The 121896-nt window shown below is 35.6% G+C and overlaps 5 protein-coding genes across 9 annotated transcripts; 4 read left to right on the plus strand and 1 right to left on the minus strand.

The window, feature by feature from the left end:
- Positions 1-10919: 10919 nt before the first annotated feature.
- On the minus strand, positions 10920-36035 carry kcnj19a (potassium inwardly rectifying channel subfamily J member 19a). Its single transcript, XM_019080699.2, has 3 exons — positions 35158-36035; positions 17088-17304; positions 10920-12073 (listed from the first exon to the last, which is right to left on the minus strand). Exons 1-3 carry the CDS (start codon positions 35824-35826, stop codon positions 11436-11438), a joined length of 1524 nt encoding a protein of 507 aa, XP_018936244.1. The 5' UTR covers positions 35827-36035; the 3' UTR covers positions 10920-11435.
- Positions 36036-43606: 7571 nt separating this feature from the next.
- On the plus strand, positions 43607-58087 carry LOC109063621 (zinc finger protein 281-like). Its single transcript, XM_042721668.1, is given in 7 exon segments — positions 43607-43848; positions 48943-49482; positions 51909-52010; positions 52145-52316; positions 53282-53317; positions 53470-53588; positions 53663-58087. Coding segments are annotated over 6 exon segments (2532 nt in total). The 5' UTR covers positions 43607-43848; positions 48943-49038; the 3' UTR covers positions 55322-58087.
- Positions 58088-66151: 8064 nt separating this feature from the next.
- LOC109063672 (mucin-2-like) lies at positions 66152-78123 on the plus strand. Of its 2 annotated transcripts, none has more exons than XM_019080708.2 (3): positions 66152-66367; positions 73499-73570; positions 75266-78123. In XM_019080708.2, the coding sequence occupies exons 1-3, from the start codon at positions 66319-66321 to the stop codon at positions 78088-78090; spliced, it is 2946 nt and encodes a 981-aa protein (XP_018936253.2). In that variant the 5' UTR covers positions 66152-66318; the 3' UTR covers positions 78091-78123. The 2 variants fall into 2 exon arrangements, with proteins under 2 accessions (XP_018936253.2, XP_042577616.1); XM_042721682.1 differs by having other exon boundaries at positions 75380-78123.
- LOC109063668 (protein HEG homolog 1-like) lies at positions 78111-86858 on the plus strand. The gene is made up of 12 exons (XM_042721691.1): positions 78111-78724; positions 78857-78958; positions 79164-79270; positions 79648-79706; positions 79795-79940; positions 80745-80879; positions 81365-81407; positions 81803-81840; positions 81938-82034; positions 82141-82321; positions 83455-83469; positions 85341-86858. Exons 1-12 carry the CDS (start codon positions 78124-78126, stop codon positions 85461-85463), a joined length of 1647 nt encoding a protein of 548 aa, XP_042577625.1. The 5' UTR covers positions 78111-78123; the 3' UTR covers positions 85464-86858.
- Positions 86859-89432: 2574 nt separating this feature from the next.
- On the plus strand, positions 89433-119734 carry LOC109081416 (MAGUK p55 subfamily member 3-like). 4 transcript variants are annotated; one of them, XM_042721701.1, is made up of 20 exons: positions 89436-89610; positions 102918-102973; positions 103070-103188; positions 103454-103531; positions 104456-104536; positions 104637-104774; positions 105221-105302; positions 105773-105858; positions 106389-106463; positions 106568-106764; positions 107889-107953; positions 108427-108447; positions 110018-110059; positions 114527-114592; positions 115472-115633; positions 116080-116160; positions 116704-116797; positions 116910-117018; positions 117994-118122; positions 118451-119734. In XM_042721701.1, exons 2-20 carry the CDS (start codon positions 102937-102939, stop codon positions 118628-118630), a joined length of 1842 nt encoding a protein of 613 aa, XP_042577635.1. In that variant the 5' UTR covers positions 89436-89610; positions 102918-102936; the 3' UTR covers positions 118631-119734. The 4 variants fall into 4 exon arrangements, with proteins under 4 accessions (XP_042577661.1, XP_042577635.1, XP_042577642.1 ...); XM_042721708.1 differs by lacking the exon at positions 114527-114592 and having other exon boundaries at positions 89438-89610; XM_042721727.1 differs by lacking the exons at positions 116910-117018; positions 118451-119734 and having other exon boundaries at positions 89433-89610; positions 117994-118123.
- The last annotated feature ends 2162 nt before the right edge of the window (positions 119735-121896 follow it).

Genomic DNA, 121896 nt, shown 5'->3' on the forward strand with positions numbered 1-121896 from the left:
AACGTCCCTTCAATATGTCGGCCAAGATTGTTTTGACTCTGAAGTGCCCTTCGGAGGGTAATATATCCTGTTTGGAATGCACTGACAGTCCCTGCGTTCCATTTGGAAGGGCTCATCCCTCTGCCCTAATCTCTTCAAAGGGTTTACCCTCCAGATTGAGAGCTTTGAATGGTTGAAGGGTGTAGGGGACCGAAAAACTATTACTTGAAGTGCACATCATCACGTGCCCACAATTTTACAATAGTATGTAAAATTATATAGTCATAAAAATAATAATAGTATTTCAGTTATACTAAAATAACACTATTAGACAGGACTTTAAAAAAAATGTTTTTACATTTTGTAAATTTTAGACTTGCAAAACTAAAAATGTATACATTTTATTTATTTTGTATTTTATTTTGAATATTTAATATATATACAGTCAAGGCCAAAACTTTTGGCAGTGACATAAATTCTGTGTTTTGCAAAGTTTGCTGCTTAAGCTGTTATATTCACATATTCACATAGATTATAGATCATACTGCAGACTGAACAGATGACATTTAAATTATAAATAAAAGCTACAAAAAACAGAAAAAAAACAAATAAAAAAAAAAAAAAAAAAAAAATAAATAAATAAATAAATAAATAAATAAAAAAAATCACTTTTTTTTTTTATCCTGACACAAAATGACCAGCTAACATTAATTGACTAATAATATCAGCAGCACATATGAACGTGTGAATGAGTACTAGTCAGGTGAAATCACTATCATACTAATTAGACTGTAAGAGCAGACTGATTGTTATAAAAGGAGGGAAGAAGCGTTTCCAATCATCATGTTCTTGTTAGCAATGGTAGCCTCCAAAGAAACACGTTCAGCCATCATCGCTTTGCATCAAAATGGCATCACATGGAAGGAAAATGCTACAAAAAATATTGCGCCTGAAAGAACCATTCACCAGATCATCAAGAACTTTAAGGATAGAGGTTCAACTGTAGTGAAGAAGTCTTTAGGATGTCCCAGAGTCTCCAGCAAGTGCCAGGACCGTCTACTCATGAGGAGTCAGCTACGGAATTGTCACCACCAGTGCAGAGCTTGCTCAGGAATGGCAGCAGGTTGGTGCATTTTTCAGCATGATGGAGCACCATGTCACAAAGCAAGAGTGATAAAGAAGTGGCTCAAAGATCATTTCATTGAAATTTTGGATCCATGGCCAGGCAACTCCATGGATCTCAATCCCATAGAAAACATGTGGTCATTCGTCAAAAGGCGAGAGGACAAGCAGAAGCCCACAAATTAAATAAAAAGCCTTTAAAACTTATGATATGCTTATCATTGTTTTTCAGTATACCATAGAAACGTGGAAAAATCTACAAATACTGAAGCATGAAACTTTGAAAATAAAAAATGTTTATATATATGTGACCCTGGACCACAAAACCTGTCTTAGGTGTAAAATTTTCAAAAAAGAAATTGATAAAACCTCTGAAAGCTGAACAAATAAGCATCCATTGATGTATGGTTTGTTAGGACAGGACAATATTTGGCCGAGATACAACTATTTGAATATCTGGAATCTGAGGGTGCAAAAAAAACTAAATTTTGTAAAAAAATCGCCTTTGGAACATGATCTTTACTTAATACCATAATGATTTTTGGCATAAAAGAAAAATCTATAATTTTGACCCATACAATATATATTTGGTTATTGCTACAAATATACCCCAGCGACTTAAGACTGGTTTTGTGGTCCAGGGTCACATATGTGTGTGTATTTTTAAACAGCAGACGCCCCCCCCCCCCCCCCCCATCCCTGGCCCCAAGTGAAATTACCTTTAAATGTTCAGATTTCAAAGCTTCAACTTTGCAAAACTTTTTGTCAGTTTCCAATTGAGTCAAAAATGGGGTAATAGCACTGATCTATAATAGAGAACATATATACAGAGTTCTGGCATGAAACTCTATCTGACCTAATGATATCATCACATGGCACAGCTGATTGGTTCTCTCCTGTATCGGTAGCTAATCAGCTTGCTGCTCAGCATTCAAATATATATGACTAGGGCTTACCTTAGAAGTTGCAGCTTACTTCAGAACTGCGAAATCAACATCTAAGATAAATGGATGCTCTTCTAAACCATATCGCTGCATTGCAAGGTCTGCCTAATTGAATTAAAAAATGAGCAACCATAATCAAGTTTAACTAAGTGTCATGTTAGCAGTTTGCATTGTATGCAGGAGCGAATATTAGAGGGGTCCAATTATTTTCACTTTTTCAACTTTAGATAGTCTGTAATGTTGCTGTTTGAGCATAAAAAAGATCTGCAAAGTTACAAAGTTCAAAGTCCACTTCAAAAGGAAATATTATATTTAACAGAAATCACTTTTACTTTCTGTTGCGTGCACACGCTGGCCAAGTGGCCAAGACCCCAAGTGTGGGTATTTTGGACAAGGCAAGTGGGAGGCGGTGAAGATCACTATCTATGGCTGTAACAGTTAGTTCCAAGTGAAATTCATTATGGGTAGTGTAGTTCAGAGAAATGTGCTTGTGCACGTGTGCTCAAGCTGTGCCGTGTAATTCAGAAAACGGAGAAAGAACATTTGTGTTCTGCTTATATTTCTGTTCATTCAGGTCAGTCCACCTAGGGGTGTTTGTGCACTGTAACCTTGACAACTTTATCTCCATGACAGAGTAAATTGGTATGGCATCGGATAACTTTGTCTGTCTCATCATTGCACAAATGTGAATTAAAGTGCCCCTATTATGCCTTTTCGAATATTACCTTTCATGTAATGTGTCATGTAGCTGTATGTGAATATAAACTATCTGCAAAGTTGTGAAGCTGACTGTGCACGATAAATAAAGTTATTGTCTATCAAAAAAAAAAAAAAAAAAGAGTCGGATTGCAATCGCCTAAACGAGTCATCAGGAATTCGAATCTTATCCTATTACGGCTCTATGTCACAAAGTAACACATTTGCATAATGTTTGCCCACGTTCCACGTCGCCAACTTGCCTACCCACAAACATCTAATATTTCTAATATCACGTCGAGAAGACACTGTATCCTATGCTGTGAGAGAAAATTTGTTTTATCACATCTTATAATTACCACAAACTTGTTAGCACTTACCACTGAGAAACTTCCTGCTCCAGTCATGCTTGCGAATCAGTCTCTTGTCGATCAGCCAGTTCAACTGTTTCATCATTAGACTCCAGCTCGAATTGGTAAGGTACAATCAATACCATCTTTTCTATGTATTGACATGTCTCCAGGGCTGTCATTCCGTCATGGCAATGAGGGTTTCGTTTCCAACACGCGCTGTACGCAGTAGACCAATCCAGAGCCAATCTCTCTACGGGTCTGGACCAATCACAAAGGACTGCACCATCTGACCAATCACAGCAGTGAGGGCTCACTGAAAGGAGTGGTTTAGAGAGACTGATTCTTTGGACTGCTTTGCACGAGTTGTTTATGAATTATTTAGAAATGAGGCAAAATTAAGTCTGTTTTTTTTTTACCTTGCATGCATGTGACTCATAAAACAATATTAGCAACCTTAAAAATGGCATAAAAGGGGCACTTCAACAAGCTGTTACACTGGATTCATAAATTAAAGAAGAATACAAAATACTACAAAAATAAAAAAAATAAAATATTATAATTTCTCAGCTGGGTGCCTTTTCCATCACAATCAAACTTATAACACATATCACTTTGTTAATTAAACATTACACATAGTGCGTGTCTAATTAGAGTTGAGCCAGTTGGCATGGTAGCCCAGGCTCACATAGTCATAGGCCACTAGTTTTAAGCCGGTTGGTGTGGTAGCCAAGGCTCACATAGTCATAGGCCACTAGCGTTAAGCCGCTTGGCATGGTAGCCCAGGCACACATAGATACAAGTGGTTCACATGGCTCTTCAAAGCAGCAGCAGTACATATGTCTTGGCGATAGATCTGTTTGTGGGGGGGTGTTTTGTTCTTGTTAGGCTTGTATTGTTCCTTCTATGTCTCCTGCTTTGTGGGGGGTTCAGTAGCAATACCAATATTTGCAGCAGCAATATTTCTTACATGCTCACAGCAGCATGTTGTGGATGTATTGGCAGTAGCAAGTCTCAGTACTCTCTCTCTCTCTCTCTCTCTCTCTCTATCTCATCTATATAGATATGTGTGTGTGTGTGTGTGTGTGTGTGTGTGTATGTATGTATATATATATATATATATATATATATATATATATATATATATATATATTATATCTAGATATATATAGATATATATATTATATATATATATCTGATATATATATATATATATATATATAGATCAGTGGGTAATAGCTACATGATTATAGCCACTCCAGCACACCACCAACTGAGACCTGTCTGGTTTTTGTACATCATGAGGATCCAACCATAAAGTATCTTAATTGTTAGAACCAGTAATTCGGAAAAGAACGGCAATTAAGCAAAGAAAGAGATAAACACAAACAAAATGCTTCAGTGCTTCAGTTTCATACTGCAGTTAAGGAACATTGTGTGCTGTACTCTGTGTTACAGAGTTTATATTTATTGAACAAAGCTCCAGGTCCGTGTGATCCTTGTGCAACTACACTCTGCGCAGCTCTAATGCATGTCTTTACTGAGGAATGCCAGAAGCGTACGCCATGTTCCAGTGAAGTCTGGAGCTGACACATAAGGAGATTGTTGTTTAAATCCAACTCATTTGTGCCCATTACAGCCATTTAAGAATGTTCTAAGAATTCAGTAGGTCTTTTACACAGAGAGTGGATGATGCATCTGCTCAGGACATCTGCTGTCTAAAGAAATATGAGCAAATCTGTCCTTCTCGACTGTAGAGTCTCATTAGTTGGAGGAATACAGCAGTATGTTCTTGCTCTGATTGGTACTATAATAAGCTCTGTGGTAGTTTACTCTTTGTGTTGGTATTTATTCAATTGCATACAAGTACAACCTGTTCCTGAAACATTTATTGTTGTAGTACTCTGATTTTAGGGATAGGTTTAGAGCTGTGATTGTCTGATTGAACTGATAGAATTGTACTGAGAAATGAGTATGTCCACTGACTCATTGAGGATACGGCACATTCAGTAGACACACAAGCACATTCATAGCCACATGTTCATATGCCCTGCATGCATTCAGAAAGCTCTAACAAGATGTGCACTACATATAATATCTTTTCTATTGATGTGAACACAAATATGACCAGACTTGTTTTGGGATGGGGTGGGGGTGGCAGGTGTGTGACACAGCTGACCATTCTTGAAGAAAGAAAATAAAAAGCAGAAAGATTCTTTCTAAATGTTTATTTTTCTGTTTGGTTTTCTGTGATCTAAACTGAACTTGTAGGCTTTATTTACACTAGACTACACTAGTCCAAACAGCTAAAAAAACAACAACAACAAAAACATCACAATAACCCACAAGTAATTTACATGACTCCAGTCCATAACTAAAGTCTTGTGAAGCAAAAAGCTGTGTTTTTAAGAAACTAATCCATCATTTTGGTATTTTAACTACTTTAACTTTAAACTAAAGTCCAGTAAACAGAACCAATCATGTTTTGCTTTACAATCAGGCTGGTCTCGTCCTGAAATAACTTCATTCATCTGCATTTGCTTAAATAGGAAATATAAGGGCCATAAAAACTGGTACAGTAAAAGATATTTAAAATCTAATTTCATTACACCATTAGACATTATATCAAGCCAAGCCACATTACATCTTACGTGCCTTTGAAAATGCCACATAAACAGCGCTTTAAATCATGGCTATGGGAACAACGCTATACTGGATACAGATGCATTATGGAAGCTTCATGTTATTCAAGATGGATAGAAAAGCGTCAATAAGTAACTGACGAATAACTGTATTCAACCTCATGATAAACATACGAGTTTGAGTAATAGGTTAAATTGTCATCACACAACAGCCAACAGCTTTTCCCAGTTTTTCAGTCAAGCCATTTAATGATGTAGCTACAGTATGTGGATCTAACAATGTTTAAAGGATTATAAATATTATTTAAAAAAATGTATTTAAAGTATTACAAAGTTGCCATTATTTGGGGAGGAAAAAATATATGTTGGTTCTTTTTTAAATGTGGTGCAGGTGTGTTGAATATAAATGTATATCAATGTAAGACGAGATATTTATTATTTTTTACATTTATTATTTATTATCATAATCTATTTATTTGGAATTATGCAACAATTCTAACTCCATCCATTGGTGAGAAAGTGATGTGATGCTAAATTTCTCCAAATCTGGTCAGATGAAGAAGCAATCTCATCTACATCTTGTCTGAGAGTGAGTACATTTTCAGCAATTTTTCCATTTTTGTGTGAAGTATTCCTTTAATAGTTATAATTAGGCCTATATTGTTTTTCAATAATGAGTAGCTAAGAAATAAAAACCACATAAATGTACTAAACAATCAGTCTAGGGACAAAACACAGTACAGTGTCTAACTCTATCATCAGTATTGCCATGGACAATGAATATTAGGAAATATCAGACTGCCAAATATTGCAACTGACCAATCAGCATTGAATGTTCCAGAGCGCAGCGTAATAGATGGTCTTAATCATTACCCGTCTTGATTATTAACTACTCCTGGGAGACTTTCAAGTAATCAGGACTGAGAATGTCAGTCTACTGCTGAACGCTGCTGTCTCACCGTCCTGATTAATCCTTCACCTTCATCAATTCTTTCAGAGAGTTTGACTCTTCATGTCCTATTCCTTTCCTTCACCCTTCTAAGTTCTTCTGAAACTTTAATGTCAGAAGTATTTTTACACCAGCAGTCTGTCAGCATTATTAGTCTCCTCAGCTTTTAGACACTGTGAGAAATGAGCTGGAGAAAACTGTCATTTCTGAAACTCAGATGTGAAAAGATGAAAAGAGTAACATGATGTAGTCTGGATAGGCTCTCAAGAATGAAGTTCTGCAACTGTTTTAATATGAAAGGTGTAAAGATTTTAAATAACATGACATGAATCTCTCTAGTTATTCAGGTTTGAATGTTTATGCACCTGCATGGTCAGTTACCACGTATAGTAGGTGATTTCTTTTTTTCTTTCTTTCTTTCTTTCTTTCTTTCTTTCTTTTTGATAATCTAACACATGATTTGTCTTTATTTTTTTTCCCCCTAAATATGTTTGATTGTATACACACAGGCACTTGTATATACATATACAAAATACAGCGGTATAGTCATCCGCCTTACCAATGCTCTCAATGCTTTTCAGTTTACTGTGGTCTTCTATGTTTCATTCTCACTTTTAGCTCTCTGTGTCCCTGCAATATGTCACTTTTGCAGTGAAACCTGAAACTCATTCACCATCTGAGCACCGTCAGTGGAGACCTCTGGCCGTCCTGTATTTCAGTCTTTATCTTTCAACCCTTCGCAGTATCTTCTGAGCTTTTCTTTCTTGCTTATTTTCTACAGAGGTGTTAAATGGACATGCTGTCAAATAGACATCACAGAGCCCTGTCCATGGTGCTGAAACCACACTTTCTTTCTTTCTTTCTTTCTTTCTTTCTTTCTTTCTTTCTTTTTGCTTTATTTTTTCTTCTTGTCTTTTCTTTCTTCTTTTCCCTTTTCTTTCTTTCTTCTTTCTTTCTTTCTTTCTTTCTTTCTTTCTTTCTTTCTTTCTTTCTTTCTTTCTTTCTTTCAAACTCGTTCTCCGTGATGATAATGTTTTCAATTTATTAATTAAAATGGTTTTACTTATATTTTGTGGGGCTTAAAGTAACAAATATGTAGGTGTTGTACCTGTCCATATTATCAAATATAAAAACTCATATAAGACGGATATAAAATCCTTTTACTACTTAAAGAAAAACAGTTTGCAAATTATATATTTAATAATAACAATTATTATTATTAATAATATTATTATCATAAATAATAATAATTAATAATCAAAAGACTTTTGTCCACTGAATCAAAGTCAGTGTGATCTATCTAACCTTTAGGACTGTATGTCAAGATAAGTATTTTATTTATGTATATACGTATGCATGTATAAATTTATTTACTTACTTATTTAAATGAATTAAATGTTATGACCTTTTATGAAAAGGCAGGGTTAGTTCCTGATTCTTGACCTTTTTTTTCTTTTCTTTTCTTTTCTTTTCTTTTCTTTTCTTTTCTTTTCTTCTTTTGCTTTCTTTCTTTTATCTTTTTCTTTTTCTTTCTTTTCTTTTTCTTTTCTTTCTTTCCTTTCTTTTCTACTTTTTCCTTTCCTTTCCTTTTCTTTTCTTTTCTTTTCTTTTCTTTTCTTTTCTTTTCTAACATTTGCAAAATATCAATGAGCATGCATCACACATGAATGTATTCAGTCAAAGTCCCTTTAAGGGAATTCTGTAGTCTTTGATTCAGTCTGCTTAGGCAGTATTTTAGCTCATGATTAATGGTAACAGCACTTGACATTTTTAGAGTTGTTTAATCAACAGCCTTGTTGAACAAAGTATAAATGTTTTTCAAAAAACAAAATATTGCATTAAACTATCATGAATAGCCTACTTGATGTGTGTTTTGAAGTAGATTTTTTTTAAATATATATTTCTCATTTTCATCATTGACCATTAATAATATTGCTATTTTGACACTATTTGTCTTTCCTTGATAATTCTTTTCTAATATATATATATATATATATTATATATATATATATATATATAATATTATATATAAGATATATATATATATATAATATATTAGAAAAGAATTATCAAGGAAAGACAAATATATATATATATATATATATATATATATATATATATATATATATATAATATATTATCCTATATATATATATATATTAGTCATCCATTCCTGTCTGACCTGATGAGTCCTCTAATTACTTTCTCTGTCAACCAATCAATAAGCTTTCAATAACCAATAAACCCCACAATGATTATCCTCTCGACCAATCACAGTGAAAGGTCTTAATAGATTGTTATGCACAGAGTGTTCTCGTTTTATTATTTGTCCACTAGGTGGTGGTGTTTTGTGGTTTTGCCTCTTTGTCAGCGCAAGCATCAGGTACAGGTGTGGAGTGTTACCTGTGATTGGTGTTTGGGGAGAGTAGTGGGTGCTGGACTGGGCCGCTGTTCATCTTCCCTCTCCAGCCCTGGATTGTTTTCTTTCTTTTTCTTTCTTTCTTTCTTTCTTTCTTTCTTTCTTTCTTTCTTTCTTTCTTTCTTTCTTTCTTTCTTTCTTTCTTTCTTTCTTTCTTTCTTTCTATTTTACTTATACTTAATTTTTGTATTATTTGATTTATTCTTTATTAAATGTTTATTTGTTAAACTTAGTCTTCTTGTGTGGCCTCCCCTTTTCGGTAATGTTACTTTACTCGGAGCCAGGTGGTTGCAACAGGATCATTTTGAGACAAAATGGGTATTTAATGTGTTTCTTTCTCACCACATGTAATGATTAGGGCATCAAAAGTTCACCCCATGCAGCAAACAAGGTGACAGAAATACAGCTTGAATTTCATTTTCTGAAGGAAAGTATTTTCCATCAGTTTTCATGTCATGTATGACTCCACAAGAAGTGCGTTGTGTCCATTTGATGATTTGTTGCAGAATTTCTCTCTTTGCCAGTGTCAAAATCCAATGATCATTAAACATTTCTACAAATGCATTAATTTTTAATTAAAGTACAAGATTCTACAGACATTATTAATGAACAAGCTGTTTGGACTTGAGGATGAAATGATTAATTCAACATAATGCATCCTCTCTAATGGCAATGTAATGACCTTTTGTGCATATTAAAATGTCACATGAGAGCATTTTATGAAATACTTTTAAATACTAATCTCTAAAGTTTTTATATACCAGAGATGTACAGTATATGCCATTAAACTGAATTCATATATCTTTGATTCTTCTGTACCAGAGAGACTACTAAACACACACCATGTTGCAGCTGAATAGAATTTATTCATTTTGACTAGGGATAACAGAGAGGGTTGTATGATACACAGCTAGAGATGAGAAGTAGGCATGCACATATTGTAACTGTGTATATTTATTACTAAGTGTGTGAGTGAGACACTGGGTGACTATACAGTCACCAGTAAACAGCTAAAGAATACAAATCACAGTATTTCCAGCTGGAGTTTTGTGCTGAAAGAGAGAAAGAGAGAAAGAAGGAAAGAAAGAAAGAAAGAAAGTGCAAAAACAAACAAATAAATAAAAAAAAAAAAAAAAAGAAACAACAAAAGAAAGAAAGAAAGAAAGAAAGAAAACACTGAACATCCATATAGACTATGATAAACATAATAAAGAAAGAAAGAAAGAAAGAAAGAAAGAAAGAAAAAGATGCTAATGCTTTCTATTAGTTATGTATCTCCAACTAGTTCTCACACTGCAAAACAGTTTTTCATTTCTAATTTTACAGCTAAAAAAAAAAAATAATTGAAACATTAAAAATTTACTTGAGAATCAACAATGCTTAAGATATTCATTTTTAATTAAAGTGTATTTTCCCCAAAAGTTTGGGATCAGTAACATTTAGTTTTTTTAAAAGGAGCTTTTTTGTTAACCAAGGATGCATGAACAAAAATACAGTAAAAACAGTAATATTGTGAAATATCATTACAATTTAAAGCTGTTATTACAACTGTTTTCTGTTTTGATACTTGTATTAAACTATGCATTTTATTAAAAATATGATACAGCAAAATTTTCAGTAGTCATTACCCAGTGTCACATGATCCTTCAGAAATTATTCTAACATGCTGATTTGCTGGTCAAGAAACATTTTCTTATGAATATCAATGTTGAAAACAGTTGTGCTGCTAAGTATTTTTGTGGATACCACAATACTTTTTTTTTTTAGGTTCCAGATTCAGAAAGTTCAACAGAACAGCATTTATTTGAAATAGAATAGGCTTGTAACATTATAATTTTCTTCACCGTCACTTTTAATCAATTTAATGCGTCTATGCTGAATAAAAGTAATAAAAAAAAAATCTTACTGACACCAAACGTTTAGTATATACAGTACATGATGTAGTAATGAAGTAAATGTATCTCGTTTCAAGTGTTTTTATCTGGTTTATTTTGTTTCCAGGATCTTTAGGCATTAAACTTTTTAAATATTTTGTTTTTCAAACTAATTATTTTTTTTTAGATCCTTTACTGTAAAATATGTCAAAAATACTAATTAAAAATGCATTTATATATATATATATTTTTTTTTTTGCAGTGCAAGCCAATGCAATCCTTTGTTGTGCAGTCAGAAAGTTAATTCTTGACATGTTACTGTTACTCTACAAGAGTCCTTATTTAGTTCAAAACAAAACAATAATTTTGCTCTAATCTGGATGTAGTTGTCCATGCTCATTGTACATAAACACTGAAAACTGCTCTCAGATTAGGAGAAAGTTTCAAAAACACTTCTAGGTCAGCGATCTGCATTCATCTTCCTTAATTTGGGAGGCAGGTTGTCCTCTGGTCGGCCACCAGGCGTGTGTGGAGGACAGTGGGGCTGTGTGGGGATGGCCGCTGGGGTGGGAGGCAGACTTCTCTGGTGGAGGTCTCCCGTGGACATGGCCATGGGTTGGAAACCCACTTTGAGGGCTTTGAGGTGAAATCGCGCCTCTCCGTCAACCTGCCCAGGGCTGGAGCTAAGGCGTTGTAGTTTAAGAGGAAGGTCCCCCGTGCTCGATGCCTTTTCGGACTGCTGCGAGCTCAAGCGTAGTACCTTCCTCTGCAAATCTTCTCTACCAGATGAGCTCATTTTCTGGAGTTTGCTGGGCAGCTTGCAAGAAGCACTTCCAGGATGTGCCCCTTCCTCACCTGCTTCCAGGCAGTCCATGAAAAACACACGCTCCTGGTGCGGTGTGACCAGGGGGGAGGGCACCGAGGATTTCTCCTCATATTCTTTCAGGCTGTAGGGTGGCGTGGGAACCTCAAAGGTGCTGTGAAACTGGGAGTAGTCCACCCGAAAGAAGCCCTCTTCCAGAGACATGACGGGCAGAAAGCGGTGACCCCACAACACCTCATCTTCCGTGTATGAGGTACGAGCTTGACATGTCATACCTGTGAGAAACAGCATGTAATAAACAAGCATTACAATGGAGAGGAAAGGTTTATGGTCAAAATGTATTACATATAAGGATGCTTTCATTGTTAGGGTAGCTTGGTCATGTGAATGATTTATGCTGCCCTGTTCCTCCTTCTTCCAAGAATGTGATTTACAGACACTCAGTACATAATGTGCGTAAGAAGGCCATGCAAGGCAGAGTTTTAAGACTCCTGCAACCATAATTCAGCCAGAGGGCCATTCAGTGAGTCATAAACACATCCCGAGCCATAGCTTTACACGGCTGGGCTCTTTTGCTTATACACCATCCAGGAAGACTGAAAATCCAATCTGTTCCACAATAAAATTAAAAACAATCAATAGAGTAATCATGAAACAACTGGTGTTCATAAAGAATGCACTGTTTTTTTGTTGTTGTTTTCATTTTCTGCAGAAGAGGAATTATTATTTTCATGGGCAAAAACCAGTAAATAAAAAGAGAGATGGAAAATGTATGCTGTCATACTGAAGTAGCATTTGTGTCATTACAAACTGAATGGTGTTTAGGCTATGTGCTTTTATTATGCAGTAGTTCCAGTGCTCGATTTAATTGGCTGAGACTGTCAGTCTTGTGTAGTGGTGGGGACATTTTAGTGTCTTTGTTTTGGTTACATCGATATGTAGGTGGTTTAGTGTGTTTTTATGAATGTGTCATTGAACTGATTTGTGATCCGAAACAAGTGATCATAAGTGAGTCATTAAATAATAATGACAGTATGACACTCAAATGATTTGTTCAGACCACTGATTCATGCTTGAACAAAACTAGTGATTATGAGTGAGTCACTGAATCATTTACTCAGCCAATTCATTAAAAAAATACTGAATCATTCATGAACAAATGAATGATTCAGTATCATTCAATGATTCAAGTGATCATGAGTGAGACATTGAATCATTCACTCAACTGATTTATTAAAAAAAGGATTCATTTATGAACGAAACAAGTGAGTATGTGTCAGTCACTGAATCATTTATTCAACCAATTTATTCAAAACACTGATTCATTCCTGTACCGAACAATGGATCATGAGTGAGTCATTGAATCATTCACGCAACTTTTTTTTTTTTTTTTTTTTTTTTTTTTAATGACATTTTATGCATAAACAAAGTGAATATGTGTGAGACACTGTTCAAAGCCACTGATTCATTCTGGAACAAAACACCAGTGTGCAAATATGTGTTGCTCTGAGACACATAAGGTGGATTCTAACGTTTGGAAATATTTCAGTTAGTGGATCAAAAAATACACAAAGTAACTAATGATACTGTGTCTAAAATTTATATAATATAATTTATAAATAAAAAGTTACTCAATTCTAACATTGTTTATTGAACTGTTGTTTAAAAGCAATATCACATAAGCAAAATTTTTGCTGGTCTGAATCATTAATGATATTCAGAGCATAAGTGAGATTACACTATTATTTATTCACAGACCCAGGCTTTTTCAGACTTTGAGCAGTTTTAGTGCTGATTTTGGGGGAAAATATGCATATTTCTACAGAATGGATTTAAACATGGTAAAATGTGTTAAACTGGCCTTGGGAGTACAGATAACTGAAAGCATCAAATTAGCCAAATATTTAATATACAAATATGCAAAGGGAAGGGAAATGTAAAAATTAATCAGTGACCGGTGTTCAAAGTCTGCAGAGCTTCTGTGTGGGCCAGCTCATGATTAATTTATTATCATTAAATAGCCTACTACTTAGCAGCAACTATTATGAAACATGAACAAGCCTCAGTTTTCAAAAATGAAGGATGAAGATCATAACAACTCACTCTCTATGAGTGTTTCTGCTGGCACTACATCATCCCAAGTAATTAAACCAGTTTATGTGACATTAATCACACTGAAAATCCCATATTTTGCTGCCAGAGTGATCATGTTGAGCGGGAGCAATGGGGTGACATGGCTTCATCTAAAGGCTTAAATGATAAATCAATGCTGGAAGAGGTTTTGCGAACGTATCAATGGTTTCACTGCAGTTCAGCTGAAAGTAGCTTTTAAAGCTCTCATTTAAAGCAAGACAAATTTCACAGTAAGACTTTTCACTGCGCAATACTCTCTCGACATACATAATTAGAGTCTCTCGGTCATCTCCTTTGGTGTAATCTATGGTATTGATTTAAAAAAGCCTCATACTTCCTGCCTCCACACATGCGTTTTGTCTATTTGACCTAAATTGCACATATATTTCATTCTTTGTTGCTTTTTATTAGGGTATACAAAGAAGATGCAAATTAAAATGAGACTTTTTAATTCTGTAAGCTGTAAAGGTTCGTGCAAAGCCCTTAAAGTGATACAGAGCTGTGGCTTTGTCTTATACACTGTATAAAATGATTAACTTGACATTTCTGTCTATATCCAGGGCTTCAGTGGATCAATAAGCACTTATGAGTACATGGCAGGCCTCAGCTCTCGATCAGCAGGGTGGTTAACTGTTTCAAATCACCACATGACTGTTTGCACCTGTTACTGGCCTGACAAGAAATTAATTTGTGAATGAAGAAATGGTTTACTAGGTGTGCATGTAAGTGTGTTTGTGTCTATCACTGCTGTTATACCTGTAATAATAAGCATCGCTGGCACAGAGGCTATGTAATACCCTTCCCTGCTTTGTCTCCATCTCATATAATTTCTCAGAGAGAGCGAGAGTTCAGATTTAAAGGGTTAGATGAAAAAAGTGTGAAAAAATAATTATAAATCTATTAATAATTATAAAATAGGAGTCATCTTACACTGACTGCTACAATACAGGGTGAGAGTTGCATTGCCTATCTATCTATCTATCTATCTATCTATCTATCTATCTATCTATCTATCTATCTATCTATCTATCTATCTATCTATCTATCTATCTATCTATCTATCTATCTATCTTCCTTGTTAATACTTTGTTATTATGAAAATGAAATAGAATTAAATATGCATTTCTATAATTTAATTAAAGCTGAAATAAAATAAAAACAATGAATATAGGAAACCTTTTACTTTAGATGTTTTAAGTACTAAAATGATTAAAACTGAAATAAATATAAATTTATATAAATAAATAAATATAAATAAAAATGTAATTATTAATACTATTATAACTATTAATAATTACTAGTATCAATAATAATAAAATATATATATATAATAGAAATGCTACCAAAATAACACTGTCACTTACTAGCTCAAGTCAGCAGAGTGAGATAATCTAAGGAATGTTTATTTAATTTTATTGTTAGATACATCATATAATTTAGAAATGCAATTAATGACATGCATCACTCCAGTGATTTAAGGTGTCCATCTTGTACCAGAAACTGCGTCGGAAAAGTTATGCATCAAAGTTTAATACTTTGTGTTTAATTCTTAGGGCAACTGTTCAAATCACAAACTCTAAACATAGCCACTATAGTGATGGTTAGAAAACACCCCTAAAATTGAAATGAGAATCATATTTGATTGAAAGGGTGAGAAGTAGACAGGAAAGGAAATTCTAATTATATTTTTGTTTATCTGTGGAGTAAAAAAGAATGCAAAAAGAACTGCTTTCCTATCCTGCCATCTCCAGTTACTTTCCTTCCTCGCACTCTGCCTGCAAAAGAGACACCAGGAACAGATCAAACTCAAGCAAGGTTTGAAGCTCATACATCAAACTGACAAGAATGTGACAAAAAAAAAAAATATTATGCAGAAGGCGCTGCTAACAGCACGGCTACAGCACAGGCCTAATAATGTAATCAGAAAGACACTCTTTTACAACCCACTCATCACCCCCATTTACCTGACTGTACCTACTGCATCCATTCCAATAGAAAACCAGGACTGAGGGGTGTGAGGAAGAATACAGAGATGTAATCACAGTTCACAAGGTTAAAAAGTATAAAGAAAGTGTGAGAAAAGTGATATGTTTAATGAACAGCTTGCAAAAAATGAAAAATAAAGTCTTAATTAGTAATTGTGTCATGTTTTCCATTAAAATATCTTAACGTCATTAAAACAAGATAAATTTACTTGAAAAACAAATTTGCATGACTTGAGAAATGTAAATTGTCATTGGCACATTTGTTCTGTTCTTGTCAAAAAAAGTTAGATTTATGCATAATACAAGGGGCAAAAAAATAAAAATGAAAAACTATCTTAAAATATTCATTTTGTTTCTTAGAGAATTTTTTTAAATTGTTTTAATAATGTTAAGATAATTTGGTGACACTTTACAATAAGGTTTCAATTGTTAACATTAGTTAACATGAACTTACAATGCAAAAACTTCTATTACAGGATTTATTAATATATTCTGTTATTTTGGTGTGACTACCATTCATACTTCCTATTTCCATTTCTGCCTCCATTTCTTACCATCATTTATGATCTGTTTTTCCACAGAATCAAAAACATAAGGTAATTGCAACTTTTTATCTAACCATTCTGACTTATACTTCAATTCTGAGTTTAATTCTTTCTCAGAAAAAAGTCAATAAAAATTACCTCTTTTTATTCTGCAGTGGGAAAAAAAAGATTTGTAAGCTCAGAATTCTGAGGACCAAAGTCACAATTATTTTTTATTCTGTGGCAGAAACAAGAAAATAGAATTGTGAGATGTCAAAATTCTGAAAAAAAAAAGAAAACAGATTTGCAAGATATACTGTAAGTCAATAAGTCACAAAAATAAAATTTCTGATGGAACTTCCATAAATATGACAGTCATAAGTAGTTTCATTAATTTATGAAAGATAAACACTCTAACAAATGTACTGCTCATTGTTAGTTATTGTTAGTAAATGCAGTAACTAACATTAACTAATGGACCTTATTGCAAAGTGTAACTGATATTTTTTTTTACATAAAATCTAGAAAAAAAAATATTACTGTGTAAAATCACTGAAGGCATCTGAGCAATATTGTAAATTAACAATTGTGTCAAGCCAGATTATGTTCCGAAAGAAATGGAAAATGGAGTGAAAAATGCTACCCACCCGTTGTCTCAACAATGCCCTCCAAGATGACGACAATCTCAAACTGCTCGTTCATGAGCGAGCGTTGGGACAGGTCGAAGAAAGGGCTCTTGGGATTGATCTCGTGGCAGATGGTGAGGGGAGAGACCAGGAAGAGTTGGTCAGCACCTGTTCCAAAGCCCACATCCAGTTCACACTGATCCAATGGCAGGAACTCACCCTCCGGCGTCTGACGAGACTGGTGAGAGACAGTGAAGTCATCATCATCATCATCATCATCATAGTAGTCGTCATCTTCAACCTCTGACAATCATCAAATCAAAAACATCAATTTTAGACTATGCCCTTCAATATCCAAGACAAAGCAGGAACAATCAATATGAAAAAAAAGATAATCAAAGATGGTAAGAAATGGAGGTGGAAATGGAAAAAGGAAATTGAAAGAAGAATGTCAGCATGTATATTTACAATCTTTCTGCTGTATAAAGTGTATAATCAGAATACATTGGAATTGAGGGAAATATTCATGCTGTTTGGTGTGTGAGGAAAATATTCCTCTCTAGACAAGTGGAGAGAGAGAGTGTTTGTGGCTAGCAAGGAGTTAATAGGGAATTCCGACAAGCATGAGTGCTCAGAACAGTAAAATAAAAGTTGGTGCAAAGGAGGAGGCTGGGGTGAGATAAGAAAATGCTTATAAAACATTGTGTCATTTCAGCCATGATTTAAGATGATAAAAAGTGTCTTTTCAGAAAGCTAGTGAAATTTAACACCTGACGATACAGGGCAATGCCAAACTGAAGAAGAGAAGGAAACTGCAATGTGAGGGTTATGTTTTTTTTACACATGGGGTTTGTGTTTGTATGTGGAAAGGCAGAGGATAAATCCACACACAAATTCTCTTGTGAATAATGTTGCTCTGAATACAAAGTGAAAGGGAGGCACTCTTACATTCAGCTAGATGATGGATGTCCTCTCACTTCCAAGTATCCATATCATCCACACTCAGTACAGTGGTCTTACTGGAGCTGTTTAGGCTATGAGAGTCTCCAAAGGGCCCTACAGCTGTAGCATAGCCTTTATGGGATGTTAACCAACAACCCTCTATAAATAGGCCCATTGCTTAAAATGCTGGAGCTCAGGAGGCATCCAAAAGCTTCCACATGGAATCATATTCCACATGTCTACTGTACAAAACTGGGGAAGCATTTACAGTCTCTAAACACAGCCAAAGTGCATTAAGACATACAAAGGTGAAAGGATGATAACTAAGGTGAAGGGGTCATATGATGCGATTTCAAATTTTTGAGTGTTAAAAGCTCTTGGTGAATAAAGAAGATCTGTAAAGTTGCAAAGACTAAAGTTTCAAATCCAAAGAGACAGTCTTTATAAAAGTGGCGACTTGTCCAAGCCCCCCTAAAATGGCTCCTTCTAACACGCCCCCACATCTCAAGTCACTATGTGGAAAGATTTGCATAACGCCGCCCAGATGTACATGCAAAGAAAGAAGGCGTACCTTTTATTCTCATTGTAATTTTGTTGTTGCCACCAGCGCCATTTTGTACAGACGCTGTATGTTTCACTGTGAAAGCGAAACTACTTTGTTTGGCCTTCCAAAAGAGGACGATATCCACTTCATCATGCCTGGAGCTGATCCGTGCTGGTCGCTGAGGAAATACCTCAACTTTGCACTGTGGATTGTCACTGTGGACGAAGCGGAGTCCAGCCCGGGGTTGTCACATGTGGTTGCTGCAAGACCAAGGTACGCTCCTTCGTAGAATCCGCCTCAAGCCGCCCACCTCTGCTCACTCAAGCTGGCCGCAGATCACTCTAGGCTGCGGCTCACTCTAGGCCTCCGGCCTCTACTCACTCAAGGCCGCGGTGTGTGAAGCGGTTTCGTTGAGAAAGCGAAACTACTTTGTTTTTGCCTTCCAAAAGAAGACACGACTAAAAATCATGTTTATATCATGTTTATAATGGGTTTTATATTTATGTCTTGTCACTCCGGCCGGACAAGGCATCATAATATGTTAAGAGGCATAACATTTCCATCACACGCTTGAGGCATTCGGCCAATCACAACTCACTGGATATCTGGCCAATCACAGCACACCTCGCTTTTCAGAGCGATGAGCCTTGTAAAAATTGAAGCGTTTCAGAAGGCGGGGGATAGAGGAGAAACAATCATGTACAGCAGCGTTTCCCAAAGTGGGGTTCGTGAACCCCTGGTGGTTCGTGTGGCAATTTCAAGGAGGTTCGTGAGTTGGTACATGGTTAGGTTGACCAACTGTCCCGCTTTGTGTTGAAGTTATTTTCACCCCTTGTCCCGCACGTCACATATTGAGAATATGCCCCGCATAATGGACATAATGACAAATGTCCAGAGCGCATTGTACTGCAAGGACACATCAAAATGCACAAGCACAAATCTCTTCCCTCGCAGGTGGATTCTCTTCACTCTCAAACAAAACGGACGTGCTTTCTCTCGCTTACTTGTGAGTGCTCAGAAACATAAATAAGCGCATATGACAACGGATGTAACAGTAGTAAATGTATCTATCTACGAGTCCCACATTGTCCAGCAAAATCACATCTACTGTCCCGCAACAGATCTATTGCCAGGTGGTCACCCTATACATGGTATGCCTACAAGTGTATACCATTAGGGAATTAATAAAATAAAAAAATTAAAAAAGTTTTTGCAAAGAAATGTTACAGGTTTATACAAATGTCATATAAATGTAAAATCTTAAATGTATACAAATAATCTTTTTGGGGAAACCTTTTATTAAAAAAAATATTGTGGAAAAAATGTTATACATTATAAATTACAGTAATATGAATTTTTATAATTTGTTGAGTGTAATAATAACAATAGCTAAATATTATTGAAACTTTAAAACTGATAAAAAAATAAATGTTTAAAAAGTTATTAAAATATTTACTTAAAATCTCAGGGGGTACTTCAAGTAAATAATTTAGGTCAAAGGGGTTTGGCTGACAAAAAAGTTTGAAAACCCCTAATGTACAGTATATGGAAAATAATGTGTTTTTTTAACCTTAAACCGCATAAATACATTTTATTTCACCAAATACACAAAATAATGTTCTTTTTAGCAGCATCATATGACCCCTTTCAAACTTGAATTATGTTATTCGTCCTTCTTTCTTCTTTTGATTAACCTTGCCTGTAGTTAAACATTTTCTTATATTTTTTAATTATTAAATTTAAGTCATACAATTATATTATAACAAAATAAAATACAAGAGTTGCTAACATGATGGTGACAAAAAAAAAACTCTCATTCACCTACTCATCATTCTCTCTTATCCAATTTCATACACCATTTTTAATGTTTTTGCAAAAATCTTATGTTTACCAAAGCTGCATTAATTTGGTTAATACAGTAAAAAAAAAATAATATTGCAAAATATTATTGCAGTTAAAACTGAATGTTTTCTATTTCTATACTCTTCAGTGTCACCTGATCCTTCAGAAATCTGATATGCTTATTTGGTGCTCAATTATTATCATTTATTATTTGTACTCAAAAATGAATGATTTTTCTTATTATTATGTTATATTTTTTGTGAAAACTATAATTACATTTTTTTCAGGATTCAATAAATAGGAAGTTCAATTAACACCATTTATTTGAAATAGAAACTATCTTTTATTTAATTTTAAATGTCTTCACTCCCATTTTTTATCAATTTAACACATCATTACAATATTATATATCTATATATATTATATTAAAGCAGATTTATTTGCATCTTTAGACATTACACAAATACAAAATAGCTAAAACTATACACCTTTAACAATTGACTGTCAGATTTGTATGCAGCTGAACTGATTAAAATCTGAATCTGGTATCAGTAAACTGAAGCAAATATGGCGAGTAAGGTGAAAGTTTATTTATAAACCATGTGATGAATCTGTCGAGTTGTTAGGTGAGTTTGAACTCTCATTTCAGGGAAGGCTTGCTGGACAGGGCCTATCTCTCCTACATCCAGTGCGCCCAAGCAGAACAATTTAATAATGCTCATATAGACACAGTATGACATTTCTCTATCTCTCTTACCCCATTATTTTCTCCATCTCACTCTTATGGCTCTTTCTCTCTTTCTCTTGCAAGCACATTGACCAGGTTAAAATCAGAGACAGTGAGGAAAATTTTAACAGACGACACACACAGATCAAACTATGAAAATATGTCTAATTTTCATGGCAGTATGATGAATTATTATTATTATTTTTTATTATTTTTTTATGTGATGGTATGTTTTTGTTTCAGTGATGGCAGCATGATTTTTGTGCCAGAACCACAAGCCCTAGATTGATCAAATGTATTGGATTGTCAACTGACTTGATTAAGGCTTTAATGTGGGACTGATACACATTTTTACACAAACAGTAGATTCTCCTTCCGCCTCAGAATAAGAAATAGAGAATATAAACATACTTTTGAAATCCCACCATCCCACCCACGGATACACAACCTTCACCCACACAGAGGTTCTGGAGCAGCAGCACTAAGTGTCTCCTCAACTCTCTATCAACCCACAAGGAGCACTTCCACCATGAAGTCACATCACACAAACTACCTATATCCAGTGTGTCCCTACTCACACATACACACACAAACATCCCTGCCAAAAATCAGTGTGCCTACTACTTTTTATTTAGAAGCACTTCTGTCTTCCATCTCCCACTATATCAGTCTAGCGTTGCCTGGACTGGATTTGGGGAGTAAATAGCTCCCCACAAAAAAGTAAAAAATACAAAAATAGCAGCGTTAACTTGGTTTTATTTTGTAGCAGTGTGTCAGTAGCTCAGTTGCTTTAAAATTACTGTAGCATTTACAGTAAAAAAAAAAGTGACTTTTGCCATACAGCAGCAACTGTCACACTACTGTGCCGGAAGGAACATGGAGCCAAGGATAAGCAAAATAGTCTTTATTAATCCAACACATTGGGTAAAGCCGACAAAGAAAAAAGGATGAAGACACACGTACTGACTTGTAGACCTGACAAAAATGAACTGGAAGGACTGGGGCATATAAAGCCAGGATCACGAGGAAACACATGTGTGGGGAATCAATTAATAATCAAACTAAACAAGGACAGGAAACAGGCCAAATAAGGAAAAACAGGAACTGACACACAGGACAACAGGTCCAATCCTGACAGCAATGTAGCTTGGCAAAAATTGTGTGTAATGTAATTTATACCAGGAGATACCATTCAGTTTAGAAAAAATGCTGTTCTTTTAAAAAATTAAATAAAACTAAAAAAGGATAACAGTTTCCACTGAAATATTAGGCAGCACAACTCTTTTCAACATTGACAAAAGAAATCAGCACAATAGAATAATCCTGAAGGATCATGTGACCCTCAAGACTGGAGTAATGATGCTGAAAATATAGTTATTAAATCATTTAAAGTTATAGAAATAAAGTAAGTCAGGTGCGTAGATCCAAAAATAACATAAATATAAATAGCAGGAGTTAAATCACAATTGTCCAATGGGTCCTGTTACATGTAGTTAGACCGTGATACCACTCAGGGTGGAGGTGGATAAGTTGCTTGAGGAATCATATCAAAAGTGTTGTATAAATCAGTTGGATTTAACATTTTTGACCAAAGATCATCCTGTTACTCCCATAATATATACGTTACCTAAGGTGCATAAATCTTTAAATAAGCTGGCTGGTTGCCATATTGTGGCATCAAATGATGCTTGTAAGAACCTATGTCTAAATATGTAGATCGGATTTTGAGACCTTTAGTGGAGAATTTTCCTTTGTACACGGGTGACTTTCTAAAGCAGTTGAATAATATACATTGAGCAGGATGTGTTCGAACTCTATCTTACAACAATGGAAGTTGTCTCACTATATACGAATATTCCCCAGAAGAAAGGTTTAAAGGCTATGAAGTTTTTCTTAGAGCAAAGGAGTGAGGAATGTCTTCCTTCCAAGTCAGTTTTGGATATGATCTCATTACTTTTAGAAAAAAACTATTTCATTTTTGAGGATGACTATTTCTTACAGAAACAGGGTACTGCTATGGGCTCTAAGTTTTCTCCTGATTATGCATGCCTATTTATGGGCTATTTGGAAGAGAGATACATTTGGGATAATAATCCATTTCTGAGTAACATTGTGTTGTGGATAGTGTTGTTTTTGGCGGCCTGTTTTAATTTTAGTCTTAGTCTAGTCTTTGTGTGAAGCCGTCATTTTAGTTTTTATTAGTTTTAGTCACGTTCATACTCTTTTTAGTCTAGTCTAGTCTAGTTTTAGTTGACGAAAACTGATGACATTTTAGTCTAGTTTTAGTGGACGAAAACTGATTACATTTAGTCTAGTTTTAGTCAATGAAAATGGTAGTCTCTTTTTAGTAATGCAATTCTATTTAACCCAGTCAATATAATAAAAGTACCTAGTAATATAGACGAAACCAACATTTTCTTTAAGCCAAACCCATTGTAAACAAGGTTATCTTATTATATTATTGTTACCTTATAGACTCAAGAATACATCCATTCCAGACACGGAAGACTCTCTGATTTGAATTTACAACATTTATTTTACCACCCAAACATGTTAGAAGTACACACACATAAATTTAAATAAAATAAATAAAAACAATAAATAAAATAAAATCTGCTCATTTTTCTCCCAAAGACGAACCCTGGGTGGCAGGCCATCGGTCCCTTTCTCTGTGTCAAGGCTGATTTATACTCGACGCGTCCGTAAGTTCGCTTGGGTGAGTGCGGAAAATATGACGTCATCGCGGTGTTGCTGGAAGTTTTGAGTGCAAGGTGCAAGCTAACTAACTTCTTGTGGCGGAGTGCACGCATAGCTCCGCATCCGAACATGCACGAGTTCAGGGCGATTCTAGCCGAACATGCACGTCTGTGTTGGCATTTGTGTGAAACAGAAGCAGTATAATATAAACTCCATAAGGTGAAGGGGAAATTTTTTTGTCCAAGGCTTCTTATTTGAAGTAGCCTACGTTTTATTTTTATAGTGTAAAACAGCATTAGAATTCATTTAGATATTAATTATACACTATTTGCTTAAAGTTGTCTTGTGTTTGATGCAAAATACAGCCAATAGTTTAAGATTGTTTTAAGTTTGTACATAAATAAATTATTAATTCATCACAAGACTTGTTCTGGCCATACTGGCAAATGACTTCTCACCGGTGATTCCCGACAGTTTTAAAGGACAATTAGCCTACTCCTCGTCGCTCCCCTGTCGTTTCAAAGAATAGTACAACGGCGAACGCGACAAATATAAAAGCCTCGTCCATTTGGGAAGGTGCGCTCGCAGTCAGCGGAGCCAGGTGAAAGTATAAATCCTGCTTAACTTTGTTTGTTGTCATCTTCATAATAATGCCGCGAGGAAGTGATGTCGGTCGCGTCTGCGCAGTGCGACCTGATGCAGCCCTGAAGTGAGACGCAGGAAACAGAAATACTGCAAAATAATAATAACGCGACTAAACGAGACAAAATAATGTTATAACATTTCGTTTCGTCTCGTTTTCGTCAACGAAAATGAAGAGACATTTTAGCATAGTTTTTATTTTGTAAACCACATTTTGTCTCATTTTTATTCATCAACAATATTGCATTATACATTTAATTCTAGTCATCGTCACATGACCAGCATTTACGTTGCGTCCCGTCTCGTTTTCGTCACGTGATAAAGGTTCGTTGACGAAAGCAACACTAGTGGGAAGTGATGCCCTCTGGGGGCATTTGGCTAGGGGTGTTTACACCACAGACAAGGTTTGAGGGAAAAAAAATCATTATGAAAATATAATTATATTTTCCTTCAAATATTCTTCCTAAATTCAGGCCATATTCTCATGTCATATATAACTGTCATGTTCTGCAAAACAACAAACTTTAAAACACTTTTTCCTTACTGATGAAAATCAGATGGTCAAATCTGTTTTCTCTCAGGTACATCACAGTGTAAGCTTCACAGTGAACATTACTACATCAATCTCATCAACACAGTCCATATCAACAACAAAATATATTTTGACTCCATATAGTGGTTATTTTGGGAAAATCCCAGGTATTTTGAGCAGTAAGATTATAAAAAAATATGTGCTAATATAAAATTTAATTAAGTAGCCTTTTGCAAAATAAATCTATCAGTACTTTTTTACTTAGGAACATAAAAAATCGAGTACTTTTGTACTTGACTTTTGTACTTGTAACCACACAAAAAGTAGTAAGTATTGAAACAGCTAGCAAGCCAAGCAGCACATCAGCTGGTAGGTACTTGGAGAGAGGTGCCTAGCTGTATGCACAACACATGCAAATTAGGTTGCTAGTTGCACTTGTTCAGTAATTTTAATGGTTCCTTCATGATTGTTAGTTTGCACCTATAATGGTAAATTTAGGTACTCCGTTGAACTTATTTTCTCAAAAATCAATTTCCATCTTATCTGTCTATCTGAGTACAATGTGTGATTTAGGATACAGGTAAAATGTTAGTGAAAATTAATAAAGAAAATGTGAGTAATTTCATTGTGTGTTCTAAGCAGTTTTGCGCCATGGTTACACAAATGACATCAACGTCCATGATGTTATCATGTTATTTAAAAACTTTTAGCAACAACCTACCTTTAGCATCTTTACCTAAAAACATAATTTGCAACACGGCCTACGCCATTAGCGGAGGCAGCCTTGCCCTAGCGACTGCTACAAGCATAGACATAAGTAATAATAGTATTTAGGTCTATGGCTACAAGAACTGGAGGCCTGGCTACATGCGGCGCTGCGGCCGGAAGAGCCGCAGTGAAAAGTTGAGCTGAAGCGGTAAGCGAATGAAGTTTTGCAGTGAGAACTGGGGCACGGCCCAAGCTCATTTGAGGCCTGCCGCTGCGACTCAAAGTTAGAGGAGAGCCGGGTCTTGTGCAGGACGATGGTGGTGATGAGTGAGGAGAGTTCGGGGTTTTGCTCAATCTATTGGCCGTCTTGGATAATTTGCAGGGTGAAGAATAGATTGTACAGATCCACTTTGTTTACCCTCCGCGAGAATGATTTGTTTGCTTCAGGCTTAAACACTATCCACTTTCCAATCGGATGATATTTTGGCATGGCCGAATGATATGAGGATGTCGGGGAAGAAGTTGGAAGTCTCGTGGGTGGAGGCGAGATTAAGCCTCGGCGTTGTGGAGAGCGTGTGGCTGGTGGAGCATAGTGGCGGCTGCGATGAAGCCTGGTGCTCGGCGGCAGTGACTGGCGGAAAAGGAGTGAGCCTAATTTATGTTTAATATGTCACCATAAAGTTGATCACCAATTTTGTTCCAAATAAGAATTAATCTGATTATGTAATCATTTCTGTTCAACATTACTATTACAAAAAGTAATGGATTTAAAATGTTATTGTAAATATCTTGCAGTTAGCTGCTTTCCCCATTGCTATTACTTTGTGTTATTTTTTATTTTATACTTTTATTTTTGAAAAATGTTTTTACACTTTTTTTTTTAAAGGAATAGTTAATGCCCGAATAAAATTTCTTTCATTATTTATTCATCCTCATGTGATTCCAAACCAGTATGACTTCCTTTCTTCTGCAAAACACAAAGATATTTTGAAGAATGGTAACCAACCAGACCAAAATATTGCCTTGTTGTTTGTAAACAATTCAAAGATGTGTGGCTTCTTTCTTTCTTTCTTTCTTGTTCTTTCTCAAACATATTTGGAATGGCATGATGATGAAGATATGTTGACAGAAGATTTCTTTCTTTCTTTCTTTCTTTCTTTCTTTCTTTCCTCAAACATATTTGCAATGGCATGATAATGAAGATATGTTGACAGAAGATTCATTTTTGGGAGAACATTTGGGAGTAGTTATTTCTCTAACAATAGTACTTCTGCCTACTAAAACATAATGCCATCTTTGCTATTTTTGGGCTTTTAGAAGGGGGATTTTGGGATGAAGCCCTGAGCTCAGCTCACCTCCCAATGAGTTTCAAACATACTGTAAGTGCTGTGGCAGATCACAACAATAAGAAACAAATATATTTAAGAACATCACCTCCCTTTCGAATCTGTCAGTATTCCTCCTGGGCATATAACTAAAATACACAACACACGAGACACAAGCCACCATTGTTGTACACATGATGTGGGGTTCATTGGGAGGTTTGTGGTATTGAGTATGAATGGGATTACACTATTTTTCAGCAGGCTGTATTGAAGCACAAACATTTTGTTGCTTTCTTCTGCTTCTTAAATCCACTCTAGGCAATGGTATTTTTTTATTTATTTTTTTTACTCCTGTCTCTTTAAATTAAGCTTGAAAAGACAGATTACTAAGTTCAAGTAGCAGACGAGCAAATCGTACACAACATCTTTCCTGCATGTTTCAGGAAAACACAGCTACACACATTCACACCAAATCTCAGTGGACAGTGGTGATAATCTTAAACTGTTTAAGATGAGGAAGTTACTTCATTTAAATAAGATGTTAAGTGATGATATGTTTGCATGGGTCTGATGAGCTCTAATGCTGATTGATGTCAAGCTAAAGGCTGTACTCGTCTTAATTCAGTATCCATTGGCTTTTAAGCCACACAGTTAGACAGAGCCAAATCAATCTTAAAAAGAGCACCTCTGTGATTGAAGTGAAAAAGCTATTATTTAAACTGCTATTTGAATGTGTCTGTGTGCCTGAATATTCATCTGTGTGTGTTTATGTGTGCCTAGTAGACTAAAGAGCTGCCAGATCAAACCTGCCATTCTTCTTTATATCCCACAGGAAAGAGGAGGAGAGATAGAAAGGAGAGAGTCTTAAAGAAGAGGGAAAACGGGAGGAGGTGGATCGAAACCTTTTTCCACTGCAGCAGGTACCAGCAGCCATCCGTTTGACTCAGTCATGTGCATGAGTGAATAAAAGCTAGGATTTTACTGCTTTGCCTTCCACTGACTCACAGTGGCATTGACAGCAGAGCTGTGGGGAGGGGAGGGGATACTCACAAGCAAATAGATTGGACTTCACACTGTTAATAAGGTGCTACTACAACCAGAATGTAACTCTATGCTAGAAATTTATGATGTAATCAGTCTACCAGTGTAATCAGAATGACATAGGATTCAGTAGAATAACATCTGTCTGTCTGATAATATATTAATTATAATGTAAAATATTAATTAAAATACTCTTGATGACATCGCTGAAAAACAGTCAACATAGTACAATTTTTCATAAAATAATTCAGCATTTATACGTATGATTAATGTCCTTCTAGATCACACATATAGGCTAACGTTGCCACAAATGCACTGGCAGAAAAGAATAGATGAGGAAATCAAATTAAAGTTATATAATCACAACCTAGAACGGGTATCCAAAATAAGATTTCTTGGAATCTGGTCAGACAGCAGACTCACATGGAAAGGGCATATAGAGAAGATGGAAGAGAAATGTAAAAGAGTTTTGAGTAGAGTGAGATGTGTGTCTGAAAAAGGCTGGGGGGCAGAGGCTGGCATTGAAAACTATTTACATAACATTAATCAGATCAATAATGGACTATGGAAGCATAGTATATGGATCAGCAGCAAAAACTCATCTAGATAAATTGGAGCGAATTCAAGCAAAGGCATTATGGATCTGCTGTGGGGCTTATCCGTCATCGCCTGTTTCAGAATTACAGGTAGAAGTAGGGGACATGCCTCTCAAATTAAATAGACAACAGTTAACTGCAGTATATTGGGGAAATCTTATGGGACAGGACAAATCACATCCCACTTTAGATCCCCTATCTAATATATTTTATTTGATCAAAACATTAAAACATTATTTGATCAATAATGAACTCAACATATTTTTACACCAATTTTAACAATTCCAACTTCATTTTTTAAGTTATACAAGATTGAGTTTAATTTTTTAAAGTCAGTTTGATATCATTTCAGTTTAAATGACTTGTAGAGCCAATGTGATGATAATTAAAATTTACGGCAACACCTGATCTTAGATTGTTTTTTAGTTAAAGAAAATTTTACATTTATATACACTACAGTTCAAACATTTGGGATGGGCAAGAATTTTGTAATGAAAAAAAAAAAAAAAACTTTGATTAAATACACAGTAAAACTATTTAGATTAACTGGGTTTTTTATTTTATTTTAATGTTGAAAAGAGTTGTGAGTTCTATTCTATGCAATAATTCTCTACTCAGTTTCAGAAGAGAATCAATCGAGTTGCTGCTGAGTAATTCAAATTGGCTTCTGCATTATCTCTTGCTTCTCCTTTGAGGAATTAACTAATAAAGTGCACATGCATTATATAGACAATGTAATGTGCACCTCTTAGTGGGTATCTTATACTGCTGAAGGCCATATACGTATAACCCCTGTGTGTGTCCTTAACAAACTCATCCATCTGTATCACTGCTGGGTCACATGTCCCCAATGCCTGTTAGTGACAAGACAAATAACACGCTGTCCACCTCACATTTCATGCATCACTGCCAGCCCTGTGACACACATACACACACACAACACACCATATTCATACAAATATAAATAGCTCCCAGCATGTCTGTGTCCTATTACATATATTAAAGTGGTTTGAGGTTATGAACCTTATAAGTAATTCTAAACCTTTTCATTCTAAACCTATCTGCCACCCATACTGTCAGGCATAAATATACACAAACTCATTTAAATTAGACCTTTACGCTCACAAAAGTGACCAGCACAGCACCACACAAAGACCTTTACACACTCCACACCTACACAGTCAACCTGAGTTAAAGCCTGTCTCCTGTAATCAAATTATCAGCATTTATCTTATTCATCACAGCGCACACGTGACTGCCTCCACAACAGCAAACATCTGTTCTCACTGTAAGACATGCTAAATTAAATCAAACAAATTCAGCTGAACTGCAGTGGGAGCGGGTTTCTCCTCAGCTTTTATGATGTTGCTTGCACAATTAGAGCTTTATTATCATCACTATGATTGTGTGTGTGTGTGTGTGTGTGTGTGTGTGTTTAGACAAGAATATTCAGTCGTACAATGTAAATGGATTTTCTCTCTGGGTAATCACATAACCTAATAAATTTTATTCAGAACTCGTAAAATGTGAGAATGAATGTGTGCAAATCTGTGTGTGCAGAAGGGACATTTTCTCCTAGAAGGCAAGGTAGGCAATACCTCAGTATAAATGTGGTTTTGCCATTCAGCTCAGGTAAATTAAGGGTGTGCACACAGCATCAGTAGTGGTAACAAGTAAAACCTACACAAAATGCTTTTACTGTATACTTTTTCATATTTTTGGTATTTATTATAGTTATTACTTCTGAAGTTTGGGAAACCCATACTATAATAAACAATACTATAATATATCTATTAAAATCGTGGTACTCTCAAGTGTCCAGTGTCCTCTAATCTCACTCATGTTTACTGTTCTCTCAAATTAGAGGACATGGAAAGACAGATAGCTATTCTATATTTTCTATTCTATTCTATTCATATTGTGGTACTCTCAAGTGTCCAGTGTCCTCTAATCTCACTCATGTTTACTGGCTCAACTCAACCTAGACCTTCACACAAGACTCATTTCTACCATGTTGCATTAGAATGCTCTTGTGTCTTCCTGAAACACAAGGCTGCAGACTATCTTTCTGTCTCCCACTCTTTCCCAACTCATGCCTTATATTTTCTCTTTTTTTTGTCTCTTGTTAACGATCTTTGTTTCCTTTCATCTTTCTGCTCTTTTCGTCTGTCCTTGTTTTCTCTCCTCTCTACCCTGTCTCTGTATTCTCTGTTCATCAATTCACAAACAATAGAGACAGTGACTCAGAACTGGAATTAGGTGAGTGGAAGGTGATATATACCACTTCATTTGTGTGAAACTGAAGATACAATAAAAAAGATGGGGAACATTCATATGGTGATGCTTCTCTCAAATTAGAGGACATGGAAAGACAGATAGCAAGTAGAAAGAATCAATATACATATGTCATTATTGTATATAAAACATAGCAAAATGTTTTCAATGAAATGAGGGTAAACAATGACATTCAGAATGAAGTTAACTATCCCTTTAGGAGTGTGCAGTGTAGTGTCTCTATGCTTGCATATTAGAGAGAATATAAGATGAGCCATGAGAGGGTCTGTCTGGTGTGACCATCTGTGTTATTTGTTATTTACACCTCCAGTGAATGATGTGCAACAAATACACACACATACTCTCACAAAACACCAGACCATATGTCTTGGACCCACTGTAAATGTTCATGATCAATCATAACATTTAGGTGTGCCTCTTTAAGTGTGCATCTCACAGCTGAAATTATAAATGCATCAATATTATCAAAGCACATTTTAAATGTTTTTGCTTTGTTTATCCGGTATGATGAGACATGATCTGACAAAAGGTGACTGGGAATGACTGAGATTGTGTGTGGGTGACTGAATCTAAATGGACTGGATATGCTGGGAGAGTTCCATGAACTGGAAAGTCACACCTACAGTTCAAATTTTCATTGGAGAGAGAGAGAAGAGATCTAGAGAGAGAGAGAGGAGAGAGAGAGAGAGAGATGGTTTGTAGGTGATTAAAATACAGAAAGCAATGCCAGCTCAGGTAGGTGCATGTTAAGTGCTCTTAAGTGCTCTTAAGTAGCCTACTTCAACTGTTAATGTATAGGCAGGCCTCTGCAGTGCACATCTAGCTAGTACTGTTATTTTAATATATTTTTTTAATTCATTAATATAAAATCATATGTATTTCTATTCTTTGACAGAGTAGTCCAGGCACAGAAAGAGATACACCAGACTACATTAAATTATCCTCTGCCTCTAAATAAAAATGTGTTTATTTTATTTTAGTTTATTTTTTGTGCATTATATTTATGTTTATATCAATATTGATCTCTGATATGCATAACATTTTTAATTTGATATGATAATAATCCATTCCATGTTTATATACATAATATAAACACATACCGCTTCTATTCTACAACTCTTCAATTATTCAGACAACTATGGAAGTTAAATTTGTATTCATATTCCACATCTTTGATGCTCTGGCTGTGGGTTTTTTAAAGATAAATACTCTTGGCTGCTTAAATAGCCCTGAAGCACAAGAAAAAAATACTAACGAGAACCGAGTTAGGGTTATATATGAGAGAGAGAGAGAGAGAGAGAGAGAGAGAGAGAGAGAGAGAGAGAGAGAGAGAGAGAGAGAGAGAGAGAGAGAGAGATTTCTTCTTTTCCCATTTATGTCCACATTTCATCACTTTCTTTCGAGTCAGTTTTCTGCCTTTTTATTTTTTCTCCTTTTACTTCCAATAAATCAAGTTCTCTTTCTTTCACAGTCTGTTTTGTTTGTGTTCCCTGATGCTGTCCCAACTTTATACTATTCAGGCAAACCTTTCACTATCTCTCACTACCTTACTGTGCTTTCCCTATTTATCCTCTGTTCCTCTTCTTATTCTTCTCTGATTGAGAGAAAAAACTTCAGCAGCTTAAACCGACAGTCTGCTTCATTAAGTTAGACGCCATTGACCAAAGACTCTTAATCAATCACAGCATTCACTTGGCACTAGATAATTACTGTGAGCTATGCAAAAGATTTTGAAGTGGGCCTGAAAGGTCATCTATCCATATCTTTGAAGAATATTCACCTGTTTAACTCTATAATTGATCTGCGGGCTGAGATCAGTTATTTTAACATTATTATACTGGATAGATTCAGATGATCACACAGTATCAATTTTCAAAGAATATGGGCCATAAAAGTTCAGTTCTATTACACTGACCTCTTAGTTCACCTTATCAGCGGCCTTTGACTGACAGTCTTTATTCATCAGTGACGGAAGAAATCCTATTGTGTGAGTGTGATGTCCATGTGTTAACTTTCCTTGCCTTATTCATTTCATTTTAAGCCCTTCCATAGACAGAGCTGATATGGAACAGCAGACAGACACACTCACACAATAGCATCAAAGCACAGTGTAAGAATGCATAGTATTTTTTCTACTAGAACTGTTATGTAAGCATCTTCTTCTAGAAGAAAGCAATTCCATTGATAAAAACAAGTCCTCTCCCCCTCAGAATATATTTGTACAGCTCCAGCAGTGCACTCACGTGCACATCTGTAAATTATTCTGCTACATTTTCTAAGTCTCTGAAAGTTATTGCCTCAGGCTATAAGGCACAAAAAAATTCTCCTTTACAAGTATGCAAATGCACATTTTCCAGCATCTCTCTGGCTGTGACCTCAGCTCCTGCAGGAGTCTTAGAGAGGCTTATGAGCTCAAAACCCAGAAACATTTGTCTTTTCTCTTCACATATTGGAACAACCCCTTTTAAACCCATGGAATTATCGCTGACATGGAAACACCTTCCAATTAGTGAGCAGGTCGGTTTAAATGTCACTGGTTACGAGTGACAGATGTTGGACACAGTTAGCCATCTGTAAAACTCTCTTATCTGAGCCTTTTGTCTCATCTTGTTCAACTGTGACGATGGCTGTCCATGTCGAGATTACAATAATAGAATTTCAAGCATTTTCTTGTAACTGGTAATCAGTTGTGAAAGGGGTGCCCACGCGTCTAGAATTCTCATCTGTTCTGACTTCCTGCTAAATCACATTTCACAGGTCCCTTGATTGTCACTTATTCTCAAAAATCTTGATACGTTTTCTGTGAAAGAAGCCAGCACATTTCTAAAGGGAAAAGTCAGATCCAGACCAGAAAAACTCAATGTCAATTATTAAAATCAGGACAAACATTCAGTGTCTATGCCTTCACAAACTTTTGTAAGACAAACTCTTTTGACAAAATATTTACCCCCTTTTTAAAGTTTTTTTTATTTTAAGTTTATATTTTAATAATTAAACATATTGGTTATTGGTCACAGGACATGTAGGTAAACAAATAAATTAGTTTTTTTTTTAGTTTTATTTTGATTGCTTTTATTTCAAAAATCTTTCTTTAATTTAATTTTAAAATTTAAATAATTATTAGCTTTATATCACAAACACCCTGCAGTTCCCTGCAGTCAACCACGAGTTCACAAACCCTGAACTGATCTAGCAATGAGGCATTTTAAGGTCCTAAATGTCATTAATATTTGCACTGGCATACATACAACTGCATGCATCATACAACTGCATTTATATATATATATATATATATATATATATATATATATATATATATTATATATATATATATATATATATATATATATATATAAAATATATAAATCACCTTTTTTTAAAAAAAATTATCAGTCTCTAAATCACATGTTTTGAGTTATATTGGAGTATTTTACATTGCAATTTAAAGTGTTTAGTTTATTGGATTATTTTAACATCACGTTTGTTAATGGAATATTTTGCATGCTCTGTCGTTATATTAGGCTACCTATTATTGGTTGTTGCTAACCTTGTTAGAGAGGAAATTTTTGGTAGATATGAATAGGCTGGTATTCACATACAGCTAATTTAATGACTAATATGAACTACAAATGAAGAGTTCAGATGCAAAATCCTCTAAGTGCCCTCTGCAATTTTCATCTATCAAATTTTTATCAGGCTCTTATGCTTAGGTTAAGTACTTTTACTTTCACCGAAATGTATTGGTCCTTTTCTATGCCATTAAATTGAAATAACTGAACATAAATATAGAAGCCTGATAAAAATGCTAATTTTAAATGAAAATTTCAGACGCTTTTACATCTGAAACTCTTCAAATACAGTCACCACAATACAATCCCATAATGCTCGTCACTTTACCGTTCTTTTTACAGTAAAGTTCTGTAAACAGCTTCCAGCTTTTAATATAAATGTACTATTTTTTTGCAGACAAATGGCTGAGGTTAAAGGAAATTATAATATGATTTAAAAAAAAAAGATTGAAAGCCTAATGCAAATCTAAACTAAGCTACTGCATTTCTAAAAAAAAAAAAAAAAAAAAAAAAAAAAAAAAAAAAAAAAATCATTGTAGCCCACTCTTTGTGTTTGGCTGTATTGTGTTGTAATAATTGCAAATCAACTAAAGGCCAAGTAGAGCTGTAGGTGTGCAGTGTGTGCTTTCACCTTTATGAGTTTACACCTGATTTGCGCGGACACCATATGGCTGTTCCTCAGATTGCCCACGCGGAACATTAAGCAGAGTTTTCCGTCTCGTTGTGAGATCACCGCGTCCTGACTGAACATGAGCGTCTCCGCGCGCTTCTTGGGCTGGGACATCTTAATGAACATGCAGCCGATGAGAAACGCGTCTACTATGGAGCCCAGCAGAGACTGGAACAGAAACAGGATAATGCCCTCAGGGCACTTTTCAGTTATATATCGGTAACCGTAGCCAATAGTCGCCTCGGTTTCAATGAAAAAGAGGAACGCTGACGGGAAGTTGTAAACATTGGCGACGCACGGAGTGTACGAAGCGTCATGGCCATGATTCAAGTCCCCTCTTATATATGCGATGATCCACCACATCGAGGCCATGACCAGCCAGGCGATGGTGTAGGTGAGGATGAAAATGAGAAGGTTCCAGCGCCACTTCAAGTCCACCAGCGTGGTGAACAGGTCGGATAAATAGCGACTGGTCTCTCCGCCGAGATTCCCGTGCTGGACGTTGCAGCGCCCGTTCTTCTCCACGAAGCGTTGGCGCTTCTTCTTCACCGGTGCGCTGGGGAAAGACGCGCCTCTGTTCGTGTTCACCACCTGGTAGTCCTCTCCAAATTTACGCCTTAGCGCTGCCATAACTTCAGCACATTGGTTTCATTAAACCGGAGGGGGGTTATTATCTTAAAGATACAAAAAGGAAACTTACTTTCTCTGTAGCATGGCTTCGGTGCCTGTTCACTTTCAAAAGTAGATGGAAAAAGGTCGCGAGGCAGGGCAAGGTCTCTCTGACAACTTTTTTTTTCTTTTCCCTCGAGTAAATCTGGACTGTAAATGTAGTCAGGAAAGCTGAAAGCGCGTGCCTATTATAATGCCAGTTTACTGTTGCATCACTGTACCGGACTCTCTTCTGGTCGGGTTTCTCTGGATGCCTGTGTGAAATGCACGGGTTGTGTTCTCTGTGCACTTTCGGCTCCTCTGCACATAATATGGCATGAACAGGAGAATAAGAGAGAGAGAAGAGAGAGTGGGTGTGAGGGACGAACGGATGGGAGGAGGGGGGCTTGTGTGTGCAAAATACTATTTTTTACACTGGAGAAGATGCTTGTGCGGTTGTGTGTGTGTGTGTGTGTGTGTGTGTGTGTGTTCCCCGGCATTTGAAAGAAGATTGGATTTCCAGTCCAATGATGAAATCAATACGCTACTCAGTCGACTACATCGGTGTCCTGCGGACACACTTTGTTTTATGTTAGTATTAATATAGCCACAAATTAAAGTTGTCTTTTTTTGTGATTAAGCCAAAAACAAAATCATAATTTCCCTTCAAAACGGAACGCTATTCCGCAGTCAATTATACTCACACTAACAGCGCCATCTGCTGACTGAGCTGCGTGAGTACACAATTTACTAAAACAAGTGAAAGCCATTCATTCACTCATGCATGCACGCATGCCTGACTAGGCTAAGAATTATAGGGACTTTGGGTCTTATAAGATTTTATTCCTATCAGGGAGGTATTCGGGTATTCCAGAAAGCAGGTATGACATACCCGGCCCGGGTATGTTTAAGGGTAAGTATATAACATAATAATGTTTATTTTATTCTAATATATTTATTATAGGCTATTTTATTGTAATCTCACACATCATGGATCTGCATTTCCTATAATGCATTTCTATAATAAAACTACATATGAGATATTTATTATTATACAATTAGCATCAAATAAACAATATAATAGTTTTTCTCAGTGTTTAAAAGATTAAATGAAAAAATAAAAAATGTAAAATGATTGCACAACCCTCAATTAGGTGGTGAAATGCACTACGTATACCAGGGGCCATCAACGATTTTCAGGGCAACGACCCCTTAAGCGATAGAGCAGGGACTCCCGATACAAAATGTGTCAAGCAGAGCTACGTATTAATTGCTTAAGCATATAGTCTTCGATAAAACTATAGAAACCATATTATGATTAAGAATAACTATTATTATGTAACATGTATATTATGTTAAAGGGGTCATATGATGCTTTTTTAAAGATAATTATTTTTGTATTTGGTGTAACAGAATATGTTGACATGCTTTAATGTTAAAAGTACCATTCCGGCAGCAAGAACGATCCTGAACCAAATGAAGATTAATGTCTTGGCATATGATGTGTTTATTGAACCAATAAGATAAGAGTAAATGACGAGTCAGTGAGAGGCTCATTTGATTGGCTACAAGAAGAAGGTGGACCCACCCTCCCCCTCACGCTTGCAAAACTCAGTTAGTGAGAGAATCGTGCCAAAATTGTACATATCGGATTTTTTCTGGAACTTTTTGCCCCACATGCACAACAGGGTCATTTAGACATTTGAAACCATTTGTTTTTCTACACATACAGATTGGTTCTATGCAATCAATCCGTTTTGCAGTTCTTTAAACTGTTGTTTTTCGATTGCAAATCACTGTTCACAGGCTTGCAGTGCTTTTGACCGTCTTTTGGCAAAAAAAAAACCTGCCTGTTCCAAAAATGGAAGTCAGAAGCCTGCAGATCATATTTATTTTGCTTTAGCGTGAAGCTGCAGTTTCACAATACATGAATTACGCTTACAAGTAACAGTAAAATGCTGCAAATCATTTTTTCTTATGCTTGAAACGTGATTTATACCTTTACAAAGCTTCTCTTTTGCATGGAAATTTTTATTTACGCTTACAGTCTTATGTACACTTCCACAAATATAACCCTGCGTATGCAAATCTTTTTGACGTAATTTTACCTTCATATGTTCTGTTGTAAGTAATCTTAAAGATTCCTAAATACCTCTTTCAGAAGGCCAAATAAACAGCTTTTGCTTTCCCCTAGAAACACACAGCATCTCCCTGACATTGCTGCTTCAACATTAACTGTGGTTACTAAAACCACCCCTTCTTTTTTTGCGTGAACATCTGGGCAGCATTATGCAATTATTTCCACATAGTGACGTAGACATGTGGGGGCGTGTTAGAATGAGCCGTTTAAGGGGGGCATGGCAGAGTCTTAACTTTTGTAAAGAATATCTCTTTGGATTGGAGAACTTTAGTCTTTGCAACTTTACAGGTACCAAGAGCTTGTAACACTCCAAAGAGAAAAGAAAAATTGAAATTGCATCATATGACCCCTTTAAAGACAGTAGATCAGAACTATGCACATTATTGTTGTTGCACAGGCCTGTATTTGACTTGTTAAAATGCATCATAAAAACAAACTCTGAGAAAAAAAAAAAACACAATTGTTTGCAGTTGTAAATTATTTTAATGGATGTGAATCATATATTTTAATTTTAATTCAAATGGACATTTCCAGTTACCTGAACTTTAGCTACAAGCATATATATATATATATATATATATATATAAAAAAAAATATATATATATATATATACATACATATAAAAAAAATCACATTTTAATTTTACTCTCAAAGGGACAATTTTTTTTTTTTTTAAACTTTAGCTTCGAGTTTAATTAAACGTAATATTTAAATTTTTACTGTGAGATGGACAATTAAAAATCAAATCACTGAGTGGGGGTTTTCTAATAAAGTGCAGATATAATGTGTAAGCAAGGGCTCCACTATGACACAAACAGCAATGTACAGAGAGAAATTTCTGATTATTTACAAGGCATTAGTTTTACAAAAAATTGGAATGGTATTTAAGAAATAGGCCTATTTTGATGCGAATACTGTTCTAATCTAGTTTACATTTACATTACGTGTGACATGCCCTATTTTTGTCCTAGTATCATAATGTCAATTGCAGATTCAGAGTGAATCACACATTTATATATAGGCTATATATAATTTCCAAAACTTTGCAGCGTATAATTGGCTGTCAGTCCTCTTAGCAGCATGATAAACAATAGCCTACTTTTATTCAACTGTTTATAGCCTTACGAGTGAAAGACCGCTCAGTTTACAATCAGTTTAAGTCAGTTTGTGATCTTACAACGTTCCATTAAAATCAATAAAGTTATCTAAACGTTGTTTGTTAATGAGACAGGATTCAGGAGAGAGAGCATAACTCAACACTGAACAAATACTCCGACGTTTGGAGCAGTGAGTGGATTCTAACTTAAACACCTCTGATTGGCCATTGTGTTCAAGAGATCAACAAACATGTCTGTGATTGGCTACATTTCTCACCGCTGCAAAAACACACTGTAAACAGTAAACATTTCAGGTTCTCCAGGGGGTATAGGCCTATACCCTGAACTCTCGATTGATTAACACAAACCTGGCATATATGAGGTATGTTGGTTCCATAAACGTGTCTGGGTGTTCAGTCAACTCTGAGTATGTTGATGGTTAACAAAATAGACATTCTCAACAGAGCGACGAATCGACAAGTCACCAGCATGCTGCTTTTTTGTTCTTCTTTTATTCAATGGTCATTTACATACTTACTGCATATTGGCACCTAATTGATGGTTGTGCAAACATTTTCCAAATTTTTTTCCCGTTTAATCTTTTAATCACTGAGAATAAGAATTATAATGTTTGTTTGATGCTAATGATATAAAAGAAATATCACATATGTATTTTTATTACAGAAATAATATTATTAATAATTATACATTTATTTTCAATATGTACACTACACACACACACACGTTTGTTTTTGTGAAAAGTGGGGACATCCCATAGGCATAATGGTTTTTATACTGTACAAACTGTATATTCTATCGCCCTACACCAACCCTACACCTAACCCTACCCCTTACAGGAAACTTTGTGCATTTTTACTTTCTCAAAAAAACTAATTCTGTATGATTTATAAGCATTTTGAAAAATGGGGACATGGGTTATGTCCTCATAAGTCACCCTCTCCTTGTAATACCTGTGTTATACTCATGTCATTAAAGTTGTGTCCTGATATGTCACAAAAACATGCACACACACACACACACACACACACACACACACACACACACACACACACACACACACACACACACACACACACACACACACACACACACACACACACACATATATATATACACACACACACACACACACACACACACACACACACATACAAGTATTCATTCATTCATCCATTCATTAATTTATTCTCCAACTAAGTCTGCCTTTATGACGGCATTTAGTACCCAGCTGAATTTAGTAGGTTTATTATGTGTTTATTTATGTATGTTCTTATTTATTTTGAATGCTCTTTCTCTTGATGATAATTTGAAAAGGGTTAAACAAACTAATTGTAGAGCGCCTAAACAATGCCATCAGTAACCATCATGCTTAGTTTAACAGAAAGCCTTTCCTAAATTTGAACTACCTCACATGGTGCTCTTTTGATGAATTGTGTAAAAAGTCAGTACGGAATGTATACCAGAAAGTGCTGAGTCTGATGATGTTAATGCTAACAGTAAGGCATTGTCTGTCTTTTTTATAAGTAGCTGTAACATATAGCTCTGAACAGTAATGACACATGAATATAATATTCCAACCAATCTAATGGGATGCTTATTTTTGGTTATTGTGCAGTTATTCACTGCAGAGAAATTTGAAACTGCATCCTCTTCCTCTCTCTGTTTGCTCCTTTGGGGAATCTCAAATACATGGGCAGTCATCAGGCCACCAGGCCAGTATATCTGTTTTTGCATTATATTAAAAATCATTATAGTCCCTCATAATGACAACACTTCTGGCTAGGAATAATGTGCACAGATAAAAAACATTTCTCTTGTTAGGAGAGGCACTATGTATTTTCTCCATATTAGATTAAAAACATTATTAAACGCATTTATCAGGGGAATGAGTTAAATCAATGAAAATGAAATATGGAGCAGTGCCTGTATTCTTATGTAAGGCCTGTGAGTGTTCATGAACATTGATACTTTTTTAATTTTCAACTACAAACTACAATATTACAGAGGTAATGGTTTATGTGTTCCTTTCTGCATGTTTTTGACCATAGGGTGATCCAATAGCCAAGGCTCAAGCATGCATAACTAAACAACAGTGCCCGCCCCCATATAGAGAAATACAGATTCTCTCAATGATAAATAAACAATATAATATAGTATTAGAACACCAGATGCTGTACAGAGCCCTTCAGATAAGGAAATGCAAAATGAAAGAAAAAAATAGGACAAGAAAGGCAGAGATGGGGACAGTGAGCGTATTAATACACGCTAACTCTTGAATAATGAATGAGCTCTAAGAATTGATGACATATACATGATATCACATGACCTGTCAAGTTTTCTTAAATACCAGTCATGAGCCGTAAATGCTGAGATCGCTACAACAGTGGAAAGATTTGGCAAACATTTAGCAAACTTAGCAAAAAGTTATTTTTGTCCATATCTATATATCTTCTAGCTAAATGCTATAATGAATTTGATTAATAAAAATAATAATAATGTGTCCCTAATATTTGTAAACACACCTGACAACAACCTTTAGCATGAACTTTAAGCCTCTGATTAAATATGTAATAATTGCATTTTTATCTAAATTTTATTTTATTTTTATTTTATTTTATTTTTAATTCTGTTGCATATACATTAATGTAAAAAAGGAAAATAAGCCTTTGATAAGATTAGGCTGTAGCCTAAAGGTCTTTCTATAATTTCAATAGTTTGTTGTGGTTGGTTATGAGTATTATTGTCTGATCCTAGTCATAATATTTTTCAAATTAATTATACATTGAAGTTCTAAATATAAACAGGTCTCTCTATGAAAGAACATTGTCAGACTATAACATTTGAAAAGATTCTTCAATGCATATTTAATTAACCAGTCCAGAGATGGGAGAGATTTCATAGACGCCAGTGTTGAGAAATAAATAAACAACCCTCCTCGCACACACGGATGGTAGCAGGTGCATTCACGAGAAGAGAAGAAATAGAAAAAGAATCACTTTCAGATTAAAAGAATTTATAATCTCTATATTGAAACCACAACATTTCAGTTATGCAACATACATTTTTAAGGCATTTAAAAAGCATGGGAAGACACAATAGTACTAGTAATTATAAAATAATGCAAAGAAACACAAATATTGGCTGCAATAGTTTGCCATTTTGTGTAAAGTGGATAAAAGAAGAGGATGAATGGTACAAAATCATCTTAGACTTAAAAAAAAGTTCTTTATTGGCTTTGATGGTTCCATGAAGAACCTTTAACATTCATGGAACCTTTTCAGTGAGTGCACAAAAGATTCTTGTGATTATTATAATATTCTTTACACTAAGATTTTTTAAAGAACCGTTTACTGTCCTTCTGAGAACCCAAAGTGTAAAGAAAATTATAATAATATAACGTTTGGAACCTATAGCGTCAAAAATCTTTTCCATTGTTAAATCTATCATGTCCATTATTTCTCTCAGTCATGGATTAAACGGGTCATAAAATAGACAATTACTGTAGGACATGCAACCAACTCCATCTCATGAGAAAAATTAACTATTTTACAAGGTGTTGATTTTGTATGAATTTGTACGGTGATTTGTATGCAAATGTAACATTTTTAGGAAAGTAAGCGTGAAGGTCCACCCCAACCCCATCCTAACTGTCAGTGGTTAGCTAGCAGTTCCACAAAACATAAAATAGTCACAAACAGTCATTAATTGACTAATTTGAATGTACAATCTCTTATGTATGTTTACATACAATCCGCTTATGTCCTAATGATGGTTAGATTTAGGGGGTGTTTAGGCCTGTTTATTGAGGTTTTTCTGAAAATCTTACGTTTCTTTATTAACTCATTCATACAAAATCGGGACCTGATAAAATAAATAAAATAAAGTTGTTGTTTTTTTTGTTTTGTTTTTTCACAAGAATAAGTTGATTGTTCTTGGAGGGTCAACTATTTGGGTAATATTTTAAACCAACTAAATGGCTCTGTTCTCCAAATCTCTTTCAGTTCAGCACAGCATTTTAGCTTATTTTGTTTAGTATTGTTGTATTATATTAACTCTTTGTTTGTCTCTGGATCTTTTCTTAGAGTCATAATTTCTGCTCACAATTAGGATAGTCTAGTTAATTAAGAGGCTATTTAAGGAATTGTTTTTTCTTTTCTTTTCTTTAGCCTAATGAATTGTGTCACAGCCATCCTATTAATCTGAGAGTCCCTACTACAACGGTATGTGCTGTGTCCTCATTTTGGGGGACCCAAAGGGATACCACACTACCATATTTCTGAGAGACAAACACAGTTTGAGAGAATAAGATAGTGAATAGAAACTTAAACAGGTTTTAAAAAAGAGGAAAATAAACTGTCTATGCAGATGTGAATGCATGGATGTGATAAAGTTGCCAAAAAGAACAAAAAAGTGGCCTATTTGTGAGAATTATCCACACTGGATGCTGTGTGCCTTGAAACAATGCAAATGTGAATTGCGTTTAAAATCTTCCCAACAGCACCCACTAGGTCTAGCAGACTGTCTGTTCCTGTGTGCGATAGTTCACTATCGGACGCTGCTCCAATGCCCTGGATCACAGCGTCTGTCTCCTCGCAGGACCCGTCCGCTTTACCCACAGTTCCCCGCGCTCAGACAAGATGGAGGAACGCAGCAGCTGCAGGAGAACAATGTTTGGACTCTGAACATTAAAAGAAACGATCGAGGGGGGAATTACACACAGAGAGAGCCAACGGTGGACATGCACTGGTAAGCGAAATGCTGAGATCAGATTTGCGTGAAGTTTAAAGCGCCGGAGAGGCGCACGCAAGCGGGGCAGACAACAAAGCGCAGCGCAGCGACGTAGTGTAGCATGTAGCCGCGTAGCTTGACGCGGAGCATCAATTGTTCGCTGGAGTTGCATGGGGCTGTTTATTATGGGTAAGCGCTGTCGATCTCGCAGCAATACCATTGTGCATATTCTATACGTCTTAATTTCTTGTTGTAAGCTTGTGGTGTAAGCAAAAACACATTTTCACTTTGCAAAGTGCTTTTTAGTTAATTATTGAAGATGTTTTCATTATATTTGTCATTATATGAGTGCACGTTCCGTGCTCTGTACTTCACAAGTGTAATTTATTTATTAAGCATCGCTTAGCCGGATTGCTAGCGCGTTAGCAGCGAGGCCCTTTGTGAGTCTGCATGAAGTTATTAATATGGATCCCACCATAACGGTCCTGCCTTACTAACAAAAACTTAAATCTCCCACGTTCACAGTATAGACTTTTGGGTCCCGCGCCACGGATTCGTGCTGTTTTTTGTTTTCTTTTCTGGTTAATACGTCCTGAGTTGAGACTCGCTTTGATTTGAGCGTGTGAAATAAATGATTTATGTCTCTGATTAATGAGCTAGCTCAGTTGGCTAACGTATGCACGAGCTATTTACATACCATCTGCGTCGCGTGCAGTCTGCGCGCACTCACAACACAAAGAGACTCGAGCTGTGTGCTGTTACACGAGATAAAAGACGCCTCTACTAGGACAAAGTGTTCCTTTATTTCGCCTTTCTGTATTCCATGATATGTTTAGACACACTTCATATCAAGTGTGTTGTACCGCTATGTACTAACATTTAAATTAAAAATTTGATATAGTGCACTTATTGTACACGCACGTTTTTTTACGTTATCTATCTATCTATCTATCTATCTATCTATCTATCTATCTATATATATATATATATATATATATATATATATATATATATATATACATACATACATACATACATACATACATACATACATACATATATGGATGTACTTAATTTCTGTGGTTACATTTGTAATTAAATTGTTGATCCTAAACCAACCCTTAACCTAAATATAAAATGAAACCTCCATATTCCAACTCAATAGCAGAAAAAGTATAAGATATATATATAATATATATATATATATATATATATATATATATATATATATATATATATATATATATTATATATATATTATATTTTATACTGAAGTACACAGTTAAATGCACCCAATATAATGGACCTAACCACAAGAAAGCTGGACATGTTTTGAATAATGCTAATAATTAAATGTTGGACATGATGAAATATCCATGCCCTGAATGGTCTCCTATTGATTCTTGAGGTTCAACTTCATCTTTTACTTGAAGTGACACGGATGGTGTGTTTCTGACTAATGCCAAAGCATCTGGTTCAGATCCAATCCAGCAGCCTTTAAGGGGAAATGAATTAGTATGAATCATCGGATGGTGCAGGAATCCAACGAAGAGCAATTGGCCATTGACTTCCCAGAAACATGATGTACCCTCTGCAAATGTGCACGCGCACACACACACTGATTGAGATGTGGAGACCAATCTGCAGTGCTCATCATAATTTACATGGAAACATTTCTGCAAAATACCATAACTACTTAAGATCTTGTTTACAATTGTAAAACCACTGTATATTATTATGGGATGGGATGTTAAATTGATAAGAAGCTTTATTTTTATTGTTTTGCTTTTATGCCATTTAATTTTTAAATGACAATGATGAGTAATACAGTGCTACAGTTTAAAGGATAGTTCATCCCGAAACGAAAAGTGTCATCATTTACTCACCCTCACATCGTTCCAGACCTGTATGACTTTCTTGTGTGTGTGTGTGTGTGTGTGTATAACGTAAGAGAAGAAATTTTGACAAATGGTTTATTTCTTTGTTCATACAATACAATGGAAATAAATGGTAATCAAATCTGTTTGGATGCTAACGTTCTTCAAAATATCTTCTTTGTTCTTCCTGTCTGTTATTGTTCATATTTCACCCAAGTCGTCTGTATGTTTAATGTAATGAGATTTTGATCATATTCCACAAAAACACATCTTGCTAATACCCATGTACGGTGCGACCAGTCTAATCCAATTCACAAACAAACTGAGGCTTGTAAACTGATATGTATACATACACTAGATCATTCAGAGCAGTTACTGAATCATCATCTGACTCAGAGTCATTACTTTCCATCTTGTCAGTCTTGAAATTAAGGTTTGCCAGACTTGAATCAGTATCATTACTGATTGGGTGTAGATTAGGTCATTACTGAGTGGTTACATTTATAAATTTGCATGGTCAACAGTCTATTTGTCATTTGTATTAAACAAAGCAGACCGTAATAAGTCAGAGCAGGATGTCCAGTCTTCAAACCTCAAGCTTGATGATACTAAAATATAAAATAACCACCACAATAGATTGAAGTAGGTCTCAAAACAAATGCCTCTCTCTCACACAAACACACACATTGCACTGGACTAAAATGTATTAAGAGAAATGTCCCACAGGCCACAATCTACTAACTTTTTCTAATGCTAGAAGGACATAACATCTGTGTTTATATTTATAACATGCTCTTAATCCTTAACGTTCACAAAGAGAGCATGTGAGCAAACACCAGGCGGTTTGTTTTGCGTTTGAAATCTTAAAATGAATTTCTGTGTATGTGTAAATACAGGTTTTTCCAGCCTGAAAATATAAATTGAGATATCACAATCTTACGTAATTGGCACTTTTTAATTTAATTTACAAAAATATGCAAACTTGTCAACCCTCTATGGACACCTTGGCAATTGAATCGCCATTGACTAGTAATTTTTTTTTAGTTTACTCGCCAGACTGAGATAGACATGTATAATGTTTGTAAAATGGCACAGTTTTTTAAATATCTGAAAGTACACACTTAACATCAGTCAGTCAAACATTATAATATGATAATCAAGTACTATTTAATGATAGAACTTTAGTAATCGGAATTAAACCTTGAAAACCATGTTTGAATGCATATTAGTCATTTTAACTGGACTGGTGTTAGTGCTTTTTTGGTCATTCAGTGTTTCTGTAAAACAAATTAGGAAAACAATTACTGAAAAGATAATAATGATACGAATTCTACCAATAAGAACTATAAAATGCACTAAGGATTAATGAGCTGCTGGGTTCATGAATATTAATTAGGTTTTGTGCGTTCGCTCGAACTGATTTGCTGAAATCAAAACAGGGACAATAATAGGTGAGCGCCAACCAATGAGATTGCCGTTTGCGCATTGGTTCCGCCCATTACCGGAAAACCCGGCAGTTCTTAAAAGCTGAAGAATTCCAAAGCAACGCCGTTATTTTGACAGGAAAATACAACAAAGAATATCTTTTACATGTAGCGTGTCAACTCTCTCTCTCTCTCTCTCTCTCTCTCTCTCTCTCTCTCTCTCTCTCTCTCTCTCTCTCTCTCTCTCTCTCTCTCTGCGTGTGTGTGAGACAGAGCGACGCGAGTTTGCGCCTTCACACTAGAGTTTACGGCACGTCAAATACAGGTGCGCTGCGCATCCATTGAGATGAACTGAAAAATATCACAGATCGCTTGATGGAGAGTGCATCTCTGAAGCGCTCAGTTAGTGTGTTGGGAGAGTGAAAAGATATCTCTGCTAAACTTATACTTAGCCTCCAACTCACACACTGGCGAGTAAAATCTGAGATTTTATTAGCCCAGTGGCTAATATTAGACATCATTTAGTCACCCAGAGTGAACATTTAGTCGCATATGCGGGTGATTTACTCGCAGTGTAGAGGGTTGCTTGTGCAAGATACAAAAATGTAATTCATATTTGAATTAGATCATCATTAAAGGATCTTTAGACAATTGATGGTCAGTTTTTAAAAGCTGGGCAAAATGAGTTCGAGATGTCTTGTGCATGTGTGCTTTGGATCTAAGTCAGTCTGTATAGATGCTTGCGTGTTATGAAACTAGCTGTGTAATGACTCCCATTTTAAGAAAAAAATGAACAATAAAATTGTCCATATGAGGTCAAACATTTAATCTCTGTTTTAATTTTAGTTTTAAAAACGTGTCTCTATTGTTGATCTGTTTGTGTCACTCTTATCATAATTACTCCTAATCTTTAAAAGTAATTAACATTACTTCTCATTAAAAGGGAATTGTTTCCTGCAGGTGGTTGTTTGTGTGTTAAAAGGTGGAAATTGCAAGGACAGTACAACGAAGAGAGGTTGACATGCCTCTTTTGTGTCTGACCCACAAACCTCTGTGATTAATCCAGTTAAGCGCTTATTAGCTGGATCAAAAGAACATACGGCTACTGTTCCTAAATTTGTTCTCAAAGATCTGCACATCACTTGCTTGCATCACATTTACAATTTCCATGAATTTGGCAAGCCACACAAAATTTTCATAGTTTTGTTACAAACATTGCTCACAGGGACCTGGTTTTGAGGAACCTCAAAGACCTAAAATGAAAACTTTCCAAATCTACTCAGAAGGATTTAATGGGTAGTCAGAGTGTCATTTTCAGCTTTTAAAACTTAGATATGGTTTTTGCCAAGATTTTATTGCCTCTTAGCTATATAGCTTTAAAATAATAAGGAAAATAATGGAGGGATTGAATTTGTGATGGTAATTTTTAATGGGTTGAATTGCTGATACTGATATCTGAGCAGAATGGCATGCATATATACACATTTGTTTGTGTGTGTGTGTAAGTGTATACTGTTTGGGGTCAGTATGATTTAAAAATAATACTTTTATTCAGTATGCATTAAAGGATGCATTCAATTTAAGTAAGACTTGCATCGTTACCAAAAAAAACTAAAATCTATTTCAAATAAATGATGTGGTTGTGTTTTTTGGTTTTCACAAAAATATTAATCAACATTAATATTATTTTAACAATTTATTAATCACTTTTTTTTTCTGCTACTTGTCCTACCAGACACAGTTGTGAGTACTTCACAGTACTATATGTCAAGAATGTCAAATCATTATTTGGTCTCTTTTTATGTCTTTAGGATGAGTGAGGTGGCCTTGCATTGAAGCAGACCCTATCGCCCTCTGTTCCAGCATCAGCATCAGTGTGATAACACTCTGAGCCTTGCCCCTTCAACATGAGCCTGATCCAGGACAAATTTGGCAATGAGTTCCTCCGCTCCAACGGTGGCATGGAGCCAGGCTTCGGTCCGGGCATGCTCATGTTCAGCCACCTGCCCCCGGTTACTAGCTTCACCCGGCTGGCCAGTCAAACAGTTATGGCTGATTTGCAGCCACATGAGATGATCTTGAAGAAGGAGAGGGACTCGCCGGACTGTGGAGGAGGGCTGAGTGCTGGAGGCATGGGTGGTGGAGGTGGCATAGGTGGGATGATGGGAAGCATGGGAGATTACGTTCATGCAATGGGCATTAAACAGGAGAAGGTCTCTGAACACGATTACAGGCTGCCTCTTTACCCGGGAGGTGGAGCCGGAACTGGAATACGAAGCGGAGGAGAGTTGCTGGAGGTCTCGCTGGGCAACCATCAGAACCTGGTGGTGCACGACCTCAGTCTGGGAAATGTAAGTGTGCCCTTGTCTGTCTGTAAAATACATTTGGACAGGATTGTTCTTACTTATAAAGTTTTCTTCACACTAAATAATAATAATAATAATAATATTATATATATATATATATATATATATATATATATATATATATATATATATATATATATATATATAATATATATATATATATATACATACATATATATATTTTAAATGGTTCTTTTAAGAACTGTTCAATGAAAGGCTATATAGTGAACCCAGAAAGGTGGTTCTATGGCATTGCTGCAAAAAAATCCCCTTTTGGAGTGTAGTTTTCCATGAACCAGTGGAATTTTAGTGGAATATCGAATTAATATATTTGTGTATATATATAGTGGTGTTCTGAAATGAGGAGGCAACGTCCTTTTTTTTAAAATTTTTTTTATCAAATGTAAATTCCTGTCTCAGTCACATGTTCTTGGTTGAACATTACTTAGACTACCAGAAACAAATCTATTTTAGTTTTTAAATTAACAATATAATAATTATTCTTTTTATTGAAGCCAAGGATGAATCTCATCAAGTTAGTGTTTTAAAAGCGTTTTACATTCATTCCAAAATAGCTTAATATATTTTATTTGTGAACTTATTTTCAGCTATTCTTTCTAATAATTAACTTATTTTTGAATTATTCGGTTCATCAGTCATCAAAGCTCAGTAAATATTGATCACAGACAACGCTGATTACTCACTAAAAACTCCCACAGATCACGTTTTCATTCCATTTCAAGTCTTATTTTGATGTAACAGAGTAGTTATATCTAAGTTTGTGAGTTGTTTACTTAATTTTTTTAATGAGTCTTCCCATTAATGCCATTGAGACTGATTAGCGAACGCAGCGACGGCAAGCGCATGAACCAATCATAGCCGAACATAACCAGTCATTTCCAGTTATATCATGATGCCCTCTCCCTTGATTTCCACCCATTCAATCTCAGTTACCCCCCACCAAACTCACGGCATGCTTTGGGGGGTCTGTTAAAACTGTGTGTGTGTGTTTAACAGTGCTGTTTAAAATTTTAAATTAATTAAAAAGATATTGCAGTTGCCTCAGCCTCAAACCTGAGCAAGGGTCCAATAAAAGTTTATTTATTTATTTATTTTAAATCCAGATTTATGGTGTTAGTAGTGGGTGTCCCGCATCCATAATCTAATGGTCCTTTGTTGTATTTTGGAGGGCATAGGGGTTTTGGTCCAGGGTATTTTTTTTTTTTTTTTTTTTTTGATATTTAAATATACAAATTCCCTAGAGTCTTGAGTTAAGCCAGATTTGTGTTTAGTGTCAGCTATCTCCCAAGCAAGGCTGAATGCAGATTCCATAATAATACTGTCGGGTAGAAATGTTCTTCCTGTCAGTGATGTCATTTGTTTCTGTGTATGAGTGAGGGGTTTGACTAGGACAAAAGCAACAGGAGTCCATGCAGTTGTGTGTGCGGAAATGCACCTTTGCTTCTCATTCTTGAAAACCAAGTCCTTTCCAAGGTTATGAAATCGGGCTGAAGCATTGAGACACTGCATCTGGCTTTGTCTTTGTGCAGTACCCAAAGGAAGCTGTGATTACATTAATAAAATGATGACTTGTGCTAATTCATGATTATTGCTAGCTGCACGCCAAGAAATAACATGCAAAGATGTCTTTGTTCTGTCTTTTGTTTTCTGGTTGATTGGATTTAATTTATCCTAGCTGCTCTTCCTCAAGCTTTTTCTGTTAAAAGATGTCATTTTAAAGAAGTCCGACTAGAGCAAAGAGTAAGATTTGTTTTGGCTAGCTTTGGGTGCAATTTAAAATTTAATTTCTTTCTCACACTAGTTTTCTCTTTGTTCTTTTGTCAAATATGCCATAGCCTTCAGAAGGACAATGAGCATCACATTGACAATTCATATTTTAATCTCCATTCAGCATAGGTTTTTGTGTGTGTTTCTCGCCGAGCTCTTGTTTTATACTACCCAAGTGTGAGACGATATTCAGATGTGCAGCTGGTCAATAATCCACATGGTGTTTTTCCATAGATGGATGCGAAAATGAGGAACGAGGCATTGATTCTCCAGGGATAGATATAGAGGCTCGTAAATAAGAGATTTACCACCCTTCCTTCTGCCACATACACATTAGGGAATACTTTTAATATTCAAACTAGTCTCTCATCTAGTGTGTGCATATTATAGAGTTGTGGCTGATTTCTGTATCTGCCTTTGTTAAAATAAATACATAAAATAAAATATTATAATAATCCAAGGCACAGAGTGTCTCTTATTCACAAAACCTTGAGTCTCAATATGCCATTCATATAAAATGAAAAACAGATTTGTGTTTCACAAATGTTGTGCGAATGAATGGGTCTTTGTTGTCTTTTATTTAGTCTGCTCCCAATCCCATTGTATCTTTGTTATCCTTCCAGCTGTCAGGACGGCTGGTAAAGGAATCCTCAGGGAGGAAAGGTCGAAGGTCAAACGGTGAGGGACAGGAGGCCAAGACACGGAGGAAACGAGGAGAGTCGAAGGTGCACACAAACACTTCATTAACATAAAGCGTATTTATTAGTCACTGCTGTGCTTATTGTTAAAATTTAAAGAGGATTTCCCTTCATATAATAATATTAGTGTTGTCCAATGCTGAAAATTGTTTTCTCTGCAGTCAATGATGCTGGATCCAGATGGAGGGAGCTTGTCTCCAAACTCCAAACCGCACATCTGTGAGCACTGCAATGCAGCGTTCAGGAGCTCCTATCATTTACGCAGACATGTGCTTATACACACAGGTCAGCATGTGTTTACACTTATACAAAAGAGCATGCATATGTTAGTATGTGTACTACACAGTAGAGGTTGGCGTGTGCGCACAGTGTCATCACAAAACAATTTGTTCCAAGGATTAACAGCCAGTATTAAATAGAGATTAAGAGGACTTGCATTCTAAAATAGCTGGTTTGTCAAGTTCACAAAAGAGTAAAACAATTTTTGTATTACATAAAGAAATCATTACTTAGTAATTTTGAGTGAGTGACGTGACATTCAGCCAAGTATGGTGACCCATACTCAGAATTAGTGCTCTGCATTTAACCCATCCGAAGTGCACACACACAGAGCAGTGAACACACACACACACTGTGAACACACACCACCCGGAGCAGTGGGCAGCCATTTTATGCTGCGGCGCCCGGGGAGCAGTTGGGGGTTCGATGCCTTGCTCAAGGGCACCTAAGTCGTGGTATTGAAGGTGGAGAGAGAGACTGTACATGCACTCCCCCCCACCCAGTTCAACCCGAGTTTTGCTTTACTCGGGTGAACTGTTTGAATCATTTCTTAAAAATGTAAAATGATTCATCATGAAAATAGGTTTGCAAATAAAAATGATCTATATATATATATATATATATATATATATATATATATATATCTATATATATATATATATATATATATATATATATATATATATATATATATATATTTTTTTTTTATTTTTTTTTCTTTTAAAAAAGGATTTTGTACAAACCAAGCCCTTTGAGTAAAAAAGGTTGAGAACCACTGCTTTAATAGCACCCAAATAGGTTTGCTGATTTATACTTCAGATTCAGTTTTAATTGTTTTAGTTCTTTTACTTATACAAATACAAATACAAATACTCATGGTGGTATTTGCCAAATTAAAAACCATCATGTTGTATTGCTGCCTCTGTAGTCACTTCAAACACGCCTGTGTTTGACACTCCATGTCCTTTACAGGTGACATTCCCTCCCCACTCACTCAAACAAAAACTACATTCATAAAGAAAACCTCTTACAGAGACACGAGAAGATCCACAGTGGTAAGTTCCTCAAGTTCACAACAACTTTAGCTTTCATTTCCTCATATCTGGCTTATTTGTTAGCAAGATGTCGATCACGCTTCACAGTCACTTCTGTTTTTAATATAAAATTTCTCAATTTATTTTTCCTTTCATGCATGTCTGGTTTCCAGGAGAGAAGCCATTCAGCTGTGACCAGTGCAACATGCGTTTTATTCAGAAGTATCACATGGAAAGACACAAGAGAACTCATAGTGGAGAAAAGCCATATAAGTGTGACACCTGCCAACAGGTGTGTTTCTTGCACAAGTTTCAACCAGTTCTGTTTAGCAGTACTCAGTTCTCATACTTGTGTTCTTTCTTTAGTATTTTTCCAGAACGGACCGGTTGCTGAAGCACAAGCGGACGTGTGGAGATGCCATAAAAAAGGGTGTGGATGGGGCAGAGCAGGTGGGCTCAGCAGGCGACGGAGAACACGGCAGCTACGGAATCTCTCATCTAAATGAAACTACGCCAAGTAGCAAAAAACGGGGCAAGACAAAAAATGCTGGTGAAGGGGGTGAGCGAAAACGTAAAAAGTCATCTGGGACTATGGGAGTGACGCATTGTCAGGGGGTGGACAATTACGGGGTGCATGACTTTGGCTCAGCCGGGAACCACATGGTATCAACGTCATCTTCAGCCCAACCGGGCCCCAGCATGCATGGTGAACATGGCCGGGCTCCCAAGATGCCCTTTAAGAAGGGGAACAGGAAGTTCCTGGAGAAAAATACTCACCCCATGGATCAATCCAAGCCAGGAGGCATGGAGTTGCCTGCGGGAGGAGGCCTGGACAGCCTCGAGCTTCTTCAAGGTTCGGGGGCCAAAGTTGGTCCCAGCAGCAGTAACTATGACGATGCCATGCAGTTTCTGAAGAAGAGGCGATACCTCCATGTGCCGAACAGTGGCGGTGCCGCTTCTGGAGCTTCAGACTATGATGTAAGCGTAAGTCATCTGCAGTCACAACCGACGGTCATTCAGGGTGTCGTTTCTGGGGTCCTAGACGGCGATGCTGCACTGGGCCTCCTGGACTCATCCCCTCTGGGAGATATAAAGCAGGACAAGTCTGGTATCCCAGATGAGGTTCTCCAGAGCTTGTTGGACCACTATGCTCACAAGCCTGAAGTGACCTTCGACATCACTGATCCCCATCATGTCGAGCTCCAGCCAGCCACCACAGATGCTACAGACCCGCTTGGAACCGAGGACACCCCGTCAAGTCCCAACAGTGGTGACAAAGCCGTAATCATGCATGAGTACTCACGTTTTCTCCTACAGGCACTAGAGAGGACCAGTCACAGTGCAAGCTTCCCGTTAGGCTCCAGTCCTGGTTCTGCCGTGACTACCACAGGAGCATTTTCAGGCCCTAGCCCGCTTTTGTCAGACAAGCATGTGTATACTTCCTCACCTCTCGAGTACTCGTACTCTCAACCTGTCTCGTCTTCGCCCTCTCTTTCATCTGTGCCAAAGTCCCACTTTGGTCTTCTTGAGGGCTCGTCGCCTCCAACGGGCTTCCACTTAAGCAGCCTGGAACCGCACACGCAGCAGCTCACACCTTCCCAGGAGCTCACCGAACAGCTGGATAAGCAGCACACCACCCCTCCGCCGCCTCCACATACCCCCAACACCAACGCCTACCAGATCACACCTCAGCCTCCAGACCTGGGCGGTCCAAAGGAATCTCAAGGGCCGAAAAATGGAGCCACAGCCACCACAGGAGGATTCTCCCTGGCTGCTTCCCAGGACCTGGTCACGCTGGACCCAGCCAAGGCTCCTTATCAGATCGAGAACTTTGCCCAGGCTTTTGGGGCGCAGTTTAAAGGGGGCCGAGTGTCCCTGGCCTTCAGCAGTGACTCGGTGGGAGAGGTAACTCACCGCTTACAGACATCAGTCTCCGAATTCTCAGGGTATAGCAGTCTCTTGGCTGATGCCAGCGACCCAGTCAGCAGTGGCTCCAAAACCCCAACAAGCCAAAGCTACAGGTGAATGGGCTCCTGTGCCTAGATGCTCAGATGGAGGTTCATTATTTTTATTTTGTCATGCTGTCTTTATTTTGTATTGTTGCTGTTGTTGTTGTTGTTATTATTGTTATTATTAATATTGTTATTATTATTGTTATTTAGTTCTCCTACTTTAATGAAATTGTAATGTTTTTAAGTAATGTTTTTCTCACTGCCATTATGTTCACATGAAATTTCACCCTCCTTTGGCCTGCGATGCATTTTCCATTATTACGTTCTTTTTTTTTTATTTCCTTTGGAATAAAAGGAAATGCTCCATAGACTTTTAGTTCTGCTCTGTTAATCAATAGACGAAAAAAAGCTAAATTAGTCCTGTTTACTTTTTTCCAAAAGTTATTCACTTACATTTACGCATTTGACTTCACAAGCATGTAAAAATAAGTATGAAAAAGCAATGGCAGGGAGTCACCCAGAACTGAAATCTGTTACAATGATTCAAGTATTACTCAGGAAAACGTGTGGACAGCAAATCTCTAAGAAGGGTAGCAAGCATTCATCCAAGAGGCAGATATTTTGCAAATACAAAGAGCTTTTTCAGGAGATTTTTTTTTTATATTATTATTATTCTTCTGAATAAGTGCATCAAGTAGACGAAAATGCTGCCTGTTAAATTACACTGACTCCACTTTCCACTTAGCTGTATAGAGATTATGGTACTTTTATGTCAATGTGAAATGTTCACATTCTCTTTCAGTAAGGGCCATATATATATAAATATATATTTATAAGAATATCTGTGTGTAAAATAACATATACTCTTTCTTGAGACTGGCAGGTGACTTGGAGGGGGATAAAGAGGGATTGAGTTTGTGAAGGGAGCCCTGTGACTGACAGCACATGAACTCCCTTCACCCTGTCCTTCTTTTTTTCCCTTGGATTGTGAAGCCAAGGGCTATACACTAGAGGGCGCTGCATGTGAGCGTGTAAGTGCCTCTTGGCACAGGCCACATCATGGGATTCTTCTGCACCTGTCTGGCTTGCTCATCCCTCTCTCCCTCCATCCACTCCTCCTTTCCCTTCTTCGTCAGAAAGAATCCCATTTAGCACTTTTTTGATCCTGTTAATTTTACATGGTGAATGAAACTACCCAGGCTGATCACACAGAATGTGAACTGTGTAACTGACATGCTGTTTTTAAAAGGGGGCAGTGGACAGATTCATTTTAGGAAAGCGTAGATTATGTTGAAAAAGCCAACGATAAGGTCTTTTTTTTTTTATTGAAAACGTTAGTTTCAATGGGATGTGTTTGCTGGAACTAAGGGTGGGCTTTTCTTGGGGCGGGAGTGTAGGGTGTCTTTTTTATATTTTATTCCCAGCTTCTCATGGATGCAGGGCAGGTTATAGAGGTGGGTCTTTCTTCTCCTTTTTGCTTTACTTCAAAAGTATTGGGTTGGGAAAATGTGCTTTGTGGTAAAATGGCCCCTGTTTTACCAATTACAATGTTTTTTGTTGTTGCTTTTTTTTTTTTTTTAGCCTTTCACCAGAGGCGACTTGTAAAAAGTCCCGATCTTAGTAATTTATATAGTATTGGTCCTAAATATACTGATGGAACAGTCCAAAAGGAATTTAGCCGACTTATTGCAGTGTGCATGCAGGGCAAAGTATTACCTTGAACTACATTTTTATATGTTTGATTTTGTACTGTACAAGTATTATTGTATTTTTTTTTTAATCAACAACGGTCTTCCATCAGCGCTGTTGGCTGCTGTTACACTGTCCTTTAATTACTGTCATCTAATGTTGTTCCTTTTTCATGTGTTTTGCCTACCGATCCCCAAAGACAGAACCACATGCAAGATTGTTTGACAGGCGGACTTCTCTTAGGGAACACAAACTGACCACTAGGACTCATTTAGGAAGGTTGGGGTACTCTTTTCACAATAATGCTAATAATAATAATCACATTAATGAGAAGTGTGATGACTAAAATGAAATCATCACAGCTGATGTTTTTATACCTCATATCACTGGTCACAGAAGCAGGGATATCAAAGAGTGACTGTATGTAGCATGACTGATGTGGCTACTGTTAAGAAACACCTCAAATAGTCCCTTTGCCATGACAGCTTGTCTTTTTCTTTTTTTGTACTATGTACTTTTTTCCCTCTTCAGAGACAATTTTCTGAACGCAAGGTTCTTGAAGTTGGTCACTCTGTATTGTTTCAATAACTGTAAGGTCAGGAGATCTAAAGATGCTATGAGTTGAAATCTAAATTTATTCAGATTGTGCACAGGCTATCAATTTATTTTTGTTTTAAATTCAGCCTGTGCCCTGCAGTTATGTTCTGTAAATGTGAAGCACAGCTGAAATATGATTTCCGGTTCAATGTGTAAAGCCCCCTCAGACACCGTTAAGCCTTGAATGATGTGGCTTGAATAATGCCAGCCATCAGTCTGTCAGTGGTTGCCACCAGAAGGATCTCTTGACAATTTTTATTTTAATTTTGTTCTTTTTTGGCTTCACGCCGTATATTCTTGAACGTTTTTTTTTTTTCTTTTTACCGTTAATAACACTACTTTTTTTCTTTTTTTTTTTTTTGCATGTACACTTTTCAAAATGTTTTCTTTTTGCTCCCTTTTTGTCACCATGCCAAATTTGTAGCTAATGATCTTTTTTTCTCCTGTCTTATTTTATTACAGATTCTTGTGATCTGATACACAGGGCTATACCTGTCCATTTTGACTTTTATTATTGATTAGGAAAAACAATAAAAATGCTGAGATCAGTGTGTTCGGATGCATGGATTTATTTCCATTGTGTGATGCTTGGGAGACATTTGTACATGCTGTACTAAGCAGAATCCACACCTTCAGTATCTTATTTGTTAAACAAGCCATATCTTTTTGAGCTGAAGAGCTTAAGTAAGTGGATTTAAGGTTCTGAACCACTAATGCAAAAGTGGGGTGAATTTGAATCTAATCTTGAGTTTTGCTCTGTCACGGTGACCATAAATCAAGGTAACAATCAGAGCAATTAGTTTACTCTCATAACTTAAAGTAATTACAAAGAGGTAAACCTTTCTAAAATTCAGCAATTAATGCAAAACAGAGTTTTTCACATTTGCTAAGACACTAAACCCATTTCTCAGAACCAAATTCTTAATAGCCTAAACCAATTTGTCAAATAAACCACTCTCTCTGCAAAACCTTAAACAAGTTCAGGCATATATATATATATATATATATATATATAATATATATATATATATAAAAAAGCCATTGTTTCCAAAAAATAAAAAAAATCATATTTGCCATTACAATATTAAAATAAATTACAAAATAAAAAAATAAAAAATAAAAATTTAAAAATCCCCTTTCCTTCTATACCAACTTGATGGTAGAAATTATGGAGTTTTTATAGTAATAGAAATACACGAGATGTTGTCTTATACCTTACCTTTCTACATTGCAGCCTATATTATTATATGTTTTTAAAAGTGTATATGAAACATTTAGATCACAAACATATTTTCATTGTATTCTAGACGGTGGCCCATTTTATGTGTTGCTAAATGTTGATCAAAGCATTTTTAAGTTTAAGTTCAAGTTTTACTCTTATCCAGGGGTACCTTAAGATATCCAGAGGCCCCTGCACCATTATGGTAGGCCCCCCATCCCTGGCTTTTTTTTTCATCACTAGTTGATGGGTCTAAAATATAAAAATAAGGCAGTGGCTATTTGCACTAAGTGTAAATAGTGATAGGGGCTATTTGCACTAAGTGCAAATAGCAAGAGATGCTATTTAGGCTCTTTGCACAGATGCTTTTTACACTAAGTGCAAATAGCCATAGATTAAATTCAAACAACTACAAAATCTATTTACACTATGTTAAAATAGCAGGATTTTCTGCTATTTATAGCTACTACTTATTGCAAATAGTGGCATTTATCTGCACCCCAGTATTGTTGTACATCATAAAACAGCATGCAGTAATAACTTATTGAGTGAAAATTTTAATTTTAATTCAAATTATTAAATGGATGCCACCTTGGGACAATAAAGCCCTCCTTACACCTACCCCAACCCTACCTGTTACTTTATTTTCAACCTTTTGATCATCTCCCTAATTTTTATTGAAAATAAATGCTTTTCTGATGTGATTTGAAATTTGAAAAGGGAGAAAAAAAGTTAGCCAAAAGGTGGATTCGAACCCTGGTCAATCACGCCAAAAAGGTCATAACATACATTTTATCATCTACACCACTAGAGCTGATGACTAACGACTTTCTTTTGTAATGTTGACTAGCCCCATCACATGTTGGTGGGCGGAGTTAGTGTAAATAGCCTCTGCCAACAAGGGAGGCTATTTGCACTTAGTGTAAATAGACACTCTGTAAAAGGGCATGAGAAGCCTTAAACAGGCCCAAGGCCCGGCCCGTGTCTGAACTTTGACGTGAAAATTGGCCCCAAGCCCGGCCCGAGGGGCGTAGAAAAGTCCGAATGCAGAGAGACACGCAAACAGAATTGCGCTAGTTCTAGGCTTCTTTACTAGCGCTTTGTGCATTCCGTGCTTACAATATATCGATGGAACATACCAACTATACAAACTGTGTGGGGGAAACCTTAACTGAACCATTCACTACAAATACTACAAGCAGGGCATCGCTGAAAATGAGTGTTTAAGTTTGTTTACAGAATGCTGTTGTCACTGCTGCAAACTTCCATATATACAAATAATTATTCGAAAAATATAATTTCCCAGCAGCCAGTAGGCCCCTCCCAAGTGTAGGCCCCTGGGCTTCAGCCCCTCAAAGCCTGTGCGTTAATGCACCCCTGCTCGTATCTTACAACATCAAGGAAGTTTTAATAGAATTATAGTCAAGAGAGATATTTATGGTCCTGTTCGTTCCGGGGGCAATAAACTCAGCTTCATAAATAACAAATGCTTTGTTCATTTTGTTTGTGAAGTCATTTGAATGTATGAAAAAAATGTTAGACCTCCTATGTTTTGAATTGATGCAAAATATGATCGATGGGGTGGGCGTGTCCCCCTTTTTATTTTATCTTTTATTTATTTATTTATTTATACATTTAATCCATAAAATTATTATTACTTTTCAAATATACATGCATAAGAATATGCAATGATTTGAGGCCTGCTATTTAATTGTCTCAAGCATAGTATTAAAATAAAACATTAGGCACGCACTGTCACTCAAAAGGTTTAAAGTCCACAAACTACTCCCTTGTAGCCATTCACATCACACATTAGATAGGCCACTGCTATGAAAATTAACTCTTCAAAATAACTTCAGCACTGATTAGGAAATGGTTTCTTAATTAGTATCGGTCCCAGTAAGCAATTAGGCCAAAGGAGCAACTTTCTAACAAAGTTTTACAGTGGAGCACCGAGTGGCCTTTGTCACTATGGCAACCTGAATGTCATAAAGCCATAAAGATGTATGATTGTCTGACCATAACTAATCAAACAGAGAGTTGTCACTTGAACAGAGGAGACTGTCACGCATTTCAGCCAAGCATCTATTGATCGTATGAGCTTCAAGCTGTGATGCTTTCTTTTTTTATATTAATATTTTCCCATTTTGTGATAGTTTTTGACAAAATTAGGAGGAAATCCCTGGTCTACTTTGAAACTTTTGTTTTTTTAAGATACTACATTTTTAGTTTGGCATCACTGAGACATATACAGTCTTTATCAATTATGCAATATTATGAGAATGCTGTTCTAATGTTTCTAACAACACCCATTTGTTATTTGTTTACATTCATGCACTCCATGCTTCCACTGAAACCAGAACAATAAGGAAGAATTGATATATTTTATGTGGTTTCCTTATCCTGGAACAGACTTCCCAGTGGATCTGAACTCAGAATGCATTTTCGTTAACAGACAAAATAAGTGACGTATGATGATTTATGTCTGTGATAACAAAACAAAAAAAATAAATAAATAAATATACATATATAAAAAAATATAAAAAAAAATATAAACAATGTAAAATAATACATACATACATATATATATATATATATATATATATATATATATATATATTCAATTTTATTTTATTATTTTTATTTTGTATACTGTGTACTACTTTTATTACCAAAGAATTCCCATATTATAAAACATTTTTAGTTTATAACATGAAACCAAAATTATTTGATTTGATTAATGGGATTTTAACATGTACAAAAGAGAAAATAACTTATTTGACTAAAATCGCCCTTGATTTGTGGGTTCTTGTAGGCTGACCATTTTTTTAAATTAATATTGCAGCTGCACGACTGTCAAGTTTAGCATAACCTTAAGAACTTAGATTTGTTTTCCTTCTGCTTTAATAAAAGGCACAAGGATTAATCACAGTTCGCTGTATCCTGTCCTTCTGATGAATGACTGGCCACACATAAAAACAACAAACCCAAACATAGCAATCTTGCCAAACAACCATGGTTGATGGTTTAGAACCCCTTGAGGAAAAGAAATCAAATCAGCTGTTCAGATGTGTCATAGAGTCTATTATTGAGAGCATCTGTTTCCTCATTTTACTTCCTGTGATATGTCAGTAACAAGTAACAACTGACAAATTGAATGTAAATACATGTTGTGAGTAAGACCACTTTATTCCTCCATTCATGTTCCAATCACATAACATAAATACATAATAAGACCACTTTACTTTAAGAGTGAAGCTTAGAAGTTAGAAAACTCCCCTCCCCCAACTCAATCATGTTCCAATCACATTTCAGGTTTTCTTAATTGCTAACACACTACACTGTAAAAAAAAAAAAAAATACTTACAATGCTTTGCATATGGCTGGATATGGAGAGTTAATATTGAAATGAAGTGCTATTCTATGTGTTTTTGAGTGAATGGAAATATCTGTTAATGTTTAATGTTCAGTTATGGATTTTTTTTTTTTTTTCAGTTATGGACATTTGAAAGAGTTTCTGTTATGTTGACGTTTCTGTAATTATCACTGTGCAGAAGAGTAGAGCTTATGGTTAGTTTGTGGATAACTGCATGATAACACTATAACACATGATGCTTTGCTCAATGAACAGAAGCTTTGCTAACACTTGAGCTGTCTAGCTGCATACAGTATTGTATTATTACAATTGTAGTATTATTGTATTATTACAATTGTAGTATTGTGTGTATATATATATATATATATATATATATATATATATATATATATATATATTAAGTAGATAGCACAGAACATTTTTTTTTACAGTGCATAATTGATACAATTGGCTCAATTTGACAAATCATTTATTCAGTTCTCAAAACAAAGACACATTTCTTTGAACACTTTCACCTGTTTTCCATTTTGCTCAAAGTTTTCAACAAAAGTCTACACAAAATACTAATACATTTTACTCAAATAAACAGGTCTGATAAAGTACCCCAATAATTAACACTTTTATTATTGAGTCTCCCTGAAAGGTCTTTATTCAAAACCCTATATGTACTAAACTTAAACATCTATTCTTTTAACTAGACAATAAAATATTTTAATATGCTGCAAATTTCCCAAGTTCTCTATGCCATTCTTGGAACAATGCGGGCTAGCTATCTCTCTATGATGATTTGCCTGCATATCGCAATGCTTATTTGGATTCCCTCAGATTTTCATATGTAAACAGTTCTTATGAAATATAAAAGTTAGGGAAAATGAGCTTCCTTGTACATCTAGTGCGTAATTGTGATGCTTAACCCAAAATGCTAGCATTTTAGTCCAGTGAAGGTCTAAAGCCGTGAAGGCAGAATTAAATCTACTTCCTCAATCCCACATCAGCAGCGCTGAACTAACCTAAATAACCTGCAGTAAAAGTGATGGAGAATCTTGGATCAAGACTTAAAAACATTTTAGTTGCACTTCTAGTGTTTTTTTTATTGTATTTTATTTTTTTTATTTTTAATTTGACTACTTTTTTTCAGAGAACATTTAAAATTACCTTAATGTTTGCAAAATGATAACATGGAATGTTCCCTTAATGTTTACACAAAACATTTCTGAAACATTTAAAAAACTGGATGCTTTGAACATTCAAAGAACATTTCAAAAAAGAACATTTTTATGACTTAATGGGAAATTTAGTAAAACATATTTTTGCTAGCTGAGATGGAAAAATCTGATGTGTGGTATATTCCTGTTGGTGCCATTGCTACACTGACTATACTGATACACTCACCACTGAATGACTTTGCATTCCTGCACAGATTAGAGTTCAAGACCTCCTCATTACACAACCCCCCATTTGTCTTTATGGCCATTTGAAATGTTAACAATATGGTTGCCTTAACTCTAGAACTCTTTACCCTCTTACATCATCTGAATGCCAGCACAGATCAGACTTTATCACACATAAATGACACACAAGGGGAAGCTTTTGATAAACTTTAAATTAAGTGTGTTCAGAACATTCAGAAGATGAGAGTTTAGACCTGGAGGACCAAAGATATTCCCATTACACGATGTTCTGATCAGGAAACCTAGGATATACAATATCCCTATATGGAAATTTTCTCGTAAATTTTTATGTTTATTTTACATAGGTGCCTGACAAGAAAATACCAAGGAAATATGTTCCAATAGAACAAATTATTAACCTTTTTTTTTTTTTTTTGCTGACATTTTGCTGTGGCATGTCATGAGTCTTGGCATGACTAAGTTTTATCAGTTGGAGCTTGGAGTGTTCACAGTTGTTCTTTTTATCATTGCTGGTTAAACAAAAGGCCTATGTTGCCATCCTGTTCTTGGCAATCCTCAAATTTTCCAAAGTGATAAGAAGGGAGTGTCTGTTGCTACTTGATACAAGTGAAGGAGTTTGAGCACTAAATGTCAAGACATTCTTCTTTAAAACAGTATCAAACAGACTGTTTCCATTGGAGATATATGAGTGCTTCTGACCCTTATTGTGAAGTTCTTAACGAGTTTTCAGAATGAATCAGAACTATAAAACTTTGACGTCAGACTTTTTTTCATACTGTTTTCCTCTCTGTGGTTTTAATTTTTCATATTTGTTGGTGGGGTTTACTCATGCTTCATCATGAAGTCTGCAAACATCAAAAATGCCTGTTAACCTGACATTTCCAAATATGATTTAGATCAAAGCAGGAGCCCTTTTATAGCCTCATAAAATACATATCTTATTTGAAGGCTTGAGCTCTTATGAAAAAGAATTTGTAAAATGTTTCAAAATAAGGTGTGCTATAATTGACCAACTCCTTACAATATGACGATATAGGTTAATAGATAATAATAATTACACCTCCTGTTTCTAATTATAATTCAATGTCATATACAATATATGAATCAAGTGTGACAGAATAAAATATGAAAAAGTCACACGCACACACGCACTGGATTTCCTATCAAAATTAAGTTTGTATACTGTACAAACTGTATTTTATATCCCCTTAAAAGATCAGAAGTTTCAATACTACAATTTTTTTTGCATTTTGTGTGAGAGTCAGTCTGTTGTGAGTCCCTGAACCATGACTCTGAGACTCTCCAATGTTCATTCACACACACACACACACACACGCACGCACGCACGCACACACACACACAAACACACATGCACACTTTGGATGTGAGTGAGCACTCTTAGGATTGATTCCTTCACATCCTTTAGTTTAGTAGCTACCATAAATATCAAATATCCTGTGTTTCATTCAGAATATGTGCTTTTGTGTTGCATCTCTGATTGTGAGCTCACAGCCCTAATTTGATACTCTGATCACAAACTGGTACGTTTATTTCATAAATTTCACTCAAATTTCAAATGATAAATTATCGTTATGGTAGACAGGGCTCCTAGTTAGACACATCATAAACTGTGTATAGATAATAAACTGTGTATAGATAATAAACTGTATTTTCAAAAAAAAAAATTCTTTGTGATTTATAAGCATGTTTCCTCATGGACACACACACACACAAAAAAACAACATCTCTATTCCAATTGATTTATAAATTGGGAGCTCTTTACGTGAGTCCTGATGGATTTTCTGACCTCATTCCCATTATTCATGCTATTGCAAATAAACTGCACATTGATGCAAATGCTCCAAACTGATGCAAATAAAGCAACATCTATAGTACCCCACAGCAAGTCTAGCTCAGAAAATTTAAAAATAGGGAGTTAACCATTGATTTCAATAAAGGGGTCCTTGTTAAATGACATTTTCTAAACAGAACCATGACGTTAAACCAAACGTGTCGCACAGGATTATATATTTAATAACTACTACTACTTCTACTAATTACTAATGTTTTAATGCGTAACTGTCATTTTGATTCAACAAACAAAACTAATGATCAAACAAACAAATACATCTACATTTAGTCATTTAGCAGACATTTTTATCCAAAGCGACTTACAAATAAGGACAATGGAAGCAATCAAAATCAACAAAAGAGCAATGATATACAAACTACTTCTCACTGCTGTGTGTGTGCACTTGAATGGGTTAAATGCAGAGCACCAATTCCGAGTATGGTTTACCATACTTGGCAAATGTCACGACTTAAATGCCATGGCTTAAACTATATACAAATAAATAAATAAATAAATAAATAAATAAATAAATAAATGTTTATTATTATTAATATTATTATTATTATTATTATTATTATTATTATTGGTTGTTTGTTAAGATTATTAATATATACGTGCATTTCTTAATGTTGGGTGTGTTGGAGATATGAAAAGATATGAACGTGCCACACTGATTTCAAGAGCCTGTTTCGCAATCTAGCTTGTAGCTTATGTATCCTCCCCCCTGCAGGCGTATTTAACCCGCTGCCTCTTTAAAGCCACCTGTAGCGGATCTCTATCCCCCAAAGGAAATTAACCTCCGAAAGCCACCGAGTTAACGGACATAAAGCTCTTGACACGGAAGACATCTTCTGTTTCCATTATTTTTGCATCTTTTTTATTTTATTTTTTATTTTTTGTATAAACGACACTTCAGTAGAGAACCATGTTACTGTCGCATCAACTATTCCTATTAATATTTATTTCGACTTCAGGTAAGCCTGCGATCTGCGTGTGTTTGTGTGTGCTGATGGGTTTGTTATAGATATATAATAAATAATCTATATTTGAAAAGAAAGACTAGTGATATTTTATTTTGTAGACTAACCCACTGGTATGTAATGATTTGACTTGCGCCATGACCGTGTTAAGCTTTAAGGACCATGGACAGTCTCGAGTGCTGGAAAAACTTACATTTTAGTTTTATACTAATAATCGTCTGAGATTAGAAGTGTTTGTAAGAGACAAAACTTTCGCCTGCAACAACAAACAAAACTTAAGGCACATATGAATGATCCCGTGGAAGACTTTGAGCACATAAGACTTTCAGCAGTCGATCCGGCTTTTAAGCGGAATAAAATAAAGACGTGTTGCTCCTCGACAAGCAAAACCTAGTGAGCTGACAACCTAGATAGTATTTTTTAGCCATGATAGACATTCACCGTTGTCTTTAACGCACCACTAAAATGTGTTATTCAAATGTACTTCTAAGGCTCTAAAACTAGTTGCTGAAGCAATAAAAGTAAAAAAATAAATAAATAAATAAACATTTTTATAAAATAATATAAATAAATAAATAAAAAAAATTGTAAATGAGAGTGCACTTTGTCTTGATTTCATGTCAACATTTTAAATAGTCAGTTTGTCCCTCTAAAGAGCTCTATACAACATGCAGTAGAAACTGCTACTTTTAGTAGATTTAATATAGGTCTAATAATGAAAGGGTCTATTGTTACTGTTTTTTTTTATGTCACTTGGTTACAGTTGTTGTCAGTGGGAAACAATCTGAATAACTAATTGAATGATTCAAATTATAGATCTCAAAGTAATGTTACATTAAATGAAACAACCAATAGTAATAATAAACATGCATTTATTCTTCAATTCTTCCCCCTTTATCCACAATTGCCTAAAAAAAATAATAATAAAAGAAAAATAAAGTTAATTTATTGTTTACTAATTACTGTTCTTATTGGTTCTTATTGGATCTTTCAGCTCTTAGCAACTAATTGAGCCCTTTTTGACTCTTAAAACCTGGAATCATTTGACTCACAAAACCCCTAGACGATTTTTGGGCAGGATATTATGGCACAACTATCAGAAATCAACTAAACAGAAAAGATCAGAAGTTTCAATGCTATAATGTTTTTGCATTTTGAGTGGAGTGAAGTTTAGTCTGTTGTGAGTCACTGTACCATGACTATGAGACTTTCCATTCACGGACACACAATTGGGTGTGAGTGAGCACTCTTGGGATTGGCTATGTAACATCCTTTAGTTTAGTAGCTACCACAGATATCAAATATCCTGTGTTTCATTCAGAATATGTGCTTTTGTGTTGCATCTCTTATTGTGATCTCACAGCCTTAATCTGATATTCACTGATCACAAACTGATATGTTTGTTTCATAAATTTAGCTCAAATTTCAAATGATAAATTATCATTATGGCATACAGGAGTCCTAGTTAGACAGATAATAAACTGTGTATAGAAATGACACCACATTATGTACTACCTTTAAGGGAAAGGCAGATAGATGGCAAGATGTCATATGTGAGGGAAATGACAAACATGTGTGTGTGAGAGAGAGAGACAGTATTTAAAATATGGGATTAAAGGTATCCCACATATGTCTTTTTGAGTAATCAGTTGAATCATTCACTCAACTGATTTGTTCTAAAACACTGATTCATTCAGGAATGAAACGAAGTGGCCATGCATTCTCAGAAAAATGTACAGAACTGTCACTTGGGCAGTACCTTTTCAAAAGCTCCTATGTACCATTGTATAAATGTACCATATAGTTATTAATATACTTTAAATTACTAATACAACTATTGGTGTAAGTACGTACTTTTTGGCATGTTCGCACCGCAGAAACTGGGAATGGATTTGGTTATAGGAATGCCTTTTGGGGGGACTAAATTAACTCTTACTTCAGAGTAGGGTCAGCACAATAGGAGCGACCAGTGGTAAATAAAATAAGGGGTAAATAAGGTACGGGTATAAGGTATGAATGAGTCCTTGAATCATTCGCTAAATCATTTCATTCAAAAACACTGAATCATTTGTTACCAAAACAAAGACCACTAAAGTGTGTTGCTAATTGCTCTGATGTGGATTGTTTGTGATTTTTTGTTAGTGGACATAGTAGCCAGCAGTAAGTATAATATTAACTTATTAACTTTTTTTTATTGAACTGTTGTACAAAAGCAAAGTAATTCAATTGCTGCTTCCTTGATACTCCAATATCTTGTCAGAAACAGACCTGTGATGTGATGTTTTTGAACAAGTAATAAATTAAATTGTGTTATTGGACCATCTGAGGCCGGGAGAGGGAGGATTGTGGAATAAAGCCTTTGTTTCAGAGAGAGCTCTAATCCAGGCAAAGTACTGTAATGCTAATCTGGGCATCTGAGGGATAAAGAAGCTCTCTAACGCAACCAATATAATTAATGAATGCTGTCTTGTTTGTAAATTAAGATTCATATAAAACTACAAGAATATAAATACAAATTATTCGCTTAAAAAAAAAAAAAATATATTATTATAATACCTCCTTTCAGAAATTGTTTATAACATGATTTTTTATTCATTTATTTATTTTTTGTAATCAGGCTGTTTCCTCTTCTCTTCTCTTCTCTTCTCTTCTCTTCTCTTCTCTTCTCTTCTCCTTTCTTCTCTTCTTCTCTTCTCTTCTCTTCTCTTCTCTTCTCTCTTCTCTTCTCTTCTCTTCTCTTTCTCTTCTCTTCTCTTCTCTTCTCTCTCTCTTCTCTTCTCTTCTCTTCTCTTCTCTTCTCTTCTCTACTCTACTCTACTCTACTCTACTCTACTCTACTCTACTCTACTCTACTCTACTCGTACTAGTGCAGAGAACCATCTGTTACCTAAGAGCCATTTAGGGATTTGTAAGCCTTTGTAAGAGAGAGTAAGGGAGAGTAAATGGCATTATAATGGCTTGTTGCATCTACACATGGCAGGAAAAGGAAGTGTGGTTAAGGAACCAAAAAAGGTAAGGGGAACAAAATTATTTAAAACAAGAATTTAGCTCAAGTGCTATGTAAACCAAAAATGCTATAACTATCTAGAAAATTTGAGTGCTACAGTGTTATGGCATTGTGAATGGTTGCCAAGATGTTGCTAAGAGGTTTAAAAGGCGTTCTTAGTTTGTTTGCAGGGTGGGTTGTTATCATTTTTGCTTTGTGGTTGCTAGTGTGTTGACTGCGGGTCCAAATTAAAAGTACATCAGTCTGATTATTTTTTATTAACAAGCCATATGATTTGAGTTATCGTTAATGGCTATAGCATGTTCCTAACTTAATGTTAGTGGTTGGTTCAAATGTTAATAGTGAGGATGTTACTTAAAATTGTATCAGATATTAATTGTTATTTTAATTAATGTCACAGCTCTATAAGTCCTTGTTAGGTAAATTTGCAGTCTAATTGTTAATTTTGTATTATTTGTATACTTTTAGTAGATAGTATAATACAGTATTGATTACAATTTATAATTGACTTTTAGATTTTACTGTTTTCATTTTAATTTTTGATGAGGTCAGTAATTTATTATTTATTTTATATTTAATAATAATAATAATAATAATAATAATTAATAATCATAATTAATTAACTAATTAATAATTAATAATAATTATTAATAATAATGATTATTATTTAGTTAACACGATCTGCAGTTAAATATTAACTTGTTTTACATGGCCTTTTTGTTTTTACGGCACAAAATTATTCTGATTGTGAAGTAGTTTTGGAGCACCAGGAACTCTAAACAAAGCTCACGAAAGCTCCAAATGCTACTGATATTATCAAAATAGATAAAGCCGTGTGAAGGAGTTTTTTTATGGTTGTAAAAAAACTTGTGAAAACATCAGATGACAGTGTGTGTAGACTGACGTACTGTTCTACTCACACCCTTGCTGTAAAAAGATAAGGGTGTAAACAAACATCAGTTCTCTTTCCATTGTCGTTAAACACGGTATGATTCTATATATTTAAATAGTTTTAGCTGTAGCTGCTGCACACAATTAAAGTGTATTTAACACCTTGTCTGATAACCAAAACTCCTCTTTGGCTATTGACTCGGATGAAGCCTATTTTCTTACTTAACAAAAGACTTTAATTGAGCCATGGAGTGAATGGAGGAGATAATTAAACCGAGAGGGCCATCAGTGCGTGTCAGAGAAAGTCAGACATGGTCTTTGTGTTGGGTTATGAGAATAAGAAGGTTGCGTGTGTTTTAGAGAGCCAGGATGATAGTGAGTATGGGTGTGTGTGTGTGTTTATCTGTGGGAGGTGGAGGTGAAAGCAGTTCGTAGTTGTTAGGTTTTCTTGCTTCCTGGCATCAAGTTTGCTACTTTGAAGCAGAGAGGCCACGACTGCAGAAGATTCCAGCCTCAGGGCATTTCAGATCTGCCTGTCAACCCCTACATGTCACACTCTCCATTACACATCTTCTGAATAAGTACAAAACCTCCCGAACAAAAAACACACGTGCACAGGATGGAAAATTGTGCAATCTCTTATATAAACAGATGCATATGCTAAATAATGCGATCATCAGCAATAGACAGCATATAAATGAAAACTGCATAATGTTATGGAGTAAAATGATGATCCAGGAAGTGGTATATGGCTGTGCAAGCTTTGGGGGTATTGATGGAAGCCATTTACTGGATTTATGCCTTGATAATCGTATTGAATATTATCCAGATGTAGTTTTTGATAAAAATGTGATTTTCTTTTTTTATAAAACCTACTTATATTCAAGTGATGATAAAAATGCTTTATGCTAGAATAAAACAGATTTTTATTTTTTTTTTTTAAGTAGAGGCTTTGATCTCTATTTTGGTGTATTGCATATTCAAATATTCATACAGCAAAATATATTGTAGGCCTTCAAATTTGAGTGAAAATCATCAAAATCACTTTTTTCAAAAATGCTGGCGGAGAAAGAGTTAACTAACAGATCTTTTACTTAAGCTTATTGCCACATAGTTCAAAAATCTAGTGGGTGTGTTTCTGTGTGACAGGGAGTGAGACAAGCTCCAAGGTCATTTTATACCTGCCACACACACACACACACACACACACACACACACACACACACACACACACACACACACACACACACACACACACACACGTTAGTTGAGAAATAGAGGGCTTTCTGTACATATCAGTAGTGGAATCTGGGTAGAGGACAGGGTGCTGAGACATCAGCGACTTTGGTAACAGAACAGAAGCAACTTGATTTCCTTTGATCTGAATGAATGCTTACTGTGAGAATGTGGCTGAATTCTAGGGCCACCCTTATAAATGTATCCTTTGAGTTCCCTCAGGAGGCTAGTAGTCTGTAATTAGTTGACTAACTTAAACTGACCTTAAAGTTATTGGCTTTAATGCCTCACCTCTTATTTGATATTTTATTAGAATCTTTAATGAGTCAGTTATATAAACACCACGTTAACACTGCGTCTTAAGAACTAGTTTAACCAAATAACAGTAGACAAGGGGTAATCAGTCATACTTCCCAATTCAAATTAGACCAATCTACCATTCTGTAACTGAATTAAAAAAGTTACAACTAGTCTTGAAGAAAAAAAATATAAGAAATGTCTAACCTTTTAAGACTAGTCCAAGCAGTTTATGCAACTGGCCTGATAATACCTATTGTATTATTAAATCTAGAGCAAATCAAACGTGATATGTTGAAAATTTGGTTGGTTTTAAATTATCTGTTGATTTATTTCTTGTTTTGTTGAATATTATTTACCACTAACTATGAATTAACAGTCCTGTTGATAATAAAAAAAAACAACAACAACAAAAAAAAATCTGTATTCTTAAATCAAATTGTATGATTTTCCCTTTTCCATTGATGTCAGTTAGGGCTTGACAAATAGCCAACTAGATATTAAAGTAAACTTTTTTTCATTGCAAAGCTTCAAATAATTGTTTATATTTTTACTTTTAGACTTTATTCATTAATAAATAAAAAATTATATAGAAATAAAACTCTGAACCTTTGCTGTCCAGGCCACTTTTATCCTCATATAAGAGATCATATGTTTGTAATAAATTTAATTAACTTAGTACATTCCAGTAAGATCCCATCTGACCTGACCTCTGCTCTGGTCATAAGAGAAGTCTTATGTGCTCTTTGACACAGAAAGCCTCATTTCTCATTCAGACTTAGTTTCCTGGCTAATCACCCTAAGTCCTGCACTGCCCTTGTGAAAACAAACAAGATGTGTTATTATTTTTCATTGTTTAATACAAAATGCAGGATTCGTCAGTCATTTTTTTTAGCTGTATATATCTGTAGTATACTTTACATAAAATGCACACACACACACACACACACACACACACACACACACACACACACACACACACACACACACACACACACACACACACACACACACACACACACAATTTATGTCAATACCCTATACCTTTTTTGGTATTCAGCAATTGAAATTATGTATTTTTTTTTTTAGAATATCCATTGTGCTTTCACTTTTTGTCTTCAGAATGTGATAAACTATGAAGGGAAACAGATTTTTCTAATTTGAATGTAGTGCCTCTGAGTCTGGTGGATCTTAATATTTAAGCAATTCTGCCTTAAATCCACAGGGAATGTGTACGTGTCATTATTTGCTGAAAACATTGTTTGAGACACAGCCCACTGTATTATCCATCTAAAGGTATCCATTAAACTGGATTTTCCTTTACTAAGGTCTCCTAATGTGAGACATTAAAAGCAATATAAATGTTTGTAGGACTTTGTGTGTGGTTGCTAAGTAATAAGACAAGCAGAATATAACTGCAGGTGTCAGTCACCTTATGACTGTTTGTTCTTAGAACCTAATGGAATTACTAACAGGATGCAATGCATGTTTTGTGCAGTTTGTGTGTTTGACAGTAAATAGTACCTGATTGACTGCTGAATTAGTAACTGGGTGTTCCTGATTGGATTACATGAGACAGACTTACAGGAACTGAATGAAGATTGAAACTTGTGTTCCAAGATTGTATGTAATTGTTGTCTATATATCTCATATCATCTGACCAATTTTGTCTATTTATTTTCTTTTTTTTACAGCTGTAGCCACATCCCCCACAAGCACAGACTTAACCAGTGATGCAACAGACAGCCCAATCACTGATACTGCTGGTAAGGGCATGTTTACCACTTCCAATACAAAACATCAGCTAGTCCAGTCATTAATTTTTTTTATTTAATTTCAGTTACAGATGAAGTTAACATATCAGACATTATTTTATATATATAAACCAACCTCAGCTAGCTCAATAAAACATTCTTGCTAATATGCTGTTGCTTCAGAAGTTACATGAAGCAGAAATCTTTTATCATAATACATTTGATATTTCTTTTACGTGAAAAAAATTTGGAAAAAAAATATTTTGTTTTCTCATTCAAGTCATTTAAAGTTCAGTCATTCAGTCCTCAGCTTGAGTCCTCACTCAAGCTTTGTATATGTTTTGAAAACAATTTAACCAAAACACGTCTGCATTGTTCAACTTGTGCCATTGTTTATTTTATAACTGGATCCTTTATCTTGTTGTTTTACTGTCTTTTGTGTGTTTAATGACATAGAGATGGGCTTTAAGTGTTTTAGAGGAGCAACTATTACCTGTAGCTATGTATAAATTATTGGAAGAGGCTATATATAGATTATTTTACACTAAGGGAAAATAGTATTTTCTTAGAGATATAAGTGCAGATAGCAATAGACAAAAGTTACTGTCACACTCCTTCCTGCTTCACCAGTACTGCTATTTGATAGGAGTCTTTTGTAATGTTGTCTAGCTCAACCACACAGTGGTGGGCGGAGTTAGTATAAATAACCTCTGCCAAAAGGCAGAGAATAGACACTCCAATAAATATTAACACACTTTAGTTGAAGAATTGCGTTTAAAGAGCTTTTGTTTTGACACATAGGTCATTTTTATTTATCTTATTTATTTTTTATTTATCTTAAGCTTAATTCAGATATTTGTTCACTCTCACATGCTCATTCACATAGTAATGCCAAATATGTCTCTCCTGAAGAGGATGTAAAAAACCCACACTCTTCACCTCATTAGCTGGGTTGTATGCTGCGTTCCATTTACCTCAGATGTCTTATGTCTTAGTTGGGAACGATGTCATACCCGAGATGACCATATTCCAGTACAAAAGTCTGAAAATTCCAGTACAAAAGTCGGACGCATCCATTGTTGGCAACACCAGTCTATAAAATACATCAGATGCATAATTCCAAAATATCATGTCCACAGATAGAGTTTAGATTAGTACTGGGTGTTTTGCTTGTGGGGCAGTTGTGGCTTAATGGTTAGAGTGTCGGACTTTTAACCCAAAGGTCGTGGATTCGAGTTACCAGTACTGGCAGGGATTGTAGATGCCACTTTCACTTTTGTTTCAGCTGTCAGTGAGATTGACCCAGCCAACTAATCCAATGGCTGGGTAACACAAAAAAACTATGTCTAGTAGTTCTAGTAGAATGATATATAATTGCAAACTTCTATATGACTTGAGACTCTTCAGATCAAATAATTAGGAGAGCAGCGACACACCTGAGCAGATTAAAGGTATATCTAGTCATGTTTTAGACAATTAAAACATAGAAACTGTAAGAAGCAACTACATAGCCAAAGACATCCATCTAGCATATTTGTATAGAAAAACAACTAAAAAACTTTGCAAGCTGACAAAAAACAAAACACTTATATAATGACTATGTGACATGCTTAGATAGAGATTTTTTATATTATGTTGCTTCTCAAATCTTTATGCAATCATCTTTTTTTCTGTTTCTGATCATGTGTTTGTGGTCGATGACCGCAGTAACAAGCATTTCATCTGAGAATATAACTACACCATTCGCAAACAATGCCACAACCTCACTGCTGTCAACGCATGATGCTAGTAATGTCCCATCTCCACCTTTATCTACTCAAGGCGACGTGACAAGCTTATCTACAGTTGTACCAGAAAATTCTACCAGTTCATCAGCGATTACACCAGGAAATGCCACAGCTTCACCTGCACCTCTAACAACAGAAGCCAGCACCACAAGTCCACTTGTGCCTACACCAGAGAATGCTACAAACCATCCTGTAACTTCACCAGACAATGACACAACTGGTTCTTTACCTGAGCCAGGCAACAGCACAACCCCACTCCAAACTACAAGAAGCAATGACACTCCTCCTTCCATTAGCACACCAAGCAACAGTACAGCTTCACCAATAACAACACCAAGCAATGTCACAATTACAACACAGACTACACCAATTAATGCTACAACAGCAAACCATGCCACAACTCCACCCTTAACCACATATATTTCAAATCAAAATACACCAGGGAATAATGCAACGGTAAATGCTACCATACCACCTTTGACTACACCAGTTGATGCAACTGCACCACCTCCAACTACAACAGGGAACAATGCAATAGTAAACGCTACCACACCACCCACAACTACACAAGAAAATAATGCAACAGTAAACATTACTACACCACCCATGATTACACCAGGAAATAATGCAACAGTAGACAGTACCACACCACCCATAACTACACCAGTAAATGCAACTGCACCAACTCCAGCTACAACAGGGAACAATTCAATAGTAAACGCTACCACACCACCTATAACTACACAAGAAAATAATGCAACAGTAAACATTACTACACCACCCATGACTACACCAGGAAATAATGCAACAGTAGAGAGTACCACACCACCCATAACTACACCAATAAATGGAACTGCACCACCTCTAACTACACCAGGGAACAATGCAACAGTAAATAATAGCACACTGCCCATAACTACACCAGAGAATAATGCAACAGTAAACGTTACCACACCACCCATAACTACACCAGTAAATGCTACTACACCACCTCTAACTACCCCAGGGAACAATGCAACAGTAAATAATAGCACACTGCCCATAACTACACCAGAGAATAATGCAACAGTAAACGTTACCACACCGCCCATGACTACACCATTAATTACTACTATACCACCTTTAACTACACCAGGGAATAATGCATCAGTAAATGGCACCACACCACCCATAACTACACTTGAGAATAATGCAACAGTAAACATTACCACAACACCCATGACTACACCAGTAAATGCTACTATACCACTTTTAACTACATCAGAGAATAATGCTACAGTAAATGCTACTACACCACCCATAACTACACCAGGGAACAATGCAACAGTAAATGGTACCACACAACCCATGACTACACCAGAGAGTAATGCAACAACAACAGTAAATGCTACTACACCACCCATCACTACTCCAGTAAATGCTACCTTGCCACCTCTAACTACACCAGGGAACAATGCAACAGTAAATGGTACCACACCACCCATAACCACACTCGAGAATAATTCAACAGTAAACGTTACCACAACACCCATGACTACACCAGTAAATGCTACTATACCACTTTTAACTACAACAGAGAATAATGCAACAGTAAATGCTACTACAACACCCATGACTACACCAGGGAACAATGCAACAGTAAATGCTACCACACCACCCATGACTACACCAGAGAGTAATGCAACAACAACAGTAAATGCCACTACACCACTCATCACTACTCCAGTAAATTCTACCTTGCCACCTTTAACTACACCAGGGAACAATGCAACAGTAAATGGTACCACACCACCCATAACTACACTTGAAAATAATGCAACAGTAAACGTTACCACAACACCCATGACTACACCAGTAAATGCTACTATACCACTTGTTACTACACCAGAGAATAATGCAACAGTAAACGCTACTACACCACCCATGACTACACCAGGGAACAATGCAACAGTAAATGCTACCACACCACCCATGACTACACCAGGGAGTAATGCAACAACAACAGTAAATGCTACTACACCACCCATCACTACTCCAGTAAATGCTACCTTGCCACCTCTAACTACACCAGGGAACAATGCAACAGTAAATGGTACCACACCACCCATAACTACACTTGAAAATAATGCAACAGTAAACGTTACCACAACACCCATGACTACACCAGTAAATGCTACTATACCACTTTTAACTACAACAGAGAATAATGCAACAGTAAATGCTACTATGACCCCCATGACTACACCAGGGAACAATGCAACAGTAAATGCTACCACACCACCCATGACTACACCAGGGAGTAATGCAACAACAACAGTAAATGCCACTACACCACCTATCACTACTCCAGTAAATGCTACCTTGCCACCTCTAACTACACCAGGGAACAATGCAACAGTAAATTGTACCACACCACCCATAACTACACTCGAGAATAATTCAACAGTAAACGTTACCACAACACCCATGACTACACCAGTAAATGCTACTATACCACTTTTAACTACACCAGAGAATAATGCAACAGTAAACGCTACTACAACACCCATGACTACACCAGGGAACAATGCAACAGTAAATGCTACCACACTACCCATGACTACACCAGGGAGTAATGCAACAACAACAGTAAATGCTACTACACCACCCATCACTACTCCAGTAAATGCTACCCTTGCCACCTCTAACTACACCAGGGAACAATGCAACAGTAAATGGTACCACACCACCCATAACTACACTTGAAAATAATGCAACAGTAACGTTACCACAACACCCATGACTACACCAGTAAATGCTACTATACCACTTGTTACTACACCAGAGAATAATGCAACAGTAAACGCTACTACACCACCCATGACTACACCAGGGAACAATGCAACAGTAAATGCTACTACACCACCCATGACTACACCAGGGAACAATGCAACAGTAAATGCTACCACACCACCCATCACTACTCCAGTAAATGCTACCTTGGCACCTCTAACTACACCAGGGAACAATGCAACAGTGAATGCCACTACATCACCCATGTCTACAACAGCAAATGCTACTATACCACCCATCACTACTCCAGTAAATGCTACTATACCACCCCTTACTACACCAGGGAACAATGCAACAGTAAACGCTTCCACACCACCCATCACTACTCCAGTAAATGCTACCTTGCCACCTCTAACTACCCCAGGGAACAATGCAACAGTAAATGCTACCACACCACCCATAACTACACCACGAAATACTACAACAGAGAATGCTACCCAACCATCTCAGTCTACACCAGGAAATGCTACTACACCACCCATAACCAACTCAACAACTGGACCCACTGTCTCTACCACTAACCCAATTAACACTACAACCACACCAGGTGTGTTTGAATGAATGTGTTGTGTGATTGTGCATTGTGGAGTAATTCAGAGTAATGTAGACCTCACAATTGCATTTAATACTTTCTCCCATTCTAAAAATACTGAGTGACATCTTTTTTTTTTTTTTTTAGCTACCTGTCCTGCAGTGCCCTGCCCACCACTTAGTGTCTGTGTGAACTCCATCTGTCAGTGTGTGACAGGAACTATTCCTTTAAATAATGCCTGTGTGGAAAGTAAGTATCTGATCCCAAGCCTCTGACCACTTATCCTTTTTTCTTACACAGGGCCATGGGACATTACAAAAATCCTTCTATATTTAATTTGTATATAATCAGATGATTATAGTGATTATTGGGAAGAATCTTTGTAGTAAAAAGACTAACAAGACAATCACTTTAACACCCCAACTCTCTCCTCACATTCTGTGTTTATTTCCAGCTAAAACCTTCACTAGTTCACTTCGGGTGAACCGCACTTTTGTAGATGCTATGAATGATCCCAAATCACGTGAATTCCAGGAAACTGCTAAAGAGATAATTGCTGCGGTAGGTCACAAACTTATATTACAATCTGGTCTTTTAACTTTAACATTTCACTTATTACTTTGAAAGATTTATTTCTATACACTGATTTATTTCCATTACATGTGCAGTTAGTAATATGGGATTAATAATTAATTTAATAACTCTGCAAAATAAATATATTAATACAATTTTGGATAAAGTTATGTAAATTGTGTGTGTGTGTGTGTGTGTGTTCTTAGATACCATATTTAACTTTGAGATAAAGTTGAAATATTGATCTATATTGCTTTCATGCCAATAAAACTTGGGACTACCAAAAAAAAAACACTATATGCTGGATCAATATCCTTCATTCTCAGTGAGCCTAAATAATTACTCTTTCCTCCCTTTTGCCATAGGTAAATGAAGCTCTGCGTAACCAGCCAAACTACATTAACAGCACAGTAATTAAACTGATGTAAGTGACCCTTTGAAAACAGTTCTTAACTACAGTTCTTACATGTATCATATTTGCAGTTTACTAATCCCTTTGTAAATATTTCCAGGTCTGGCAGTATAGTGGCCTCAGTAAACAGTTTTTATGAGCCCAATTCTCCAGTCACACAGGAATCGGTTATAAATGCCATGAATACTGCTATAAGAGATTGTGAAGCGGCAAACTGTGGCATTCTTGCTAATGCTCAATACACTGGTGAGTGGCTTGAAAAGAGGTACTATTTAAGCTGTGATATGAACAGAGAGTGTTTTAATGTCCACATAGAAAACCATACAATACATTTTACTGGTTTCACAAATAAACTGCTTTCACATAATTGTATAAAACAATTTTCATATTAAATCATTATTTATTTACATTACTTGACAAACATTCTAAACATTAATTCCTGTTTAGGCAACAAATTACCTTCAGAGTGTTAACATCAAATGCATGTAGAACATTTTGTTAATTTCCACAAGGATTGGTAAAGCAACTTCTCTTTGCAGTTGTATTAAACAACTCAAATAAGAATATAATACAGTGCCAGTGCCTTAACATGGAGTGTTTAGAGATGATTAGCCATGACTCTGGCCATGTTTTGTTATTGTGAATATTTTAGATCACATAAAAGATTGTCTTTCTATTTCTTTCTATCTGTTTTCTACATAATATACTTTCAAGATGCTGATATGACCACTATGCCACGCATGCTATCATCTAAAAATAATTAATTATTGCTTAACAATTTTATTTATATTGAATTGATTTGCATTTTTTTTATAATTATAATGCATGTAGTTTTTATGACTTTATATTAATTTAGAGACTAAATTAAATATTTATATATTTAGAAATTCATTTGTTACATCGTAGGACCATTTAAATTTAACCAGTGAAGGTAAACATGATAAAAATGTTCAAAACAATTAAAGGACCAAAGAGAGACTTTCCATCATAAATCTATTTAAACAACTACCCACTAATATGTTGTCTGTCTCCCTGTCTCTTTCTTTATAGCAACCAACCTGTGTGACCAAGTTCCTTCTCCTTGTGATGGTGACACTACAATGTGTGAGGCCAAAGATGGGACCCCTGTTTGTACCTGTAAATCTGGCCATGTATCTAGCCAATACCAGGCCAGAAGCTGTCGAGGTGAGCATGTGTCTTTATTACTCTATTTGTGTTGACTACCATCTGTGTTTGTGTGTGCATATCATAATCATCCATGACCTTTGAGTTTGCTGTGGTTTTATCCATGGTAACAGACAAATGAATCCTGGTCTGCTGAGATAAGTGCTGAGAAAATACAGTACACTCACCAGACATTAAACAATGAAGAATGAAGAAATAAAACAATTATAAAATAAATAAATAAAAGAATAAAAATAATAATACAGTTTCATGGCCAGAAAGAAGTGTTTTTGGCAGATCCTTTTTTTTTTTTTTTTTTTTTTTGATTCTGCAACTATTGGCAGCTATAGCAAAAAGTTCATTTCTGGGCTTGAGTGAGATTCTCAGCAACAAGAATCGCACAATCATAGCTAATTTAAAACGACCCATAGTTTATTTCATTGTTTTTCTGTCTGCTTCACCATCTTTCTATGATTCAGTCTATTTAATCTCTACTCTTTTCACAGTTTGCCCTAGTGGCTACAAAGCGCAAGAGAACAAGTGTGTTCAGTGAGTACCATTTTATTTCTTTGTTCTTAATAAACACACTCTCTCACACATCATCTCTCAATAGGGAAAAAGTACAGTGTTTAAATAATAGAGATTTTTAGTCATGCCTTCAATTTGTAGGCCAACCTGTAAGGCCTTAAAATAGAGGATTTCATTTGATTAAAATAAGGTCAGTGTGTAATTTATCTGTTTCAGTAATGTGAACCATATTCATACCTCAAACATGATAGCTCAGAAATGCTAAATGTCTTCCTTGTTACAAACTAAACTGTTCTATTCAATAGTTGAGTGTATCATCATTATATTTGTAATAGAAACTACTGCCCCCTTGTGTCAAGGCAATATTACAACAGTCACATCACTGTTTCAACATGTTTATGTCTTTTTTTAAACAGATGTCCATTTGGCTATTCTGGATTCAACTGTGATGACTGTAAGATATTATTATTATTACAGTATTTCCTCATTTTTAACAATTAAAGTCATTTTGTGTATATGTGTGTGTCTAATGAGCTTGTCTCTCTGTGTAGCCTCTTTGTTGGCTCTAGTGGTGGTGTCGTGTGTGTTAGGGGGAATTCTACTCATTGTGATTTTGGCTGTTCTCATCTACATCTGTGTGACTCGTGGGTGAGTGTTTATGATAGGTCAGGTATAGGGCGTGCATTTCAGTGTCTTTTATGCTCGTTTATGGATGTACATTTCCCAATTTGTGTGTTTATTACTTATTTCACAGCAAGAAGTCGTCAAACAGCAATTATTACAGCACCCCTTACCCTGCTGAGGAGTTCAGAACTCCTCAGAACAGCTCCCAAATTCCTCGTGTCACTCTGACATCTAATTCCAGCCCTGCTGCCACTGGCAACAGTCTAGAGATGGCTGAAGGGCCAGGCAGGAAAGGCCACAGTAATGGATTGGTGAGTACCTCCTTCTATTCAAAGCTTCACAAATAAGTTATAAACCAGTTAAGCCCTTTGTTTCACAGAGCAGTTACACTTATCCAACTTACAGTGGGTTTTGTACCGTTTCAAAGACAAACTTATTTGTGGAACTTTTTTCATTGAATAACTAATTATTGTAAAATTAAATTACTTTTTAAATGTATGTTCTAAGTAAGATGCTTAAAGGATGCATAGGCACTACTGTTCAAAATTTGGGGTCAAGTTTCCACAAAAAATATTAAGCAGCACAACAGTTTTCAACATTGACAATAATAAGAAAAGTTTCTTGAGCAGCAAATCAGCATATTAGATCAACTGACACTGAAGACTGAAAATTCAAATTTGCCATCAATAAATTGTTTTGATCAAACAAATGCAGCCTTAGTAAACATAAGAGAGTTCTTTCAAAAACCATAAAAATCTTACTGACCCCAGAACTTTTACAGTAGTCTATAATTATCTAATTTATATAATATATGACATATTATTTTATATTGCTTAATTTATATTACTAATAATTATACTTAATTTTTTTATATAATTTTAAGAAATTGTCCCACTGTAAGTTACTTAAAATTCTTCCATTAATCCTGCATGTATCTCATACTAACACTAATCATAGTGTCATCTGCCACCACTAACTAATACTAAATATATTGTTCAATCAGACCCATGTCCATTTCCAAATCTTTACTCTGCTTGCCAAGCTGAACTCCAACGACATACTCCTAATTGATCCAAAGATTGGATTATTCAAATTTTCTCCGAAGTATTACTTGACTGAATGACTGAAGTCCATTATGAGCAGTTGTAGTCCTAACAAGGCCACATATTAAGAGGGTCTATTGCATTAGTGAAACAACTGCTTTTGTGGTTAGCGGAAAGCTAACAGTAGTACATAGTACTTAGGAAACTGGTCCTTCACAGTTTCCCAGATTTCATAACTTTAATGTTTGAAATCATAATTTTATCATAATGGATGTACAAGTTTTGTGATTGGTTAGCTTATAAACAAACCTCTTTGTGTGTGTGTGTTTGTGCACGTATTTGTGGTCACTTTGTTGTGTATGTGGTATCCCGTATATTGGCTTGATTTCTCCTCACTCTAGAAGATTGGAGGAAAGGTAAGTCACCGACTCCTGGTGTGTTCTGGTGCATCTTCAGGGACTGTAAAAGGCAAAGATGGTCCACTGATATATATGAATGAATAACATACTGGCTGTGGTTCCACCTTAAACTTAAAAGAGCCAATTGCATTACTGAAGCACTCAATATGATGGCTGTAGGAATGGAAGTCCCATCTCACAGTAAATAAACGCTGTTATTTTGAACTATTTGTCAAAGAATCCTGAAAAAAAATATAATTTTCTACAAAAATATTAAGCAGAACAATTGTTTTTAACATTGATAATGCTAAGAAATGTTTCTTGCACAGCAAATGAGCATATTAGAATGATTTCTGAAGGATCATGTGACAGCTACGTATACAGTAGTCAACCTTTGAAGTGGATCAAAAAAGTTCAACAAAGTTGTCCTAAGACATGAACGGGTATTGTTTGGGGTTTCAGGACAACACTGAAGCAAGGTTTTGATCCACTTCAAATGTTGACTACTATATATGCACCTCAATAATCCATTAGAAATTGGACTGATGGCTCAGACTGAAAAGCTTGCATGTAAACACCTTTATATATTCAACTGAGCTCAATCTGAATGAAATTTCGATCGGATTGAAAGGAATGTAGACCTTTTCTAATCTGATCAAGAGGACATGTTAACACTTAATTGGATTGAAAACCGTTACTGAAAAGTACTGTGCATGTGCAGTGATGTAGAAATGGCATATTGACGCATGACGCATGGAACAAGCTGTTGTTTTTGTAGAATGAAGTGTCTTAAATGACTGCTTGGTAAATAAAAGTAGCACAGTACAAGTCAACGTCTCCTAATTAGGATAAATATTAAGTATGCAATGACAGTAGAATAGTATGTGCAAACCGCAGGAATTCTCTGTATATTTGTGCGCATGTCAAAAGATCAAATATGATATTGAAGCTTGTGATATAAACGGTGCACATCAACCCAATCACTTGATTTAGCGTTCATGTAAACACTACGTTCGGATTCATCAGTCAGATTTTATTCTGACTGAAACAAAAAGTGTCCAAGTAAACGTAACCACTGAAGATTAAGCTCTGCCATCACAGGAATAAATTACATTTTAAACGAATAATATTTAATGATATTTATATATATATATATATATATATATATATATATATATATATATATATATATATATATATATATATATATATATATAATTTTTTATATTTTTTTTTTATTACTGTATCAAATAAATGCATACTTGATGAACATAAGAGACCATTAAAATAAAACTATCAGACCCCAAACTTTAAATGTTTGTTACTGAAATGTTATTTCAACAAACATTTACATATATCGTGGTCTTTCACGGCTTGTATGGTTGAAATCTGCGTTACAAATATGGCTGCCAAGTGAACTGCCTTGCCTTAAAGGGACTTTAGTGTCCATGTTCTTTCATGTAAAGGAATATTCTGGGTTAAACACAATTTAAAGTTTAAGTGAGTACCTTCTGCAGCATTAGCATCACCAAAACAATGAATGTACCACCGACATTACCTTTGTCCTCACCTACGTATTTAACCAGGAAAGAATATTCCTTTATTTTCCTTTAATTTCATCTTTTCTCTTTGTGACTGGCATTATCACTTCCCAACGCTATATACCTTCTGATTCTGAAGTGAATTACTGTAATGTTTGGGATGAAATCTTGATTTTGATGTCTGGATTGACCTGTTTGCATGCCATCATAAGCTTTGCATGAATTTTTAAGCAGGTAATTTCGATTTTCCTGCATGCTGGTATTATAAGATGAGATGTGCTGAGAAAATGAAGGGTTCTGGGTTGTGTTTACCTGTACGTGGCTAATATGGACTCGTTTCTTCTGCAGTCGGGCTCATATGACCTCAGAACAGATGGCATGAGGACCTTTAAGGACATAAACCCCACACGGTACTCTTATCTGATGGGTCATGAAAACCCTTACTTCGTACAAGGAGATGAGAAGAGATGATGAAAACAGCAAAGAAGGCCAGTGAGAAGTAAGAGGACAAGAAAAGAGTGCAATAATGAGGTGAATTATAAAAAGGCCTTGGATCAAAATGTTTCAGGAACGTTAACACTGTCAAAACCAAACTGCTGATCACAGACTCAAAGTATATACACAAACGGCATTTGAGAGATATTTATATATATATACACTGTAAAAAATTCGGTTGTGGTTGCCGGAATTCTACCGTAAAAAATACGGTAACAACATTTTAGGTTTTACGGTTTTTACATTTTACAGGAACTTACCGTTAACCATTTAACAGGTTTGTACTGTAGCATTTTCACAGATTTTACCATTAAAATCATGGTCATTTTTTACAGTGTATATATATGTGTATGTGTGTGTGTGTGTGTGTGTGTGTGTGTGTGTGTGTGTGTGTGTGTGTGTGTGTGTGTGTGTGTGTTTTACAGTTTTTATTCCAAATCTCTTTCACCCAGGATAAAATGCTCACTTCCTAAAAGTGCATTGATGATTGGGTTTCTTCCACCACAAGCTTGACAAACATGTCCTGTCTATGACAATGTGTTCTGTCTATGACAATGTGTTCTGTCTATGACAATGTGTTCTGTGTATGACAATGTGTTCTGTGTATGACAAGGTTGACAAACACTCAACCACTCATCTGTTGATACAGTATCTGTATTTATTGTTTTTTTTTTTCTCACTTATGTTTTGTCTTTACATTTCATGTTCAGTGTTTTGTTTTATGACAGAGATCATGCATATGTTACTGTGGTTTTTAACTCAAACTACAAATTATGTCATTATAAAGTATATAATATTAAACTATATTTTGGCACATTTTATTTAAATTTCTTATCTGTGGAAGCAATAAGGGCAAACTATACAATGCAGTCCAGTAGTTCTGAAGCATCTAATCTATATTCTGACATTAACAGCACTTTGTAGGAGGGAGCATGTCATGTCTTGTGTCTATGTTTTTGTTTGTGTGTTTTAAATGATATCTATCAGAAAGCTGATACATAAAGTTATTAAGTTTTGGGTGATATCTTTTCCAAATTATTTATTTATTTTATGCCAGGACAATGCATGATACCAGAAATTGATCTCTGTGCCTGACTGCGATGTTGTCTTTTGAATAGGAGAATTATGCAATGATGAGGAGTTCTCAACCATGTCTCCTCTGTAGTCGTGCCAATAATTATATTTATTTAAATCAGAAGATGATTTTGTTTACTCAGCTGTCTGTTTGCTTCAAATATATACTTATTTATGTGTAACTGGGATATGTATCTGTACATAAAGCTTTTGTTAAAAAAAAAAAATATATATATATATAAAAAAGCTCATTGGACAAAATGATTCAACCTGTTCTGAATATTAAAAGCAAATAAATTAATAATTAAGATGTAGTTACATACAATTTGTCCAGTTGTTCTAATTGCCTCCATATGTGCATATACACATTTGCACATTTCTTTTTCTTTTTTTTTTTTTTGTATTATTATTTTGTTTTCCAGGATTGCTATTTTGTAAGTGTTAAAGACAGTAAAGCAGTAAAAACATAGGATTTGTTTTATTCAATAACAATCAATCATAAAATTACATTTTCAAATTCATTAATGTGTGTTAAATTCTGAAAAGTTAGTCAGAGGAAATCGGAAAGTGCTTGAATTTAATTTTTTAATAAAAAGCAACCAACATACACATTATAAATAGTCATGTTTAGATTAAGAAAGATGACCTTCTATGCTCTGTTAGTGTGTTTGTACACGTGTGACAGAGGGGATCTTTTGTAAATCTTTTCCTTAGAGTCAGATCAGGTGTAACAGATGTCTCTGAATTAATTAGACAGAAGCCCCAAAACAAGTCTTTCAACCCATGACGACCCCTGCAGCCATTAATGAGGGGCTCTGACTGAAGAACATCCATATTATTTATGCAAGGTTACGGTGTCAGAAAGGACCACATGGCCCTCTCAAAAACACAGTGGGTTTAAACCTATATGCCTGTTATTAATCTAAGACTTAATGTTTCCTGCAATGATGAGACTTACTAGCAAGTCTATCCACATTTGTATTTAATCATATTATTTAGTGATGTAGAATTTGGTACGTTGATTTTATAATCATGTTCATGTTATAATATTGGTTATCTGAGCTCAAACATACACTGGGTTTACTTGTAAAAATGTTTCTTTCTTAATTTAATGCAAAATTGTTCATTACAAGTATATTACAATCACTGTAAGAAAAAGAAGAAGAAGAAGAAAAAAAAAGTATAGACAAACGGATAATGTTGTGGCAAAAAATTACCAGTATATTTTACATCAAGTTTAAGGACATTTCTTTCAACCCTAAAACACAACAAAATGCAAAGCGAAATTCTAAATATGGGTAACATACCAGTGAAAATTTAATACAGAAAATTACTTAATATTAACATGATACTTTGAGCTCTAATTATGGACTTTAGTATATATTAAGTATACAGTATATTCTAATTTATACATACATTAAATGTTTTCATTATTTATTTAACATTTACATTTAATCATACATTTTTCATTCAAAGTTATTTAATCAGTTTTATATTTAATACAGTTTAATAAGATTTCAGTTAAAAAGATCAGTTTTTAAGAAAAAAATAATCAATTTTGAATGGTTTGAACAGTGGCTTTGCTAATTATGTCTCTATTTGTTTCTCTGTTTTTGCCATGGGATTAACATCCCATATTAACTAAGATTTACACAAGCTCCAGTCTGGATCCCGAACACCTGAGAAGAGATGATGCCAAACCCTCAGAGGACCTCAGATGATCCTAACCCTGAAACAACATACAGAACTAACACATTTTGCTATAAGTTTGATTGAAACATATACTAATTGCTGTTAATGGTGTTCATCGTCTGTTTGATTACGTCTTTAATTTATTTTTCCGTACATTTCTGCCATATGCACATAAACTGATTGAAAATTGAATTAATACAAATGCTTTCATAAATTGATGGTTTTTAAATGAGTATTTTTTTATTAACAGTATAATATCAGTGACTGACAAATCAGTTAAACACAAATTAGACAATTTAAAAGAAATAAACTTTTAAAAAGAATGAAAGAAAAATGAAAAAGTAAACATTCAATATTTTGCATAAAAGAGTTGCTAAGAACATGATAAATGTCACAGATTGAATTGATTCATTTATAGGTTTATCAGTTTTATTTGATTCCTAAACAATAAAGAATCATGTTCATTTTTCAACATTTATTCATTTGTTTATTTATCTGTTTGTTTATTTATTTTCAAACAAGATTTTCTAAAACTTTCTGTTCATACCCCTGCTTAATAATAATAATAATAATAATAATAATAATAATAATAATAATAATAATAATAATAATAATACAAAAAAATCCAGATTTTTGATATGGTCCCATGTTTTGAACCCTACTGCACCAGACATGAAACCCACACTACTGTACATCTCAGCACCACATTAAAACTCTGAGCTCTGGACTGTGGATTAATACATCTACATGCACAACAAAGATACAGCAACAATCTCACATACATTCACATACAAATATGCTGCATGCCCATGGAAGAGAGAAGAGGGGGATGGGCAGAGCCTCTTTTCTCTTTCTTTATGTCTTCCATCTGACTGTGAGTGAATGAGTGCTCGGGCTTTCAGAGCTGCTCAAGTGAACACAATAATCTAAATAGAGAGAGAGAGAGAGAGAGAGAGAGAGAGAGAGAGAGAGAGAGAGAGAGAGAGAGAGTGTGAAAAAAAGAGAGATGCTCACTGGAGGCAACACGGCCCCTGTGTGTCTTACAACGCCCACCTGCTTCTGCCTCTGGTGATATAATGACAGCAGAGAGAGAAAGAGAGAGAGACTAGCTGGGGCATGCTGGATGAACGGAGGAGAGAAGGGGAGGAAGTAGGAGGGGAGGGAGGACAGAAAGGGGAGGGGAGGGGGTTTGTGTATGTGTGTGGAAGAGAGAGAACCACAGAGAGACAGAAAGAGAAGCGACAGACAGCAGGGGCGGCAGCCGGAGGAAGAGTCACAGTGAAAGGAGCAGTAAGGCAACCGTCTGGGAACAACAGATCCAGAGACACAGAAAAAAGGGAGGAAGACGTAATCAAAGGTAGGCTGCTCCTTTCTATTACCTTCTTTTGCTTCATTATACCAGAGCTAAACACAAAGCCAGGCCCAGCATGCACTGCATGAGTTCATGTGTGTGATTGTATGTGTGTGTTTTGGTGATTATCTCATCTAGAGGGGCTTTATTTTCTCTCGGAGCCAATCAGTGGCATATGTGCAAATCAGCACTGCACTGCAGATGGAGAAGAGAGAGGTTCAGAGGAAGAGAAAGACTGTAATGGAGAGGGAGAGAGAGAGAGAGAGAGAGAGAGAGAGAGAGAGAGAGAGAGAGAGAGAGAGAGAGAGAGAGAGAGAGTAAGGATGCATTAGGCACCTGAGTAGAGAAGAAAGTACTGATGCTTTGACAACAATGCTGAGGAAAACGAGCCGATCTGTTTCCATTATTGACAGTAAGAGTCCATCAATTTGTTCACTCTTTGTCTGAGGTGCATGTGCTCCTGCAACAATGCAAGTGAAACAGAATTAGGTCACTGCGAGTTGAATTCTAATGGTCTGGATCTGTTTGGAAGTGGGTGCAGGGTTAGAGAACTGCTGTTTGTGACAAAACACTGCGTGTTTGAGTTTGCTTCATGACAACAGGCAGCTGAACGATTAATGAATTTGCACTGATTCTAACATGATTTAGCCTCCAGGCAACATATATTCCTCTAAGATCAATGCAAATTTTGAAGATGGTCCAGGAAAACATTCAAACAGATGTCTATTGTCTACAAATGTCTTGCTGTCTTTCTAATCTGTAACAAAAGGTGATTCTGTGTGATCGCTGACCTTTCAGCCCCAGGGTCAGCTTATTATTCATAAATCCCATTTGGCTCTGATATAAAATCTTTCTCAATATGTCATCAATATGCATCACTTTTATCTTCAGAAGTAATAAACACTCACTTGTTGTCATAACATTGTTCTAGATAGATCAACGGTTCTGATCAAACTTCCAAGGGAGCCTTGGACTTTACGTTAAAATGCTAAAATACAAAGTTAAGTTTGTTCCCTTTAATAACTTGCATTTAATCTGCATTTAATCTGTTCTAAATGGAGGACTGATGCGTGTGATTAAACTTTGTTATTTGAAGGAGATGATATCATGACCTAACAAATGACTTAACGAATACCAAATCTTACTAAATAACAATATTAAATACAGATGTGCATAGACTTGCCTAGGTCAAAATGTGAAGCTTTATTTCAGACCTCACAGGTTCACTGGTATTGGATCAAAATTCATCTTGGGGGATTTAAAAACTCCTCTAACAATCCTGTACATGCGTTTATCTCTGTCTGTGAAAACCCATCCATTTCTTAGATAACCTGATTGAAATCCCTCCGCCAGTATAAAAGTTTAAAGGAGCCCATGCAAAGCAGCTCTACACCTGCTTTCAGCTGTGTAAGCAAATAATTCATTATGATTGTTTGCCCATTAGTCACAGGAACCATCAGATAACTTACAGACCAGGGACATAGCTGGGGTTTGTGGGGACCCAGTGCAGGTTGTACCAATGATGTATGAAATTGTGTAAAAGGCATACATAAATAAATAGAACAAAGACAGAAATTAAACAATGTTTAGTTTTTTTTTTTTTTTTTTTTTTTTTTTTTTTTTTTTTTTCAAGTTTGTAGGAATTCAGGTTCAGAAAATGAATAATCAAATGTAAAATAGCATTTGCACAGTCTTCACTGTATAAATTAAATATAAATTAGTTCTTGTTAAAACTACAAAGTAATTCAGTCAAGAGCAGCGAGTGATTATTATTATTATTATTCCTACATTTTAATAAATTCACTTTGAGCAGATATACATATTTCAACTGCTCACAGGCAAAACATATTTTTGTGCTCTATAGAATATAAAACCTCCATACCTCCAACTTCAAATCAACTGCTTTGGTTTTTTATTTTTATTTATTTTTATAACTCTTACAAAAAAAGATTTTTTTTTTTTTTTAATTTTAATGAATGCTTTTATTTAGCACGGATGTATTATATTAACAAAAAGTGACAGTAAAGACATCTATAATGCTACAGAATGGTTGGATTTCAGATAAATGCTGTTCTTTCAAACTTTCTATTCATCAAAGAATAAAACCATGTATCATGATTTTCAAAACAACAACAACAACTACATTAAGCATTTTAACACTTATGATAAAAAGAAGAAATGTTTCTTGAGCACCAAATCAGCCCAAACTTTAAAACTGTGTATATCCCATTTAACTTTCCTGTTTTATTAAGAAAAGTCAACACACACACAAAAAAAGTAAAGCTGCACTTGTCAAGCAAATGTCTTCCAATGCTGAAAAAAAAAAAAAAAAAAAAAAAAAAAAAAAGTTCTGTCCTGAACTCAGACCATTGGTTAAGCAAGAAGCGGACATGTCAAATTGCTGCTCAAACAATGACTAATTGTTTGATGGTGCAATGGAGCCAGTGTTTTACTTTTCAGAGGAATTAACCTAAAACAGGGACTGGTGAAAGTATTTGAAAAAAATTACACAGTTTCCATTTAAAGCTAGCTCAAACTCAGTCTAGTTTCAATTAAAGACACATTGGAACTAGACAGTTTTCAAACGATTTTCAAGATTTAAAATCATATTCAAATGGATGAACCATGTGCGGATGGCCTATAGAGACATAAGCAATTCTATAGATTACAAATTTCACTCTGGTTCCCTTCAGAGTCTCAGTCAGTAAATATCCACCATACAGCAGGCAGACAGCACCATTCACCTAACATCATTAAATGTGTTTTATACACCCTTAAAGATTTTAACAACCAGATTGGATTTGATGTTCTGAAATTAAGCACACATCCCTAAGAATTAGGAAGGCCAAACAGATGTAGATCTGCTGAAGACTGCCTGACCTAAACAGACCTTCAAAGCCAATAAGGTAGAGAGTGTTTTCTCCATATGTATGTGTGTGTGTGTGTGTGTGTGTGTGTGTGTGTGTGTGTGTGTGTGTGTGTATTTTAACATGTTTATGTATTAGAAATTATTTTTATGGTTTTCTTAGATCGAAGCCAAAACCCGAAAAGGGCTCTAAGCTGTTCTGGACAGAAATAGCACACAAGATGACGTGTTCATGCTTTTATGCCAAAGCTCATATTTGTCTTTTAAGGTTTATGAACAAGCCATGCAACGATAACATTACACTGGCTTTCTACATAAGTAGATTATTCTTGATAAAATGCAGCAGTACTGTGTAACATATACGTATACACAAATAATGTATATATATACCCTTTTAAAAGTTTGGGGTAAATAAAAAAAACTAAAAAAATCTTAATACTTTTATTCAACAAGGACATAAATAGTTCAAAAGTTAAAGTAATGGAATTTGGAATTTCTATTTTAAATACATTATGTTCTTCTGAACTTTCTTCCATCAAAGAATCCTTAAAAAAAAAAAAAAAAATCACGTAAAAATGTGTGGAATAAATAAATAAAATCACTTATTTTATAAATTACTTTCCAAAATCATTTAAACATCTGGAATTTCTCTACTGATAGACTGTATATTTATCATTACATTTTTTTTAATGTTTGTCTAACACCCAACCCCATTTTTCTCTATATTAAGTTGCTGTTTATAACAACATTTACACACACAAACACCTCATATGCCCCTGTGTATTGATTCCACTAAGCTCTTTTGTCAATTACATCATTACCAGAACAGCATAAAGTGGGAATGACATCATCCTCCTTAAGAGCAAAAAAAATAAAAAATAATATTAATAATTGTGGATTCCTGTCTGTGGTAGCCATGATGGAATTATTAGTTTATCTCTCACATTCACTCTTCTGATATTTCTGAGAATTGAATGCAGTTTTATGGTACTACTAGAGGTGCCTGCAGCTATCTATCATCACCTTTTTTTTTTTTTTTTTTTTTTACAGTGAGTAAATACTGTGCAATCTACGGAAGCCCTGAACCGCATGGTGGAGAAAAAAAAAAGGAAACTTATCTCGTTATTTCGACTTATTAAGTCGTTATTTCGACATAATAACTCGTTATTTCGACTTATTAAGTCGTTATTTCGACATAATAACTCGTTATTTCGACTTATTAAGTCGTTATTTCGACTTATTAAGTCGTTATTTCGACTTATTAAGTCGTTATTTCGACATAATAACTCGTTATTTCGACTTATTAAGTCGTTATTTCGACATAATAACTCGTTATTTCGACTTAATAAGTCATTATTTCGACATAATAACTCGTTATTTCGACTTATTAAGTCGTTATTTCGACTTATTAAGTCGTTATTTCGACATAATAACTCGTTATTTCGACTTATTAAGTCGTTATTTCGACATAATAACTCGTTATTTCGACATAATAACTCGTTATTTCGACATAATAACTCGTTATTTCGACTTATTAAGTCGTTATTTCGACATAATAACTCGTTATTTCGACTTATTAAGTCGGTTATTTCGACTTATTAAGTCGTTATTTCGACTTATTAAGTCGTTATTTCGACATAATAACTCGTTATTTCGACTTATTAAGTCGTTATTTCGACATAACTCGTTATTTCGACTTATTAAGTCGTTATTTCGACATAATAACTCGTTATTTCGACTTATTATGTCGTTATTTCGACATAAGTCTCATTATGTTAAGGCTTGTGTCAAGTTCAGTATGATCCACTAGAGGGCAGAATAAGACCCGAGAATCAAAGAACGCATTGTAGTTATGTTGACCTTAAGCACTTTTTACAAGTTGGTGCTCCAATTTCTAAGAGGTTTTGTGCTAATTGCCAGTATTGCTCTTTCATCCACCTTTTTATCTGTTTGATTTGCTTTATTTGTTAACTTTAAACAATCATATTATCGCCTATTATTTTTTCTTCAATATTTTGCTTCATGTGCTTGACCTTTATTGTCCCGATCAGAAATTCTGTTTTAATCAACTTGGCTTGCACTGTGTTAGCCTACGACTACAGGTTCCACTACTGTGGCTATTATTATTATTATTTTATCTGTTATTGTTGTTGCTGTCCGTGATAAGAGCAGACGATTTGGCAAAACGAGTGTGGTCGTACGAATTCGTACGAATAAACCACCTACGAATTGCCGTGAGATCGGGTTGTTAATCCTGCAGATTATTTGCTAGCGGTTCTTACAAAATAAAAATAATAGCTAATAATAATAAAAATAAATAAAATAATCGTATATTTTCACGGCTGCTGCATGTTACTGACAAAACAGAAATTACTGTATTCATAACCAGGGCCGGATTAAGACCAAACTGGGTCTGATGCTGCAGCCCAAAAAGGGCCTTTTTTTCTCGGCATTGGTGCATGTGCGTTCGACACTCAACATACACGCGCACTCAGACCGACCAAGAAGTGACGCAATCAGCCAGCCTTTATTAAACATGAATAATAATAACGACTTATTATTGTAACAACTTGAGATTAACATCAAGCTATGTAATATCAACATTAAAAATCAATTGTCTGAAAAATGAAACAATCTAAACCAGATAAACTTATCCTAAGCATATAACTCTTACTTACAACCTATTGCAAGCGCGTATTCTTCGATCGTTTCAGTGAAGTCAAGGCTGCGCAGCAGCTCATGCTCAATGCTCATAAGCTTAACCTTTCCTGCCCCATCGAAGACCGCAGCTCTCCTTTGACTATTCCCAACTTTGAAAAGCTCCACTCGCCGGAGGCATTGGACACCATCATGCACAGATAGATGCGCAACCCAATTTCGACGTTTGGAAATGTCTGAGAAAAATTCAACGATGACAAAAGCTTGTAAAAGCTCTGCTGATTCGTTCACAGTCACCGGTTTCTGAGTGCGCATAAATGCAGCAAACTGTATCAGCTAATTTTGACCGATTAATAATCAATTAAACGGTTTAAAAAGGTTTGCTGAATGGTTAAAATACGCTACGCGTATAAAAAAAGATTATATTTAATTAAGAAATAGACCTAATGCAGACACAAAATATTAACAAATATTAGGCTAATAAACACAGTAAACTAGGCTATTTAGTTCCCCTCACTCCACAACAAATCCTTTCAATTAACAGTATTTAGAAAAGAACAAGAATTAAAAATATAAGAAGCTATCAATATTAACGACAAGCCAAAAACGAATTAATTTAGGTTAAAACGAAACTGAAACCACAAAATCAAATATTTCCGTATATGTGATGTTTTTGAATGTCAAATTATTATTTATATAATGTACTTCACTCACGTTCCAATATCCACGTGAAACTAAATGTTTTGCATAGGCCCAACATCACGATTTTAATATTTAAACTGAGTAGTATGTGTGTGTATGTGTGTGTGTGTGTGTGTGTGTGTGTGTGTGTGTGTGTGTGTGTGTGTGTTTTTCTTCATGTAAGACTGACTGTATTTTATTATGATAAACAGGCTGCATTGTCAACTGTGTGTGCGCATGCTGCACGGCTGCAATCACTTGATTTTTTTAGGACTCCTTTTAGTCATAAATATAATCCGAATTGTAAAAGGTTTGCCTTTATTTGTGTACATTCACAATAAAAACAAATCTCTGTGATTTTGTAAAATAAGCCTAAAGAAAAATAGGAAGTCGCTTTCTGCCGACTTCATTTCGCGCAGCACAAAAATGAACCGAAACTCAACTACTCTTTGCACAGTTTTTCTTTCATTTTCTTAATTTATGATTTAGTAAAAAATATATTTCTGGTGTAGGCCTATTCATTCGTTATATTTATATAGGCCTATATATAGCCAAACTTTATGTTTTTCTGTTAGTATTTTTAATGGGTCACAGACACCTTTCTAATTTAATTCAATTCTAATTTAAGATAATCTTGTTGGTTAATGGTTAGTAATCGGTCGGTTAGGGGAAAAAAATAACGAAATTAAAATCCCTAGTTACGTCAGTAACATCACGGTGCAAAAAAATATAGAATAATAGCAACTGTATAATAAGTAATGCTGTTTGTGCGTCCGAAAGTTGGACCCCAAATTTCACTATAAGAATTATTTTGAGGTCAATATAGCAAGGTAAAACACCTCCGTGAAGTTGGCACCCCATAAAAAGGAATAATCACCAAAACTATGCCATTCGTTTGTGCTACGTTTGTGCTGATTTGTGCCGCAAAAATGAACGTTTGTGCTGGTTTGGTGTTTGAGATATTAAACATTCTTTTTTTGACCGTGTGACGTCACTCTCCACCGCATGTTGCCCAAATCGCTCTAAACCAGCGCAGTTCGTTTGTGCTCGATTTGTGCCCATTTGTGCCGTTAAATCAAACACTGTATCTATTTTCCTTCCGTATATATAACCAAATTATTTTTTCGGAGGCCGTGACGTCACACTCCACCCCCCAGTTCCTCTAAATCGCACGAAACTGGTGTCATTCGTTTGTGCTCGATTTGTGCCGGTTTGTGCTGTTGAAATGAACGTCAAATATATTTCTCCTTCTTAGAAATAACAAAAACAATTCTGGGCAGTGACGTCATTCTCCACCCCATGGCGTCCAAATCTCTCCAAACCGGTGCCATCAACTTTGAAATATAAAGTTAGTGGAAACTTGGAGCTGACTAAACTTAACATTTTAAGGCAGCACAAACTTTTTTTTTTTTTACTCTGCAGCCGCTAAACAGGGAGGAGAGTAATGTTTCTGTTATATTTAAGAAGAGGTCATGGTTGTTTCTTTTAACGGCACAAAACCAGTTTTGCGTTGGGTGGGGGGCCAACTTCACGGAGGTCAAATACCTCACAAACGAACGGCACCGGTTTGGAGGGACGTCACTGGCCCGTTTTGTATTTGTTATTTTTGAGGACGGGAAATAGATACAATACAAATTTGAACGGCACAAACCAGCACAAATCGAGCACAAACGAATGGCACCGGTTTGGAGAGATTTGGACGCCATGGGGTGGAGAATGACGTCACTGCCCAGAATTGTTTTTGTTATTTCTAAGAAGGAGAAATATATTTGACGTTCATTTCAACAGCACAAACCGGCACAAATCGAGCACAAACGAATGACACCAGTTTCGTGTGGGGTGCGATTTAGAGGAAAACTGGGGTGGAGAGTGACGTCACGGCCTCCGAAAATGATAATTTGGTTATATATACGGAAGGAAAATAGATACAGTGTTTGATTTTAACGGCACAAATGGGCACAAATCGAGCACAAACGAACTGCGCTGGTTTAGAGCGATTTGGGCAACATGCGGTGGAGAGTGACGTCACACGGTCAAAAAAAAAAATGTTTAATATCTCAAACACCAAACCAGCACAAACGTTCATTTTTGCGGCACAAATCAGCACAAACATAGCACAAACGAATGGCATAGTTTTGGTGATTATTCTTTTTTATGGGGGTGCCAACTTCACGGAGGTGTTTTACCTGCTATATTAACCTCAAAATAATTCTTATAGTGAAATTTGGGGTCCAAACTTTCGGACGCACAAACAGCATTACTTATTATACAGTTGCTATTATTCTATATTTTTTTGCACCGTGATGTTACTGACGTAACTAGGGATTTCGTTATTTTTTTCCCCTAACCGAACGATTATTAACCATTAACCAACAAGATTATCTTAAATTAGAATTGAATTAAATTAGAAAGGTGTCTGTGACCCATTAAAAATACTAACAGAAAAACATAAAGTTAGGCTATATATAGGCCTATATAAATATAACGAATGAATAGGCCTACACCAGAAATATATTTTTTACTAAATCATAAATTAAGAAAATGAAAGAAAAACTGTGCAAAGAGTAGTTGAGTTTCAGTTCATTTTTGTGCTGCGCGAAATGAAGTCGGCAGAAAGCGACTTCCTATTTTTCTTTAGGCTTATTTTACAAAATCACAGAGATTTGTTTTTATTGTGAATGTACACAAATAAAGGCAAACCTTTTACAATTCGGATTATATTTATGACTAAAAGGAGTCCTAAAAAAAATCAAGTGATTGCAGCCGTGCAGCATGCGCACACACAGTTGACAATGCAGCCTGTTTATCATAATAAAATACAGTCAGTCTTACATGAAGGAAACACACACACACACACACACACACACACACACACACACACACACACACACACACACACACACACACACACACACACACACACACATACTACTCAGTTTAAATATTAAAATCGTGATGTTGGGCCTATGCAAAACATTTAGTTTCACGTGGATATTGGAACGTGAGTGAAGTACATTATAAATAATAATTTGACATTCAAAAACATCACATATACGGAAATATTTGATTTTGTGGTTTCAGTTTCGTTTTAACCTAAATTAATTCGTTTTTGGCTTGTCGTTAATATTGATAGCTTCTTATATTTTTAATTCTTGTTCTTTTCTAAATACTGTTAATTGAAAGGATTTGTGGTGGAGTGAGGGGAACTAAATAGCCTAGTTTACTGCGTTTATTAGCCTAATATTTGTTAATATTTTGTGTCTGCATTAGGTCTATTTCTGAATTAAATATAATCTTTTTTTATACGCGTAGCGTATTTTAACCATTCAGCAAACCTTTTTAAACCGTTTAATTGATTATTAATCGGTCAAAATTAGCTGATACAGTTTGCTGCATTTATGCGCACTCAGAAAACCGGTGACTGTGAACGAATCAGCAGAGCTTTTACAAGCTTTTGTCATCGTTGAATTTTTTCTCAGACATTTCCAAACGTCGAAATTGGGTTGCGCATCTATCTGTGCATGATGGTGTCCAATGCCTCCGGCGAGTGGAGCTTTTCAAAGTTGGGAATAGTCAAAGGAGAGCTGCGGTCTTCGATGGGGCAGGAAAGGTTAAGCTTATGAGCATTGAGCATGAGCTGCTGCGCAGCCTTGACTTCACTGAAACGATCGAAGAATACGCGCTTGCAATAGGTTGTAAGTAAGAGTTATATGCTTAGGATAAGTTTATCTGGTTTAGATTGTTTCATTTTTCAGACAATTGATTTTTAATGTTGATATTACATAGCTTGATGTTAATCTCAAGTTGTTACAATAATAAGTCGTTATTATTATTCATGTTTAATAAAGGCTGGCTGATTGCGTCACTTCTTGCTCCATCATAATACCCATTTTGGTCTTAATCCGGCCCTGGTTATGAACAATACCGAGAAAAAAAGGCCCTTTTTGGGCTGCAGCATCAGACCCAGTTTGGTCTTAATCCGGCCCTGGTTATGAATACAGTAATTTCTGTTTTGTCAGTAACATGCAGCAGCCGTGAAAATATAAGATTATTTTATTTATTTTTATTATTATTAGCTACTATTTTATTTTGTAAGAACCGCTAGCAAATAATCTGCAGGATTAACAACCCGATCTCACGGCAATTCGTAGGTGGTTTATTCGTACGAATTCGTACGACCACACTCGTTTTGCCAAATCGTCTGCTCTTATCACGGACAGCAACAACAATAACAGATAAAATAATAATAATAATAGCCACAGTAGTGGAACCTGTAGTCGTAGGCTAACACAGTGCAAGCCAAGTTGATTAAAACAGAATTTCTGATCGGGACAATAAAGGTCAAGCACATGAAGCAAAATATTGAAGAAAAAATAATAGGCGATAATATGATTGTTTAAAGTTAACAAAATAAAGCAAATCAAACAGATAAAAAGGTGGATGAAAGAGCAATACTGGCAATTAGCACAAAACCTCTGAGAAATTGGAGCACCAACTTGTAAAAGTGCTTAAGGTCAACATAACTACAATGCGTTCTTTGATTCTCGGTCTTATTCTGCCCTCTAGTGGATCATACTGAACTTGACACAAGCCTTAACATAATGAGACTTATGTCAAAATAACGACATAATAAGTAGAAATAACGCGTTATTATGTCGAAATAACGACTTAATTAAGCCGAAATAACGAGTTATTATGTCGAAATAACGACATAATAAGTCGAAATAACGACTTAATAAGTCGAAATAACGACATAATAAGTCGAAATAACGAGTTATTATGTCGAAATAACGACTTAATAAGTCGAAATAACGAGTTATTATGTCGAAATAACGACTTATGTCGAAATAACCGACTTATTATGTCGAAATAACGACTTAATAAGTCGAAATAACGAGTTATTATGTCGAAATAACGACTTAATAAGTCGAAATAACGACTTAATAAGTCGAAATAACGAGTTATTATGTCGAAATAACGACTTAATAAGTCGAAATAACGAGTTATTATGTCGAAATAACGACTTAATAAGTCGAAATAACGAGTTATGTCGAAATAACGACTTAATAAGTCGAAAGTAACGACTTAATAAGTCGAAATAATGACTTAAGAAGTCGAAAATAACGAGTTATTATGTCGAAATAACGACTTAATAAGTCGAAATAACGAGTTATTATGTCGAAATAACGACTTAATAAGTCAAAATAACGACTTATTATGTCGAAATAACGACTTAATAAGTCGAAATAACGACTTAATAAGTCGAAATAACGAGATAAGTTTCCCTTTTTTTTTTTTCTCCACCATGCGGTTCAGGGCTTCCGTAGCAATCACATATGGCTTGTTAGCATAATGTTGGACTCAAGTGTATTTATTTTTACATTTTTTTTCAACAGGCACAGCAGGAAATGCAATTGATGTTATATTGTGTCACTACATGGAACAGTCACAGATGTTCCAATTATTTTTTTTACAATTAGGATTAGTGGCTCAGTTTAATAAGCATGAGTTCCCTAAATAAGCATGAGTTTGTTCATATATAAAATGAGCTAATTTCATTTTCTTCACCTGCCCTCATTGCTCAGTCTTGACATGTAAGTACATTTTATTCATGTACAGTAGCACATTTAAACAGTGATGCTGACAAAAGTGCTGAACAGAAAAAAAACAAGTCCATCAACATGTCCATCTTCATCAGCAGTATTCATGCTAAACTCTCAGCCTATTTAAAGTGTCAAACTTCACTGCAGCTCATTTCTAACTGGTTCAATGGATAAAACTCACCCCATATTACACTCCTTATGTTGAATGTTACGTGGAAGAGAAACTGCACCAAAGTTTCTATTTTATGTCTCTCGCCTCATTTCTAGATGGATCAGTGCTTGTGGAAATGCTATTTCTGTTTCACTAGGTACTCTGAAAGTTTGGCATCTTTGAATTGCTTTGGAGAGTGTGTGTGAGGGAGAGATAGTGTAAAAGAGGAAGCACTCTGAGCTTTGTGTTCCTGCTCTTGGCACCAGCAGAACAGCATCACGCATCTCTTTGAATCACTCTCTCTCCCCCTCCATTCTAGCACTTTATCATGGCTGAATATTCGTTAATCATATCACATAGCACACTCAGTAAGATGATATGAAATACAAGTCACATGATTAAAAGTGACGGGATATTGATGAACCGATCTACTGCAGGCATTTGAACTGATTACTAAACTTGAGGAAACCAACAAGAGAAATCTTGGTAGATGAAAAATATATTGAAAATACATAAATGATCTTGTAGATTAAACAAAAAATAGGTAATTTGAACATGGTTATTATAAAAAATAGCAAGCCACTAGTATTATGGGCCTGTGGCCTGTGTGAGTTTATTTTTGGTCACCTGTGACATGTTTTTGTGTGTCTGAATCCTGACACACTGGTCTAGTTGGATTTGGTTTTTGGTACATTTATCAATATTACATTTATACAATACATTGTTTCAAATCAGATTCACATTAATAAATGGGAAAATAACAGTGCTGATATTGTAAAATTCAAATCAGCTATAAGTAGCTCTACAGAACAGAATAGTGTCATTATTCAGCTCAAGCCAGTTCAACGTTGATTCAATTCAGTTTAGTAGCAGTGGCAAATTTGTCTTGTCTTGACGAATAGAGTTGCTTAATATGGTTGTTCAGAGTTTTTTTTTTTTTTTTACATTTTACAACCTTTTACCATCACTGCTCCAGTATGTGTTTGGATGAAAGAAACAAACTACAATTTAAGTTCTATTAATTAGGATTTTTATTTACTTCTAGTTTTATGCTGATGGTACATGGGGCAACTTTTTTGAGCAATGTTGCTGTCAACTGGGCAACCAGATGAGACACAGGGCCCACTACTGATCTTAAGTACCCAGATAGACATCTGTTACCCATTCTCAATGGGAAAGTGCCCAAGCAGCATTGCTCAAAAAAAGTTGCCCGGTGTATTATCAGCTTTATAATATTTTTACTAATTTATTTCAACAAAAATATGTTATGAAATAATATTCTTAATACAACCAAGTAATGTAAAAACTCTCTGAGGACTTTGGGGTACTGTAATAAAGATTATCTCTCTTTTAGGTGAACCCCTTCCTGATCGATGAAAGAAACAATGCCAGTCCTCTCTGCAGGAGAAGGTGTGCTGCACATGTACACATCCACAAAAACACGCCTGTATGTATGTATGATCAGAATATTGACACTCACTGATCTTCTGATCTCTTCGCATGTAGGGTTGCATGAGACGCTTGCCCTGCTGACCTCACAGCTGCGTCCAGATGCCAATCACAAAGAGGACATGGTCTTCCTCAAGGATGTCTTCAGTGAGAGGAGTCTCAGCTATCTGATGAAGGTGTGTGTGTGCGTGTGTGCATGTATGTGTGTGTGTGTGTGTGTGTGTGTGTGTGTGTGTGTGTGTGTGTGTGTGTGTGTGTGTGTGTGTGTGTGTGTGTCATTAATGCAGGGTTTTGCATTGAATTCACCTCACATATGCAGCATCATATTTATTACAGCATGCATGTTTTACCTTAGCTTATTGTTAAAGATATGGCCGCAAATGTGTAAGAGACCAATCATCTCCAGCTTATGTAAACGTGCATTGTGCGTGTCTTTGCTAGATCCATGAGAAGTTGCGTCAGTATGAAAGGCAGAGCCCTACCCCTGTTCTCCACAGTGCCTCCACTCTGGCAGAGGATGTAAGTGCTGCAGTCTGTCATATCACATCGCCACAGGCAAGATTAATGCGTCTTTTACAATAATAAATGAGAACAGAGTTTAATGGTGTCTGGGGGGAATGAGGAAACCTTAAAATGTTTGACTCAGCAGCTTTGGCAAAAGTAAAACTTACACTTCACTGAAAAAAAAAAGTTAATTAAATTATATAAGAATGTGTGCCTCTAATGTAGCCATAATCTGGGGACAAATTTGCTAAAAAAAAAAAAAAAAAAAAAAAAAAAAAAGTCCATCATTTATTTTTATTTTATTAAAAAAATAACAAATAACAATTGAAAAAAAAAAAAAAACATTTTGAAACATAAATAACATTTATATAATATTATAATGTGCACTAACAGTCAAAAGTTCAGAATAATTATTATTATTGTTTTTAAATGTTTTTCAAAGAAGCCACTTATGCTCACCAAGGCTGCAATTATTTGATCAAAATTTTAAAATAATTTTGATATTATTTTGAAATATTAATACAATTTAAAATAGATTTTAAAATATATAATATATTCATTTTATTAGAATGATTTCTGAAGGATTATGTGACCCCAAAGACTGGAGTAATGGCTGCTGAACATTCATTTTTGCCATCACAGGAATAAATTACACTATAAAATATATTAAAACAGAAAACAGTTGAAAGTAAACTGTAATAATATTTCACAATATTTCTGTTTGTTTATTTATTAATTTGGTCAAATAAATCCAGCCTTGGTGTGCATAAGATTAAAAAAAGCTGTAATTATTCCAAAGTTTTGACCCGTAGTGTATATAATTGTAAAGATTTATAATATTTGAATTGTTTTATTTGATAAAATTATAAGCCTATTTTTAAAGTCAGCTATTTGATAGCTTGTTAAGTGCTTTAATTTTTGTCTATCACTGATTGGAAGGTGGCAGAGGAGTTGCAAAGTGGACCAATGAGTTCTGAGGAAAAAGAGCTGCTACATTTGCTGACATCACCACATCTCAAGGTACAAACAACACTTTTACTGTTAGACCTTCGTGATAACTGTCAAAAACAAAATCTAGATATGTAGATAAATCTAGCTCCTATCCCTCCTGCATTGGTAGGCAGTTTTGTCAGTTCACGACACAGTGGCACAGAAGAACTTTGACCCAGTGCTGCCTCCTCTCCCCGATGACTTTGAGGATGAGCTAGATGAGGAGTCTGTCAAGATTGTCCGCCTAGTCAAAAACAAAGAGCCACTGGTAAGAGAAATAAACAATGGCAGTTGCACAAATACAGTGACACATGAACTGTTATTTTAGTATTATTTATATTATTATAGTAATTGACAATATTTTGAATATATTTTATTGCTGCGTTTTCAGTTTTCACTTAAATTGCAGTTGTAGTTTTGCCATTTCATTTTGCTTTTTTGTTGTAATTTTTATGATTTTTTAAACATATTTTTATTTTTGTTTTAATTTATTTTTATTTCGGTTTTAGTAACTTTAATGCTTAAACAAAATAAGAAATGTCGCCTCGGCAACTAAAGGAAATAAATGTAAGTTACATTTAAATGAAAGTTCAAGACACACAATGATCTGGTCATTCAGCTTTTTAATCCATCAGACAATTTTGATCCATCATAAATGTATAGGTTGTTACTCTGCAGTTGAACCTTCTGTTTATCTCTCTCTCTGTCTCTCAGGGTGCCACAATTCGGCGGGATGATTCCACAGGGGCCGTGATTGTGGCTCGTATCATGAAAGGAGGGGCTGCAGACAGGAGTGGTGAGTGACACTTCAAAGAATTTGTCTTTAATCTTACGGTCTCGGTTTACTCCATGCTCCAAATCTTTTTTAATTACTGTTGAGTATATCGGTGGAAAACCAGTGCAGTCTTCAAAGGTTCTATTCATCTCTAAACCCATTGAAGTGACTGAATATCCCTGCACCTCTACTGAGTGTGATAGATATGATTATTTTTACCTCTGTGATGAGCACTAGGCTGCATGTCTGCTGCAATGGCACATGGCCCATCTGTGTGGTCAAAGAGAGTCTCCAGAGACTCAATCAAGGGAATCAAACAGACTCACTAACCACCTGACCACAGCTGTTGCCATGGGAATATAGTGTGTGTGTGTGTGTGGTGGGAATGATCTTTTTGGTCATTAAAAATACATTGAACTATGCCTATAAAGTGTATTATGGATCACACACAGCAGGTACAGCTTGAACATGTAGTCCTCCTCTATCCGTAGGTTTGGTGCATGTCGGTGATGAACTGAGAGAGGTCAACGGCAGCTCTGTAATGCACAAAAGACCAGATGAGATCAGTCAACTATTGGTAATATTCTCCTAGACCTCCTTTACATGCAAAAAACAAAACAAAACAAAAAACCACATAAACACAGAATTAACAACTCCTGCTTCCTAAGTTCCTTATTAAGGAGTTTTTATTTCATCAAAGCATTTTATTCACACAAAAATGCAAATCCTGCCATCATTTACTCACCCTCATGTCTTTCAACTTTTGTTCTTATCCTCATATACGATTGTTGTTCTTCTGTAGAACATAAAATAATATATTTAAAAAAAAATGTCTCAGTCCATAAAATATTTTTATTTTGCCTATTTAATGCATTTGCTATCATTTTATTATGATTATCTTATGCAACATAATAATATTATTTCACTTTTTTCTCAGCAAATGTTGATTAATTGTGAACAGTTCAATTAATGTATTGCTATATCATATAATTCATTGTTTTAAAAAAAAGTTCAATCAATTGACAGTCCTAATAAAATCAAACCATAATCATTCCTGTTTATTCTCATAATAAAAGAAGCAATTGAACAGTTTTTTTTCTTTCTTAGTCTCAATCACAAGGCTCTATCACACTGAAGATCATCCCAGCAATCAAAGAGGAAGACAAGTTGAAAGAGAGCAAGGTAATTGACTATAAAACGGCATAAAACCTAGTAATTTATCATTAATCAATTTTTTCTCTTGTTCACTGGGTTTGCATCTTGTCCATACCATGTGTTTTCTTCAGGTCTTCATGCGAGCGCTATTTGATTACACTCCATTGGAGGACAAAGCCACGCCGTGTCAGGAGGCAGGGCTTCCGTTTAAACGAGGAGACATCCTGCAGGTGGTCAGTCAGCATGATCAGACATGGTGGCAGGCCAAGAGAGTGGGAGACTGCAACCTGCGTGCAGGACTTGTCCCATCCAAACAGTTTCAGGAGAGGTGAGACAAAACATCCATAAAACACACACCCTACTACCTTAAAGCTGTTAAGTCTGCAGGAAATTAAGAAATATTTTAGTAGCCATGCCCAGTTAATCAATCAATCAAATAAATAAATAAACAAACAAATTTAGCTACTTGTGCCATTTAACCTAGACTGACCAGCAGGGGTGTCGTTAGTTTAGGGAAAATCGTGAATGCATAGCACCCAGAGGTTGACAGGGACCTTCTCCAATCCCCGCCCCCCCACACCCACCCACACACACACACTGAAATTATAATGATGAAGCTGCAATTTAGTACATTTGAATTGTATTAACTTTAAATGTAATATCGAATAAATCACTACAGTAAAAATTATAATCAAGTACTGTACTGTGTGTTAGTCAACACATCAAAATGTGTACTCCTTTAAAAACAAAAGATGTTTAAAACATAGTGATTTAAAATGTCCTTTAAATTAGAACTTTTAATTTGACATTATTACAATGTGCACTTTTAAAAATATCTTTAAATACACTTAAGTGGCATTTAATTTTATTAATAATATAGCATCTGCATGTATAGTTTTTTTTATTTTTATTTTTTTTTACTGAAGTGCACATTCAATACAATAAAGCACACTTTGATTATTTTCCAACATGGGCTAACATTTTTTTTTTTTTTAACACAAGATAACCTGGAATGCTTAAAAACAATTGCAGAATGACCACAGAATTAGCTTTATATGAACAGTGTGGCTGCTGCACCATTGTTAGTATTGTTAGTAGCTGCAAATTACATACAGTCAGTATTTGAAAGCTGTGGTTTCCTTTAGGCTAAATTAATCAAATTAATTCTAAACTATTCTCCCTGTAGGTTTTATTAGACATAGATAGCTCCCCCCCCCCCCCCCCCCCTTCATCTAAGCGGGGTGCATCTTAGCTGCATATACTCTCATGCTAAGAATGGGAACATTTTATTTCACCGTTGGATTATTATTATTTTATTTTTTTTCACTTAATAGTATATTTGATGGCTCCAGAGACAGAAATATCCAGTCAGACTAGTACAAAACATTATTGTCAAGGGATTTGGTATTTTTCCATGGCTTGACATTCTCTCCATATGGTTTTTCCCCTCAGGCGGTTAGCCTACAGAATAAAAATGGGCACCCTTCAAAGCTCAAAGTCTCCAAAAAAAGCTGTCTGTGAGTATTTCAGTAATTCTTCCTTCCTTACAGAAAACCCCTTCAGTTAGTTAAGTGTTGACTAACAGGAGGCATAATTTGCTGATGTGTGTGCTTGTGTGAAGTGGCCAGGTGATTACTGAGCTCCAACCAAGTGCATCATGTTTACTAATCTAAAGCTGATTAGAGAACAGACACATCTACAGTTGAGCAAAATGCATAATACACACTCTCGCTCTCTCTCACAGACTCTCGTTATGTGCATTATATCTGTTCCTCTTCTGCTTCTTCCTTTATTACTCCATCAGTGTGTGGGTCCTCACTGCTGGACACAAGATGTGGGAATGATGGAACTTATGAAACTCTCTATTTATATAAATAAATAAACTTCAGGGCCAGTGTAGCATCTTTTCCAATTCAGAGCAAATGAAGCCTGGAGTTTTGGCTTCTTTTGTCATGATATCTTTTCCTTTTCTTATTAATGCTGACATCAGATGACCAAGGATGTGACAAAGGTGGGTCTTCTAGGTCTTCTAGGAGTTCACACATTCACCCACAAATATATGCACAGCACACCTGTATTGGTTCCACAGTGATTATGAAATTAGGCCAGTGTGTCACCTAATCTATTAATTCATGGACAGAGACAACTGCTGTTCTACTGTACACACACACACACAAACAAAAATAACCTAGCATGACAAGTAGCTAGTTTTATAAAAATCAAACGTCTGTATCTTCCCTTAATGTTGATTTTGGCCCATCCCACTTTAGAGGCCTTGTCCTTTTTTTCTGAGATTCTTACTTCACTCCATTTTCCATCTTTTCCTTCATTAAGTCTTCCCTTAATACACTATCAACTAATGTTCTGAGATCTCAAACATCACGTCACCTTTCTTCATCAATCCTTTCTCTAGTCTCTTCCTAAAGGTGCACTCAGTAATACTTGTGTTTTATACTGAAAGAAATCATTTAAAATCATGTACACTTGAGATAAATGCTCCAGTAATATCAGTAGCCTAATAAAAATAAATAACAAAACATTCACTACTGCTCAAAATTAGTCAGTAAGATTTCTTAATGTTTTTGAAATAAGTCTCTTATGCTCACCAAAGTTGCATTTATTTGATCAAAATACAGTAAAAACAATAATATTGTGTAATAACTGTTAAAATAACAGTTTTCCATTTTAATATATTATAAAATGCAGTTTATTTCTGTGATGCAAAGCTGAATTTTCAGCAGTCATTTTATGTGCAAGAAACATTTCATCTTCTTATTATTGCACAGTTCAATATTTTTATGAAAAAGTTGATACATTATTTTGCTAAATAGAATGCATTAAACAGCATTTAAATATTTTGCAACATTATAAATGCCTTTATTAACAAAACAAAACAAAACAAAACAAAAAATGTATACCAACATATATATGTATATATATATATATATATATATATATATGTATATATATATATATATATATATATATATATATATGTATATATAAATTAAATCTTATTGGCCCCAAACTGTTTCAACTGTAGCTTACCACATCATGGGGGTCATGTTGAGATTTTGCTTTTGCATAATATTACATTAACAGTGTATGTCCAGTACAACTGGCATTTTGGCCAGTGCAACAGAAGCACACAAAATTACTGAGTACACTACAAATATTTCCAGTTTTCTTTCATATAATGTCTGTAGGTCTCAGGTGATGTTATATTCCAAGTTTTTTTTTTTTTTTTTTATCTTTATCACCTTTTCTCATCTTTTTTCAATCTAAGGGCCTGTTTTCCATTTACTGTAGGTTATAAACACTCATTGTTTCCTCCGAGTCCTACTTAACCACACAAGTGAATCATAACATTTATACACTATCACACCAATATTTTCATCCTGGCAAATAAAAAACCCCTGGGTTTGCCACGCCCACCACAGACTACTGAAATACTTGCCACCTGCCTGCCTGCCTGCCTACCTAACTGTTGAACCTGCTCGTGTAACTGTAGTTCTGCAGCCCTCCTTCCTCTCTCCTGGTCTCCTCTGCTCACCCCTCTCTCCCTGCTTGCCTCCCTACAGAAGACTGTGACTGTGAGGGCTATTTCAATGGACAGTACATAGGTGAGAAACTGCATGCCCACTCCTGGACCCAGTGCCTGCTAACTCTGCTAAATGTACTAAACTTCTGCTTGAGTGAGCTTCCATTACTGCCTGCCTCTCTGCCAAGAGCTATTGCCGAGCCCTTAAAGAGGGGAGGCCGGATTGGGGGGTGGGGTGTTGGTATTTGGCAATGTGAAGGGAATTTTAGGTCAGTCAAAATCTTCCACTGTGAAGAAACCAATTTGCAGTGGTGCACTGATGCCTTTGGAAGAGAGAGTGGAACCTGGTTGCTATTTTGGATTGCAACTTTGATTTAGTATAGTATTAGAAAGAGTATGTGAGTGGAGCAGAACGACAGCAATTTCCCCTGGGTAATCATTTCACTCCAGTTCCTTTTATTCAGAAAGAATGCATTAAATTAATCAAAAGTGACAGTTAGGACATTTATGTTTCAAAAGATTTCTATTTCAAAAAAATGTTGTTCTGCTGAACAATTTATTAAAGGGGTCATATGACGTTACAAAAAAGAATATTATTTTGCGTATTTGCTGTAATGCAATGTGTTTATGTGGTTTAAGGTTCAAAAACACATTATTTTCCACATAATGTACATTATTGTTTCTCCTCTATGCCCCACCTTTCTGAAACGTGTCGATTTTTACAAAGCTCATCATCCGGAAAAGCGAGGTGTGCTCTGAGTGGCCAGCTATCCAGTGCATTGTGATTGGCTGAATACCTCAAGCGTGTGACGGAAATGTTACGCCCCTTACTATACTGTGATGCCGTGTGTCCCAGCGCGATGAGACAAAACCAATAAAACCCATTACAAACGAAGCATTTGTTGCATCCAATGGGGACATAATCACGGATTACACTCACTGGCCACTTTATCAGGTACACCTTGACAGTACCGGGTAGGTTCCCCTTTGGCCTTCAGAACTGCCTTAAATTCTTTGTGGCATAGATTCAACAAGGTGTTGGCAACATTCCTCAGAGATTTTGGTCCATACTGAAATGATAGCATCTCGCAGTTGCTGCAGATTTCTCGGCTGCACATCCATGATGCGAATCTCCCGTTCCACCACATCCCAAAGCTGCTCTATTGTATTGAGATCTGGTGACTGTGGAGGCCATTTGAGTAAAGTGAACTCATTGTCATGTTCAAGAAACCAGTCTGAGATGATTTGAGCTTTGTGACATGGTGGATTTTCCTGCTGGAAGTAGCCATCAGAAGTTAGGTACACTGTAGTCATAAAGGGATGGCCATGGTCAGCAACAATACTCAGGCAGGCTGTGGCATTAAAAACGATGCTCAATTGGTACTAAGGGGCCCAAAGTGTGGCAAGAAGATATCCCCCACACAATTACACCACCACCACCTGCCTGAACCGGCAGGATGGATCCATGCTTTCATGTTTTTTAAACCAAATTCTGATCATACCATCTGAATGTCGCAGCAGAAATCGAGACTCATCAGACCAGGCAACATTTTTCCAATCTTCTATTGTCCAATTTTGGTGAGCCTGTGCAAATTATAGCCTCAGTTTCCTGTTCTTACTGACAGGAGCGGCACCCGGTGTGGTCAGGGTTTGATGTGTTGTGCGTTTAGGGATGGTATTCTGCATACCTTGGTTGTAACGAGTGGTTATTTGAGTTACTGTTGCCTTTCTATCATCTCTAACCAGTCTGCCCATTCTCCTCTGACCTCTGACATCAACAAGGCATTTTCGTCCCCACAACTGCCGCTCACTGGATATTTTCTCTTTTTTGGACCATTCTCTGTAAAGCCTAGAGATGGTTGTGCGTGAAAGTGGTGAAAGATAGTTCAAAGTCACTTAAATCCCCTTTCTTCCTCATTCTGATGCTCTGTTTGAACTTCAGCAAGTCATCTTCACCACGTCTAGATGCCTAAATGCATTGAGTTGCTGCCATGTGATTGGCTGATTAGCAATTTGTGTTACCAAGCAATTGAACAGGTGTACCTAATAAAATGGCCGTTGAGTGTATAATGGCTTATACTGTTTTTTAATGAGTTGCATTATGTATCGCACCGCATAAACATTAAAACCGTGTTTGCATTTGTGATTGCAGAAACGAAAATTTCACATGACACACAAATAAAGAATTAATTAACGACCAAAAAAAACACAGCTTTGACATCACAGGAATAAATTATATTTTAAATTATATTAAATTAGAAAACAGTTATTTTAGATTGTAATAATATTTCACAATGGTACTGTTTTTAATGTTAATGTTTTAATCAATTAAATTGACTGTTTGACTGCTAGTACTATAAGTGAAATAAGTACAGTTTTTGTATCATTGTGAGGAAAATGGATGTATATGATGTAAATAGAGTACACAATCATGAAAAAGTGTAGAATTACCAACAAATCTATGATCATTTTCACACGTTTTCCACACTTTTCTGTCATTAGTTTTCATAAAACATATTGTAATTTTGATCAATGCCTTTTTGATGATAAAATACATGATTAAATTATAAATCATCAATTTAAAATTATTTTAATTATAAATATAAATGTATTTTAATTATGCATTTTAAAAATATATAAAATAAATTATATAAATTAATTTAAAATAATTTAATTGATGTATTATTGTATTTGTATGAATACTTTTTTCTCTTTTTGTTCTAGCTATTAGTCCGTTATCTCTGTTTTGCTCTTGCTCACATACAGTATAGCTCTGCGTTATGTTCATGATGGAGAGATATTGGAGTGGATTTGGAGGGATTGAGAACACCAATACTCCAACTTACAAATAAAACATTCATTGCTCTAGGCAATATCGTGCTCTGCACCACTCACATACTCTGATAATAAAAAGAGAGACAGTGTTTGACAGAGTTAAAAGTGTCAGCAACATGTCTGCCATGTTTCAAGTCTCATTAGTTAATGAGTGCTAATTTGAGGAGCTGTTAAAAGAGGGAAGAAAAGGAAGTGATATTCAGTTCATATAGTGTTAGATATTTCATTCACAGGCTATCACAGTATTTTCACAATGTGTAGCAGCTGCAGAAATCTGTGTCAGTGGGGACAACCAAGAAGCTGACAGCTTTTCATCTTCATATCTTCACTTATCTGTACCAGAAGTCTCTTTTCTCTTTTCAGCACAGAAATGTTTTTGTTCACTGACCACTTGTAATTTATTATTATTATTTTCCAAGTGATAATTATGCTGAGATAGAATGTGCAGTGATTATTTAAATTACTGCAATTATGCCTCCTTTTTATCCACATTTTATTATGGATTGTGCCTTAATCTCTTGCTATTTGCTTGGCATAATTAATATTGTGCTATTTCTGCCCATGGAAATCCAAATTTTATTAAAAGTAGATTGTTTTGTTGTTGTAGTTGAAAGAAATGTATAATTTTAATGAACAAGGATGCATTAAATTGACCAAAGGTAACAGTAAAGACATTTATATTTTTCAAACAATTTTTATTTTAAATAATATTAATCAGCAAAACATTATTCAGTATTAGTAATTGTAATAAGACATGTTTATTGAGCAGCAAATCAGCATATAAGAATGATTTCTGAAGGATCATGTGACACTGAAGACATCACAGGAATAAATTAAATTTTAAATGATATTAATATTCCACAATATAACTATATAATAATAATAATAATAATAATAATAATAATAATAATAATAATAATAATAATAATAATAGTTCACACTGAAACTAGGTGAGAATAATTTACCTTACCTTCCTCACCTCTGGCAGGTAGCACTTTCCCTTGCCCAGTCTCTGTATTCCTTTGCTGTCTTCTGCTTTATTAAGTCCTCCATCCCTAAAAACCCCACTCACCCCAGAGCCACTGTCAGGCTGCTGCCCTACTATTGGACTCTCTGCACATTCCACCCTGCACGATTGACTGTGCACTCACTCACTGAGTCAAGTGTGTGATAGCTAACGTGCGTGACGGCAACTCTCAGCCTTAGCCTCTGACCTAGAATCAGTGTAATAGTCTGGTAGTGATGATAATTGTGGGAAGTGCCAAAGATGACAGTGGAAATGTCTAGAAGCATCGAATCTGCCTCCACAGAACTTTGTAAAAAAAATTCACCAGAATTGAATATCTGTCATTTAAATTTTATTTATTTATTTATTTATTTATTTATTTTGCATATCCCCTGTTTGCAATTTATTAAATATTTTGGATAATTTGTTGTTGCTTTCAGCTAAAGGTAATTGTTTTCTGCTTTCCGTTCCATATTTAAATTCATTGCATGCTGCAGATTTTCCCCTCACAATGGTTAAAAGATAAAATGTGCAGATTCCATGCTGGCCAACTTTTGGGGTAATGCTGATGCAGGAATGAATAATTCATGGTCAGTTATAAATGACCTCAGGAGTGAATGTATGAACTGCAAATCTGATTTGGGGTCAGTTGTTGAGGGCAGAGTGTGGCTTATGCACAAGTGTGAGGTGGTCTAATGCGCACTGTAGTCTCTTCGAAGTGTAATGCAGTGGCTCCCTCCTGTGGCCAGGTGTTTTCCTGGGAGTTTTACTCAGGTACAGTCCTCAATCTTCCCACACAGCTGCCACCATTAACCTCCATGTCCTGAAAAATAACACACTTTACATCACTTCTCATAACAATACTGATTGAGGTGAAGATTAGGGTTACACTACAGGAGTTGCTCTGGAGTTGAAACTAGTTAAGGGGCAGAAGTTTCATGGTTACTGGTTAAGTTATGGCGATGTCTTTATCATGACTATATTAAATAAAAGTGCTTAAGAGTTTAAAGAGTGTAAAAGTTGAAGAATTTCAACACTTAATTTTATTATGGTTGCACTTTCTGTGCTTCACATAATTCTCTCATAACATGATTAAATGCACTGCATGGGGGTCAATAATATATTTTTATTTATTTATTTATTTTAGAACAAAATACTTTAATTTAGCAAGAATGCATTAAAACTGAAAGTGACTATGAAGACATAATGTTAGAATATATTTCTTTAAAAAAATGTTCTCAAACATTCTATTCACTGAAGAATCAATTGGAAAAAAGCAGCAAAGTTATTTTCAACATTGATAATAATCAATTAATAAGTACATCAGCATATTAGACTGATTTCTGAAGGAACATGTGACACTGAAGACTGGAGCAATGACTGCCGAACATTCAGCTTTATCATCATGAAGTAAATGACATTTTATAAAATATTACAAATCAAAAAACATTATTTTGAATTGTAATAATATTTCACAATATATATTTTTCAAATAAATGCAGGCTTGGTTAAGATTAAAAAACATTACTGACCCCAAACTTTTGAATGGTAGTGAAAATACATAAACACAACTATTAATCTTGATTTTTTTTTCTTGTCATGTTATAAATAATTAACTCTGATTTGTGACCTGCTTTCTTGACTCTGTCTCAGCCGGTTTAAGGAGAAGCTTCCGCCTAAGTCGGAAGGACCGTCGAGGTTCTTCAGGAGAGGCCAATGTTTCTGACCAGAATGACACAGAATTCCTGACCTATGAAGAAGTGACACGTTACCAGCAGAAGCCCAATGAGAGACCCCGATTAGTAGTTCTCATTGGTAAGATCTGGTATAAAGATTAGAAATATTGTGTAATTTTGGTGCAACAAACACCCCACTGTTTTAAATGAGATATTGAATAATGGAAAGGAAACAAGTGTAAATATAGAAATTGACACAATATTAGAAAGTAGTACCTAATTAACAAATCTTGTATTATCATCAAAGTGCTTAGAATATATATTATTAAAAAGAAAAGCCTGAAATGCACAATACCTTCCATAAAAAAACTACCAGATCTAAAATGTTTGCCAGTCCGGTTCGTTGTATCCCTCATTATGATGATAAACTGACCTCTAGTGGCACAAATGGTTCAGCTTCAGACTATATCTGCAATCTCAGTCATCTGCTGAAGTACTTTTTTTTTCTTTTCTTGTACACTGCACTTTAAGTAAATAGGGTACTATATATGCAAAAATTTTAACTTGCTGCCTATCTTTACACAGGTTCTCTGGGAGCACGTATCAATGAGCTGAAGCAAAAAGTGATAGCAGAAAATCCCCATCGCTACGCTGTGGCTGTGCCCCGTAGGTCTTGCCTCATTTCCTAAGCAATATAAAAAGAGCTTTCTAATAAATACACTAAAGGAATTACACACACAAGGGTCAAACCATGAACATTGAAACTTTCCAGTGTTTCAGACGTTAGAAATGATCTGTGGACTTTAAAGTCACCAAAAATTGTCATTGTTTACTCAGCTTCATGTTCTTCCCAACTCATATGACACACAATATGACCGTTAATATATATATATATATATATATATATATATATATATATATAAATAAATGAAATTGAGATAGGACTGGGGCTGTCAAGCTTCAAAAAGAATGCAAAAGCACATATGCACCAACTTTCTTTTATTTTTAATTAATTTTACATCCTTTTTGAAGCTTCAGTCCCCATTATAATTGCATGGAAAACAGTGTTTGGGATTTCTGCTTTTTGTGTTTCACACATAGAGGTCATACAAGGTTTGGTAGTGTGTGAGGGTGAATAAATCACAGCCTCATTGTTCAACCATCCCTTCAAACCTCATGACATTTTTGGCTATCTGTTCTCCATCACAGACACCACACGACCCAAAAAGAGCCATGAGAAGGAGGGAGTGGAGTACCACTTTGTGACTAAGCAGGCGTTTGATGCAGATGCACAGAATAACAAGTGAGTCCCACTGTGGTGTGGTCCTTTTGTACTGCTTTTCTTCTACTACAAGTTTGACCTATCCAGTATATTTTCTAATTGTCATACCCTGACTTGAATTGTCTGTCTGTAGATTTATAGAGTATGGTGAGTATAAGGAGAATCTGTATGGGACCAGTATAGAGGCCATCCGCTCCGTTCAAGCCAAGAACAAAATGTGTCTAGTAGATGTACAGCCTGAGGTAAATTACTGCAGATTTTGCATTGGGTGTTGATTCAAGAATTACTGTAAACACTATCATTTATAATTTAAATAAAAACAGCAAAATATTATTTTAAATTATGCACAAAAGCATGTGTTGTACATTTGTACTCTTTGTTTTGGTTTTATTTGCAATTTTCATGCATCACTTACAATAAATAGCCAAAAGGAAGTCGTTCTGGATGCTGATATGTACTGACAAGTTTCACCTTCAGGTGGAGCTACTTGCCCATTGCAACAAGAATATTAGTTGTGCAAGACCACATGCAGTACTTTACCCCCAATGGCAAGAATCCTTGTTATGGTCATGGGAGGCAATTTGCCTAACACTTGCTCTCATACATTTTTAATGTGAGATTTTAATGCTACTGGCTTAAACTGAGCTTAAAGTTTATCAGGGCATACAGACATTGTTTATTTATTATATTATTCCGTACATGGTCTTCTAGAATTCATTGCAACTGGGTTAAAACTAGACACATTAACTTACACTATTTGAGAAAATCTCTTGGTGAAACCAAATAGATTGTATTTTTAAATGTTTTGATGCCAAACCTCATAATGAAGAAAAGGTTATGAAAGAGTCAGACAGAATGCTAGATAGATCATGGTAATATGCTGAATTGCTGCTCAAGAAGCATTTCTTATTATCATTGTTGAGGATATTTATAACTGTGTTGCTTAATATTTTTGTGGAAACTGAGATACTTTTTTAGGATTCTTTGGTGAATAGAAAGTTCAAAACAACAGCATTTTTTTTTTTTAATAGAAATCTTTTTTTTTTTTTTTTTTTTTTTACATTATAAATGTCCTTACTATGACTTTTGATCATTGATTTAATGTGTCATTGCTAAATAAAAGAATTAATTTCTTACCCCAAATTTTGAACAGTAGTGTCGATAGATATTTTCATTTACTCCTCCACATTACTGGTTCTGTTGTTGTCCTGCTACAGGCTCTGAAGGCCCTACGGACAGCTGAATTTAAGCCTTATGTCATTTTCGTAAAACCAAGACTCCCAGAGAGTCGCAGACGCCGCAGTGCTGCTACTTCCCCAGGAGGAGGTGAACATGGACGAATAACAGTGAGTCTGATCACAGGTTTACATCAGTCAGCTCTCAAGAAACCCTGTGGCACTGATCAACGACAATTCTTTCAGCCTCTCAAAAAATCAGCCTTGAAATTGTGTCAATTAATAATAATTGGAATAAAATTGCAGAGTCTGTCTGGCTTTAAAAATCAGCTTAAGATTTGTCTCATTTGCAAAATGTATGGGAAATCGTAGAATCTACAGACACAGTATTGCTAGCTTGATTACTATATATTTTTGCACACATTTACTGATAACTCTCTCATTTCATTCTCACTATAAATATTCATGCACTACACTCTCTCATCTCCTCATCTATCAGGAGGAGGACCTGCAGGAAATGCGACTGTCGGCACAGCAGATAGATCAACAGTACGGTCACCAAGTGGATCGGGTCCTGATTAAGGAGGACAATGCCAGTGCCTGTGCAGAACTACGTAGCATCCTGGAGAGATTGGAGCGGGAGACCTTCTGGGTTCCTGTGAGCTGGGTCAAAGCTTAGGACCTCAGCTTCATTTCAGACTGTTAACCTACATTTCCACTGATGACTTTTCTTCCAGTCGGACTGCACTCACCCACCTGGACCTGGCTTATTTGAGTGGTCCACCATCTATAAGAGGAGGCATAAAAAAAGACTTGAAGGATATTGCAGATTTTGTTTCCAGGCTGAGACATACAGGCACATAAGCACTTATATTGGCATGAATGATCTAATTTATTTTTGAATGAAATTAGTTATTTATTAATTCGCTTGTTATTTCATGAAGTTAGCTTATTTGATACTCTGTGGCTCCCTTTCAGGTTATATATACTTTCAATAGACTGTTCACTAATGCAATACTTCCAGTGTCAGGTTATATTTTCAGAAAGGCATTGACCTTTGGTATTAAATGGCTATTAGGTTACCATAGCAACAACATTGTTCTTCCTGAATTGCACATCTGGCCAGACCAAGTGGGAAATTTGCAGGTTGGTCTGTAAATTTTTTAACCATGCACATCAAGCCGTTCCCACACAAACCCATGCAGAGACTCATTTAGCAACCATAACTACTTCCGTTTGAGATCATTTGAAGTTTTAATTTCATCTAGTGTTGCTTGTCAGACTTTGTTGTCTAATTTAATCACAGAAATCAAGTTCTTTTTGAAGAGCGTGACTGATCAATGTTTTCACAGGAAAATATTAAACTCCTGCTGTGCCAACAACTGTCTCAATGCACCAAGCTTTTCTTCTCAAGGATTGTCTTCATTTGGAGGGTTACAAAATACCATGCCAAAGCACTTGAGCTTCACAATATCTATGTAAATATGTAACTAAGCTTCCTGGAGTTTAGGTTTGTTGGGTGTAGCACCCAGGTCCCTTATTTCAGCATATGTTACATCTGCAATATGAACTCATGCATTTTTTTGCTATTTAACTTTCACATTTCACATCCCTCTAGAACTTTCTACCATTTCCCAACATATCATACAAATCCTCTTGATCCTACCTCACCTTGGGTTTGAACTGAAATCTGTTGCCTGTTTCTGCAGTTCTTCTGTGTAAATTCTTAATTGTATGTCATGTACTGTACTGATTGCAAATAAACATCAAAACCTGTTAAAAATTGTCTTGTATGTGCGCAAATGTGAGTGTTTTGACACACACTTTTTTTATTTTCAGGTTATTCTGTCAGCCACTTTATTGCACATTAACATTATGAATATATTCTTTGCTGTGGGCAATCAATCCAGAGACTCTGTTATCCCATTTCCAAGCTCTACATGCTATGATTTTTTTTTTTTTTTGTGTGTGTGTGTGTGTGTGTGTTTTCTGTTTCATGTTAGATTGCATTTATGTCAGTTTGACAGCTGTTGTCCTAAAACAGAACTGCAATAAACAATGTTAGATTTGTCAAATATGAGATGTCCTCAACACTCGGACGAATCACTTCACCTAACATGTGGGCAAAAATGTATATGCATCAATCAAACATGGTCCTAACTCTGCCAAATTCAATATGGAAGTCGTGAAAAGCTGAAGAAATTAGCTAAACAACACATTCCCTCAGTGGAATCATCCTCTAATCCATCAAGGAAAGTCAAGCATCCAATCAAACAACCCACTGGCTGAGACCTCTTAGTGTCAGACTTGCTTATTCATTAGTAGATCATGGTCTTTAATTGGAAAATAGACAGAAGGCCTGGACAGCTATCTTTCACCAGCTTTATTTAACAGGTCTCTGAGCAGTGGCATACTTCTGTGATAGACTTCCATCCTTCTAATTGGACTGAGAAGGAGGGGATGTGATGCTTGCTAATTGACATTTGTTTGATTGTGTGGGAAGAACCAGTATTTGTTTGGTGGCAGAAAGATCCTTTGAAGTAATCCCGTCTCAGTCTCATTCTCCCTCTCGAGCAATTAAGTTCTGGAACATTTTGCTTGCCCTATACGACGGATGGGAAGAAGAAGAAAAAACAATTAAAATGGGTGGCAATTGATCTCATTAGTATGGAAGTCTTGGCAGAGGCATGGATTTCTATTACTGGCACAGAATCTTAATATCATAATTACAACATTTTTAGAAGAAGCTGAAAAGCGAAGCTGAAGCAAACAACACGCATACAGTGTGATATACTGAAAATGTAAAACAGATTCATCTCTGGAAGGAAACAATATTCTCATTAACCGGTTTATTCTTTTATCTGAGTCTTTTGTGTAGAATTTGAGTCTGACAACATGGTGATTTATACTGCATTGTGTTGTGTATCATTAGGGGCATTGCTAATAATGATGCTGAAGGGCTACACCAGTAACTTTTACCAAACAGCAGCCTGTTCAGGGTTATCATGGCCTACCTTTTTTTTATGTTCCCCAAATGTCATGACAGCAACCGATACTCATTGCCTGTTTCCACCATAATATAAAAAAGGTAATTTTGACATTTTATCGTACAATTCTAAACTGGTGATTCTGTGGGAAAAAAGTCAGAATTGTGAGATTAAACATCGCATTTAACTTTTTAATTTTTTATTCAATGGTGGGAAAAAAAAGAGATATAAGGGAAAATATAAAATAATTGCAAGGGGGGAAAAATTTGAATTGTGAGATAGAAAGAAAAAAACACCTTCACATATTATACACAGTCACAAAAAAAAACCCACAAAATCTTAAATAGATCAACCTTTTGTGTGTCATCTGCACTTGGCTTTTGCAGTTTTGCTTTGCTGACTCCACAGGGTTGTGTAAGGATTTTCATTACATTGCAGTAATTTAAAATGTTCCACAAGCATCCTGAGGCCTGATTATCTGCCTGTTATGCCTGTTATGTCAGACATGCCGTGATGAAAACAGCACTGTTGGCATTATAACTTGCTAAAAACTTAATGAGTATACTGTACTGTCAAAAAAATCTGCAAAATTTGTACCTTTAGGGGTGCTACAGCTTGTCATTGTGACCTATAGGGTACATTAGTACCTTAACATGTACTACAGGCACAACAAGTGTATCTTTGAGGATACTGCCCCGTTGAAAAGCTGTGGTACCCCTAAAGGTGTCATTTTTGTACAGTTTCTTTCCTGAAAACAAACTTTTTTGCAGTTATGATGCAGAATTATCTTATTTTCTACTTCATATCTCGTCGACTGAATATCTGCAAAAATCTATCAAGACTTATGCGAAGTGACCTATGAGTCTGAGGATAGCTAAACAAACTTAGTCTTTGGCATGAATTCTGTTTGGCTCATCAAAACGAAAATTTATGAAGAAGCATGTGTGATTATTCTTTT

This window comes from Cyprinus carpio, chromosome A3 (assembly GCF_018340385.1).
Source record: "Cyprinus carpio isolate SPL01 chromosome A3, ASM1834038v1, whole genome shotgun sequence".
Lineage (NCBI taxonomy): Eukaryota > Metazoa > Chordata > Actinopteri > Cypriniformes > Cyprinidae > Cyprinus > Cyprinus carpio.

What these genes read in the sequence shown, in the direction of transcription:
- LOC109063672 (XM_019080708.2), top strand. Translation starts at nt 66,319, where the DNA reads ATGTTACTGTCGCATCAACTATTCCTATTAATATTTATTTCGACTTCA. An exon ending in AATATTTATTTCGACTTCAG is followed by an intron (nt 66,368 to 73,498) that starts GTAAGCCTGCGA and finishes TTTTTTTTACAG; the next exon opens with CTGTAGCCACATCCCCCACA. An exon ending in CCCAATCACTGATACTGCTG is followed by an intron (nt 73,571 to 75,265) that starts GTAAGGGCATGT and finishes CGATGACCGCAG; the next exon opens with TAACAAGCATTTCATCTGAG.
- LOC109063668 (XM_042721691.1), top strand. Translation starts at nt 78,124, where the DNA reads ATGACTACACCAGTAAATGCTACTATACCACTTGTTACTACACCAGAG. An exon ending in TGCTAATGCTCAATACACTG is followed by an intron (nt 79,941 to 80,744) that starts GTGAGTGGCTTG and finishes CTTTCTTTATAG; the next exon opens with CAACCAACCTGTGTGACCAA. An exon ending in TGGATTCAACTGTGATGACT is followed by an intron (nt 81,841 to 81,937) that starts GTAAGATATTAT and finishes CTCTCTGTGTAG; the next exon opens with CCTCTTTGTTGGCTCTAGTG.
- LOC109081416 (XM_042721701.1), top strand. Translation starts at nt 102,937, where the DNA reads ATGAAAGAAACAATGCCAGTCCTCTCTGCAGGAGAAG. An exon ending in TGACATCACCACATCTCAAG is followed by an intron (nt 104,537 to 104,636) that starts GTACAAACAACA and finishes CTGCATTGGTAG; the next exon opens with GCAGTTTTGTCAGTTCACGA. An exon ending in CCGATTAGTAGTTCTCATTG is followed by an intron (nt 115,634 to 116,079) that starts GTAAGATCTGGT and finishes ATCTTTACACAG; the next exon opens with GTTCTCTGGGAGCACGTATC.
- kcnj19a (XM_019080699.2), bottom strand. Translation starts at nt 35,826, where the DNA reads ATGGCAGCGCTAAGGCGTAAATTTGGAGAGGACTACCAGGTGGTGAAC. An exon ending in TCAGGTGTAAACTCATAAAG is followed by an intron (nt 17,305 to 35,157) that starts GTGAAAGCACAC and finishes GTCTCTCACCAG; the next exon opens with TCTCGTCAGACGCCGGAGGG. An exon ending in GGGCATTGTTGAGACAACGG is followed by an intron (nt 12,074 to 17,087) that starts GTGGGTAGCATT and finishes TGTTTCTCACAG; the next exon opens with GTATGACATGTCAAGCTCGT.